Genomic DNA, 140429 nt, shown 5'->3' on the forward strand with positions numbered 1-140429 from the left:
CGGAGTATGATCCAACAGCTATATTCAACATTCTCTCCTTGCGGAGTATGATCCAACAGCTATATTCAACATTCTCTGCTTGCGGAGTATGATCCACCAGCTATATTCAACATTCTCTCCTTGCTGAGTATGATCCAACAGCTATATTCAACATTCACTGCTTGCGGAGTATGATCCAACAGCTATATTCAACATTCTCTCCTTGCGGAGTATGATCCAACAGCTATATTCAACATTCTCTGCTTGCGGAGTATGATCCAACAGCTATATTTCTCTCCAGGCCAATTTTTTCCAGGCCAATTTTTTCCAGGCCAATTTTTTCCAGGCCAATTTTTTCCAGGCCAATTCTCTCCAGCAGGCCCCACTGATGACCAGCTGTATTTTCTTTTCATTTATTTCTTCATTATAAAACTATCATGGGTTTGCTTTCTATCATTAACATCTGTTAGCTACTTCTCCAATTCAATTACCCTATTATATCTTTCCTATGTCTAGTGCAACTCTAAAAAATATTAAAACCATTACATAGGGTGGCAGAATTTTATTTTAGTATTATCTGTTGTGCATTTTCTTTAAGAATGTGCATTATATTTTTCTAAACAATCTTGTAATGAATATGCAAATAAAATATGTCAGAATCAGTAAAAAGTTTTCTCAATGTCAGGGTGACTATCACATTCTGTACCCAGACAGTGTATCACATTCTGTAATTAGTCAGAGCTATCAAATTCTGTACCCAGACAGTGTATCACATTCTGTAATTAGTCAGAGCTATCACATTCTGTTATCAGGCTGATAGACTGACCTTAGATTAATTCTAACTTTCATTGGTTAAGCTCGTCAAAAAAAATTTTCAAATAACTAGTGACCCCATTCCAATGAAAGAAAATTTCAAATAACTAGTGACCCTATTCCAATGAATGTCACATCCCTGCAGTGGACAGGCTGATAGTTAGAACCCTGGAGAAAACATCACCTTGCAATGGTCAGTATTTGATGACAACTCTAGACTACATTCTGATTGCAATAGTCAGGCTAGTCTACAACAAGGGTTAAGAAAATTTAAAATGCTGCATATTTCAACACAACAGATAATATTAAAAAATAACTTTTCTAGTCATGATTTTATTCATGCTTTAACTCCCAGTTAAAGTAGCTTCTAACAAAATCTACCCTTCAATGATTCCCTTCCATCTTTGGATAAATATTCGCAACAACTGTAAGGGAGCACACAAGTGCCATAACTCCTTTGATGGAATCTCAGTCCAATTTTCTTTATTTTTCTAGGATGCTCCACTTCTTTTTTTTTTGGTACTATTTTGTTTGATTCTAACTTGAAATTTTGAAAAAATCTTGCTTAGTTGATTCTTGTTTTTTGAACAGCTCCTTTATATGAAATTCTAAAAATCTTGCTATCTTTATTCATGTTATGTTTTTTCAACTGCTCCTTTATTTGAAATTCTAAAAAATCTTGCTTGGTTGATTCTTGCTTTTCAACTGCTCTTTTATTTGAAATTATAAAAAATCTTGCTATCTTGATTCTTGTTTTTCAACTGCTCCTTTATTTGAAATTCTAAAAAATCTTGCTTGGTTGATACTTGCTTTTCAACTGCTCCTTTATTTGAAATTTTAAAAATCTTGCTATCTTGATTCTTGTTTTTCAACTGCTCCTTTATTTGAAATTATAAAAAATCTTGCTATCTTGATTCTTGCTTTTCAACTGCTCCTTTATTTGAAATTCTAAAAAATCTTGCTATCTTGATTCTTGCTTTTCAACTCCTCCTTTATTTGAAATTCTAAAAAATCTTGCTATCTTGATTCTTGTTTTTCAACTGCTCCTTTATTTGCCATGTTATTTTGCACATCTAAGAATGCAATCAATTTATATTCCAGTCATCAAACACTGAATTTCTTTTTCTTGTTGACAACTATCCTACATAAAATTGTCTGCCATAATTCTGTTAATATTTAAAATCTTTTATATCTTTTGGTAGCAAAATGTATATTATTACACTTTCTTGAAATTTTTCCTTGTATAAAATATTTTTTTCTTAAGTTCCTGTACACTCTTAAGCTGGTGGCCTCTTAGAGTTCAAATTTCTGTTCCTTTTGTTCAAAACTTTGAATTGTCTTTAGGATCATATTTAGCTCTCATTAAAAGGCTTCTAGTTCAAAACTTTGTATTATCTTCATTATATTGTTTAGCTCTCATTAAAAGGCTTCTAAAAACTTTGTATTGTCTTTAGGACTTTATTTTACTTTTTTTAAAAGGGTTATAAGATTTAAAATATCAAATAATTATTTCCTGGTCTTAAAAGCATCACCATTTTATTGGTAAATTACTAAGTTTCCATTTTGGGATTCTTTTCATTTAGTGTAGTTAGTCCCTAAGCCCTTTAGTTATGCCCCCTTGGTGTTGTTGGAGCTTCAGGTTTTTTACTTTTTTTTTGGTTAAGCTTAAAAACTTCTGAATTTTGTTGGGTTTAAAGTTTTTAAAGTTTACTTTGTTTGTGGTGGATTGGTGGTGACTTGCTTAACATTAGCACATTTAAAGGGAAGCTAAGGTCTTTGGTGTGTCTAAATTCATTGGGAATTTAGTAGTCTGTTTTGGGTAGTCTTTTGCTGCTTTGTACATTACATTCTCTCCATGACAGATTAAACTTGTTTTTGTGTGGTTTTTTAATGCAGTGCATTTATCTGTGGTTGAAAGTGAATCACTGAATCAGTGGTAGAGACCTCTGTCCACTATTTGAGTGGAGGTGTTGAGTGTTTATGAAATGGAGCACTGAGATGCAAATACCTTCATCAAATAAGTTATAAGTCTCTGCAACTGATTCAGTTCTGCCCTCAACTATAGATACTTGTGTTGCTTGCAAGGATCTCACAAGGACAGTTACTGAAGTTGTAGAGCATGCGATGGGCAAAATAGTATGAGAAAACACATTTAATTAACTCTTAATTACCAATTTGGTTGATGCATAAGAAAAATATTTTCTAAATTTCCTTATGTCAGTTAAAAGAAATGTTAAGTAGGACCTCCCCCCATGTAAAAATATATTCTGATCAGTCATTGCTTAGAAATTTCAGAAAATTTGATTTGCAATTTAGATAAGGGTTTTAAAAAATGAAAAGCAAACACTAAAAATTTTCATGTTGAAAAATGATTTATGTTGATAGGTTTAAATTTAATTTAATTTTATAGTATTGGGATATGCTTCTATATTTTACTTATTTGAAAAAAGTTTTTTTGAAAATTAATAGTAGGCCTACACACTGTTGACATGTACATTACATTACTAACATCCAGCTTCATTTGAAGCTTCTGCTTCCAAGTGTATGGGTAGCTCCATGCCTCTTCTGTTTCCATAAAAAACTGGTTGCAGGGTCAACTGAGCTCATTTTCAGGAGGGCTGTTCATTTTGCTGTTTTTTTTTTGTTGTTTTTGTTTGTTGATCTTATTTATTTTTTCTATTATTTTTTGTATTTTTTTTTCTTTTTTAAAAACTTTCCACAATTTTTTTTTAATATTCACATTTTTTTATGTTTTATTTTTTTAATTATTTTATAAATTAAAAGGTTACATATTTTTTTCAGTAGTTTTTTTTTTTACTTTACTTTTCCAATTATTTTTTTAGGTCAGTTTTTTATTTGAAAATTGTATACTTAATTTTTAAATTATTTAAACGTTCTTTTTTAAATATTTTATTGTGATGTCCCTTGTGTTCTGTCCCTTGTGTGTGCTGTGCCTTGTGTGTGCTGTGCCTTGTGTGTGCTGTGCCTTGTGTGTGCTGTGCCTTGTGTGTGCTGTGCCTTGTGTGTGCTGTGCCTTGTGTGTGCTGTGCCTTGTGTGTGCTGTCCCTTGTGTGTGCTGTCCCTTGTGTGTGCTGTGCCTTGTGTGTGCTGTGCCTTGTGTGTGCTGTGCCTTGTGCTGTGTCTTGTGCTGTGCCTTGTGTGTGCTGTGCCTTGTGCTGTGCCTTGTGCTGTGTCTTGTGCTGTGTCTTGTGCTGTGCCTTGTGCTGTGCCTTGTGTGTGCTGTCCCTTGTGTGTGCTGTGCCTTGTGTGTGCTGTGCCTTGTGTGTGCTGTGCCTTGTGTGTGCTGTGCCTTGTGTGCTGTGTCTTGTGCTGTGTCTTGTGCTGTGTCTTGTGCTGTGTCTTGTGCTGTGCCTTGTGCTGTGCCTTGTGCTGTGCCTTGTGCTGTGCCTTGTGCTGTGCCTTGTGCTGTGCCTTGTGCTGTGCCTTGTGCTGTGCCTTGTGCTGTGCCTTGTGCTGTGCCTTGTGCTGTGCCTTGTGCCTTGTTCCTTGTGCTGTGCCTTGTGCCTTGTTCCTTGTGTGTGCTGTGCCTTGTGCCTTGTTCCTTGTGTGTGCTGTGCCTTGTGATGTGCCTTGTGGCTTTTGCCCTGTGGCTTGTGCCGCACTCTGTGGCTTGTGCCGCACTCTGTGGCTTGCATGTGCTGACATGTTAAGAAAACCCTTGTACATAAAATCTCTACCTCATTTTACTAACCATGTTGACAAAATTTGATACTATGTCAATCATCATTAATTTCTGATGTTATAAGTCCATGTACATAAATTGAATTTTTTTCAAACTTTGTACTCTATTTTGCCATCTTTTTCATAAAAAACAAAAAACAAAAAAAATTGCAGTTAATTTATTCTTCAAAGTAATCAATTCTTTGATGTGAAAACATCTTTTTTTTTAATAAGTTCACAAGTTCTTGTACAAAATGTTTTTTCAAACTTTGTACTCTATTTTGCAATCTTTTTCATAAAAAAAAACAAAAACAAAAAAAGCAAAAAAAATTGCTGTTAATGTATTCTTTAATAAAGTAATCAATTTTTTAACAAGTAATCAATTCTTTAACAAAGAAATCAATTCTTTGTGATGTTGTAAAAACATCAATTTTTTTCTTCTGGTGACATTTTCTTGTACAAAAAGTTTTTTCAAACTTTGTACTCTATTTTGCTGTTTTTTATTCTCTATTCAGTATACTAAACAAAAAATAAAACAAAAAAATTTGCTATTTTTTTGTTCTTCAATAAAGTAAACAATTCTTAGTGGTGTTGAGAAAACATCATATTTTTCTAAGTTGACTAAACGAAAATTGAATTTTTTTCAAAGTTTATACTACATTTTTCTATTAATTTTTTGTTCTATATTTTATCTATTTTTTATATTCAAAATTTATACTTTTTTTTTAATTTACTCTTTTTATAATTGTTTTATTTTTCTAATAACTAAAAGGTCTACATATTTCTTTTATTTGGTGTTGATTTTTCTTTTTTTTTTTTTTATTATTGATTTATTACTTTTTTCCTTCTATTGTTTTGTTATATACAAATTTTATACTTTCTATTATTTAAATTTAAACTTGTTTTTTTTAAATATAAATTGTAGGCTATTTTTGTCTGTGCTGTGGTTTGTCTGTGCTGTACCTTGTCTTGCCTGTGTGGTACCTTGTCTTGCCTGTGTGGTACCTTGTCTTGCCTGTGTGGTACCTTGTCTTGCCTGTGTGGTACCTTGTCTTGCCTGTGTGGTACCTTGTCTTGCCTGTGTGGTACCTTGTCTTGCCTGTGTGGTACTTTGTGTCTTGCCTGTGTGGTACCTTGTCTTGCCTGTGTGGTACCTTGTCTTGCCTGTGTGGTACCTTGTCTTGCCTGTGTGGTACCTTGTCTTGCCTGTGTGGTACCTTGTCTTGCCTGTGTGGTACCTTGTCTTGCCTGTGTGGTACCTTGTCTTGCCTGTGTGGTACTTTGTGTCTTGCCTGTGTGGTACCTTGTCTTGCCTGTGTGGTACCTTGTCTTGCCTGTGTGGTACTTTGTGTCTTGCCTGTGTGGTACCTTGTCTTGCCTGTGTGGTACCTTGTCTTGCCTGTGTGGTACCTTGTCTTGCCTGTGTGGTACTTTGTGTCTTGCCTGTGCGGTACCTTGTCTTGCCTGTGTGGTACCTTGTCTTGCCTGTGTGGTACTTTGTGTCTTGCCTGTGTGGTACCTTGTCTTGCCTGTGTGGTACCTTGTCTTGCCTGTGTGGTACCTTGTCTTGCCTGTGTGGTACTTTGTGTCTTGCCTGTGTGGTACCTTGTCTTGCCTGTGTGGTACCTTGTCTTGCCTGTGTGGTACTTTGTGTCTTGCCTGTGCGGTACCTTGTGTCTTGCCTGTGTGGTACCTTGTCTTGCCTGTGCGGTACTTTGTGTCTTGCCTGTGTGGTACCTTGTCTTGCCTGTGTGGTACCTTGTCTTGCCTGTGTGGTACCTTGTCTTGCCTGTGTGGTACCTTGTCTTGCCTGTGTGGTACTTTGTGTCTTGCCTGTGTGGTACCTTGTCTTGCCTGTGTGGTACCTTGTCTTGCCTGTGCGGTACTTTGTGTCTTGCCTGTGTGGTACCTTGTCTTGCCTGTGCGGTACCTTGTCTTGCCTGTGTGTGGTACCTTGTCTTACCTGTGTGCTGTACCTTGTGTCTTGCCTGTGTGCTTTACCTTGTGTCTTGCTTGTGTGCTGTACCTTGTGTCTTGCCTGTGTGCTGTACCTTGTGTCTTGCCTGTGTGCGGTACCTTGTCTTGCCTGTGTGCTGTACCTTGTCTTGCCTGTGTGGTACCTTGTCTTGCCTGTGTGCTGTACCTTGTCTTGCCTGTGTGCTGTACCTTGTGTCTTGCCTGTGTGGTACCTTGTCTTGCCTGTGTGCTGTACCTTGTGTCTTGCCTGTGGGCGGTACCTTGTCTTACCTGTGGGCGGTACCTTGTCTTGCCTGTGCGGTACTTTGTGTCTTGCCTGTGTGGTACCTTGATTTGCCTGTGTGGTACCTTGTCTTGCCTGTGCGGTACTTTGTGTCTTACCTGTGCGCTGTACCTTGTCTTACCTGTGCGCTGTACCTTGTGTCTTACCTGTGCGCGGTACCTTGTGTCTTGCCTGTGTGCGGTACCTTGTGTCTTGCCTGTGCGCGGTACCTTGTGTCTTGCCTGTGCGTGTCTGTCTCTCTGTCTGGTAGCTTGTCTGTCTGTCTGGTAGCTTGTCTGTCTGTCTGGTAGCTTGTCTGTCTGTCTGTCTGGTAGCTTGTCTGTCTGTCTGTCTGGTAGCTTGTCTGTCTGTCTGGTAACTTATCTATCATAATTTTACTTATTTTTTTGACAATTCTTGTACAAAAGTTTTGCAACTATTTACAATTTATTTTTCTCTTTCTATATATTTATTAAAAACAGCACTTTATTTTATTCTTGAACATACATTTCTTCTATTTGCCCTCTTGAACTATTCTCTTGTTAAGAAACTCTTGTGCATAGATTCTCTACCAGTTTCCTTATTTGGTGATACTTAACATACTGTGATTTCTCTGACAATGTCTTCATGCTCAGAAGTTCTTGTACAAAAATTTAATTCATATTCAAATTTGTTCTTAGTTTTGTTGTTGCGGTTATTTTTTCATATTAACACTTGTACATACATTGTCTACCATAAATTCCATGTAATACTGACACACTTGCACATACATAGTAGACCATAAATCCTTTGTATGTTGAAACAATGGCTATCGTATATACAATGTCCACCATAAATCCTTTGTTCTACTGACATACTTGGACATACATAATCTACCATACATTCTTAGTATAGTGACACACATGTGTACATATAGTCCACCATACATTCTTAGAATGGTGACACTCACTTCTACATAGTCTACCATACATTTTTAGTATGGTGACACACACTTCTACATACATAGTCTACCATACATTTTTAGTATGGTGACACACTTCTACATACATAGTCTACCATACATTTTTAGTATGGTGACACACTTGTACATACATAATCTACCATACATTTTTAGTATGGTGACACACTTCTACATACATAGTCTACCATACATTTTTAGTATGGTGACACACTTGTACATACATAATCTACCATACATTTTTAGTATGGTGACACACTTCTACATACATAGTCTACCATACATTCTTAGAAAGGTGACACTTGTACATACATAATCTACCATGCATTCTTAGTATGGCGATACACACTTGGACATAACATAATCTAACGGTGACAGGACAAATGATCTCAGGACAATATATCTCAGACAAAATATCTCAGACAAAATATCTCAGGACAAAATATCTCAGGACAAAATATCTCAGGACAAAATATCTCTGACAAAATATCTCTGACAAAATATCTCAGGACAAAATATCTCTGGACAAAATATCTCTGACAAAATATCTCTGACAAAATATCTCTGACAAAATATCTCTGACAAAATATCTCTGACAAAATATCTCTGACAAAATATCTCTGACAAAATATCTCTGACAAAATATCTCTGACAAAATATCTCTGACAAAATATCTCAGACAAAATATCTCAGACAAAATATCTCAGACAAAATATCTCAGACAAAATATCTCAGGCAAAATATCTCAGGCAAAATATCTCAGGCAAAATATCTCAGGCAAAATATCTCAGGCAAAATATCTCAGGCAAAATATCTCAGGCAAAATATCTCAGGCAAAATATCTCAGGCAAAATATCTCAGGCAAAATATCTCAGGCAAAATATCTCAGGCAAAATATCTCAGGCAAAATATCTCAGGCAAAATATCTCAGACAAAATATCTCAGACAAAATATCTCAGACAAAATATCTCAGACAAAATATCTCAGACAAAATATCTCAGACAAAATATCTCAGGCAAAATATCTCAGGCAAAATATCTCAGGCAAAATATCTCAGGCAAAATATCTCAGGCAAAATATCTCAGGCAAAATATCTCAGGCAAAATATCTCAGGCAAAATATCTCAGGCAAAATATCTCAGGCAAAATATCTCAGGCAAAATATCTCAGGCAAAATATCTCAGGCAAAATATCTCAGGCAAAATATCTCAGGCAAAATATCTCAGGCAAAATATCTCAGGCAAAATATCTCAGGCAAAATATCTCAGGCAAAATATCTCAGGCAAAATATCTCAGGCAAAATATCTCAGGCAAAATATCTCAGGCAAAATATCTCAGGCAAAATATCTCAGGCAAAATATCTCAGGCAAAATATCTCAGGCAAAATATCTCAGGCAAAATATCTCAGGCAAAATATCTCAGGCAAAATATCTCAGGCAAAATATCTCAGGCAAAATATCTCAGGCAAAATATCTCAGGCAAAATATCTCAGGCAAAATATCTCAGGCAAAATATCTCAGGCAAAATATCTCAGGCAAAATATCTCAGGCAAAATATCTCAGGCAAAATATCTCAGGCAAAATATCTCAGGCAAAATATCTCAGGCAAAATATCTCAGGCAAAATATCTCAGGCAAAATATCTCAGACAAAATATCTCAGACAAAATATCTCAGACAAAATATCTCAGACAAAATATCTCAGACAAAATATCTCAGACAAAATATCTCAGACAAAATATCTCAGACAAAATATCTCAGACAAAATATCTCAGACAAAATATCTCAGACAAAATATCTCAGACAAAATATCTCAGACAAAATATCTCAGACAAAATATCTCAGACAAAATATCTCAGACAAAATATCTCAGACAAAATATCTCAGACAAAATATCTCAGACAAAATATCTCAGACAAAATATCTCAGACAAAATATCTCAGACAAAATATCTCAGACAAAATATCTCAGACTTCTACATACATTGTCTACCATACATTCTTAGTATGGTGACACACGTATACATACATTGACCCCACATGAGTGTTGGAAATGCTGCAAAAAGAGTTGGGTAATGAGCTGATTCAGTTTAACTGCAACATACACCCTTTAGACCAACTGCGACATGCACATGTTTGACCAACTGTGACATACAAATGTTAGACCAACTGCGACATACACCCGTTAGACCAACTGCGACATACACCCGTTAGACCAACTGCGACATACAAATGTTAGACCAACTGCGACATACAAATGTTAGACCAACTGCGACATACAAACGTTAGACCAACTGCGACATACAAATGTTAGACCAACTGCGACATACAAATGTTAGACCAACTGCGACATACAAATGTTAGACCAACTGCGACATACAAATGTTAGACCAACTGCGACATACAAATGTTAGACCAACTGGGACATACAAATGTTAGACCAACTGGGACATACAAATGTTAGACCAACTCCAACATACACCCGTTAAACCAACTCCAACATACACCCGTTAAACCAACTCCAACATACACCCGTTAAACCAACTCCAACATACACCCGTTAAACCAACTCCAACATACACCCGTTAAACCAACTCCAACATACACCCGTTAAACCAACTCCAACATACACCCGTTAAACCAACTACAACATACACCCGTTAAACCAATTACAACATACACCTGTTAGACAGTGGGATCAAAAGCCAGGGAGTGTTTTGCCAGCTTAGACAGAAAGATCAAGTTAACATCAGCTTCAGGGACAATCGGCACAGCTGCAGAGCGTGTAATGTTTCAATGCTCATGTATGTTCATTTTATTAAACACTTATTTTTAATTATCCTGTAATTATTTTGTTTTAATAGATTTTCTCTTACTTTGTTCTCTAGCATTAATTGCTATTAAGATTAAATACCATTTTCTCTTATTTATTTATGTAGAGCTAACATGGGAAAACTGCAGCCTTCAAGATAGATCTGCTGGAACCTTGGGCTATAATGTTGGGGACAAACTACATGTGATGCTCTCCTTGACTGGCTGCATCATCCAGCATAAAAAAACTGCTATTGGATTTTGTCACTAGGTGATTATAAGATGTAGATTTCTTTACATGTATTATTTAATATCTGTTGTAAACTTTTTTTAAACCTATGGGAACAATATATGCAAAGACTTAAGGAAAGATCTTAACATCCATCAAGTTCTATTAGAACTGCCAGCACTTGGACTTATCAAAGATCTGTTGACTGGGCCATGGGTGTGGCTCATTTACAAGATTGCAGTGAAATCAAATCTTAATATTGTAAGGGTTAACTTTATTTATATACTTATTAATTTTATATATTATATATGTATATATATTTGAGACAGAGAGATACAGACACACATAAACACACATTCAGATGTGCTTTTTTTTGTAAATAAAAAATTTTCTTTTCTATATTTTAATAGGCACCTTTGTTCTGGAAGATTAAGATTAACAGACAAAAGAAAAATCCTTGAAACATTATTTGCGGACTGATGTATTTAATCGGCATCTGGAGGTTGACAAAGCCCTTATTGTTCTACATAGGCTGTCCTAGTACTCCAGATAGACAGATAGACAGATATCTGGAGATCTGTCTCGCCCCAGTAATGACATGTTGGCTGCCACCAGCTCCGCACCACCCAACAATATCTTTTCAGAAAGGTGTCCTGGCATGACAGACTTCCTTATTCGGCGTACCCTGAATGTGTCAGTTGGTTTTCTGGATTCAAAATTAAAAGCAGTCACAAACCACACTATGGACTGGCTGGACAAAAAAAAACCACCAAACAGCAGGTGAATCTGGTGACCTTCGCAATGCAGAGGATTGCCCTAAGCCTGCAATCTGTTACAGCATGAAATAAACATAGACATTCTATCTTGAATGAAGCAGTTGCAGAAGTTAGAAGCTACGTAGCCCAGAGACAAGTCCATATATAATGTGTTGTCTGGATCGAATGTCTCAGTAAACCATTCCCTATTTCGTAGTGTTAATAGAAAGCAGAAACCATTTTTGTAAAGAATTTTGGGTGGTGAAGACCTGCTTGGTGTCCAGCTGACTCAAAAGTTGGAGCTAGATGATCAGAAAGTGCATCGCTATTATGTGAGGATTATTTGCTTATCTGCTGAGTCACTAATAGCAGACTGGATTATTGGGGATCTATGATATACATCTTAATCTGCTATTAATCCTTTACCAGCAGATGTATTAACAATTTGAGACCAAAAAAAAGTTTTGTTTCTTTTATTTTTAATTAATTTTATTCCTTTATTTTTGTTTATATGTAATCATTGCAATAAATGTCGATGTGTCGATTTTTTTTATATATATAATTTCTATTTTTTCAAAAATGTACTAATTTTTGTTTTTTTTTAAATTATTTTGCTTGATGGTGTAGTTGAGATTTTATCCAAACTTTTTGTTTGGTTTTATGTTTAGCCAGTGTATGCAGTGTTTTAACATTGCTCCTACCTTAATGGAAAGTTTTGTTTTTGGATTTCTGCTTAAAGTTCTCTGATGGGAATGACAGTGCTAAGTTAGATAAGTACTATTTTAGTTGGTCAGTTAAAAATCTTAATTTATTTTTATAGAGCACAATAAAAATTATATTAGCCATTACATTTTCACAACAAAGAAAGCTAATTGAGTAGGTTAAAGAATAAATATAGGATTGTATTATCTCTGCTTTTATTTTACATATGGTATTCGAGTTTGATACACAATATAGTGAAACATAATCTAATCAATTTTTTTTTTCTAGTAGATTTTTGTATCTTTCCTTGCCTAGACTTTCATTCAACCTCATTTTTCAATTTGCATTTACAATTACTTGATAATATATTTACATAATACACTATGTTGTACTCACGTCTTTAACACATCATTACCTTTTGTATATATTTTTCATTGATGCTTAGTATTAAAATGTGTATAATTGCATTAATAAAAAAAACTGTATGGTAAACATTAGTTCATTGTTTTTTTTTCAAGTTTAAATTTAAGTAGGCGATTGTATAATAACCTATATAGGTGGGTCTGTCAGAGTATCAACACTCATTGAATGTTAGCAGTCAGTAGAGTATAGATATATAAATCAGATGCAAAAGTACATATTAAATATTTTGGATGAATAATCCTAGTGTCAGACAATGGTTGCATTCATTAGTATATCAAGCTTAAAAGAATTTTTATCAGTTACTGTAATGTCTTACAGCCAGTTTAATAATCAATAAACAGCAGCTGAACGCCTTTGTTAAAGAGGTCCTATATTTAATACAATTTCACTATTTCAGACAGTGGTGTGAACAATATTCAAATCCTTATATTAGGCTGTATACACATAACTAAAAATGAAACTTTAATTGGAATTTTTTAATAAGTCGCATAAAAGGGGAAAAAATAAATTATATAGAAATTATATACTTTAAACTGCTTCTGACCTAACTTCCCCCCCCCCTCCCCTCCACAATTTTTAAGAACTGTTTTTTTTTTAACACTAGAACTTTTTTTGATTCGGTCAAAGGGAAACAACCAAGTTTATATTTTATATCATTTGATCCCAGCCTGGTTAATTCCTTTTAGTAGTCAAAATTTATTTTGGGTATTACTATTGGGGTGATATTTGAATTTGTGTGTGGCAGAAAACTTCCAAGGAGTATTCTCAACAAGTTTCAGAAGTTTCTTGACCATCTTATCAATGGTGTTAAAGGTATTGAACCACATAATTTTGGTTATTATTGATACGGAACATAATCTAACTTTATAATAATTTATATTTATCTTCACACCAAGGGTCATAATTCTGGGGTGAATGGTAGCACTAAGCAGAACGTAAACATCAGGTGTTTTAATGATTAAATAGAATATAAAGTTACGTAACCAGGTTATAACAAAAGAAAATGTTATGTAACGGCTTGGCTGGTCTTGGATTTGTGAGTGGTGTTTCTAATACAAATTTAGTCCGTCATCTCTTCTCATTTCAATGGTTTGACCTGTCAACTACCAACTGTAAAGGTTACAAAAGATAAAGACAAGATGAGCAGTTTTTCCACACAAAGTCATCTACCATTGCATCTAGGCATTCTAGTAACACATCACATAGCCTTGTACCACATATACAGCCAACATACCAATATGTTGAGTGAATTACCACATATCATCCAAACATGTCTTGTGAATTACCAGCAGGTAACCAACATGTATTGTGGATTACATAACAAAAAATTAGAGATTTATGTTGGCCAATCACCTTAGTGATTACAATTCCTTATTCCAGCCAAAGCATCACCATAGAGTTCAGTATTTGGTTCTAACTTCCCCAACTGTTTGTTCCGACTTAGAGGACATTTTTTATATCAATTATTAAATCTAATATGGGAATTAACTTTAAACACCAAAAAAGGAATTATTTTTTTTTATTGTAAAAAATAAAACTCTTTATTATTAGTATTATAAAACATTGAAAAAAGTAATGAACAAAGATAATTTTCTATTGTTTTTTTTTTCACAGATTTTTTTCTAGCATCGCATCTTTCTTTCAATGTGGGTTTTTTTTATAGCTTGTTTTTGCTGTTTTAGTATGACCTTGTCACTGTATGTGGTTATCTCCTGATTAGAGCCTTTTTCGAGACACAGAAAGGTCAAAGCTTTTGTCTCAGTACCCCTGGACCAATTAAGGCCTAAAGATTCATGTTGGTCATCAGGTGACCACCAGGGGTTAGTATTTAAAGCTGCTTTAGTGACCTGTCGTTTCAGAAACATACTAGTTCAAACACTGTCATATCCTGAGACTTGGCACAAGTGACTGATAAGTTCTGGCTTCTCTCTTGTGTTGTAGCCTCGCTGTGACATATGACATTGAGTTGTCAGCAGAATTAATAGTGTCAAACCTTGTATGTTTGACATATGACATTGAGTTGTCAGCAGCATTAATGGTGTCAAACCTTGTATGTTTGACATATGACATTGAGTTGTCAGCAGAATTAATAGTGTCAAACCTTGTATGTTTGACATATGACATTGAGTTGTCAGCAGCATTAATAGTGTCAAACATTGTATGTTTGACATATGACATTGAGTTGTCAGCAGAATTAATAGTGTCAAACCTTGTATGTTTGACATATGACATGGAGTTGTCAGCAGCATTAATAGTGTCAAACCTTGTATGTTTGACATATGACATTGAGTTGTCAGCAGAATTAATAGTGTCAAACCTTGAATGTTTGACATATGACATTGAGTTGTCAGCAGAATTAATAGTGTCAAACCTTGTATGTTTGACATATGAATTGAGTTTCAGCAGAATCAATAGTGTCAAACATAGTATGTTATCTCCAGACCCTGTCACATGAGCTGAAACTCCACTCCCTTCTAAAAAAAACATCTTTAGTTGGTTTATGCTGTAGTTCAGGGGTCTCCAAACTTTTCAGTCCGAGGGCCGCATTAAATATCAAATTTCAGTTCGGGGGCCAGTTTCTTCCAGGCGTCTTTGATTTTTCTGGGCAAAGTTCCTCAGCTATCACCAACAAACGTTTTTTTCCGTGGACAAAAATATCTCCGCTGGCCAGATAAGAGGACATCGCAGGCCGCATCCGGCCCACGGGCCGTAGTTTGGAGACCCCTGCTGTAGTTGGATCCCATCTCATCAAAACTGTAATCATACCTTGCCCTAGGAGGTGTCCAATCTTATGGCAACTTGCAGGTAATCTATTAGCTTTATTTCATCTTTTTCCTCAGAATCTGTTGGTCTGTTGAATAAAAAATTATAAAGTTTGTTCTTTTTAATTGTATTTTATGAAAAATTATGCTATGCCAAAAGTGTAACAGAATTAATTCAATATAGGCCCTTATATTAATAAAATTACATATTAAGCTAGGCTAGGTGGATATATTTAATTATTTTTAGATTTAGCTAGAACAATGCCTAAAAAAAGAAACTTCTGTATTTTTTAATCAATCAAACTCAAGACACTGAATTAAATAAATTTTGGACAAAGAGCATGAAAATCACATTCGTAATGAATAAAAATAGACAAAGGTAAAAGCCAGTAAAAGGGAAAATCCCCAAAATTCAATACTGACCAAGAACAATTTAATACAAAATTACTTTTAGAATATTCTGAAATCTAGATTTAGGATGAAGTTAAACCCCAAGGCAATGATGGAGCAGTCTCCCCAGACCCCCAGTAGTGATCTATTATTAGTTAAGAACTTAAGAGACTTTGTCACTTTCAGTCTTAAGACGAGTTTAAGAGTAAGCCTAGAGTCTACAGTAGAGTCTACACTACAGTCACACTAACTACAGTGAACCAGTCAGTAGAAAAACAGATCAAGATCAGGGGGTTGGCGTGGTCGAGTCGATAAAGCTCAAGGTTGCTAAACCGTAAAGTCTCGTTAGCTGAGGACAGCCACTCTTCTAGGAGAGACAACTCCAAAATCAAACAACTGCTACCTTGTAGTTTGTTCTTGGTTGGACAAAGGCTATGGAAGCAAATCCAAAAAGAAAAGCAGGCTGAAATCGGAGTCGATGGCCTTAAAGGCGCTTAACCAGTTGACACTTATCCTTAATTGTTTTGGAGTGGGTTCCCTTCCAACACTAAAATTAAGAATGAAGAAGAAGAAGATCAAGATCTACAATTAATACTAGATCTAGATCTAGAATTCTAGATCTACTAGATTTTACTAGATTAAAATCTAGCTAGATTAGATCCAATATCAAGTCACACTCTGTGACTCTAGTCACGTCTAATAACTAAGACTCTAAGACTCTAGTCTAAGACGAGACCGAAGACCAGATCTGAAATCTAGATCAGGCCGAATCAGGCTACTAGTTTGGCTAAGTTAGGTATAGATCTAGATCTATTTACTAGGCCTATTGAAAGTCTACATTAAATTCCGTTCAAATACTTCAACAGTTTTTCTTTTTTTTTTCTTTTAGAAGAATCTGATGGGGAACTAAATCTACCATCTGTGATATTAAACTGTCTACATCGCTCGGTTTTTCTGGTTGACGCCATGTTGTTGTTATTGTTGCTGTTAGTAATTTAGTAATTTAAAAACATAAACCGCAAGGGGCGGCTACTCCTTTTAACAGTAAAATTCACTGTTTGTGAATTAACTCAGCAAAAAGTAACATTTCCCATCCCCCATCATGTAAAACTAAAAAGCCAGGTCTTGTGTGTGTGATTTTTTTTGTTTTTGGTGTAGCCCAGACTAGACAATACGTTTCTCAGCATATACACTGGCGTCATTTGGTCGTCTGTCGCTCGGTGCGGTAACTCGGTGCTCCCCCTAAGCCCTAAACACCTTCTCTCGTGGATGGTGTGGTACATTCTGGGTTGATGATTTGTTTAGTGATTTGCTTTCCAAATTCTGTCAGTCTATACATAGATCTATGTATGTAAGTGCGTGTGTGGGTATATATGTATAAATATTCTCAATTCCTAGTTTTTATTACTTTTGTAGTGTTGCCTCCCTTGGCTTTGTTTACATTCGCAAATAGAAAGTAGCTAGGGGGTCATCCATAAATGACGTCACACTCGTAGGGGGGAGGGGGGGTCCGTAATTTTGTGACGATGTGTGATGAGGGGGAGGGGGGGGGTCAGATGTTGGGACATCACATTTTTGCATTATAAAAAAGCAATGTTAGAAAACGAATTTTAGACGTTATTTCGCGTTTTAGATAACTGTTTTAATAAATTGTAATAGTTTAGACAAGATTTTGGAAAAATATCGATGTTTTAAAAAAATTCAACTGCAATTTTGAGGGGGGTTGTAGGTTGAGGTGTGACGTCATTTTAGGGGGGGGGGTCTGGCTTTTTGTGACGACGTGTGACGGAGGGGAGGGGGGAGGTAAAAATCGTCAAAAAAGCGTGACGTCATTTATGGATGACCCCTTGCTTTGCTGTTAAATATTCGTTAAACTTATTATAAACTGTAATAAGCTACGAAAGATGACCTTTTAATTAGTCTATCTGTACCCCAAATATCATTATGGGATATGACTACTATATACTTATATAGACCACTTAAGACCACCCCCGCCCTTATATTATGGAATGCTTCAATCTTCGTTATTTTAAATATTTTGAGGAAACATGACAAAACAAGCTAAGATCATTCATCCAAATAGAGTTAAGCTGCACAGTTGTTTCTTATGTACTTGCATCATGTGGATTGTATTTCTAAAAAGTTAACAATAATTGTTTTAGTTCTAGCCCTCTCAGCTTTTTTGTACTTGTTTTTTTTTTTTCGTGTATGGAATAACTGATAAAATAATGTAAACTATTCACAAAAGCACGCTCAAATTTATTTTTATCTGGTAAAGAACTGAAAACCGTCATTGCTAGTCACAATATTTCTAGCGTATTTACAAGATCTTCATCGGTTAGTTGCTCATCTACAAGACTGAAGTAGTGTAAATTTGTAGCACATTTGTAGCACATTTGTAGCTCTGAATTTAAACATGTCACAAAATACTGACCAATGCACCTATAATTCTAGATATTGTTTTATGTTGTTATCATGAGTCGACCGAGAAGCAGGCTTATAGTATTAGTTAGAGCTATTTAAAATAAATTTACAAAAACAAGACGAACTTTGTAATTTTAAAAGTTCATTTTTGACCATGATGTAAACATAAAAACTATATACAAAACAATGCTTATCCCGCTTTATTAACAACCGACTATAGATAAACATCGTTTGTATTTAATGTGAACACTGTAAAGCTTTTACCGAGGGGGGGGTGACACCAAATGCAAAAATGTACAGAGAAAAAAAAGGGGGTGTGACACCATGAGGTGCCGCACCGGGTGACACCCAACTACGCGACCCCACTGTTTCTGACCACTATAACCTAGCATTATCCAAAAAACTCACCACTCCGCCTATTGACAAATCCTACAAATTTTCTCCATATCTACGTAATACTACATCCCACCCTTTTAGGCACTTAATATAACATCCAAAACCCCTATCAAGTTATATGATCGTGCACCCACCATATGTTCTCGTCGTATAACCCTACATACCCTACTACTATCTATTCAAATAATTCTACAGCCCCTATAAGGTCACATAATTTTCACTCCCCACCCCGATCTTGTCACATAGTCTTACACCCCCCCCCCCCATCTATCTTGACACATAATCTTACACCCTTCAATCTTGCCACATAATCTTACACCCCCACCCTTATCTTGTTACATAATCCTACACCCCCCCCCCCCAATCTCGCCACATAATCTTACACCCCACCCCAATCTTGCCACATAATCTTACACCCCCAATCTTGCCACATAATCTTACACCCCCAATCTTGCCACATAATCTTACACCCCCAATCTTGCCACATAATCTTACACCCCAATCTTGCCACATAATCTTACACCCCCAATCTTGCCTCATAATCTTACACCCCCAATCTTGCCACATAATCTTACACCCCCAATCTTGCCACATAATCTTACACCCCCACCCCTATCTTGCCATATAATCTTACACGCCCAATCTTGCCATATAATCTTACACCGCCAATCTTGCCACATAATCTTACAACCCCAATCTTGCCACATAATCTTACACCCCTACCCCTATCTTCATATAATCCTACCCTTGTCCCCCATTAGCATAATCCTATACCCAGCACCAGACTAGTGAGATTCTATCTATTGACGACACCTAACATTGACACTACGTCTACCCCACAGAGAGCTAGTGTCTCCCTTTGAACCGCACACCTCCTATAAAAAGATATTTCAATCAACCTTCTGCCGGCAAGAATTCCGGGAACACTTCATGTGTTTAGAGCATAAGTTTGTGACATGTAAAAAACGTTCTTTTCTTATTGGAAATTTAAGATCTTTCAAATTTTTGATCAACATGTGTTTCGTTAAATTATTTGATAACCGGAGACAGTTTTTGTTTTGCATATATTGTTTATACGTTTATATTTTAAGTTTATTCTATTACATTTGACCTAATTGGTTAAGCTTTGTGTGTTGTTAGACTCGTATCAAAATACTAATACAGTTGCGTGGTAGGCGTGTACGTTTTAAGCTCGGCTATTGGTCATTCTAAGTTCAGAACCTAATGTAAACTGACCACAAGTGACCAATACAAAATGTGGAGTTGACGGCGTGTGTTTACCTACACGCTTTCACATAGCAACAATAGAAGCCGATCCTCCCCCGCCCCCGATACGATTTAAATGAACCACGTTTTTATCGCGTGCTGTGATAAGCTAGGCCCGGTCGATACAGTTTACTTGGAATAAATTGCGAAAAGTTGTCGATACGTTTGTTCCCTCGGTAAACATTTTGATTAGCTCCCCTGTAATGCTCTTTAGTATGAATACAGGGGAGGTCACTGTAACACTTTCTAGGCTCAGACTTGAAACCCTTTGATTTCATGTTTATGTCTACGTTAGCATTTGAGAAACGGACTCGACATTTCAGATATAATAAAGAATTTAACTTAGGTTCCCTAACTCTGTATGAAATGTAGTATTAATTAAGCATATTTTACTAGTGAACATTAAAGTAAAACAGTGATGTTTATCGAACTAAAATATGTGTATAACATATTGTATCAAGATTGTGTAGATACATAATTGCACTATATGCACTTAAATAAATTCCTGTGTGATGTAAGCGGGGGAGGGGGAGGGCCGAATTGAGTTGACATGTAAGCGGGGAGGGTGAGGGTCGGATTGACATGCAGGCGGGTAGGGGGAGGGCCGGATAAAAAAAATTCCTGAGACTGTTTTTATTGTCCCTTGACCAAAAAAATTGAGGAATAACTAAGATTTGAAATGTGGAATATTTAAGTATTGATGTTTAGATAATAATAGCGTACTTCTGTTTGAGTGTATAGTTTGCTAGACGTTTAACAATAAGTTTTATAAACTTTGATGGTGTGTTCATTAATTCATCGACACGGAGCTCCATGCTCTTTGAATTGTTTTAGGTGCCTAGAGTTAACCTATCCGAGTTAACATACACAGTTAACTTGTCCTAGTTAACATACTCAGTTAACCTGCCCTAGTTTAACACACTCAGTTAACCTGCCCTAGTTAACACACTCAGTTAACCTGTCCTAGTTAACATACTCAGTTAACCTGCCCTAGTTAACACACTCAGTTAACCTGCTCTAGTTAACATACACAGTTAACCTGCCCTAGTTAACATACCCAGTTAACCTGCCCTAGTTAACATACACAGTTAACCTTACCTAGTTAACATTTACAGTAAACCTGCCCTTGTTAACATACTCAGTTACCCTGACCTAGTTCACTCACAGCTAACCTGTCCTAGTTAACATACTCAGTTAACCTGCCCTTGTTAACATACACAGTTAACCTGCCCTTGTTAACATACACAGTTAACCTGCCCTTGTTAACATACACAGTTAACCTGCCCTTGTTAACATACACAGTTAACCTGCCCTAGTTAACACACTCAGTTAACCTACCCTAGTTTAACACACTCAGTTAACCTGCCCTAGTTTAACACACTCAGTTAACCTACCCTAGTTTAACACACTCAGTTAACCTGCCCTAGTTTAACACACTCGGTTAACCTACCCTAGTTTAACACACTCAGTTAACCTGCCCTAGTTAACATACTCAGTTAACCTGCCCTAGTTAACACACTCAGTTAACCTGCCCTAGTTAATATACTCACCTAACTTGCCCTAGTTTAACACACCCGAACAGTAACTTTGAGACCTGTAGGTACGACAGTACTAGGCCCAGTTTACACTAAAGATATGCCCCGTCACTTTCATATCCCCGACACCTTATGTTAAACTAGCAATTAATTTCTCGTCAGTGTCTGTTTTATGTTAATGTTTGTGTCAGATCAAATGTGTACTAGGCAACCATCAAGGCGAGACATATCTTCAGGTCGGTGGTGTTAAGATTAGTGCCAATGTTAAGCAAGAAGTTAGATGAAAATCCTGTTGCTATGTGTAAACAAATTATGTGTTGTCTGTTTCCGTTGCTAAATTTAGCCACACGAGTAAGATATAAATAGAATGTGAAAGTTTATACATTATAAAAAAAGACTGTTTGAAATGAAATAAATTCTATTTTCAGCTGTTGTTTATATTTTCTGAGACTATGAAAGCACAACGGTGAAAGAGCAGTCACGAGTGCTAACAGATCAGTTATAAAAAGGATTGTCTAACTATCAACAACATTCGTAATAACTGGAATAGACTACTGAAAATTAAATTACATTTAGACAAGAGAAAAATCACAGCACTGAAGGAAGAGACCACAGGAAGAAACCACCAAAAATAATAATAAAATACCACAATAAGAAACCACCAAAAGAAAACCAGAGTGGAAAGAAGTGTGAGAAACAATGAAAGGGAAGTCGAAAGTCGACTCAATTATTATATCACCGGACGCAACTGTAAGTATAATTCTATTTCAATATGTCTCTAATTTTTAAAAAAACCATTAAAAATATTCGCTAATTATTAATCTAACTGCAGCCTTTGTATGGCTGTAAAATAAATTGTACGAGACTCATCCAAACAAATTCTAAAGCACATCAGTTTATAAAAGAACAATGAATTTATTCTTCCGTAAACAATCGATGTTATATCTGTAATTAAAACGAGAAAATTATTTAAAGTAAGAAAGAGCATAGCTTTGTTAACCAAGTATCACACGATTTACTTTGTTAAAATAAATCTCTGACGTATACACGGGGCAAGAGAAACGTGACGTTTGGCCTAAACAACGTGGTGTAATCAACGTGACGTAAACTACGTGACGTGACAATCGGTGAGAATGTGCAAACACTGTACCCGAATATTTTTTGCTCCAGTCGTCACAAAAAGCCAGACCCCCCCCCCCTCTAAAATGACGTCACACCTCAACCTACAACCCCCCCCCCTCAAAATTGCAGTTGAATTTTTTTTAAACATCGATATTTTTCTAAAATCTTGTCTAAACTATTACAATTTATTAAAACAGTTATCTAAAACGCGAAATAACGTCTAAAATTCGTTTTCTAACATTGTTTTTATATAATGCAAAAGTGTGAAGTCGTAATTACGGACCCCCCCCCCCTCCCCCCTACGAGTGTGACGTCATTTATGGATTACCCCTTATTGGAATAATCCTACGAGTTTAAGGTTATGTTTTCCCTGCCCCTCAACTATGTACGAATCCGATATTTCAAGAATAATGGAATCTTTTTAATGGGGATGTTTGAGTGTTAGTAGTAAACTTAATTCAAATGTGACTTGTTTATCCCAGCGCTAACCCTAACCCAAAATGTAAACATAACCCTAACATAACCCTAAACCTGAGATAACTATACTACTAACAACCTAACACACCTATTTTTAGAAGATTCCATTGCCGGACAGTGGTAGGAAGTGTTCTAAAATTAAATAAGTAGAAGAACCATTAAAAATAAGAGGGGTGTCAGTAATGCCCAAACCATTATAATGAAAAGGGATGACAGGTCTAAAATATGGCCGTATTAGAAACACAACTCACAAAGTAAGCTGTTACGTAACTGGTTTGACTGTCATGACCCAATTACGTAACTTGTGGTCATATTACGTCATTCAAATCCCCAACACATTACTGTATTAGAAACACAACTCACAAACACATCACAGACTAAGCTGTTACGTAACACTTTCACCAGTCATAACCCGATTACGTAACTAGCGCTCATATGACATTATTCAAACTCCCCAAAATATGCCTGTAATGGAAATACAACTCACAAACTCATCACATCCTAAGCTGTTACGTAACACTTTCCCCTATCATAGCCTAGTTACGTAACTTGCGATCACATGACATCATTCAAACTCCAGCAGTTTACGCCCCCCCCCCCCTAATGCCACCGATTATACCACAATCACCCACCTTGTTATGTGGTGATGGCGACTCAGCAGTGTGTCCAAGATCTGGGTCGGAGGTCAAATCAGTCCGGTGACCTCACATGGTCAAAGGTCAGGGTGATCCAGGCTTAGGGATAGGGTGAAGTTTTTGTGACGTCATCTGAAGGTCAAGGTTCACTGATACAATCTAGAAATGTGCTTTGAGTGAAATAGGTTTTATGATGTCGTGGTACTGGGCTGTATGTGGTGTGGTACAGGGCTGTATGTGGTACAGGGCTGTATGTGATGTGGTACAGGGCTGTATGTGATGTGGTACAGGGCTGTATGTGATGTGGTACAGGGCTGTATGTGGTGTTGTACAGGGCTGTATGTGATGTGGTACAGGGCTACATGTGGTGTGGTACAGGGCTACATGTGATGTGGTAAAAATCTTACATGTACTGTACTTGGGCAGTCTATGATCTATTGCAGTGTGATAAAGTACTTTGAAGCATTCAATTTTGTCACAGCATAACTCCGTCATATTATAACTCTCTCATGCTGTAATATTATCTGTATATTATCTAATTGTAAATATTTACACTGGTTTCATATGGCTGTTGATGTATTCAACGATTCAAAATTCAATACAAACAAACGGAAGACAACATAACGGGAGAAACCATGTTGTTAAAAAAGGGGTGAACAGGACTAAACACTGCAACGAAAAGGGTGGATAGGACTTTGGTGTAGATTTCGGACAAACACAACTCACTGTCCAACCAAAACTGACCAGTGACGTCACCCAAACACTGAGTACCGTAGTGATGGTATCGACATAGTTCACCTTAGAATCTTATGACATCAGATAACATCAGATGACGATACCTGTCGCTAATTGTTAAAGTTCACCCCAGTTTTATCTACATTAATTGTAGGTAAAACTGTGGCGTGTCTAGGGTTATGGGCGGAGAAGATAGGGACTAGGGCAGGGGTCTCCAAACTTTTCAGTCCGAGGGCCGCAGTAACTATCAAATTTCAGTTCGGGGGCCAGTTTCTTCAAGGCATGTCTTTGATTTTTCTGGGCAAAGTCCCTCAGCTATCACCAACAAACGATTTTTCCTTTGACAAAAAGATCTCCGCGGGCCGGATGAGAGGACTTCGCGGGCCGCATCCGGCCCGCGGGCCGTAGTTTGGAGACCCCTGGACTAGGGCATAGTGAGGCCGTGTTGTGAAATGTGGGTTATTGTCATCTTAAGGTCTTTTTGTGACATGTGGTTATGGGATTAAGGTCATCTTTAGAACATGTTGCGGTTGTGGGTTAAGGTCATCTTTATGTAATGTTGTGATTATTGGGGCAGGGGTCTCCAAACTTTTCAGTTTGAGGGCCGCATTAACTATCAAAATTCAGTTCGGGGGCCAGTTTCTTCCAGGCATGTCTTTGATTTTTCTGGACAAAGTTCCTCAGCCATCACCAACAAACGTTTTTTCCGTGGACAAAAAGATCTCTGCGGGTCGGATGAGAGGACCTCGCGGGCCGCATTCGGCCCGCAGACCGTAGTTTGGAGACCCCTGCTCTAAGGTAATACACGATTTCTAGCCCGTCAAACTCTAAGCACTTTATCTTTAAATGAATAGAAAATAAGTCATATTTTAAAAATATTTCAAATATCTGTGCACATATTTAGTATTAAAATGACACGTAGATTTCAAAAATGTTAACGGTTTTCCGATATCTTAAATAGTTTTGAGATACAACATGGGACATATATGGCCCTATGGCCCTCAAGGGAAAGTTATCGAAAATAGGTTGTGTTATGTGCTATATCAAAATGTTTATTACAAAGGTGTTCAAACGTGTGTTTGTTGCTTTGGCAGGGGCGTAGCGAGGGGTGGGGGGGTCGGGGGTGACACCAACGCAAAAAATAGCAAAATATATAGAGAAAAACTTGAGGAGGGGGTGTAAATCGAAAGTTTGAGGGGGGGGGGGGGTGCAAATCGAAAACTTGAGGGGGGGTGGTGGTGCAAATCGAAAGTTTGAAGGGGGGGTGCAAATCGAAAATTTGAAAGTTTGTCCCCGGGAATGGGTTGCAACGCCTCTGGTGGGGGGGGGGGTGACACCATTAAGTGCCGCACCAGGTGACACCCGACCTCGCTACGCCACTGTGCTCTGGTACATTGGAAACTAAAAATATCAGTAATGAGAACACATGTATGTCTTTTATGAGTGTATAGTCATCTATGAATGAAGCTTTTTGAAGCAGTTACGTGATGTTATATAATATACGCGAACATGGCAGACATCACACATATTTTCAGTTATGTTCTCAATCTTTTCCCTTGCCCATTGTGCATAACTCCTGCGTTTGTCTTCATTTGATTCATCGACTTGTGTTCAGGTTGTGAGGTTGAAGTGAACTTCTTGCCTCTACAACCAGATCTTGAAGTGAGATTTAATTCATGTAATCCCTACATGGGAGCCCTCGCTATCATTTGCATATATTCAAGCTTGGTTTGGCATTGTAGCCAGGCTTGAATTCTTGTTAAATGTGCGTATAAATGGCTTTTTTTTTTTACTTAAAATCTATATTTTGGCATCACATTATCAACATATGAAAGATGGAGATCAGGTTTCGTGAACTAGTAGTCTTCAAATTTAGAAGTACATGGTATCCCATCACAAGTTTCATTCTAAAAAATCTACAGATGTCTTGCGAATGAGTTTGAAAATCAATCCCTTACTGTTTACTATTATCAATAATCAGAGCTACCAAACACTCAAAAATAACATTGGTATCTTAATTACAATCAACATCTATTGTAAATCTCCCATAACCATAGCCAATAACTTGTATTTGAAAGTGTTTCCAGAAGCTTCTAGTTGAAAACAATGTCTTGCTCCAGTCTCCTTTTTCAAATCTCAAGAGGACGTTTTTGTTCGTTGGGCAAATGATGTTCTATTGATGATAATGTAAAGTTTCAGCTTTGGGTCTAGGACATTACCCCTCTGTTTGTTATTTTTGTGTGTGTCAACTTTAACATACGCACCGAGCACTGGAACAGTTAAATTAACCATTAATGTTGTCGAGTTACTTCCCATTATAACAAATCAATGTTTTCAAGGGATGCAACCTATAAAATTAAATAATGGTTAAATATTGATGCTTAGTGAAACAATTGAATTATAAATGTGTATGCTATGATTTTATTTTATAAAATATAATAACTTTTATTGAGAATTGGAATTGACTTTATGTCTGTTAAAAAGGGTCATTTATTTTTTACCATTTTGCTCTTAATTTTACACATTAGCTATAATAAATGCGCAATTTATAGAACTTTGATAATTCAGAATTATAACCGTTGGAAGAATAGATTGTTATTCAATTAGTTTTAAAATTATTTTTTTTAAATTTAATTATAAACTATCACAGCTTTGGATCTTCCATTTGTAGACGTTGTATTAATTGCGACTTATCTGTGAAAAAATTCAGCTATTCGTCAATGTGTTTACAAACTATTCTTCCGCCTTATCAAATAAAAATACTTTAAGATATAAATTACATTATGTACGTAACTGATATTAATTAGACAAAAATATGAATAAATATATGTTAATTATTCGTTAGTTGTGAATAAGATGTCGTTTCAACATATGTTATTGTTGTTCTATAGTTCTATGTTTGTCAACGCGCAACTTTCCCTAACTTAACCGGTACTCATAAGAGTTGTGTGGACTCAAGTACAATCTACGGACTTAAACCCCGATTCGAACTTGAGACATTTAGGTTAAAAGACTAGACTTTACATGGAAAAAAAATGTTTAGATTCCAACAATGTTTTAATTTTGAGCTTAGCTCTTGGTTACTAGATCAAGCCATAATATATGTATGGTATACATTATATGTGAAGTTGGACATATGCATTTCAGTGGGAGCCCCAAAAATGTCTTGCATAATTAGAGATTAAATATACATCTAGTCATTTCAATTTGAATTACTTTTAACTTAAAGCAATATATGTTGATAAATCAGGTTTGGACTCGACTGGTACATACAGAGTGAATAAACACAATTACACTCGGTTAAGGTAATCTTTAGATCATGTTACGTCATGCGGTTATAGGTTAAGGTCATCTTTATGCAATGTTGTGGTTGTGGGTTAAGGTCATATTTAGGTAATATTGTGAAATGTGGTTGTGGGTCAAGGTCATATTTAGGTAATATTGTGAAATGTGGTTGTGGGTCAAGGTCATATTTAGGTAATATTGTGAAATGTGGTTGTGGGTCAAGGTCATATTTAGGTAATATTGTGAAATGTGGTTGTGGGTCAAGGTCATGTTTAGGTAATATTGTGAAATGTGGTTGTGGGTCAAGGTCATCTTTAGCTCATGGTGACATTTGATTGTGGGTTTAAGTCATCTGTAGATCATATTGTAACATTTGGTATTGGCTAAGGTCATGTTTAGATCAGATATTTCTAGATCTAGGCATAATATTCGCCCTGTTTGGTGTGGTTAGTTTAATCTTCTTTACATGGTGTATTTTATTTTAAAGAGACAGTGCCCTTATAAAATTTGAGTTGAAACGACGATGTAGCCAGCTAGCCTACAATATGGACAGCCAGCCTACATTGTAGACATGTAGCCAAACGCCTACAGTATAGATGTGGATTATCAGAATGCTAAAGCTTGCATAATCAAACAATACACCTATGGTCAGAAGACTCCATTGTCCTACTCCGGTTGTTGTGGTAGGAAGTGTTGTAAAAAGAAATGAGTAGCACCATTCAAAGTGAGAGGGGTGGAAGTACAGGTCAAACCATTGTCATAAAAAGGGATGACAGGAGTAAAATATGGCTGTAATGGAAACACAACTCACTAATTCACAAAAAACCAAGGTGTTGCGTAACATTTACAACTGTCATAACCTCGTTACGTAACTAGCGATCATATTATATCATTCGAATCCCCAATGTTAAGTCATGCTAAGTTCTACCGTTCAGCCCAGATTAACCTTAGCTAGGTATGTGATGATGACAACTCAGTGCCGTGTCCGATATTAGGGTTGGAAATCAAATGACTTAGGTGACATGCCAAGGTCAAATGTCAGGTTGACCCTAAAGTCCAAGCACGGGGACATGTTGATGTCTGCGGATAAGGTTAACTGAATGTCATCTGAACGTCACTTTAAACACTGAGTACCAATGGTAGTGACATGTTGTTGATGGCTACGGTCATCTTTAGGTCATGTTGTTGTAGGCTAGAAATGCGCCCTTGGTGTGGCTATTTTTACCGCGGTCTTCTTTACTTGGCCAATTTAAAAAAAAAACAGTACATACATGGCGCGACATCCTTATAAAATTGTATTAGCAACAACGAAATAGCCTACCATTGTACATTGCGGACAGTTAGCCAAAAGCCTGCAAGAAGGATGTGGATTAACTGACCTAGCATAATCGAGTGCTTAAGTCTGCCTGATCAGTTTGCCTGATTCTTGTACCAGCAGTTAAAGATCATAACCACTCTGCTTAAGGCAGTAATTTACTTTACAGTTTCAGATCATTAATTCGCGAACAAGACTTACATTATTTAATCAAATAAAGGCACCGTTCGATCTTAGGCAAGTCAAGAGCCAACTGTCATTAATTACCTCGCTAAATAATGCCAACATTTAACAGGTCATAAACGCGAATATTGTCAATCTCAGCAAAACCTCGCGATCGTTTTGGCATCAAATAGAGGAATCCCTGTTGCACACGGCGTGTTTCCATACGACGCGGTCAAGAGATTTGCTGTACTAAATCAAAGAGATTTGCTGTACTAAATCACGCGCGTTTGAAGTATTGATCAGACAGGTCACATGACATCAACACTGCTCACGGATGATAACAACAAAAAATTCTTCCCCTATCCAGCCGTCGTGTTACTTCTATTGTGTACAATCCAGTTTCAGATGTTTAAAGTTTTTAATTCACTCCGTAATAAACACAGACAGCGGGGATTTAATGCCCTCGATAAACATAGAGAAGAAAGACGAAAACAACCGACTCAACAAAGATCTGTATCGATTTCCTCTCGTTTGAATTGTGTTGGTGAGCTGGCTGATAACAGAACTCGCGATGGTTACTTGGTAACCTGCACCCGTGCCAGATATTCAGAAAACAGGTTTCCTGTCCTGTTTGGTTACTTTTCTGGGTGGCGGTAACCTTCAAAGTTCAACGGAAGACGGTACCATTTTTGTGTGGACCGTATGCGTGCACTTCAACTTGTGAAGATAGCATACTTGCATGTTGACGTTGTGAAGATAACATGTCATGCAAGCCAACTTTGTAAAGACAGTATACGACTTGTACTCAGGCAAATTCAAACAGGCTCAGGTAAATATTTTAGTGTGTTCATCTCTTCTTTGTTGGTAAACTATATCTGGTGGTCAACGAAATGTGATGGTCAACTACATCTACTCTCTGTTGGTCAACTTAATCTGTTGGTCAACGAAAAGTGATGGTCAACTACAAGTCCTCTCTGCTGGTCATATTATTCTGGCCCTATTCCTCCCACCTCACCCCCTCCAAACAATGCTGACATAGGCTCATAAACAACAATAGTTAAAGTTATATGTCTGCACAACACCAGAGTTCTCGTCTCAGGTTTCATATGTTAACTAATACCCCTAATCGAATAGCGAGTGACTTTTAAATCTTATATATAGAGAGTGACTTTTAAATCTTATATATAGAGAGTGACTTTTAAATTTTAAATAAAGAGAGTGACTTTAAAATCGTAAGTAATGTGAGTGGCTTTTAAATCTTAAATAATGAGAGTGACTTTTCAATCTCAATTGACGAGACAGCAGCTAGAGAATATGTCAACTAATAAAATAGCCGTAATGTAGACGGGGAACGGTGAAGTTCGGTGTTAAGGGGCCTGTTTCATTTCCTAGACACTGACTGATTTGATGCATGTGTGGGGTGGGGTAGGAACGGGGCACGTGAAGGAAGGTGAGCGGGGCGGGGGTGGGGGTGTCACAGTTTCTAGACACTAGGACTGACTTGATTCCAAGGGCATATTGCCGTCTGTGTTACGACGCTTATAAATAATTCCATATTCCAGTTCTGTTCCGCATGAGCGGAATCGAGAGCCTCAAATTGATACGATCGATCACTTTCACTTTTTTTGTTCCTTTCCCCGAAGAATCGAATTCTCAAATCAATATGCTAAACCCTCTTTTATGGTGATTGCTTACAGCGTCAATTGCAAAATCGCCATATCTTAAGTGTGTTTAGAATATGTTTCAGGTACCGTGTAAGGGGGTCAATGTTTATGTGACTTGGGAATTTTTTTTCCTGTTGCTTTATATATTTTCTTTTGATGTATGTATTTTATAACCATCTAAACCCCTTCCCTTCTTTTCTAGCTCTGGATGTTATGTTTAAAGAAATTGTTTTATGGTATTCTTATTTTATTGTTTGTATAGTTAAGTATTCAGTAGCCAGTGTATGCCCGTGTCTGAATTCCGTGAAATCCTTTCGAACCTTGAGCGTGTTCATTGTCAACCAACTGTCGTTAGAGATCCTTATCATCAGTGTTTCTTCCAGACTTATTTCTCCGGGGGGGGGGGGGGGCGGACACTGTTAAAATGTTAAAAGTATATATTTTCTATATAAATTCCATTACGTTGGGGGGGGCAGTAGACTTTCTTTGGGGGTGGGGGGGGGGGGGGGGGCTCTGCCCCCTCGAAGAAACTCTGCTTATCATCGGGTGTAAGTGCAGAGCAGAGATGGCAAAGTTTCTTATGTGATAAAGAATTAAGGGGAGGGGGGCTAGAAATGTGACACAGCATACATTGTCTTTATCTTAATAATAAAGTAGAAAAGAAAAAAAGTTCGCTTTACGTATTCTTAAAGTTTTTCATGAGGCTGGAACATTTTGGGGTCATTTAAATTGGGGAATGGGTTTGTGTTTTTGTGACGATTGGAGTTGGGAGTAAAAGCAGATCAAATCAAATGACATCTTTATGGAAGGCTTTCCCCCCCCCCCCCCCCCCCCCCACCTCCACCCCTTTCAGACTTCGAGTAGAGGTCATGGTACGACCAGGAACAGAACTCACGACATTCTTACGACCCCGCTCGCTGCCGTATATCAATACAAAGGTACATGGTTTCAGACTCTATGACAGTTTAGTTGCCACTTGATGTCAGTGTTTTATTGATAGATGACCTGACAAATAGCTGAAACCTGAGTCATACACCGCAAATGCCCTGATCTGTGAGGTTTATAACTGTGTGTCCTGGATCTGCAACATGTTCAAGAAGTATGTCGTAAATCAAAACGAGGCTATTACAACGGAAGTAGCAAGAAGAAGTAGGGCATAATGAAGATATTTCCGTTCGGGATTCTTTTACGTGTTTGCAGTTGAGAACTATGCTGTGCTGTTATCTGTAATTTACTGTTACATCGTTAACAAGATTCTTCGGCTTATTTTCATGTTTTAATAGTGGCTACAGTCTTCTTATCTAAGACTGTTCCCACTCTGTTTTTAAAGAACTTTTGGTGACCCAGGGGAAGTTGGTGAGGGATAATTAGGATAGTTAAACTATTCAGCGCACCTAGCGGCGGACTTCCAATTCTACCACACGATCTGCTAACAGACACTAATCGACCCACACCCTCCCCAACCCTTCCCACACTCTCCCCACACCGTCACACACACACTCCCCAAACACTCCCCACACCCTTCCTACACCCTCCTACATCCTCCTACACCCTTCCCACACCTTCTCCACGCCCTCACACACACTCCCCAAACCCTCCCAAACCCTTCCCACAACCTCCCCAACCCCTCCCACACCCTCTCCATACCTTCCCTACACCCACTCCCTCCCCAACCCTTCCAACACCCTCCCCAACCCTTCATACACCCTTTCCACACCCTCCCCACACTCTCCACACATTCCCACACTCTTCCCACACCCTCCCCAACCCTTCCCACACCCTCCCCAACCCTTCCCACACTCTCCCCACACCCTCCCCAACCCTTTCCACATCCTCCCCAACCCTTCCCACACTCTCCCCACACCCTCCCCAACCCTTCCCACACTCTCCCCACACCCTCCCCAACCCTTTCCACATCCTCCCCAACCCTTCCCACATCCTCCCCAACCCTTCCCACACCATACCCACACCCTCCCCACACCATTCCCATATCTATCATCCCTTCCCATACCCTCCCTACCCCACTGCTCTATAGCTCCTGTACTTTGAATGATTTTATTTTTGTAAGTCAGGGGAATGTGTTTATACTGAATCTCTGACCAACAAGGAAGTTGTTTTTTAAATACCACAACACAACCCTCAACCTGTCTTGATTGTTATGACAAGCTTGCTTACCCAAATTCTACTGATAAGACTCTAAATGACCCTAAACACTAGAAATAAAAAATTTCGTCTTTTTCTGGTAACTAGACTAGCCTACTAGCAAGAAATAAAACGGAAGTGACGTATCACATGCGTGAGTACTACACTGACAGCGACAGTAGGGAAATTGTGACGGATGGTGTGACGATCATCAGCGTGACGTGATGTGCGTCATGAGTGGATTAACGCTAACTCTATTAAACCGTTAAGCTGTTAAACAGAAACCGATATGCCACTTCTCTCCTAAAGAGCTCAAACTCCCTGACCCGTCTTAATGGATGTGATCACGAACTTGGTTGTTTTATTATACAAGTCCCAACACTTTGCAACTAATTCTTAAAACTACGAGGAATGTATTTTTTTACTTAGTTTTGAGAACATTATCTAGAATTTTTTATCTGGTCTAAAGACTCAAGAGTGATTTATGTTTTTCAATGTTGGGATGAATTTCAAAACGCGTGAAAGTGTACTGGAGAAATGATCCCCCCCCCCCCTCTTCCACCCGCCACCCCCTTCTAATGCATGTCACCATTACCTGCGTGACGTAGGTGCTCAAACGCCGGAAATGGACGTGCCCGGGCATTGAATGCCATCCGTCTTCCGGTAAAAAAAAAAGCTTTTGTTTCATTTGGCGTGAATTACCTGTCCATGGAACTGTCCCATAGTCTCATCAGGCCTGTCCATCATTTCAGCTCAGTTATCTGAACAGTGAAATTCCATGAAAGCCTATATTTAAATTACATACACACTGAAGTTAACATATAATCCTATACTTAAAATACCTGCAGGAATTTGAAAGGAATGTAAAGTTAAGCAACGAATTATCTCCCATTTGAAAATCCAAATAACAAAATTTTATTCAAGGTAACTAACTTTCACAAGAATAGCCAAATTAACCTACTGTAACTAATACATGTTTAACAAACACAATAAAACGATGTAAATTTCATTAAGTAATAAATATAATAAATTTTTAGTATTAGCTAGGTAACCTTGTGAAAACAATACATTTTACCTTTTAAATACTTAACTGTAGTTTTTGTTTGAAAATCCGAAAACGGTAGCTTTATTATAACATACTTCTATTTAATTTTGATGACATGTATTAAAATATATACCGTGTTTACATCATTTAATCAAAATTTTGGATCCCTGAATAAAGGGACGTTTTTCTAAAATTAAACACGGGTAACTGCTTTAGACATTGCTAGAATTATTGATAAAAAAAAATCATATATATAATTTGAATATACAAAGTTTACGGTTAGTTGTAAATTCCATCCTATTTAATATTAAATACTAATACTTTAAGAGTTTTAATATAGATTCATAAAAAACAAGATTTTTCAACTATCTATCTTTCTTTGTAGTGTGTTCCGTACTGATAGAAATCATCTAACTTACAATAAACTCGAATACTCGATATACTTTACTACATTTCTCTATTATCAATCAAATTCCATTAGACCTTCAACTATAAAACAGCCGAATAAAAATTATGACACTTTAACACTTCGATATTTTATACTTACGAAACCATATCAGTAACAGACTTCCGCTGTTACTCCCAAATCTAAACGATTCATCAAAACTTACTAAACAAGTACAGTACTTTGAACACCCCGTCATTGCAAAACTCTATACACCAGAAGAGATTTCTAATCAAAGTCAGAGAAAACGAGACTTACAAGTCCTATTCAAATTAGATAACCGTTTGAAATATTCGAAATTTAAATTACGAACTTATTTAATCGTTCTCTACATCAATTATGTGACACCAAATTAAAAAGGCAAAGTGACTGGTAAAAAGTACACAGACCTTTCCAAATTAGGGAGGTGGGGTTGCATTTTCACCATCGCAAATAAATATAGGCCTATATAAACCTAATTTTGGGGTGGGGGTGCAAAATTGATAGTTCGTCCTGGGCGCCGAAATAGATCGCTGCTCCTTTATAAAAGTTATTAATTATTAGGTACTTTTTGAAAATAGCGATTTAACATTTTGCGCCCCCCCCCCCCTAGGGATGGCACCCTAGGCGACCGCCTAGTTCGCCTTATAGGTAGCACCGGCCCTGATTACCTGTAACCTTTAAGTTATTGTAAACAAGAATTATCTGTACAGGAGAATTACCTGTACATAATAAATTACGATATACTTAAAGTACTTGTAAATTGTAATTGCCTGTACACTTAAATGCTTATACTCAGTAATTACAAAAGAATCACCTGTATAGAACATATACCTGCTTACATATCCATATTGCACGTCTAGGGAGGGGCAGAAGGGAGCTCATGTAGGGAACCGTGTGTGTATGTTTTTGCTGCACTCAATCACATTGCAATCAGGAAGACAATATTTATACAGGATTCTCGCTTATAACCGTAAAGTGTATCGAAGTTGTTGTTTTTTTTTCTACATTTAGTTTTTGTCATTCCTTAGATAAGACAATGTGCGTCGGGCTGGTGTATACTAAGGTGTCACTTCTCAGTTAACGGATATACATATATATATATATATATATATATATATATATATATATATATATATATATATATATATATATATATATATATATATATATATATATATATATATAATATAACTTACAAAAAAATGTATGGAATTTGGTGTCACCCTCATCCCCAATAGTGTCACCCTTTGCCTGAGTATGTACACAACCTGAGCACGCTTAAAAATAACTGGGATAAGCAGACCTTTTTCATTAAAATTAGTTATTTTTTTATTGGTTTGTTGTCACCCCCCTGGGATGGTCCGCACCCCCGCTCCGCCTTGTGACGCCACTGTTTGTATTTAGTGTAGACAAAGCCCTTTACGTCCACGAGATCTGACTCTTTCTACATAGGAAAAAAACCTTGACCTTATTTACTGTAAGTATGCTAACTGTTAAACCACCCACACTCCAAACACTGGTTTTATTTTAACGGTTCAGCATGTACGCTACTGTATTCAACCACATCCCATCCCCCCCCCCCCAACTATGACCTCACTATTTTCTCACATTCGCTGACACTCGATCATGCACGTGCTTAATCCTCGCGTGAGTACCTCCTCACCATGCGACACCTTGACACCTCCTCACCATGCGACACCTTGACACCTCCTCACCATGCAACACCTTGACACCTCCTCACCACGTGTCCATGCGACACCTTGACACCTTGACACCTTGACACCTCCTCACCATGCGACACCTTGACACCTCCTCACCACGTGTCCATGCGACACCTTGACACCTTGACACCTTGACACCTCCTCACCATGCGACACCCTGACACCTCCTCACCCCGTGTCCATGCGACACCTTGACACCTCCTCACCATGCGACACCTTGACACCTTCTCACCCCGTGTCCATGCGACACTTTGACACCTCCTCACCACGTGCCCATGTGACACCTTGACACCCTGACACCTCCTCACCCCGTGTCCATGCGACACCTTGACACCTCCTCACCCCGTGTCCATGCGACACCCTGACACCTCCTCACCCCGTGTCCATGCGACACCTTGACACCTCCTCACCCCGTGTCCATGCGACACCCTGACACCTCCTCACCCCATGTCCATGCGACACCTTGACACCTCCTCACCCCATGTCCATGCGACACCTTGACACCTCCTCACCACGTGTCCATGCGACACCTTGACACCTCCTCACCCCGTGTCCATGCGACACCCTGACACCTCCTCACCATGCGAAACCCTGACACCTCCTCACCCCGTGTCCATGCGACACCTTGACACCTCCTCACCCCGTGTCCATGCGACACCCTGACACCTCCTCACCCCGTGTCCATGCGACACCTTGACACCTCCTCACCCCGTGTCCATGCGACACCCTGACACCTCCTCACCCCATGTCCATGCGACACCTTGACACCTCCTCACCCCGTGTCCATGCGACACCTTGACACCTCCTCACCCCGTGTCCATGCGACACCCTGACACCTCCTCACCCCGTGTCCATGCGACACCTTGACACCTCCTCACCCCGTGTCCATGCGACACCCTGACACCTCCTCACCCCATGTCCATGCGACACCTTGACACCTCCTCACCCCGTGTCCATGCGACACCTTGACACCTCCTCACCCCGTGTCCATGCGACACCCTGACACCTCCTCACCATGCGACACCTTGACACCTCCTCACCATGCGACACCTTGACACCTCCTCACCGCGTGTCCATGCGACACCTTGACACCTCCTCACCACGTGTCCATGCGACACCTTGACACCTTGACACCTTGACACCTCCTCACCATGCGACACCTTGACACCTCCTCACCACGTGTCCATGCGACACCTTGACACCTTGACACCTTGACACCTTGACACCTCCTCACCATGCGACACCCTGACACCTCCTCACCCCGTGTCCATGCGACACCTTGACACCTTGACACCTTGACACCTCCTCACCACGTGTCCATGCGACACCTTGACACCTCCTCACCATGCGACACTTTGACACCTCCTCACCACGTGTCCATGTGACACCTTGACACCCTGACACCTCCTCACCCCGTGTCCATGCGACACCTTGACACCTTGACACCTCCTCACCATGCGACACCTTGACACCTCCTCACCATGCGACACCTTGACACCTCCTCACCATGCGACACCTTGACACCTCCTCACCCCGTGTCCATGCGACACCTTGACACCTCCTCACCCCGTGTCCATGCGACACCTTGACACCTTGACACCTCCTCACCACGTGTCTATGCGACACCTTGACACCTTGACACCTCCTCACCACGTGTCTATGCGACACCTTGACACCTTGACACCTCCTCACCATGCGACACCTTGACACCTTGACACCTCCTCACCATGCGACACCCTGACACCTCCTCACCACGAGTCCATGCGACACCTTGACACCTCCTCACCACGTGTCCATGTGACACCTTGACACCTCCTCACCATGCGACACCTTGACACCTCCTCACCACGAGTCCATGCGACACCTTGACACCTCCTCACCACGTGTCCATGCGACACCTTGACACCCTGACACCTCCTCACCGCGTGTCCATGCAACACCTTGACACCTCCTCACCCCGTGTCCATGCAACACCTTGACACCTCCTCACCCCATGTCCATGCAACACCTTGACACCTCCTCACCCCGTGTCCATGCGACACCCTGACACCTCCTCACCCCGTGCCCATGCAACACCTTGACACCTCCTCACCATGCGACACCTTGACACCCTGACACCTCCTCACCGCGTGTCCATGCAACACCTTGACACCTCCTCACCATGCGACACCTTGACACCTCCTCACCATGCGACACCTTGACACCTCCTCACCACGTGTCCATGCGACACCCTGACACCTCCTCACCATGCGACACCTTGACACCTCCTCACCATGCGACACCTTGACACCTCCTCACCACGTGTCCATGCGACACCCTGACACCTCCTCACCATGCGACACCTTGACACCTCCTCACCACGTGTCCATGCGACACCTTGACACCTTGACACCTCCTCACCATGCGACACCTTGACACCTCCTCACCACGTGTCCATGCGACACCTTGACACCTCCTCACCCCATGTCCATGCGACACCTTGACACCTCCTCACCACGTGTCCATGCGACACCTTGACACCTCCTCACCACGTGTCCATGCGACACCCTGCCCAGTGCCAGAGATCCCCTGACGTGAGAGTGCCTGACCATCTGTCAAGAACCAGCAACTTTAATGAAAATATTACCTCTGGACGCTAGCGAATCGCTCATCTAATTAGTTCTTGTTCTGTTCGTTCCGCTTGAGTAAACAAAAAGATTTTAGTGGCCCTAATGGAAAACATTAATTATCTCGGTCTCCGCTAATTAATGTATAATAACAAGGTTTTTATAACAATATCTTACATTCCAATTTATACCTGCATGCCTACCTGCGTGTGTGTGTGCGTGTGTTTGTGTGTGTGTGTGTCCATGCGTGTGTGTGTGTGTGTGTGTTTTGAATATCTTAGACCTAATGTATACCACGAATCTTCACTTTATTGCACGTTGAACGATCTAAAACCACTCGTATGACCCAATACTGTTTATACAATTAATTTTTCCCTAAGCACCTAGTCTCGCCTGTTTGTTAATATTCAAACTGCCATTGAAATATGACACCTGTCAATCGAAATCTGCTTGGAAATAAAACAGTATACAGTTTAAAAAAAATACTACCCCCCTCCCTATTCAACTACTTTTCTATTCCAAGTTTGCTGTACACTACCCCTATAATATCACACAGCGGATCCGCATTTATCTATGAGATATTTGGATTTTAAGTGCACTTAAATTTTATCAACTTCCTACAGGAATAAATCTTCTCGAGTCGGTGTGGTAAACTTTGACCTCAAGACAATCAGTACTGCTTTCGGCGCTATCCTGATATTAACAAATGATAAACAATAACAGCCTATCAGTGGCTTTGCTTGAGGCATTTGAAGAGTCAGAAGGTGTATACAGGACATCCGCTTTCGGTTTAGACTATGAAGGGGATTTTTGTTTGTGATTGAATGTGGTCGGTGTTTGTTGATATCAAAAGGTTTTTGTAATGGATCATTCACTTCGATGTTCTTATATCTACAAGCCACAAAAATAAGCACGAATCTATCAAACACCAACCTACACACATACAAACTCCAACCAACCTACCCACACACAAACACCAATCAACCTACCCACACACAAAAACCAACCAACCTACCCACACACAAACACCAACCTGCCCACACACATACACCAACCTACCCACACACATACACCAACCTACCCACACACAAACACCAACCTACCCACACACAAACACCAACCTGCCCACACACATACACCAACCTACCCACACACAAACACCAACCTACCCACACACATACACCAACCTACCCACACACAAACACCAACCTACCCACACACATACACCAACCTACCCACACACAAACACCAACCTACCCACACACATACACCAACCTACCCACACACATACACCAACCTACCCACACACAAACACCAACCTACCCACACACAAACACCAACCTGCCCACACACATACACCAACCTACCCACACACAAACACCAACCTACCCACACACATACACCAACCTACCCACACACAAACACCAACCTACCCACACACATACACCAACCTACCCACACACATACACCAACCTACCTACCCACACACAAACACCAACCTGCCCACACACATACACCAACCTACCCACACACAAACACCAACCTACCCACACACATACACCAACCTACCCACACACAAAAACCAACCTACCCACACACATACACCAACCTACCCACACACAAACACCAACCTACCCACACACATACACCAACCTACCCACACACAAAAACCAACCAACCTACCCACACACAAACACCAACCTGCCCACACACATACACCAACCTACCTACCCACACACAAACACCAACCTACCCACACACAAACACCAACCTGCCCACACACAAACACCAACCTGCCCACACACATACACCAACCTACCCACACACATACACCAACCTACCCACACACATACACCAACCTACCCACACACATACACCAGCCTACCCACACACATACACCAACCTACCCACACACATAAACCAACCTACCCACACACATACACCAACCTACCCACACACATAAACCAACCTACCCACACACATAAACCAACCTACCCACACACATAAACCAACCTACCCACACACATACACCAACCTACCCACACACATAAACCAACCTACCCACACACATAAACCAACCTACCCACACACATACACCAACCTACCCACACACATAAACCAACCTACCCACACATACATGATGTAAGCGTTGATGTCGTCGCGTCTCAAGATAACATATCATCACACATACACCAACCAACCTACCCAAACACCAACCTGCCCACACACATACACCAACCTACCCACACACATACACCAACCTACACAAGCATCAACCAACCTACACACACAAACATCAACCAACTACCCACATAAACATCAACCAACCTACCTACACACAAACACCAACCTACACCTACTAACACCAACCTCCCCCCCCCCCCACTCGATCCCCTTATGCTAATCAGACATTACCGCACTTAGCAACTACCTCCCGGGCACGATAGCCCCCCCCCCCCCACCCCAACCATTCCCCGCACCATCCACACAACGCCCCCCCCCCCTCTCAAATGGGTTTGCATAAACCAAGTTCCAGAGATCTGACTCTGAAGGTCAAGGTCGGTATCGCTGACCTGCCGTGAACTCGAATATCGATTGATTTATTGACACGCTTGGCGCGTTTTTGTACTCGTTGCAAGCGTCACCTTACCGTCTGCTAAGTGCAGGTTTCTTTTTTCAAGAGGGATCTCGTGTAGCGATACCTACTATCGAGACGATACCTAGCTCTAGCGACGATACCTAGCTCTGGCGACGATACCTAGCTCTCGAGACGATACCTAGCTCTGTAACTGATATATCGCTTTGTTGTTGATATTAAGCTCTGCTGGAAATTATTCTCTTTAGGTTCGATACTGACAATTACGGTCGAAACTTGTTATAACATCGTTAGCTCTGGTGACGATACTTAAAACTGTACGCGATACTAAATATTGCTGGCGATTCTTTGTTCGTACTGACGTTTGTATCAAAGACTGTGTATAACGTTGGGATCTTGCGCATGTTTTTGGGGATCTTGCTCATGTTTTGGGACCTTGCACATTTTTTGGGATCTTGCACGTGTTTTTAGGATCTTGCTCATGTTTTGGGATCTTGCACATGTTTTTGGGATCTTGCTCATGTTTGGGATCTTGCATATGTTTTGGGATCTTGCAAATGTTTTGGGATCTTACTCATGTTTGGGATCTTGCCCATGTTTGGGATCTTGCTCATGTTTGGGATCTTGCATATGTTTTGGGATCTTGCAAATGTTTTGGGATCTTACTCATGTTTGGGATCTTGCCCATGATTTGGGATCTTGCCCATGTTTGGGGATCTTGCATATGATTTGGGATCTTGCCCATGTTTGGGGATCTTGCATATGATTTGGGATCTTGCACATGTTTTGGGATCTTGCACATGTTTTGGAATCTTGCATATGTTTTGAATGATACTAGATAACACATTAACTGAACGTTCAACTTCCGGTCTTTGGTTTCGCTATCTAACGGAAGTAGCAACAGATAAAGTTAAGTCCTACTTGATGGTCTTATTAAAATATCATCTACAGATAAGCAGAGAGGTGTCAGATATGTCAGATATTTGATGGGTTTCATTTGGGCCCCGGCAGATACTGGGTGGTAACTTGATGAGTCACTGATAAACTCAAATTCTACGTGCTTGAAACAAGCTTTTTTTTACCACCGGAATAAGTTTTTAACATCATTCATAAATGTTAGAATTTCAGACGAAAGGACTGGATTTACAGTGACAGGACAGTGATAACTTCAAATGACAGCACAGAGAAGACAGCACTAACTTAACATGACAGCACAGAGAAGACATTAACAGATGCATACTGAGAAGACAACACAGTGTGATATTGACACTTGAACAAAATTTAAAACAATTCTGAACTCCACCCCTACCCTCTGCGACACCACGCCAGATGAATAGAGCCGATTCAGTTTGTGTTTTATTTAGAAATCTGGCTCAACTAGGTCAAGTTTCGACGGGGGAAAAACTAGGTCACTAAGACCTCCTTGGATTCATTGACCTAGAATTTGCTTGAACTATTTAAATTTTCAAGATGTAACTTTAAATATTTCAATCTCGCCATCACGCGAACGTAAAAGTGCTCATTGTATTCTTAAGTCCTCTTTCTTTTTTAGGAAGCTGCCACATTACAAATTAAATTGTATTTTAATTTAAAGGGATGTATCAACTATATTGCACGTTTATTAATTATAACACACAAAATAAACGCGTGTAGATTCAGTTAAACTTTTTAAAGTGCCCAATCATGTAGGCTTAAACGTGTTCAATCATTTAAACGTTTTCAATCCTTTAAATTTGGCCAATCATGTAATGTTTCCCAATCGTGTAATATTTCCCAATCATGTAAACTTGTTCAGATTTAAACGTGCCCAATCATGTAAACTTGTTCAGATTTAAACGTGTCCAATCATGTAAACTTGTTCAATCATTTAAACGTGCCCAATCAATTGAACGTGCCGAATCATTTTAACGTGTCCTGTAATTTAAACTTGCCAATCTAATCAACATTAATTACCCGCTGGGTGGCTTGTGAAACCACTCAACCGTTACCACCACATGCAAATACAACAGGTTTTTCTTTTAATTATACAATCCATGTTGTAGAGTACTCAGATGTTTGCACCCTAAGTTAAGGTTTGGGTTAACTTGAAGGCTGCAGTCAGGGTTGCGGCTTATTTTACAGTTAGACTCAGTAGATCAGGATTTACGCTTCAATGACTGTGAGTTTAGAGAGGCGGGGGGGGGGTATATCTGACAATGACGTGCGAGCTTATAAGGTGGTGTTTCGTGATTTACGAACTTGCTTCTGAAGCAAATAACAAATCTGCCCCCAAGTGTTTCATCCATCGCTCTACAACTAAACTAGACTAAGAAACTAACCTGTCTAATTGCTGACGTCACTATGCTACTTACACTATTCTCCTTTATATCGGACTAGCCGTCCGGGCCAGGCCCTGCTCTGGCTTCTGTGAAAAACCTTTCTGTTAAAGACCATCACCTGTGTGTTTAGTAATCATCATAAACCCGGCATTGCCCACCCAAACCATAACCAACCAAAACCAAAACAACAAAACGCAAACATAACGCTAACACAATTACAAATACAAACGAAAACAAAAACCTAACAACAAACACAACCACAACCACAAACACCAATACAAACACAAAGAAAAAACAAACAAAAAAGCAAACGAAAACAAAAACCTAACAACAAACCCAACCACAAACACCAATACCAACAAAAAAAAAACAACGAAAAAGCAAACGAAAAGAAACCAAATCCAAACGCAAAACCAACCAAAAACACAAATACAAACCCAAACAAAAAAACAAACAAAAACGAAAAAAGAAAGAACAAAAACGAACCAAATCAAAACGCAACCACTAACGCAAACCCACCTATTTACAAAGAAAACACTAACGCGAACATAAACGCCCCGGGCGGAATCACCTGTTTTAGCTTAATGAACGACTATAGTACCCCAACTTATTCACAGTCTTTTGCACTCACTTAAACGAACGCGCCTGTTTCAATTTAATGAACAATTTTAATGCTCCAAGCTTATCCGTAAAATACCTACAACATTTGCACTTGAGCAATCCCCGCTAATTATGTAATTATTTTTTTTTTCCCAACACCAAAACAAAGTAATAAAAAGTAAATTATTTTCCACTAATGCAATGGTTTTATAAAGGGAAGTAATTGTGTTTTCCTAATTTATCAAAGGGAAGTAAGTGCTATAGGACTAAATAAAGACATAATTAGAATTTTTGTAAAAGATGATATTTTTTTAAAACTTGTGTTAAATGAACATGCCGACAATTATTACTATAATTTGAAAAATGAAAATTATTTCCCAACACTTTCAATAGTAATTTTTTAACTCATAAATTTAGACAAATGCGCACGATAATTGTCTAACACTTAAATCCATCCAAGACCAACGACAAACGTATGCGTTACATACAGAACTGAGCTTTATATATTAGATACAGTATCTTATTATTATTATTAATATTTTTTCGTCACCGAATCCAAAACGTTCTTACAGTATCTATTTGAGTCACATGTGGTCTGTAATCCCTTGAAGTAATCCTAGCTTAAAATAATAACGTCATTACCCCACCATTTAATCTCTTACCAATCATATCACTATTTATATATATATATATTTGTACTCTACGAGCTAACATTTGTACAATAGAATAGGCTGTGTAACAAAACAATACGTTTGCTAAGTATTAATTACAACACAGACACCTTGTGTGACGTTATTCTTTAATCAAATCTTCCCCCCCCCCCCCTTGGTTTAAATAACCCATGACGTCACATTGCCTTTGATTCTACCGTTTAGATCCCGTTGACTTCTTATCGAGTCAGCGATTGGAAATCGATACCGTTCGTCATCGATTAAGATACTTTAAATATGGCGTTATTCATTAAAAATGAAGTTGTTGTGTGGCCGTTGTTTGAGAAACCTGGCGCTTGTCGTGACTTTGCGGGGGGTGTTGGAGATGACGGGGCTAAAAGTGGGGCGCCGCAGGGGGGGTGTTGGGGATGACGGGGCTAAAAGTGGGGAGCCGCACGCTACAGCACGGCTTGACACATGTTTTTAAACTGTTTGGTTTCTGCTTTTTAGTGGCTTGTTTTCTACGTTTTGTTATTGTTTTTTAGAACGTTTTTGCTGTTGAATTGTTTTTACTATTTTAAGTTGTTTTTTTTTAACATTGTTTATATAAATTATTTTGTTTTTTATTATTGCTCTGTAATTTTTATGTATTTGATTTGTTTCTCACAAAAAATTTAGTTATGAATTAATTTCTACATTTGTTTTTTACTATCCGTTTTATTTTAATTATTTAAAAGGCTACATTTTCGTCATTGATTTGTTTGTTACATTTTTTGTTATAGATGTATTACTTTTAGGGCGCTAGATTGTAAAAAAAAATAATCGTCACACATTCGTTAGTATGTCGTCAACATTAGTTGTCATACAGTTTATACAGAAAAAAAAAAATAATGTAACCGACCCCAGTGAACAGAGTTTCTTCCAGGCATCTCTTCGGGGGGTCGAAGCCCCCCCCCCCCCCGAAAAAATTTTACCGCCCCCCCCCCCCCCCGAACGAAATGAATTTATATAATTTATATAGAAAATATATACTTTTAACAGTGTCCCCCCCCCCAAGAAAGTCTACCGCCCCCCCCCCGAAAATTTCAAGTGCCCCCCCCCCCCCCCCCGGAGAAAAAAGGTCTGGAAGAAACACTGCCAGTGAATATGTCAATGCTGATATGTAGATGTCATGTTTTAATCCCATTTTTAATCCCTACCTTCCTGCGTTGTCACCAAACACCAGACATCTTCACGCCACGGTAAAATTACGTCATAAATTTCACCTCACCCCTAACTCCCACCCCCAAATAATAATTATAATGCTAATGGCATTGATTTTATTTTTACCTTTTTTTCTCCTTTAAAAGACTAGATAAATGTTTCGACACAGTTTCCTACCCCCCCCCCCCCCCGCCCTATTCAGACACTACACACACACCATACCCTCATCCAGTTTTGTTACAAAAGTCCGAACCCTTCCACCCTCATCACTCCTCAAGAGTGTGACGTCATTTACGGACAAATCCCTAAACTTATAAACATTTCTTGTGTAACCGTTTAATGTCAATAATTAAAGGTAAAGAAAAATAAACGGCTTAATACGTCGCAGCCAGTAATTAGCATTTTGAGGAACGGAGCCAAATTAAATTAATTATCAACTGGAATAATTATGGGTGGAGCCGCAGTGACGCACATTTCATTTAAATTGGATCTTGCCTTCAAAACAACATTACATTGAAGAATCAAGTCGGTGACAGATCTAGAGGGGAAGGGGGGGTCGTTCTGAATACGAATAAGGTTGCCGGATGGCATTTAGAAAAAGTCTCTAATTAAACAGCCACTACAGAAATTTTTCTGGAGTCAACGGAGCGTTTCAAAATTTATTTTTTTAAATAATTTTTTACCACAAATATTTCACGCGGTTGCTACTGAAAAATCCATTGTTTATATTGACACAATCAAAATTTACTTTTGACAGAGCCTAAATTTACCTTATAAAAAAAAAAAAAAAGTTTCCCTTTCAAACCTGACGGTCTATGGGGCAAATGAAGTAGAGTTCACTTGTTTCTGTGACCTCGGCATATGAAGAGATAGTGTGGTCAGCACTATGCCCAGCCGCCTTTACTTTCCCTAACGTGAGTTAGGTACCCATCAGAGTTGGGTGGACTCAGGGACGGTCTACTGACTTGAACCCGGATTCGAACTCGAAACTTACGGGTTAGCAGTCCAGCTCAAATTTACCTTATACAGAGCCATAATTTATCTTCGAAACATATACTTAATCTTTAACCAGAGGCGTAGCGACCCTTCCCGGCGCCCGGGGCAAAATGTTTCGATTTGCACCCCCCCCCCTCAAGATTTTGATTTGCACCCCCCCTCAAACATTCGATTTGCACCCCCCCCTTGAGATTTCCATTTGCACCCCCCCCCCTCAAACTTTCGATTTGCACCCCCCTCAACCTTTCAATTTATTTTTCCAACCCATTTTGGCTTCCCCTAAGGTCGGCGCCCGGGGACATATGTCCCCCCCCCTCGCTACGCTACTGTCTTTAACACAAACCATAATCTATATCAAGCTACGCTGGCGACTATAAGCTAGATCTAGGTTAATGACTTATGCGTCACCAAATTAACCTGTAATGTAACCACAATCTCCACAAGACAAAAGACCTCTGTCACGCTTTGGTTACAATGTCACATTATTTGGTTACAATGTCGCATTCTTTGAATCTGAGATTTCATTTCTGAAGTTTATTTTGGAACACGGGATAATTACAGCATTGCTTAAACCCCTCTCTTCATTGTGTAAAGATCTGTAACAATCTTTTGTATCATTCAAACTTTAAAGCAGTGGGTTCAAGAAACAAAGACGTATTTATCAAATGCATGACTTGTTGACGTATGCTTGATTTGTGACTTGTTGACTTATGCTTGACTTGTAAAGTTGCGACTTATTGATTTATTGTGAATTTGTTAAACAAAGATTTGTAAAAAGATAAAAACCCAAGACAGTGTTGTTTCCCTTGAAATAACATAGTGACTTCTAGATACTACACGTCGTAACGTCTATACACTAACGTCGTGACGTCCCTACACTGACGTCGTAATTTTCATTCATTTACGTCGTAGTATCGTCCCTACACTAACGTCGTGACGTCCCTACATTAACGTCGTAACGTCCCTACATTAACGTCGTAACGTCCCTACACTGACGTCGTAACGTCCCTACACTGACGTCGTAATTTTCATTCATTTACGTCGTAGTATCGTCCCTACACTAACGTCGGAACAACCTTAAACTAACGTCGTCACTTCCCTAGATTAAAGTTATAACGTCCGTTCATTAACTACCTAACGTCCCTAAACCAACGTCGTCGCGACGTGCCTAAACTGACGCAGTAACGTCCCTACACTAACGTCGTCGTGACGTCCCTACACTGAAATTGTAACGTCCCTACACTAAAGTAACCGTGACGTCCCTAAACTGACGCAGTAACGTTCCTACACTAACGTCGTAATTTCCCTAAGGACGACGAAACAGGCGACACACTACACACTACACACTACACACTACACACTACACACTACACACTACACACTACACACTACACACTACACACTACACACTACACACTACACACTACACACTACACACTACACACTACACACTACACACTACACACTACACACTACACACTACACACTACACACTACACACTACACACTACACACTACACACTACACACTACACACTACACACTACACACTACACACTACACACTACACACTACACACTACACACCACACACCACACACCATACACCACACACAACACACTACACACTACACTAGCACAGCAAGTTAACGAGAATGTGTCACAGAGTTGACCCAATCGCAGTTGCTAAGCGACGATCACGCCAAAAAGGTTCCTGTTGCTGAAAATATGAGCCGCGAATCTAATTAATTGCCGTCTAAATCATAAAAACATTCATATCTTAATGAACCGCTTATCTAATTTAATTCATTCAAATTCTTTATAGAATATTATCTTGACAGACACATACCTTTTCTAAGAAATCAACAAGTACATTTGTTACGTTGTGTTCGTTTAGCTGCATGATTTGCTTAGAATTAGCATTTATACTAAATATTAATTTCACAGATACCTTATGAAGATCTAGCTGTTGGGGAGGGGGGGGGTGTTTTGTTGTTGTTTCTTTTTTTTTGCGTAACTCTTCAAAACATAAATAAGTCTTTCCTATCGCTAGCACTCTCAGCTATTTCGATGGGTTTTTTCTCGACTCAGTGTATGTCTCAAACATATTTTAACTAGCCTTTGGTACCCGTTACACGTGAATTATATTTTTTTAACATTAAGTGGCATCTCTCTATTACAAAACTTGATAGCTTTTAACTTGGGTTGACTGCTGTAGGCTATGTTTTGCCCCCCCCCCCCCACCTTGACCACCCACCAACGCCATCCTACCACTCTACCACCCGCAAGTTGACAAGTTGAGCCGCTTTGCACCTAAAACACTTCGGGAAAAAAACTTATTAAGCGCATCAAATCAACAGAAAAGGCGCAATAAAAAGCAACAAAAACACCCCAAAGTACTAAAAACTAAACACCATAATTCACCAAAAATACAAAAACACGCCAAAACGCCTAAAACACCCAACAGCCAAACACACACAAAAAACACACCAAAACCAAATGAAAACAAACCAAAAACGCAACAAAATCAAATGAAAACAAGCCAAAAACGCACCAAAACCAAATGAAAACAAACCAAAAACGCACCAAAACCAAATGAAACCAAAAACGCACCAAAACCAAATGAAAACAAACCAAAAACGCACCAAAACCAAATGAAACCAAAAACGCACCAAAACCAAATGAAAACAAACCAAAAACGCACCAATAGGCGCATCCTTGAAAGCCGACACGCTTGATTGCCTCCACTCACTCACCGTCTCACGACTCCGACACCACCACCCCCACACACACACACACACTCCACTCACACACATTCATTAACCATGATCCATCATCTAGAATATTCAACTGTTTGTTCAACCAAGCGCGAACAGAGAAACGGGTTCAGTTCTAGACTTGGCCACCATCAGCTGTGAGCCGAGGTTGGAACCACCAGCTATAAAACCAGAACTGGGATCTTCTACTGATCTCTTTTGTAAAGCAGTTCTATGAAAACAATGGTCAACCCTCAAAATTGAATTTCCTCAATACAATTATTAACATTTTAACAAAAGCCAATTGTGTTATAACATGCTATGACTGGAAAAAAAATTAAGTGGGACGAACCCCCCCCCCTCCTTTCGCCCTTCCCCTCCACTCCCCACCACCCCCCCCCCCCCCCCACACACACAAAGTTCTATTTATTTTTATAGAAAAACAAACGCCACCCTCAAAGCCTATCTGCGCCCTAATAAAAATGTAATAAATCCCGTGGTGTTAATGAACTAGTTTTAATTAGGTCATCCTGGTTAGGCATTGATTTTTAATCTACTTGGACGTGTGAAGTAAATGTGGGGCGGGGCGGGAGTGTGGACGGGGTGGGGGAGACGACCTGTCAGATACTTACAGCTGGGTAATCGATATTTCTTGATGGGTATACCTTGGCGCCAATCAAGCGGATCTTGAATCGATACTCAGCTCTGACTGCCCAGGTACAAGTGGGGAGGGGGCGTGAAGTGGGGGGGGGGGGGTCTAGCAGTGGCTTAGTTTTAGGCCAGGGCACAAGTGCCTGGCACAAGTGCCCGCGCAGTACGGCTAGAGAGGTGGCGCTGAGCACGTGATCAAAGTCTACGAGTCAGGGAATAAACGCTGTCTTTGTTTTTGATTGGATGAAAAAAAAACTGCTCGGCGTTTAGTGGGTTAAATAGACGAGGGGTTTAAACTGGAGTGAGCATTGCTGAATTGGAGTGTCGGTAAACGGAGTGTCGCTAAACTAGTGGAGTGTCGTCTGTGTATATATGTGGATACGAAAATTGTGTATACATTAAAGTGGGATTTTAATACACCTGTTCTGTAAATGTTTTGACAGGTGAGTCGTTGTTTAATTGTGTTTAATTATTAACATATTTGAATACATTATGTATCAAACAATACAATAATAGTGTGTAAAAAAAAATGTGTGTGTTACTATGAATAGATTTTTTAAAGGGTTTTATAATACGTGTTCTATTTAATTCAGACTTTGATATTTAATAGTTGGTAATAGCGCACCGTATGAGCGTAATTTCGCGTTTGAGATCGAAGAAGCGCTAATGATGTGTGAGTAGAAGTGCGTCTATGTACGTTGGTGATGGCTACACTGTTATGAAATGTTTTGTTAATAATTGAATGTGTCGTGTGTTTTTTTTTTACACTATATATTTAGGCTTAGGTCATTCTCACCAACGAGTAACTTTAATGAAAGAGTTTAGGTTAGAGATAAGGTCAAACGTTTAGGCTAATAATAAGATAAATGTTACTCGGTAGTTATCGAGTTGTAGTGAAGTTAGTTTTTGCCTTGTATCGCTGCACTGGCGAGTTGTGAAGATATGGCTCATATTGTGTAACATATAAACATGACATTTTCACTCACCCTCATATCCGATATAACGTTATATGACATTCTATACACCAGTTTTTCCAATTGTATATAACTTATAGCAACCACTCCACCCCTTAGAATTGGAATTATATAACACATTTTTTTAATTATGACAAAAATTATTTTGAGAAAAAAAAAACTTCGATTTGTAAGACTAGACAGTTATACCAAATGATTCATCCAACAATACTAAATGGCAAATATTTATCAGAATTGTCAACAGACAATATCAACAATACCAGCCTACCTCACATAACGCGAAATAAGGAAACCATAAACCACATGCTATTCTATACGTGTCATATCATAAGAATACACTGATAGTGCTCTCAATCATTTGCACACAATCACTGATGGTGCTCTCAATCATTTGCACAAAATCACTGATAGTGCTCTCAATCATTCGCATACAATCACTTATAGTGCTCTCAACCGTGCACACAATCACTGATAGTGCTCTCAATCATTCGCATACAATCACTGATAGTGCTCTCAATCATTTGTGTTAATCTCCTGACTTAATCCCTGTGTGTTAACCCCTGACTTAATTCCTGTGTGTTAATCACTGAATTATTCCCTGTGTGTTAACCCCTGACTTAATTCCTGTGTGTTAATCACTGAATTATTCCCTGTGTGTTAATCCCCTGACTTAATCTCTGTGAGTAGTCTCCTGACTTAATCCCTGTGTGTTAATCTCCTGACTTAATCCCTGTGTGTTAATCTCCTGACTTAATCCCTGTGTGTTAATCTCCTGACTTAATCCCTGTATGTTAATCTCCTGACTTAATCCCTGTGTGTTAATCCCCTGACTTAATCCCTGTGTGTTAATCCCCTGACTTAATCCGTGTGTTAATCCCCTGACTTAATCCGTGTGTTAATCCCCTGACTTAATCCGTGTGTTAATCCCCTGACTTAATCCGTGTGTTAATCCCCTGACTTAATCCGTGTGTTAATCTCCTGACTTAATCCGTGTGTTAATCCCCTGACTTAATCCGTGTGTTAATCTCCTGACTTAATCCCTGTGTGTTAATCTCCTGACTTAATCCCGGTATGTTAATCTCCTGACTTGTTATTTCTGCTCATCAGGACCATGGCGCCACTGGAGGCAGCTCATCTCACATCCACTCTCTCCAGGTCCAGTCAGTGGAAGATGAATCCACCAACTCCACCAGCGACACACCAGCGGTCAGCACAGTAGCCTCGCCCACTAAGGTCGCCCCCGAGCAAGGGATTAAACCAAGCAGCGCCCCCGAGCAAGGGATTAAACCAAGCAGCGCCCCCGAGCAAGGGATTAAACCAAGCAGCGCCCCCCAGCGAGGGATTAAAGCTAACAGCAGCGCCGGCGACCTGCTAGCAGCGTCAAGCCAAGCCAACAGGGACAGGATCTGTAGCACATTTATCACACAAACACACAGCGGGAGCACCAGCAGTCTTAACAGAGTCGGTGCGTCGAGAACGTTATCTGCGTCGTCTGGCTCCGCCATGGACGATAACTCTTCCAAAAATGACTCGTCATCGGAGGTTTGTACAAAAAAAAAATTATATGCTCTTTTTTTTATTATTTCATTATTTTATGACAACAACTATCGCGATTAGTTATTTAAATAAAAGAGATGTTTTGGAATAATAATGATTCATTTTTACAAAAAAAATTCTAGTGCCAGAAATTTTATTTACCTAAATGTAAATTAAGCTGATTTTCTTACATATAAACAGAGTTTTAAAAAAGCATTTTATTTTCTTAAAAAAATGATCATGAAGTTTTTCAAATTTTAAAAATAATTGCGAAGAATAAAAGATACTCGTTATCAAACTGCATTGAACGATAAACAGAAAGAGAAAATCAAATCACAGTTGATGTCAAAATTTAAAAAAAACATCCCGTCTGTCCAAATCAAATTTGTTATGTATCATCGAGTCAAAATACCCTTTATTGTGTTATATATTGTATGCACTAACCTTAACTAATGGACCAATTTTTTTTATATTTTCCCCAGGTGAGTAAACCCAGATTTATGACTTTCCTGAAGAGAAAGATCCAGTCCAGGCGTGGCAAGAAAGAGACCACGGTCAAGGAGATCTCCATCACGCCAGAGCGCGATGGCCAGTGGGCGGTCAAAAACGTCACGCCCCCGGGCAGCGGCAGTAACTCTCGCGCCGGCAGCGGTAACGCGAGCTTCAACGGCGCCAGGGAGAGCCCCAACCTGGTTGTCGTTCATGATATGGATAATGAGTACAACCCCGAGTACAGATAGTGTGGTCAAAGTGCTGTAACTCCATTAGAATGATGAGAATACAGTATGGTCAAAGGTCCGTAACTCCATCAGACAGACATGCAAAGTTCGGTAACTCCATTAGTAAGAAGTGAATACAGTGTGGTCAAAGTTCGGTAACTCCATTAGTAAGAAGTGAATACAGTGTGGTCAAAGTTCGGTAACTCCATTAGTAAGAAGTGAATACAGTGTGGTCAAAGTTCGGTAACTCCATTAGAAAGACATGATTATAGATTATAGACAGTGTGGTCAAAGTTCAGTAACTCTATTAGACAGACATTATTATAGAATATAGACAGTGTAGACAAAGTTCGGTAACTCCACCAGACAGACATGATTACAATACTTATGTTAGTGAGTTACAATACTAATGTTAGTGCTAGGCTTGCTGGCTCTAACTTCGCCATCTTCAATAAGTCACCTTAACCCATGTTCGATAACTCCACATTGTATGAACAACAGGGTCAATTGTTCAGTAGTGCCTTCACGCAGTGAAAAGAGCTTTAGTTATTTATACAGCATTGTTGAGCTGTTCTCTGAAGCTATTCACGGACCTTTGGCTTTCATTTGATCAAAGAGAAACCTCCAGCTAAAGAATGACCCGCCTACGTGTGTAAATTATTCATTGAAAAGGCCCCTAACAAGGGCGAACGATGGCAAATCAAATACTGGCAGTCAGCTACAAAAAAAATAAAATATAGTAGACTGCTGTTTACTACTTGCTATGTATATGTCAAGGCCAGTTGAAGTATGCCAGTGTGTGAAGGCCAGTTAAATTTTGAGCTTGCCAGTTTGTAAAATAAATATAATTGTATTAATTAACATTGCAGCATTACAAAATATTTCTTCAATATTTAATTTAACTTTAATATTTGGGCCTATAAGTTATTTTTAAATGTAGTAATAGTTATGTTCCAGAAGTATGTAATTTCAAATGAGTAGCCTTCTAAATATGAAGTAATACATAAACACATATTTTCATCAAGATTTTACTTGCAGTATGTAACTTGCAATCATAAATATATCCCATAGACAGACAAAATAGAAGTAAAATAAAATTTGAAGACATGTACTATATTGTAACTATATCCATCTTGTTTTTAACTTCTTTGGGGATTCAAAGGAAATATTTATTTGTTTGCATATCTGGTCAGTTGTTAATGTTTTTAACTCACATACAATAAAAGAAATTGGTGATTCTTTTAAAATCATTACATAACATATTAAAACAAAGCATAAGTATGTCCTGCCATAAATTATGTTGTACAAAGTATTTGAATTGTCTGTTAACTCTTTTGTTTTATTGGAATTTGGATTCCAGAATTCACATTCCACTGTAATCTACATCTGCTGTCAATTGCATGGAGCCTCATGATCTTTATTTTTTTTCATTTTATATGTTAATATTTAATTTGCCCAAAAATTATCATGAGGCTTTCAGCATAATCTTTTGAAAGTGTAAAAAGAACAATTACTCATCATAGCAAAGCTATTTATAAGGTTATCAACGGCCAACCCTATACCCCTCCCAAGCTATTTTTTTTTATTCATACCGAACTTGTCTGTTTCACCATATTAGCACTGTAGTGATATGAACTTAATGGCATCCCACAACAGAATATCAGCTCAGCTAAGTAAAACCTTAACCCTAGCAAGTGTAGAGCCATGGAAAAACAATAATAATTGAAATAATCATAATAATATCAAAGTCTATCCTCCCACCCTCCCTACATTTTATTTTAATAAGAATTACAAATTATATGCAACTTAACATTCCTTGAATTTACTGTTTTAAAACATTTCACCTACTGTTTTAGATGGTGGTAAGCAGAACCAACAGGTAAACCAAAATTTACTGTTTTCAGTGTTTCACCTGCGCAGTTGTCTACCTTTTAGCTCTTTATAGACAACTTCCGTACTTATCAAATCCGTCCACTGTATAGGAGAGTTTTCAAGAGTTTTTAAGAGATCTTTGTACAGCTGTTCAACAAATTTAACATTAGAATAAGAACAATTTTTTTTCCAAAGTAATGATTATATTTAGATCCTGTAAATAAATAAAAGTTTTTTTATGAAGCAACACTAATAGAATGCAATGCATATTTTAAATACACGCATTTTACTGTTTGCATTATTTTGTGTTAGTGAGAGAGTAACTTATGGGCATGGTGAAGAAGAAAGAAATGTTGCGATCTGAGATTATGTTTAGCATGCAAAGAAAATGTTTTATCTGCATTCTAAAAGAAATGTACATAACATGTTAGCAATAAATGTTTGAAAGATTTGTGTATACTTTTTAATGCTGTACTTTGTAAATAAAGTTTAATCTTCTTATATCACTATTGGGGACATCCATGAATGATGTCATTTGATGGGGGGAAGGGGGTATTCAGATGTTTATGACAATGTGCTATGGTGAAAGGTGGGCTCAAATGTGTCATAACATAAATTTTGGAGTTCATAAAGGTAAAAATGGTTTTGAAGTATTGATTTGTATTGAGTTTTGATTCATATAGAATGGGGAGTTGAAATTTGTGATGTCATTTTAAAGGAGGAGGCTGTACTATGTTTTTAAGGATTGGGTAAAAGTCTATATGGCATTGATGGATAACCCCATAGACAAAAATAGTTCATGAACTGGGCCAGTACAAAGCTGTATCAAATTCTGAACTACCTTTACTTTAGTGAGTGTAATGTAGTATTTCTAGACTTTTAAAAAAATATTGTCAAAATGAAAAACAGCACTTAGTATTTATTGATCCTTATCTAAAGGAGCACTTTTTAATTTATTTTAAATTATTCTCAAATGGAATATGAAATTAAAATCCACAAGTGAGTTTAACATCTACTCTAGTTGTAAGTAGATTCGTGATGATCACACATTCCCTTTAGTTGCTGAAATGAAAGGGCAGTTTTTTCATCTGCCCTGCAAAGAATCAAACCTGAGAGGGTACCTTACATTACTATTAACTCATAGATTTGAAGATGTATTACATTATTTAATACATGTAGACAAGGCAATGAACACAAATTTTGTGGACAGATTTTATTTTAGATTCCTGGTAGTTGAAACAGGTGAGTAAAGCAGTATCTGTAACACTTAAAGAGATTTTGTGTTGAGATGCAAAGATGCTGTCAGATGTCCTGTGTTATACAGTTGTTTCACAAACAATATAATGTAAATAGCTGTAGATTTTATTTTCTGCTGGTAGTTTCATATTGTCTCGTTTCATATTGTCACATCATCTACCTTTCATATTGTCACTTAAACCATGTTTTGAATGGAATAACTTCAATCTTTAAATGGTTCTCAGTGGTGTTCGTAATTTTCTAGTTATGTTGCTAGTAATATTTTTGGTTATGTGTATATTTGTTTTGTTGAGATATACTACGTCCACAAATGTTATTTTCCCAACCTTTTTTTTTATCTACTGTTGTCTGTCATAGTACTAGCAGTTTAAAGATTTGTTAACTAATTGCTAATCTGGTGTAAATTATGGTCATTTTAAAATTTTGTATTTTAAAACTGTATCAGCATTTGAATGAACTGGTGCTACAAATGAAATGTGTGACATGGCAGTACAATGATTGTGTGACATGACAGTACAATGATTGTGTGAGTGACATGACAGTACAGTGATTGTGTAATATGACAGTACAATGATTGTGTGAAATGACAGTACAGTGATTGTGTGAGTAACATGACAGTACAGTGATTGTGTGACATGACAGTAGTGATTGTGTGATATGACAGTACAATGATTGTGTGACATGACTGTAAAGTGATTGTGTGACATGACAGTGATTGTGTGAGTGACATAACAGTACAGTGATTGTGTGACTTGACAGCACAGTGATTGTGTGATGACAGTACAGTGATTGTGTGATCAAAGTACAGCAATTGTGACATAACTGTACAGTGATTGTGTGAGTGACATGACAGTACAGTGATTGTGTGAGTGACATGACAGTACCGTGATTGTGTGATGACAGTACCGTGATTGTGTGATGACAGTACCATGATTGTGTGATGACAGTACAGTGATTGTGTGACATAACAGTACAGTGATTGTGTGATGACAGTACAGCAATTGTGACATAACAGTACAGTGATTGTGTGATGACAGTACAGTGATTGTGTGATGACAGTACAGTGATTGTGTGATGACAGTACCGTGATTGTGTGATGACAGTACCATGATTGTGTGATGACAGTACAGTGATTGTGTGACATAACAGTACAGTGATTGTGTGATGACAGTACAGCAATTGTGACATAACAGTACAGCGATTGTGTGATGACAGTACCGTGATTGTGTGATGACAGTACCGTGATTGTGTGATGACAGTACAGTGATTGTGTGATGACAGTACAGTGATTGTGTGACATAACAGTACAGTGATTGTGTGATGACAGTACCGTGATTGTGTGATGACAGTACAGTGATTGTGTGACATAACAGTACAGTGATTGTGTGACATGACAGTACAGTGATTGTCTGAGTGACAGTACAGTGATTGTGTGACATCATACGACAATTTCATCCCCTTTACTAGGTAACTGCTGAGCTCTTTTTAAAGATTTCAATAAAACTGTCAAGAAGCTGGTGTTGGTTATCTTTTTTACATTGTACAAATGATGTGTGCAGGAATAAATGATAAGAAATTAAAGGTGTGGTGATAAAGATCTTAGATAAAATAATCAGGTATTCTATCATCATCTTCTATTTGTATTTTTTGTGCCCAAGACACATGGAGTAGATAGTTCATGTTTAAAGACCTCAGCATACAGGGGATAGTATGGTCAGCAGCTGGGTGGACTTAGGAGCAGTTGTAAGCTCTACCAATTAACCACGCCATACTTAAGCAATAGTGACTATTTTATATTTGGATTGCGCTAGCATTGTGAGGTATTTGCTAACTGCATCAGTTTTTTTCAATATATTTTTACAAAGAAGAATGTAATAAAAAGTATAACAATGACAAAAAATTAAAAATTTATATTTAGCAGCTTTATTGAGCTTTATATTAGACTGATTGATTCATTGACTGGGTTCAAGTTCACTTAGTGAACAACTATTCCAGCACTGTTCAGCATCAGTTCAACCCAACTGCGCTCCTGTGCGTAAATCCTCAAGTACAGCAACATTGATCAGCTTGTATCCCTCTCTCCCGGTGGATCCAAGCTGACGTTGTTCAAAGAGCTAATCAATTTCTCAAATGTCTTTGAGTTGTCGCTGTCGTCACCAGCGCCTGACATGACACTCTCCTCTGCTGATGTGTCCTCGGGTGGAGTTTTCATGAATTTACCCTGGACAAAGATCCTAGGGACATTGAGGCCCTCTTTTTTGTTGACAGTTGACCTCTGTATGTAAACACTCGTCACTGTTTTTAGACCTGCAATTTCCATAATTGAGTTGAGCTTTTCTGAAACAAAAATGCACAATTTATTATCGACTAGTTTACTGGTTGCAAGTTGATGCCATCTAGTCCTACACACCAAAATGATGCAATATTTTTTAAGGGTTTCATAATGTAATACCAATCAAGTATTTTTTACAAGCTAATATTTAGATTGTAACGTCTATTTGTTTGTTTGTGGGTTTGTGGCAAATCTTGTAACTCAATTTTGCCCCACTTCTAATGCAGCAATTTTGATCAAACTTTCCAGATAGGTTCCACATTGATGATAATTCAAGTCTATCTATTTTTTTATTTTATTAGATCTTTAATTAGTCATTAAAAATGCATAAAGACTAGGGGAGATAAAATTAAATCACTTAATAGATTACTATATTCAATAACAGGAGGAGAGATAACTAGAGCGGTTGATCTAGGGAAGGCTATTAGGGGCAGATAATAGACTTTTTAAAGGCTTTGAACTAACTGCAGGTAGTACGATTAAGAGCTATCCTTTGCTATATCAGCTTGCTGTTGTCTGTTTTTTTGTGGTCAAGGATGGCTGCATTCACAGGGCAGATTACAGTCTTTCAGATATTGCAAGCTACTGATGGTGTCTTAAAGCAAATAGTTTTAGTCATGTCGAGTTCATAAATTAGGAATTACTAAAAAGTGGAAAATAAAACAAATATAAAAAACCTTCACAGCAACAAGCTTCTTTTAAATGCACAGAAAATAAGAAAATAAAACTAATTTTCTTTATTAAAAGCTTGGATTGCTGATGAGATCTTTTACATATTTTAGCGATAAAACTTGTTATTAAAGAAAGTAAATTAATTGTATTTTCTTATTTTCAGTGCATTTAAAAGCGTGCTCTTTAAAACAAATGTAAGCGCCATCAGTGTTTCTTTCAGACTTTTCTCCATGGAGAGAAAGGGGTGGGGCAGTAGCAATGGTGCCCCCCAAAGAGATGCCTGAAATTAACAATGGGTGCTATAGTGCTCATAGGCGAGCCCACAGCATTGCTGGTTATACAGAGTTGCAGTTTGATAGTTGAACTAATGTAGTACCCCTCCAAAGTTTAATTTTTTTTTTTTTTTTTTTGCAAAAACCTTTCCAGGAATGTTCTCAACAGCTTCCCAGTTTCAAATTACAACTTGACAAAAAATGTACCTAACGAAAAGTAGTAGGCTCTTGTGCCGTCCTGTCTAACATAGAAACACTCCCCCAGCTTGTGGCCCTTGGAGAAGCGCAGCATGGCGTGGTCATACAGCCCGTAGTCTCTGACTAACAACAGACCACCTGGTTTCAGAGTCTAATGGAACACACACAAAAGTATTTTAATAAACATAAACTCTATAGCCCAGAGTCTCTGACTAACAACAGACCACCTGGTTTCAGAGTCTAATGGAACACACACAAAAGTATTTTAATAAACATAAACTCTATAGCCCAGAGTCTCTGACTAACAACAGACCACCTGGTTTCAGAGTCTAATGGAACACACACAAAAGTATTTTAATAAACATAAACTCTATAGCCCAGAGTCTCTGACTAGCAACAGACCACCTGGTTTCAGAGTCTAATGGAACACACACAAAAGTATTTTAATAAACATAAACTCTATAGCCCAGAGTCTCTGACTAACAACAGACCACCTGGTTTCAGAGTCTAATGGAACACACACAAAAGTATTTTAATAAACATAAACTCTATAGCCCAGAGTCTCTGACTAACAACAGACCACCTGGTTTCAGAGTCTAATGGAACACACACAAAAGTATTTTAATAAACATAAACTCTATAGCCCAGAGTCTCTGACTAACAACAGACCACCTGGTTTCAGAGTCTAATGGAACATACACAAAAGTATTTTAATAAACATAAACTCTATAGCCCAGAGTCTCTGACTAACAACAGACCACCTGGTTTCAGAGTCTAATGGAACACACACAAAAGTATTTTAATAAACATAAACTCTATAGCCCAGAGTCTCTGACTAACAACAGACCACCTGGTTTCAGAGTCTAATGGAACACACACAAAAGTATTTTAATAAACATACATTCTATAGCCCAGAGTCTCTGACTAACAACAGACCACCTGGTTTCAGAGTCTAATGGAACACACACAAAAGTATTTTAATAAACATAAACTCTATAGCCCAGAGTCTCTGACTAGCAACAGACCACCTGGTTTCAGAGTCTAATGGAACACACACAAAAGTATTTTAATAAACATAAACTCTATAGCCCAGAGTCTCTGACTAACAACAGACCACCTGGTTTCAGAGTCTAATGGAACACACACAAAAGTATTTTAATAAACATAAACTCTATAGCCCAGAGTCTCTGACTAACAACAGACCACCTGGTTTCAGAGTCTAATGGAACACACACAAAAGTATTTTAATAAACATAAACTCTATAGCCCAGAGTCTCTGACTAACAACAGACCACCTGGTTTCAGAGTCTAATGGAACATACACAAAAGTATTTTAATAAACATAAACTCTATAGCCCAGAGTCTCTGACTAACAACAGACCACCTGGTTTCAGAGTCTAATGGAACACACACAAAAGTATTTTAATAAACATAAACTCTATAGCCCAGAGTCTCTGACTAACAACAGACCACCTGGTTTCAGAGTCTAATGGAACACACACAAAAGTATTTTAATAAACATACATTCTATAGCCCAGAGTCTCTGACTAACAACAGACCACCTGGTTTCAGAGTCTAATGGAACACACACAAAAGTATTTTAATAAACATAAACTCTATAGCCCAGAGTCTCTGACTAGCAACAGACCACCTGGTTTCAGAGTCTAATGGAACACACACAAAAGTAGTTTAATAAACATAAACTCTATAGCCCATAGTTTCTGACTAACAACAGACCACCTGGTTTCAGAGTCTAATGGAACACACACAAAAGTATTTTAATAAACATAAACTCTATAGCCCAGAGTCTCTGACTAACAACAGACCACCTGGTTTCAGAGTCTAATGGAACATACACAAAAGTAGTTTAATAAACATAAACTCTATAGCCCAGAGTCTCTGACTAGCAACAGACCACCTGGTTTCAGAGTCTAATGGAACACACACAAAAGTATTTTAATAAACATAAACTCTATAGAAAAAAAAATTAAAATATTTTTTCATGCGTTGGATATTAAACATTAAGGTTAATACAGTGATGTGAAAACAAAACAAACTTTTTCAAATCTAAAGTACAGTGCTACTCATTAACGAAAATCTTTAATTTCATAGTCAATTGAACAAAGGATACGTTATAGATAATAAAAGAGAAATAATTTATATAAATTTGTAAAAAAATACAATTTAAGAGAAATTTTGAATTAATTATCAATTATCAATGTACCAAAACATTGCTTTACTACTAGAAAATAAATTAAAAAGACAAATTTAAATAAGATTTTGTACCAATCTCCTATCCGGATATAATTGAAAGGTTAGAATGAAGTAAAATCTCAAAATTGAACCCCTCATTTAATTTTGGAGGATCACATATATTGCTAAACTACTTTATTCTTTTATTCTAATCCATCAATATTTTTCATAAAAACTAAAAGTAAGTAATTATCAAGATAGTAAACCTTTAAAAAGGAATGAGCAAGCAAAGTAAGTTGCACTAACATAAAATATTAACAATACAATAAGTTTAAAAACAAGAACTATACATTGATTGTCATAGTATTTTATTGTTACAATTAACTAGCAAATTAAGATTAAACAGAAAACAAGCACATCTTTAATGGAACATGTCATTAGAAGCTTATATTTAGTTAGCAGTGTCTGTTGTTTTCTTAGTTTGTGGGATGTGGCAAATCTTATAACATGATTTTGTTAATTTTGACCTACTTCTAATGCAAAAATTTCATTTCAGATACATTTGTCTCCAGTGATAATGCAAGAATATCTGTTTTTAATCTAGACATTAGGTTAGTCATTAAAATTTGATTTAAAAAAAATATAAATTGAATTATGAAAAGGGGAGATAACAAGATTAAATGTATTCAGTGCATTTAAAAGCTTATTATGAAAAATGTTTATAAATTTGTTTTATTTTTAACATAACACTATAACATTAGGTTATTGTTACCTTGGCTACATTATGTACAGCTTCCACCATCTTCTCTGGATGTATGGCAGATAAAACAAAAATTAATGTGGCTATGTGCACAGAACTTTCAGGGACTGACTTTGTTATATCATCTTTAGTGATATCACATTGAAAAGCAGTGCACCCGCAAATGTCATAAGCAGGATGAGACTGGAAAATAAGAAAGTTATTTTTAAACATTCTAATTAAGGTGTGTGCTTAAATATATATATATATATATATATATATATATATATATATATATATATATATATATATATATATATATATATATATATATATATATATATATATACTAGCTTATACCCATGTTTCGCTACGGTGTGGATATGGATATTATCAATCAATATTTTAGACATGTGACCTTGTTTTCTAGAACTGGTTTATTTAACTATAAGAAAACGACAAAATATTTATCATATCTTAGGTTTTGGGGTGCCAAGTTTGTTCGCACTAGCAACCAGAACCCCCCAGTGGTGTGTGAAAACTTTGAGTGTATGTTTGCTCTGCAACAGTGAGGTAGAACAATCCCTTTTAAACAAATGTAGCAATAGTGCTCTTAGATGAGACCAAGACATTCTGCAACACATGAAGGCCAGGGGGCCAGACGCCACCCCTAGTGCGGTTAGAATATTGATTGAAGAAGCAGCCAAACCTCCAATGCAGGATGCCTAAAAAGTAGAACCCCATGTGCTACGATAGCCTATTAGAGAGGCATATGACTTTTAAGGTTGTGTGACATATTAGCAAACAACCCCTTTAAAAAAACTTGTAGAAAAAATTTGATAGCCTTCAAAAAATACTTTGAATATAAAAGAATTTACCTTTACAAATTCAACTGCTCTTGGGGAAAAGTCACATGCATAAAAGTAGAGATGCTTGTCTTCTTCTAGTAATGGAAACATAAAGTTGCCTACACCACATCCAACCTCAAACAATACCTTTGTCTCATGTTGGTTCTGTGCATAAAAACAATTCGACTTATCATTTAAATCAAAATTGAAAAACTAAATCCAAGACTAAATGTAATAAATATTACATGTAGATTCTAGATCTGCATAACATACACACATGGACAGTGGCTCAGCCAGGATCGTCTCAAGGGGGGGGGGGTTCCAATTTTTACCCGGGGACAAACTTTCGATTTGCACCCCCCCCCCCACCCTCTCAAACTTTCGAATTGCACCCCCTCCCCTCAAACTTTTGATTTGCACCCCCCTCCCCCCTCTCAAACTTTCTATTTCCACCCCCCCTCAAACTTTCAATTTGCACCCCCCTCATACTTTTTATTTATATACCGAGGGGTCTATGGGGGGGATGGGGGGGGTTATGACCCCCCCCCCCCCCACCCCCCCCCCCGCCTATGCCACTGCACATGGACATTATTATTAAAAATTCAATGGTCTGTTTAAGTACTTTTTAATGGAAACTAAAACTGATAAATCCTAATTAAATTTACATGATTTGGAAGATCTTCAAATTCTCTTTTTGTCCAATGTCGGTCTTTAAAGAATTTTGTAGTATTCCTCTTATAAAATAAATCCCAATTTTTCTGGGCCTCTGCTTCAAGCTTTTGCTGTTTAAATTCTGACAGGCAAATTTGGTCAACTGAAAGTTTGTTTAACTCTTCTTCTGAAAGTCTTCTAGGCACAGGGCATGAAACTTGGATTTCTGTATTTGTACATTTCAGTCTTGTTTCTGAATTTTTCATTCTGATTTTGAAAGTATTTTATAGACCTATTAAAATTATTAAAATAAAATTGATTAGGTCCTAGAATCTAGATCTAGTAGTTAGTAGTAGGCCTAGGCCTACTAATTAATTACTTAATTAGGCCTATTTATTAATTAATACATTTTTGAGGGTGTGATATAAAATATAATAATAATATAATATTTAATAATAGGCCTATAGTAATTACTAATAGTAGGCCTATTGTGGTGATAGGCCTAGTCCTAATAATAAGAAATTTAGTATTTATTTAGTAATTTAGTAATTTATCCCTGGTAATTTATTTAGTAATCTAGATCTCAGATCTAGATCTAGAATCGAATAGACTGAGGCTACAATTAACTTTTATTTAAATTTTAATTTAGAAAGATAAAGACCGAGATCTAATCTAGATAAGATTCTAGATCTATATTTTTAAGAATTATTTTGGTAAGTTTCGTAACTTAGCTTTACAATAAAAAATTTTGGACCGTTTTTTAGAAAGCCTTCGGGCCAAAACAACGTCAATTTTCTATTCGGATCAAAATAGTTAATATTTTGAAATTAAGGCCGTTTTACAACACATCGGACATTCATTTAACCTTTACAGGTTAAAAACTGGTTAATTAATTGCAATCCAATCTAGATTTCTAATAGTTAGACTCTAGTTCTCATAACTATTTTTGTGTTGCATGTGATTGTGGAACGGTTACGTTTTGAGTCATTCATACAGAAACAGATGGTATTTGTAACAACCAAAACATTAGGCTACCGAGAAATAAAACAAAGTTTGACACTTAAATTAAATGTATTCAATCCTTAGCCGTCTGTATTATTTGTATTTACTTTTAGCCCACAATTTTTAGTTCCATTGACCATTAAAGTCTAAAGATCCTTACTAGTAAGTTAGGCTTAAATAATAGGCCTAAAAAATATGAAATAAAGGACACTTCCACTTAATTAAAGTAAAAGTTGACTTAATAATATTATAATAATAAGGCATAATCATATCATAAGGTAGATCTAGCTGTAGCTAGAATTGTGTAGACTTCTAGATTTATTTTTATTTAGGCTTAATCTTTATTAAGTTAAAAAGTATAGTATAAGTTAAGGGCCAGTTAAGGCAGTTAGGGAAGGCTAAGACTGTCTTACTCTTATTAAGTCTTAGTTAAGACATTAAACTAAAAAAGGTAAAAGCGGGGTAAAACCGCTGAGTAGATCTAGAATCTAGTAGTAGATCTATCTAGTCAGTAGTAACTTATTAAAAGTAGGCCTGACTTTTATTATATGAACACCTCAGTAACTCTCACTTTGGAATAGTAATTGCAGTAATTTGGATGTTTTGTAGCCTACAGGCCTACAGACAGAAACATAAAATTGGCTGTAAATAATTAAATTTAAATAGGGCCTATGTCCATTCATATTTCTGATTATTTCATATGACCATTCTTCATGTCAAATTTTGATTCATTGAATTACCCATAGAAGGATATGAGCAATTGAAAGCGACCCGAAATGTAGATGGACATTTTTATGTCACCAGGACGAGCTAAGCCTCATCCAGATGTAGCGTCTTTTTAAAGATAATCTCCCCTATTCTTTTCTTTTCATTGCTATAAAGTACACATACAAAATGTTAATAATACAAGATTATTTATTTAAATTGAGCTAAAAACCAAAAAACATTACCCCTAATTTATTAAGCCTCTGTATTAATATTATTTGTTCTTTTAATAATCAGTTTATCATTAGACCTTATAATTATCAGTTTCAGCTAATAACCATACAGAATCATTTAGAAGAGATAAAATGTTTGTAGCAGCTGATTACATTTCTAATTATTCATATTTGCTAATTATTATATCTAAAATTAAAAAATTTTAAAACTCTACGCAGCTATGAATCCAAATTTTTTGCTACCATCGGGTTTTATGGCTTCATTTAGACACCAACGGCCTCATATAATGCAACCCCCGCCTTTTGGGGTCATCCAGCAACTCTATCTCCAAAATCTCACCAAGCATAATGCAAGATCTCCATTCCCTCGCAATGCTCCCATGCTCAATGCCAGAGCTCCCATGCCACGCACTCCTGTAGGAGGTCCAGATAGATTTTCTGGGCACAAGTAAGTTAGTGTTGATCAACTTTTGGCTTAGCAGTTTCATTAGCTGATTTGAATTTTATTTATCAGCCAGATAGTAATAATTGCTTTAAATTGACAATTTATAAGTGTTTACTCTACAATTATTTGAATTTTTGAATTCATTTTTAAAGCTGTAATAACTTTCTCTAGACGGAAAAATGACAGCGAAACAGAGTCAGTGCCACCTGACAAAAAAAAGGTGCGAACAGAAGCTCCACCATCTGAAGGGAATTTTCTAGTTCCTGTTAATAAAGGCACAGAGCAGGTTTGTTCAGTAGATCTGTCTTCTGTTGTTTGTTTTTTCATTAAATTGAGCATTAAGTTTCCTCTTTTGTTACCCTATTTTACTTATTTTACCATAGTTTTTTTTTTCAATTTCTCTCACTCATTCAACTTGCTTTTAACGCTTTGAGCCCGCCAGGCCGGTAAACCGGCTTCAAAATTAGGCATATGTGTCCGAAAAGCCGGTTTTTATGAGCCCGATGATCTAGCTCATATTCCTAGCGGCTGGTATACCGTCTAATTAAATATAATTAGCGGAAGACTGACTTAAACTGCGCATATGTCTTTTGAGTGCGGGATTAAGATTTTAAAAATTGATTTTTAGGAAAAGTGAAAGTGTTTACATTTCGTAGCAATGCCGCCGAAACGAAAAGCTGAGTCACAGCCGTCGACTTCATCGTATAAAGTTGGTGCAAAACATGAAGCAAAAGACTGAAATATCAACAAAAGAAGTAGAATGACTGCATCTCAGGCAATACAACTAATTGATTCTGATGAAGAAGATAATATTCCTAGTCTATATTGTGATGATAGTGACGTTGAATTTGAGACTGAACACAGTGACATTGAAATTGACAGTGATAATGAAACTGTTCAAGTACGTTCTGATGCACGTGGTGTCAAGAACAAAGACTTGCCGAAACGAAAAAAAATGTTTACTGGTGCAAAACATGCGAATTTTTTCTTTGCTTCGGGTCTGGCAGTGATAACTGTTTTGAAAGTTATCACACAAAAGTGGACCTTTGGCGTTGAACTAGTATGGCCAGGTATCAATAATAACAAAACAATTACTAAATGTAAATTGGTTTCTTCTATTTTCTATCAAAGCAATAATGATGTGTTAATTTTATATACATTGTTCTGTTCAAACATTGTAAAAAAATTAAGAATTTCAGAATCTTGCTGCATTGTTGTTTGATCCTGAGTCTGGATACCAAATTTGGCTTGATTATCTCAAACGGTTCAAAAGTTATAGGCAAAGTTAGAAGCAGATAAGTGAAAATCGATTTGAGCATGGAAACTCAGTAAAAAGGAGAAATTAGGTCAGGAAATGGGAGAAATTAGGTCAGGGAGGCCAGGGCTCAAAGGGTTAACTTACATTTCAATAAAATCGTTAAATATTCTGCAAAATATTTGGTATTGGTGGTTTAAAATACATTTGCTATCAAGTATAACATAAATTATAGACAGAAAAAATCTGGTTGGATAAATCTATCTAAACATTATTCAACATTGGAAACTCAGTGTATTGTCACATGTAAAACAACTGGCTTACTGCTTAACAGTAACAATATACTATACATTAACACCCTCAAGGTTGTTCTAACTGCTTTATAACACACAGACATTTTGACACACTGACTAATTTTCTCTTATCACAGGATATTTGCACTACTAAAATATTTGTTATCTTTCAGATCACAGTTTCAATATGGGATTATTTTCTGTCAGCCCACATGAATGATGAGGATTTTGAAAAGAAACTGCATTTGCGGAAGTGTCTTTACTCTATAGTTAATGCAGCATTCCCAAGTATGTATTTTTATCATTTTGTTATCCTGTTTTAATTTAGCTTCCCTGTTTATTAAGTTTATAACTGAAGTGATGTCTCTTACTTAATTGTTTTATTTTTTTAGATTGCCGACTATTTATTGTGGGATCTAGTATGACTGGTTTTGCCACCAAAACAAGTGATGTTGATTTATGTTTAATGATCACTGACAGAGAGGTATATTTTTTTTTTATATTTATTGCTTTATTTTGAATGTGTTAAATTGTTTGAAAATTTTCCATTTGCACTCAAACTTCAGACTGCCTGAATTAATTAAAAATTATTTTTTTAAAATTTCACGATAAAAGTTTGCTCTATTTTTTAATTACATTTATTAATTGGGTGGTTTTTTCCATTTTTTTTAAGGTGGATCAAAAAAGGGACGCTGTCCTCATATTAACAGCAGTTGAAAGAGCTTTACGACAATGTTGTAAGATAGTTATGCAAACCATATTTTATAATAATATGTAAAACTAGTAAAAGCATAAAACTTTTGGGGGAGATAGTATAATAATCAGTTTAATGTCTTTTTCAGCATTCATGAGGTCGCCCTTGGTGATAAAGGCAAAGGTGCCAATTCTTAAATTTTTGGACAATGTTTCGTAAGTTTTTATGGAATATTTGGTTATTACTTTCAACATGTTCAAAACATGAGTAGCTGCCTTTATCAAAATAGATTATTTTATTTTAATGAATGAATTTTATTAGAAACTGTTTACAGTCTAACTGAAGCTTCCTTTGGTTTCCTCTTCAGAAAAGTTGAGTGTGATCTGAACATAAACAATATAGTTGGAGTTAGAAATACTCATCTGTTACGTGCATATGCTTACAGTATGTATATCTAATAGTAACAATACCTTTTCCTACTTTGCAATCCACCTGTTTTTCTTACCTCAGCACTTGAGCATGTAAGTGTGGTCAGCACTACGTCCAGCTGCCTTTCCCTAAAGTCAGGTACCCAACAGAGCTGAGTGGACTCAAGGCAATCCTACTTATTTGAGCTCGAAATCTGAACTTGAGACTTTTGGGTTAGCTGTCATGTGGTCTACTATCAGACCATACCGTTCCATAATATACAATATCATCACCTATGTTCCCTCTAAGCTGCGCGGTTGCACGGCAGCGCAGTAGTTTTTAACTGCCGCGCTGTCATTTTGTAAAATACTTGTATCCTTATATAAGACTTTTAGAACACCGCACACACAAATTATACGTTGCATACGATATTTTTTCCCTTAGAGGGAACATTGATCATCACTAATAAAATATGGAATAGCTTTATATCATTGTTAATTCACCATTTCTATTTCCTTGTTCACGTAATGTGCTATGATTTTTACACACTATCTCCAATTTGTTTCAGTGGACTGGAGGGTCAGGCCACTGATGCTGTTTATTAAAAAGTGGGCCAGGTTTCATGATATCAATGATGCTAGCAAAAAAACAGTCTCCAGTTATTCTTTAACTCTGATGTTGATTCACTACTTGCAGGGTAATTTGTTTTTTAGGTTGTTGTTGGAATGTTTTTTGACTCATTATTTGTATTATGACTATTTTCTTGGGTATATTGATGGACATTCATCTTGTTTAATAACCGGGTTCAGTGAATTTTGATAAAGATTTCCTTTAAAATGGCTCGCAGATACTTTAGAAGAATATGAACACCATTTTGTATGGTGTGGCTGTTTAACTTGACTTGTAAGCATGTGGTTAGATCATCTATTGGTGTAGCTAGTCAGGTCTGAACTGGTTAGTAATATGTGCTGAAAGGTATATTAGGCTGAAAGTTGAGACTTAGTTTTATTCTTTTAGTATACGTCATTTTGTAATTTAGGTTTAGTTTAGTATTTACCATTTGTAAGTACAAAGAGTATTAGACTTGCAGCAGATATGTATTAGGTACATTTTATGATTATCTAGAAATGGTGTTGGGTGGCAGAGGGAAGCTATTTTAATTATAGATCCAACTAACATTTATTTAGGTTAATTTTTTTGTTATTGTAATATATACATTTAGAAACAGTCACCATTTCAAATGGTCTTGTAAATACAATGTGATTTTTTTCTTTAAAATGAGAAGCATTTAATTTAGATTTAACTTATGATCCAATACTACTGTAAAGCCATACTAGCATAATGAAAGGAAATTATAATAATATTAGCAGATTGTAGAAAGTATGATTGAATTGTTTAAAAGCTCAAGCTATTACATATTGATGGCAACAAACATGAATCTATAACATGGTTTAAGAATCAATTATTTGACTTTCTTTTAGCTGGGATCAGCCCACCTGTCCTCCCATGTCTACAGAAACTAAAACCCGTGAGTATTTTATTTGTACTTGGAAAACTTTAGTGACAATCTGTAGTCACAGTTACATGAGCTTAAGTTAAATTTGTAAAAAGGTGAATTCAAACAAAACTGCATAATTAAAATGTTCAATAATAGTTTAAAACAGTCATATTATGTATTAATTTTTATTTTAAAGACATGATGTTGTGGTTTGTTTTAGCTTATGGGGCATATTTTAAAATCATTGTAATAAGGTGAATAACTTGTAAACCTCATCATTTATAGTTTTTTCAACTGTTTTTTATTTACTTCAGTCATTAATTAATCACATAATACACACACTGACGATTTTTCATAATTAAAAATTGTGTGTAATTGAAGTAGAAGCAGTTTTTTAAAACAAAATACAGCATTCACAGACTGATAAAGTAGTACCTTATTTACTCCCCTATTCAAATATGTACTTGGCAAATGATTATTTTTTTTTTTCTTGTTTGTGTACTATTTTCAGAACCTCTTCAATACTCAAACAGATGTGAGAAGGTTGTCATTGAAGTTTGATGAGGTGACAGCAAGTTTCACCACAAAAAACACAGCCACTTTAGGAGAACTTTTCTTGGGATTCTTAAATTATTATGGAAATATTTTCAAGTAAGTAACAACTGCAAGGTATACAGACTGGGAAGTATTAAATCTATAAGATTGTGATCTGTATAAAATAGAATATTATAAATTGATTGTATTTTAATACTAATTAATACAGTAGATGATACAATCTTCGTGATTTACTCTACTTTAAGTTATTGTAAAAGTTTGATGATTCCATATCCTTGAAATATAGATATTTTAAATAGGCCTAAGTTTATTTTTTTGTAATTCAAGATCTGTTGTAACTAATCTGGTTCATAAATTTTAATGTAATCGTGACCTATATGTTAACTTTGTCGTAGTAAGAACAATTGGTTTTTTCTTAACCCTTTGACTATACAAGTTCATCAACCCCCAAATACACCCAATATCAGCCACTTTAGGAACCTCTGGTTTAAAGGAAGATTTCTTAGTTGACATTTTCATGACTTAGTTTAACTGTTGAATTTTCATTCAGGTATGACAATGTCATCAGCGTCAGAACAGGTGGAATTATAAATAGCTGTGACCTAGGCTCAAACTCAGTGCAGTGGAAATACTTAAGAATAGAAGGTATACCATGTCTTGTGAATAATTAAATCAAGGTTGTACATGCCCTAGGTTTAGAAATTAACAAACTAGTTGTGATAATTATTTTGGAACAGAAAGAATAATAGGGGAGGTAAAGAAGAGTCAGCCTGTTTCTGAGGAATCTGCATTTGTAAATATATGGGGTCAGTTCTGAGCTACCTTTACTTTAACTAACTTGACCAATCAGAGATTTTGAATATTTTTAATTCTGATACCAAATAAATAATATTAAAAGCATCAGTTTCTTTCAACTGGAAAATATTAAAATATAAAACCTCTTCACTCGGCATTGTTTAGTTGACTAATTAAAATAAATGTTATTTTATTGTTTAGTTGACTAATTAAAATGAATGTTATTTTATTGTTTAGTTGACTAATTAAAATGAATGTTATTTTATTTTTTGTGCAGAGCCATTTGACCGCAGCAATACAGCACGGTCTGTGTTTGACGGGTATGTCTTCACCAGAATACTGCGTGTCTTCACACAGAGCTTCTCTGTCCTTGAGAGAACCAGAGATGTTGGTCAGCTGTTTGTCAGGCCTTTCTGAGATCTTCAAAATCATTTCTGTTCACCCATTCTCCACTGTTATGTTTTTTTTTTAAATTCCCATCAGGGACATTGCGTTACCTTCATCCATAATTCTATCTATTTAAAATGACTGCGTGAGTTGAGAGCGGGATTGTAGCATTTAAACATTATGCAGCTGATTGTTACAAAGAATGTAAATTGATTGAACCTTGTAAATATATTGAACAAGTGTACATTCTGTGAATATCCTAATTTGTTTTTTGTTTCTAAGATGTACCCCAATCGTCTGAGAAAAACATTGTTTTTACTCTTTAGGGCAGCTCAATATCTTCATTTTAAAAAGTTTTAAAATTTGATCAATTCTTTAGAAACACAAGTTAAAAAATTGATCAAATCTTTAAACTTTTGTTTCTAAAAAATTGATCAAATCTCTAAAGTTTTAGAAATTGTCTGTGATCATTAGCAGCTTAAAGCAAAGGAAATCAATTTCATTCATATTATCAGTTTTGTTTTTAATTTAAGAACACATTTACTACACTGTTTTAGAGCGTTTTACAATGACTGTTTATACATCACTAATAACTTGTGTCTGTTGATGACAAGAGAAGCAAAACCGTTATTTGACGAGCTGGTTGAAGAATAGCTACGGACAGTTATCTCAGCTACGACTGCACTCCCTAACATCTAGATGTAATAATGGACAAGTTCAAACATTTTGTTTAAAGACCGACAGTAATACATGTTGTGTACCATTTGCACATGTAAACTGATGACAAGACCAAATATATTTTCTCAACCTCCTCTTATTGTTTCTATTTTTTTTTTGGTTTGATCTAATTGAATATGTATGGTTGAGTTTCACCTGTTATGTTAGTGGGTTTCACCTGTTAGTTTGGGGGTTTCAACTGGATGCTTGTGGGTTTTATGTGGATGTCAGCCACCTTTGATATGTAAGTATGAAGAAATGTTATTGATACCTTCTCTTCAAAGCATGGCATACAGAGGTATCCATCATACAGTAGATGAAGCAGGAATGTCTTCAGATTTTATTCACTGTACATATAAAAATCAAGATATGGCACCCCTTGAATAATATTATAATACAAGCCGACCCGCGGCGTATCATACGCCGCTATTTAGTTTTTTTTATTTTCTACTTTTCAGTAATTCATAATTTGTGAATTCGACAGTACCAATGCTGCCACTGAAAATATTTGCTTTAAAGCACACTCAGTAGGTCGTTAAGGACGATACTACCCCCACCCCCCCCCCCCCCCCAGACAGGCAGCTAAAGTTGTACAAATGTTTTCTTAAGATTTCCCACCACTAGGATTCTAAGGTGGATATTTGGGAAGTAATACATAATTATAATTTTAACTGTGAAAACTTTCAATTGTCGTAACATTGCATGGACAGCCTGAACCTATGAATTTTTAAATGTTTGGACTGTCAAAATGATTTAACACATCACAAAGCATATTTCAAAACTCACAACACTTTACTTTTGGATGTATGGATGGTCAAAACATTGGTAAATATTGGCCTTGAAACTTTGTTTAGACCATCAAAAAATATCCAAAGTTAATACACTGACATAAAACGTAACATTTGGACTGTCACTTATGTTGCACCATATGTGATAATGTTGCACCATATATCTGACAAAATTGCACCATAGATATAAGTAGGTAGTCCAAACTGAAATTAACTATTGATTGCAGACTTCTGGAGTGAGTATGTCATGAAAGAACTTTTAATTGTAAGGTCTATGCCACAAATTTTATAAAAATATCTCAATAAATAAAAAAGTTATGCGATTTTTAAAAAAGCAAAATTTGGTAAAAAACTGATTTTCAAAAAGTGCCATTTTTGAGAACCCATATTTTTTAAACTAAATAACATAGAAGTGTAGAAATTGGTAAAGTTGCTGCAAAGTTTGTAATATATATGCCCAATTTTTTTCAGTCATCTAAAATGAGTCTTTCTAAGGTAAAAAAATAATTGAAAATGACAAAAATGCGTTTTGGTCACTTTTATTTTCATTAAAAAAAAAAAAATTCAATTTTTTTTTTTTTGCTTTGGAATAACTCTAAAACTATTGTGTTGGTAACATCAACGTGGAAAAATGTGTTAATTATTTTCAAAAATCACATGAGTTAAAATATTATTTTAAAAAATACCACAGTTATCTAGTGCAGGAGAAACAGAATCAAAATTTAGTAGAGTAAATGTAATGTAATGTAGTTTAATAAAGACGTGATGCCTACAAGTGATGCAGCAGTTGATGCCACATGCTTTGGTTTCTTTTCAAACCTATACGGTTGATAACTGCTTTGGGGGAACAGTTTTTAAAACTACAACTCCACATCTTTGTACGTCTTGTTTCCCTCAACCTTGATCTTGTGGAGCATCAAGAGTAAGTAATATGTTTTGGGAATTGTAGGGGGGAGTGGGGTCTTGGCCTTCTTCCCTTCCCTTGTAAGGAAAGTTCTGGATAGGCCACTGTAAACGTCTCCAGCTATGGAATAAACAATTGATTTAGTGATTAATAAAATAGAATTAAATTTACTACCAGCCTATTGTGTAGGCCTACTATTTGTCCTATGACTATAACTGGAAACATATGAAAAAGCCTGAAAACACCTTTTTGTTAAAAGTAATTTATACTTTATATATATTTTTAAGAGTAATTCTACTGAATGAAATTTGAAATATTCGTTGCTTGTGCCACACTGGTTGAGATATCCAATAATGAAGATGCCATACTGTGGTTCTCAACATCCTATAGGACAACTTAACTGTCCTTCATTGTTACTATTATATGCATATAAAATAAATAAATAATGAGAAATACTACTAGTACTACTTACACTTACAACTAATATAACATTTAAAACTAAGTCACAACATGTAGAATCTTAATAAATTGCACCACCATCTAAAAATTGATCTGGTACATTTTATTACGGAGACTGGCGCAGACCATTTCACATTATTTAGCAGGGGAATCAGAATCAGAGCACACAACAGAAAATAAAAAAAAATAATCACATTAGTCCTTAAAATTTAGTGTCTTTTGTTTTAAATAAATCGATAAAAATGTATAGTTATTATAATTATACTTTTCTTTTGTGTTTCATTAATATTTTATAAATATTTAACCTTCGTTCCCTGTAAATAATTGAGTTCGTCCACATAGTAACCAGGATAGTCTGGTGGCCATTTTGAATTTGTCGATTCATAATTTTGACGTGATAGTCCAGATAAACTGTAGTAATACGACCCTATCATTGATCCCAGTCAATAGATTTTAAAGAATTAGTAAACACTAGCATCTAATAGTTAAGTGCATCCATATTTTAAGTCCCTAGAATGTCCTGAATTAAATAGCTTCACGTCTAAACACACCCTGTGTACAAGCGTAGTTCACACGCTAAAACCGTGGACTTGAAGCGTTCAAATTTACATTAACCCTTTGAGCCCTGGCTTCCCTGACCTAATTTCTCCCATTTCCTGAGCTCCCAGGCCCAAACCGATTTTCCCTTATCTGCTTCTAACTTTGCCTATAACTTTTGAACCGTTTGAGATAATCAAGCCAAATTTGGTATCCAGACTCAGGATCAAACAACAATGCAGTATGATTCTGAAATTCTTTATTTTCTTTACAATGTTTGAACAGAACAATGTATATAAAACGAACACATAATTATTGTTTTGATAGAACATAGAAGAAACCAATTTACATTTAGTAATTGTTTTGTTATTATTGATACCTGGCCATACTAGTTCATCGCCAGAAGTCCACTTTTGTATGATAACTTTCAAAACAGTTATAACTGCCGGACCCGATGCAAAGAAAAAATTCGCATGTTTTGCACCAGTAAACATTTTTTTTTCGTTTCGGCAAGTCTTTGTCCTTGACACCACGTGCATCAGAACGTACTTGAACAGTTTCATTGTCACTGTCAATTTCAATGTCACTGTGTTCAGTCTCAAATTCAACGTCACTATCATCACAATATAGACCAGGAATATTATCTTCTTCATCAGAATCAATAATTAGTTGTATTGCCTGAGATGCAGTCATTCTACTTCTTTTGTTGATAATTCGGTCTTTTGCTTCATCTTTTGCACCAACTTTATGTGATGAAGTCGACGACTGTGGCTCAGCTTTTCGTTTCGACGGCATTGCTACGAAATGTAAACACTTTCACTTTCACTTTGCCTAAAAAAATTTTAAAATCATAATCCCGCACTCAAAAGACATATGCGCAGTTTTAGTCAGTCTTCCGCTAATTATATTTAATTAGACGGTATACCAGCCGATAGGAATATGACGCTAGATCATCGGGCCGGAAAACCGGCTTTTCGGACATATATGCCTAATGTTGAAGCCGGTTTATCGGCCTGGCGGGCTCAAAGGGTTAATAACGTGTACTAATTAAACCAAACTGACATTCAAACTTAAAATTCATTTATTAAAATGGAAATGAAACTTTAAAAATGATACTTACAACTTGTTTGAAGGCTCTAGCAAGGGTAAAATCCGTTTAGCATCATCGGTCGTCAACCTTTAAAACCGTTCGGCGAGCAACTTACTCGGGGCTGAAAGTCGACTCGAGGGTTATATGTTTATTGGGGGTACGGCTTCGCGACCGTAAATCAGAAATACTTGAATTTACAACACAAAGTAGTTATAAAACTGAACTTTACATCGGTGTAAAAATTGAAACAGAATTAGTTTGTTTCCGTGTATATATCGTCATTTAAAGTTTAAAATCTGTATTTTTTAAATGAAATAAACAAGTTATTTTTTCAATTTATAACCAAACGATAGCCTAGAATTCGATCTTTAAAATGACATTAAGATTATGCTTCTACGATGCTTCGTCGCGAAGCCGCGACCAAATAAAACAGTGTGGGGTCGATCGGTACACGCAAAACGGTGAAATTTGTTGACGTAACTGATACTTTTCAAACAAATATAAAACACATTCAGACATGTGTTATAGATATAAAAATACCAGATTACGACAGATAAAGACTTAAACTTTATTGACATATAATTTTTATTCTTATAGGACAACTAGAAGTAGTGAAATTTTTTTTTTGAAAACCGCAAAAAATGACCCTAAAACGCACTTTTTCGCCAGTTTGGACTACCTAATATAAGAAAACTATATATGTTTAATGTGTAAATCATGACTGTTAGCAATCTGCAGTCTTTTTGGCGACATTGTTGACATTTTGTTTAGCAAGTTGAATAGGGATGTAATGGGGCCTGACAATTGGGAGATCCTGTCCAAATGTTTTGGATAATTCAAGAGTGAAGTCATAAAGGAGGAGTGAGACAGATATCCCCTGTATGGGTGACAGACACTTTTGCAGAGAATCTTTCTATAAAGTAGTGCATTATCTTTGTTATGGTGGAATCTTGTGTGCTTGTCATGCAGTGTCTCTTTCAGGCATATGGAGTGGTAGGGCTTGGCATTACCACAGCTCCTTACCCCCTCCTGGACAAAATTCTTATGTCTCCTCCCCTCCCCTTTTGGAAGAGTGCTATTGTATATGACTTTTTGCTCGATGCTACACATATCTACTTAATTAAGCTAAACAAATTAAGATACTGTTTAGTTTACTATGTCCAAGAGAACTTATCTCAATAGAAAGTGTGTTGGGAGGGGGGGGGGGGGTTGAGAGTTGATAAAATCATTCAGAGGTTTGATGTGACAGAAATAAGCTGAGATCACTTGCTGCAGTGAACAATTACTGTTAATTTTTTATTGTAATGTAAAATGTCGCAAATAAATGTTTTCATTTTAGGGGTGTCATTGGGTTTTTGTGATTTTTAGGTGATAGTTCTAAAAAAGATTTTCAAAAAGAACTGAGATACATGAGCTACTTTGATGTGCTAGTAAAGAGTAACTGATGTGTCAGCATTATAAGGTAACAAACAGACAGCATTTTATAATTAATAAAAGAAAAACTCAAATATAGAAACAATTTTGAATCATTTTTATAAGTAGCCTAATTAATGATGTACAAAATCAAACAACAAAACGAAACCTGGAAAAAAAGAAAAAGAAAATTGTTATAAAATCAAAACTTGTACACAAAGTAAACCTAGAAAAAAAATGTATCAAGTTTTATAAGTAATTTCATTTTAATAAAGTAAAAATCGTAAATAACAAGCAAACAAACCTTGAAAAGCAAAAATAGAAAACTAAAATCTAAAAAATACATTTTGCGTGAATATATTTTTGTTATGCAGTTTTCAAATATAGAAAACAGAGCAAAAAAATAAACTAAAAAAATAATTCATCAATCACAGTAGTAGTGCAATAATTACAAGTAATAACTGAAAATGTATCTAATAACTAAATACATTTTAACTATAACTAAAAAACTATCTTAAATTAATTTCATATATTGAATTATATTTTCCCAAGCTTTGTTTTTCACTTTTACATACTTTTAAAATAATTTTAAAAAGTTTAAAATATTTACAGTTTATATTTGAAAAACTAAGCAAAATAAAAATTATTTTTTAGGTTTTAGTTTGAAAACATCTAATAGAGAAAAAATATTATATTGAAAAATAGTATAATATTTATAAGTTATAATTAAAAACTAAGGTTTTTAACTAAAGCATGAGTGATCTCCCCTGAACTTTATTGTATACTGTTTTTTTTAAATATTAGAGATTCATATAGAAAAAAGTTTGTGTAAGCCTATTTTGGTGACCAGAAAACTGCACAACGGAAAACTACATAAAAGTTCTCAAATCAAGCATGTCTCGACATAAACAAAGAATGACCACAGGTACATTACAGCATAATAAAACACTTTTCGACTATATATAACAAAATTAAAGTGTACTAGTATAATTAATATTAATTAATTTGTGCATTTTTCTGTTTACTCATAGAGCTGTCCAGAAGAAGTCATCTCTTTTCAATATCAGAAAAAGGTTAAGATGCTATTCTCTTGATTCTCTCAAATTACTTCATGTTGTTTTTAAATTTATCACCAAACTCAAAACCATAAAAAGAAATAATGGTCGAGAATGTATGTCCAAGTGTGTGTCACCATACAAAAAAAATTGTGGTAGACAATAAATGTACATGATTAAGAAATTACGGTTGGCAATGTAAGTACAAGTATGTGTCACCATAAAAAAAAAAAAAATTACGTACAGATGTCTGTCAACATGATAAAGACATTATGGTAGACAATGTATGCATAAGTGAGTCAAAACACATAGAAATGATGGAAGACAATAAATGTAGATGTGTGTCACAATGAATGTACATGCGTGTCACCATATAAATAAATCACAGTAGGAAATGTATGTACAAGTGGGTGTCATCATTAAAGGAGATTCTGGCAGACAATAAATGTTCACATGTGTCCCCATACAAAGAAATTATGGTAGACAATGCACGTTCAAATGTGTATCATCATGACAAAAACAATATGGTTGAATATGAATGGACAAAAGTGTAACATACAATGTATGTACCCATGTCCATAGGACAAAATTATGGTAGACAATGTTTGTGCAAGTATGTCAACATACAAAGACATTATGGTAGACCAGAGTTTCTTCCAGGTATCTCTTTGGGGGGGACAAAGCCCCCCCCCCCCCCCCCCCCAGAAAAATTCTACCCCCCCCCCCCCCCCCGAAAGGAATGAAATTTATATAATTTATACAGAAAATATATACTTTTAACAGTGTCTGCCCCCCCTCCCAAAGAAAGTCTCCACCCCCCCCCCCCCGAAAAATGTCAAGTGCCCCCCCCCCCCCCCAGAGAAAAAAGTCTGGAAGAAACACTGTGGTAGACAATGTATGTACAAGTGTGTCCCTATACAAAGAAATGATACAAAATATATATGTACAAATGTGTGTCAATATGACACACAAATTATATTATATATGTACAAATGTATCACCATAAAAAGAAATAATGGAAGACAATAAATGTACAGATGTGTGTCACAATGTATGTACAATTTGCCACTATAAATAGAAATAATGGTCAACAGTGTATGTACATGTGTCAACATGATTAAGTAATTATGGTTAGGGGTCATCCATAAATGACGTCACGCTTTTTTTGACGATTTTTACCTCCCACTCCCCTCCATCACACATTGTCACAAAAAGCCAGACCCTCCCCCCCCCCCCCCAAATGACATCACACCTCAGCCTACAACCCCCTCAAAATTGCAGTTTAAAACATCGATATTTTTCCAAAATCTTGTCTGATCTTTGTGAAATGAAAATAGAATATTTTAATCAATTCCTATTACAATTTATTAAACCAGCTTTCTAAAATGAAAAATGTCTAAAATTAGTTTTCTAGCTTTGCTTTTTTATAATGCAAAAATGTGATGTTGCACCATCTGAACCTCCTCCTCATCACACACTGTCACAAAATTATGGACCCCCCCCCTCCCCCCTACGAGTGTGACGTAATTTATGGACAACCCCTTAGCAATGTATGTACAAGTGTGTCACCATAAAAAATAATGGTAGACAATGTATGTATAAGTGTGTGACAATACAAAGAAATTATGATAAACAATGTATGTACATCTGTGTGTCAACATATAAAAAAATTATGGTAGACAATGCATGTACGAGTGCTAACACCATACAAAGAAATTATGGTAGGCAATAAATGTACCTGTGAGTGTCACATTGTCTACCATAATTTATTTGTACAGTATGTACAAATGTGTTTCAACACATCTAAAACATTAAGGTAAAATATGAATGTTTAATCATACAAATACACTTTGGTAGACAATGTATGTACAAGTGTGTCACCATACAGAGAAATAATGGCAAACAACTTATTAACAGATGTGTCAACATGATTAATTATCGTAGACTGAATGTACATGAACTTGTCAATTTGACATACATATATAAGAGTTTGTGTCACCATACAAAGAATGTGGTAAACAATGTACACAATGATGTTTGTCGACATGACTATTAAAATGAGGTAGAGAATTTATGTAGAAGAGTTTTCTCAACATGACAAAGCAAAGAATTGTTATCTTTAACATAATAAACTAAAATTGAGCAAACAGAGAAGAAATGTAGGTTAAGAATAAAATTAACTGCAATTATTTTTTTAATATTAAAAAAAGGAAAGAGAATATAGAACTTGGCAAAATAGAGTACAAATTTTGAAATTAAAAAAATTATTTTTTTACAAGAACTTAACATGAGAAAAATAAATGATGCTTTCTTAACATCACAAAGAGTTGTTTACTTTGTTAAAGAATACAATTAACAGCAATTTTTTTGTTTGTTTTTTTTATATATAGAAAAAAATGAATAGAGAAAGAACTTGGCAAAATTGAGTACAAAGTTTGAAAAAACTTTTTGTACAAGAACTTTTAAAATTAGAAAAACATGATGTTTTCTCAACATCACAAAGAATTGTTTACTTTGTTGAAGAATACAATTAACAGCAATTTTTTTTGTATGGTAAAAAATGAATAGAGAATAAAGAACTTTACTATAAAGAAATAGCGTACACATTTTGAAAAACAAATCAATTTATGTACATCGACTTGTCAACATCAGAAAGAAATGATGGTTGACATCGTATCAGATTTCATTAACATGACTAGTAAAATGAGGTAGAGAATTTATTTACAAGAGTTTTCTCAACATGACAGCACACATTAGCCACAGTGCACTGTGCAAGCTATGGCGCACAGCACATGCACAAGCCATAGCACATGCACAAGCCACAACAGCACATGCATAAGACAAAAGGCACACGCACAAGGCACAAGCCACAGCACACGCACAAGGCACAAGCCACGGCACATGCACAAGGCACAAGGCACAGCCCACACAAGGCACAAGGCACAGCATACACAAGCCACAGCACACACAAGACACAGCACAATTAAAAGAATGTTTAAAAAAGAATGTTTAAATAATTTTAAAATAAGGTATAAAATTTGCAAATTAAAAAAAAAATGACCAAAAAAAATTAGAAAAAATAAGGTCAAAAAAAAACTAAGGAAAAAATATGTAACCCTTTAAGTTATAAAATAGTTATTAAAAAAATATTTAAAAAATGATACAATAATTTATTAAATTATTAATTAATTATTAAATACATAAAATTTGAATATTAAAAAAACAAGATCTGGAAAAAGATTTTTAAAAGAAAGAAATCAATTTAAAAAATAAATAATCATTAACAAAAAAACAGCACAATGAACAGCCCTCTTGAAAACGAGTTCAGTTGACCACAGCACAGACAAGACACACCACAGACAAGACACAGCACAGACAAGACACAGCACATACAAGACACACCACAGACAAGACACACCACAGACAAGACACAGCACAGACAAGACACAACACAGCACAGACAAGACACAACACAGCACAGACAAGACACAACACAGCACAGACAAGACACAGCACAGACAAGACACAGCACAGACAAGACACAGCACAGACAAGACACAGCACAGACAAGACACAGCACAGACAAGACACAGCACAGACAAGACACAGCACAGACAAGACACAGCACAGACAAGACACAGCACAGACAAGACACAGCACAGACAAGACACAGCACAGACAAGACACAGCACAGACAAGACACAGCACAGACAAGACACAGCACAGACAAGACACAACACAGACAAGACACAACACAGCACAGACAAGACACAACACAGACAAGACACAACACAGACAAGACACAGCACAACACAGACAAGACACAGCACAGACAAGACACAGCACAGACAAGATACAGCACAGACAAGACACAGCACAGACAAGACACAGCACAGACAAGACACAGCACAAGAAAGAATTTGGCAAAATGGAGTACAAACTTTGAACAGCATTAGAAACAAATGATGTTTTCTCAACTTCACTAAGAATTGTTTACTTTGTTGAAGAATAAAATAATAGCATTTTTTTTTAGGTATACTGAATAGAGAATAAAAGAACTTGGCAAAATAGAGTACAAAGTTTGAAAAAAACATTTTGTACAAGAATTTGTCAACATGAGAAAAAAATTGATGTTTTCACAACATCACAATGAATTAATTTCTTTGTTAAATAAATTATTACTTTATTAAAGAATACATTAACAGCAATTTTTTTTTGTTTCTTTGTTTTGTTCTTTTGTTGTTTTTTTATGAAAAAGATCTCAGAATACAAAGTTTGAAAAAAGATTTTGTACAAGAACTTAACAAAAAAAATGATGTTTTCTCAATATGACATTGAATTGTGAAAAAACTTTTTGTACAAGAACTTGTGAAATTAGAAAAAAATTATGTTTTCACAACATCACAAAGAATTGATTACTTTGAAGAATAAATTAACTGCAATTTTTCATGAAAAAGAAAATGGATAGAGAATAATAAACTTGGCAAAATAGAGTACAAAGTTTGAAAACGATTCAATTTATGTACATGGACTTGTAACATCAGAAATTAATGATGGTTGAAATAGTATCAAATTTTGTCAACATGGTTAGTAAAATGAGGTAGAGATTTTATGTACAAGGGTTTTCTTAACATGTCAGCACATGCAAGCCACAGAGTGTGGCACAAGGCGCAGTGCACAGCATATTCCAGACACAGTTCATGCCACAGCATGCCACAAGGTTCAGCACATCATAAGGCACAGTACATCAAAAGGCACAGTACATCACAAGGCACAGCACATCACAAGGCACAGCACATCACAAGGCACAGCCCATCACAAGGCACAGCACATCACAAGGCACAGCACATCACAAGGCACAGCACATCACAAGGCACAGCACATCACAAGGCACAGTACATCAAAAGGCACAGCACATCACAAGGCACAGCACATCACAAGGCACAGCACATCACAAGGCACAGCACATCACAAGGCACAGCACATCACAAGGCACAGCACAGCACAAGGGTCAGCACATCACAAGGCACAGCACAGCACATGGCACAGCACACGGCACAGCACAGGGCACAGTACAAGGCACAGCACAGTACAAGGCACAGCACATCACAAGGGTCAGCACATCACAAGGTACAGCACAAGGTACAGCACAAGGCACAGCACAAGGCACAGCACAAGGCACAGCACAAGGCACAGCACACACTAGGCACAGCACAAGGCACAGCACACACAAGGCACAGCACAAGGCACAACACACACTAGGCACAGCACAAGGCACAACACACACAAGGCACAGCACACACAAGGCACAACACACCTTTTAAGTTATAAAATAGTTATTTAAAAAAAAAAGTTTAAATAATTTAGAATCATAGTAAAATAAAATATATAAAATTTGAATATTAAAAAAAAAGATGGAAAGTTTTTAAAAAAGAAAAAAATAAACACTAAAAATAATAGAATAAACATGATAATTAACACAAAAAAAACAAAAACAAAAAACAGCACAATGAACAGCCCTCTTGAAAATTAGTTCAGTTGACCCTGCAACCAGTTTTTTATGGAAACAGAAGAGGCATGAAGCTGCCCATACACTTGGAGGCAGAAGTTCAAATGGAGCTGGATGTTAGTAATGTAATGTACATGTCAACAGTGTGTAGGCCTACTATTAATTTTCAAAAAACTTTTTTTCAAATAAGTAACATTTTGAAGCATATCCCAATACTATAAAATTAAATTTTATTTAAACCTATCAAAATAAATCATTTTTCCACATGAAAATTTCTACTGTTTACTTTTCATTTTTTAAAACACTTATCTAAAATGCAAATCAAAATTTCTGAGATTTCTAAGCTTTAGACTCCTAATGACTTTGATCAGAATATATTTTTACATGGGGGGAGGTCCTACTTAACATTTCTTTTAACTGACATTAGGAAATTTAGAAAATATTTTTCTTATGCATCAACCAAATTGGTAATTAAGAGTTAATGAAATGTGTTTTCTCATACTATTTAGCCCACCGCATGCTCCACAACTTCAGTAACTGTCCCTGTGTGATCCTTGCAAGCAACACAAGGATCTATAGTTGAGGGCAGAACTGAATCAGTTGCAGAGAATTCTAACTTATATGATGAAGGTGTTTGCATCTCAGTGCCCCATTTCATAAACACTCAACACCTCCACTCAAATAGTGGACAGAGGTCTCTACCACTGATTCAGTGATTCTTTTTCAACCTCAGATAAATGTACTGCATTCAAAAACCAGACACAAACAAGTTAATCTGTCATGGAGAGACTACTAAGTTTCCAATTAATTAAGACACACCAAAGACATTAACTACCCTCCAAATGTTAGAAGAGAGTGTGAAACAAATCACCAAGCAAACACAAAGTAAACTTCAAACCCAACAAAAAAAGTCAAAAACTTTTAAAGGAAGCTCCAACAACACCAAGGGGAAACTACGGGGCTTAAGTTATGGAAATTACTTAAATAAATATATTTCATTCATTATTGACTGACATTAAGTACATTGGTATTCCTAGAACTATATTGATCTTAAAGTTTTATAACAATTGAAGTTAGTATCTAAACGATATTAGCACTTCACTATGTGCTTAACAGCCAGGACAGTACTGGTTATTCCACCAGGCCACCAACTTAAGGGTATAGTAATTAGTATACAGGAACTTAAAAAATCTTGTACAAGGAAAAATTTCAAGAAATTGTACAAAAACATACATTTTGCTACAAAAATGATAATGATATTAAAGATTAACAGATATATGGCAGACAATTTTATGTAGGATAGTTGTCAACAAGAAAAAGAAATCCAGTGTTTGATTACTGAAATACGAATGCATTCTTAGATGTGCAAAATAACATGGCAAATAAAGGAGCAGTTGAAAAACAAGAATCAACATAGCAAGATTTTAAAAATTTCAAATAAAGGAGCAGTTGTAAAACAAGAATCAGCTAAGCAAGATTTAAAAAAAATTTCAAGTTAGAATTAGTACCAAAAATAAGAAGTGGAGAATCATAGAAGAATAAAGAAAATTGGACTGAGATTCCATCAAATGAGTTATGGCACTTGTGTGCTCCCTTACAGTTGTTGCGAATGTTTATCCAAAGATGGAAGGGAATCATTGAAGGGTAGATTTTGTTAGAAGCTACTTTAACTGGGAGTTAAAGCATGAATAAAATAATGGCTAGAAAAGTTATTTTTAATATTATCTGTTATGTTGAAATATGCAGCATTTTAAATTTTCTTAACCCTTGTTGTAGACTAGCCTGACTATTGCAATCAGAATGTAGTCTAGAGTTATCAAATACTGACCATTGCAAGGTGATGTTTTCTCCAGGGTTCCAATGAAAAGCTTAACCAATGAAAGTATTATTAATCTAAGGTCAATCTATCAGCCTGATAACAGAATGTGATAGCTCTGACTATTTAATTGCAGAATGTAATACACTGTCTGGGTACAGAATGTGATAGTCACCCTGACATCGAGAAAACTTTTTACTGATTCTGACATATTTATTTGCATATTCTTTACATGATTGTTAAGAAAAATATAATGCACATTCTTAAAGAAAATGCACAACAGATAATACTAAAATAAAATTCTGCCACCCTAAGTAATGGTTTTAGTATTTTTTTAGTGCTGCACTAGACAAAGGAAAGACAATTGGGTAAGTTATTTTGCAAGATGAAAATGCTCTTTGCAATCCAAGTGTTTAAAAAAGTGTTGGACAAAATGGTTTCACATTACAGAGGTTGCTGTAGGATAAAAGGTAGTGAATAATTGAATTGGAGAAGTAGCAAGCAGATGTAAATGCTAGAAAGCAAATCCATGATAGTTTTGTAATAAAGAAATAAATGAAAAGAAAATACAGCTCATAAAGTTTGGTCATAAGTGGGGCCTGCTGGAGAGAATTGGCCAGGAGAGAAATATAGCTGTTGGATCATACTCCACAAAGAGAGAGTGTTGAATATAGCTGTTGGATCATACTCAGCAAGGAGAGAATGTTGAATATAGCTGTTGGATCATACTCAGCAAGGAGAGAATGTTGAATATAGCTGTTGGATCATACTCTGCAAGGAGAGAATGTTGAATATAGCTTTTGGATCATACTCCGCAAGGAGAGAATGTTGAATATAGCTGTTGGATCATACTCCACAAGGAGAGAATGTTGAATATAGCTGTTGGATCATACTCCACAAGGAGAGAATGTTGAATATAGATGTTGGATCATACTCCGCAAGGAGAGAATGTTGAATATAGATGTTGGATCATACTCTGCAAGCAGAGAATTGACCAGGACAGAAAAGTGGCTGGTGGATTATATTCCACAAGATGGAAATGTTTATTACAGCTGGTGGATTATACTAAAAGAATTTTCATTAAAGGTGGTGGATCATACTCTACCATGGTTAAGAAAGAGAAACTGACAAAACTTGACAATAGCATATCAACCATTAAACCTTCACCCTACCATGATTAGAAGATCAAGAGAAACTAATTTAAATCTATAATTAAACTTGCATTCTCACATGAAAGACACAACTTTGCCTATAATCTTTAAAAAGTTAATGCAAGTTGGCCACCTTGCATAAACATTTTAAGAAAAAATGACAAATTGTAGCCTCACACGCTTAGCAATTTTAAAAACTGACAGGTAAGGGGAAACAATCCAGATTACATTTTGCTGGAACAATTATCAATACTTGTTCTATTTTTAGAAAAAATACAATACTACAGGTTTGGGAACTGCTGATACAATGACAAAGATTAGATTGTAAATGCAATACTACAGGTTTGAGAACTGCTGATACAATGACAAAAATTACATTGTGAACACAATGCTACAGGTTTGAGAACTGTAAAAGATTCACACAACTATGTATTTTTATACATACTATATAGATCTATTATTTCAATTTTTTTAAAAATCTGAGCTTAAGAAATATTGTCATAAAACTGGTGCATGATTAGGCCCTACAACAATATACATACTTTATAGATCTATTATTTCAATAATTTAAAAAACCTGAGCTTAAGAAAAAATTGTCATAAAACAGGTACATGATTAGGCCCTACAATAAATCAAATTTGTGAACATAAATATCTATCAGGGGCAATTCGCTCATTGAAAGCAGTTTGGTGATTGGTTGACAGGGGCAATTTGCCAATTAGCTCATTGAAAGCAGTTTGGTGATTGGTTGAACTGACACTCAGCATACAAAAAGAAAGGCTGAATATTTCCCCCATTTAAAGGTGTGCTGGAGCTATTTAAACTAAAGCTTATAAAAGTATAAATTGACTAGGACTGAAGTCATTGTCAACTAAACTAAAAGCCGTGTTGGAATCGTGTACTTTGTCATAGATTATATCGCATTAACATGCGTGTAAATTAATCTATCATAGCTCAGAGCTGTAAAAGCTAACTATTTTTAAATGAGTAGGCCCACACACTATAAGACACATTACATTACCTTACATTCAGCCCATTGGTACCTCCACATCCAAGCAATATGGATCCACCTCCATATCCTCTTCATGTCTGGGGTTCCAGATATCTCCATAAAAAACTGGTTGTGGGTAAAGGCTTGGGGTGTATGTGATGTGTACTTGGTAGTTTATGAAGCATTTGATATATGTGTCTATGTGGATCATTTTCACGAGGGCCTTCAACATTAAGACAAAGAAGCAACAATAACAACCAATACCAACAAGAACTTCAAAAAGAAACCACAGTACAAACATGCAAAAAGAAACAACTGAAAACATGATGAGAATCACGTCACCCAACAAACACGGGCAAGCACAAACACGGGCAAGCACAAACACGGGCAAGCACAAACACGGGCAAGCACAAACACGGGCAAGCACAAACACGGGCAAGCACAAACACGGGCAAGCACAAACACGGGCAAGCACAAACACGGGCAAGCACAAACACGGGCAAGCACAGCACAAACACGGGCAAGCACAGCACAAACACGGGTGTGCACAAACACAATCAGGCGAGTACACAAACACAGGCAAAAAAACGGCAAAAACAAAAACAGGCAAAAACGAAAAACGGGTAAAAAACGAAAAACTGGCAAAAACGAAAAACGGGCTAAAACAAAAAAGCACAAAAAAAACACGGGCAAAATACAAAAACGGGCAAAAACGAAAACGGCCGAAAACAAAAACTTGCAAAACAAAAAAGGTAAATGTGGGATAAGCAAAACTGGCTGGTATGCTAAAATTAGCAGGAATTAGAACATATTTGATCCTTTCCCTACGATCTACACTGTATTTAAAGCTTACTGAAAAATGAGATGGAAAAAGAAATTAATTGAAAAAGACTTCAAAGATCAGAACTATGAAAGATAAACTAAAGCAACACGCTAGCCAAAACACATGCACCCAGGAAAAATGGTGAAGACGGAATGAACGATAAATCTGGTTGCAGATATTAAGATGTTGATGTTTACCACTTGCTGAATAGTTTTCAGTGATATTTTCATTCGACAGAACACCTAGGCGTACACATGTCAATGTGTGATGTGTTGTTGATAACAAACTCAGTTCAACAAATGTTATTGTCCATCCCAACTACCCCGTACACACACACACAACTTATTTTTTCAGGTATAAAGTCCGCACTAAACATTTTATCCCCACCCCCACCTTTCAACTCATCTGGACAGGATTTTTTTTTTCGCGTCTCAGCTGTTGGCCTCTACTATTATTAATGTAGGTTATGTTTATTTGTTTCGGAAATATCTTTTTAAATGTTAGTTATGTAAGCCCTAATATAAAAATCGGTTCCCAGAAAGAAGCGCAACGGAAAAAAGCGCAACGGAAAAAAGCGCAAAATAAATTATCGCCTGTATCGTGGTTAGGGGAATGCACATGGTAGTGGTACGCTTTAAATGGTAGTAGATCACGTGATCAAACACGACACTCTTACAGCAGCCCTAACAGTCATGTATAAATGTGTCATCTAGTCGATATAGGTATTTGTGCTAAATTTCTCTTTTGCACATTTTTCGTTGTTTTTTCTGGTTGCGCATTTTTCTGTTTGCGCTTTTTTCCGTTTGCGCTTTTTTCTGTGTGCGCTTTTTTCTGTTTGCGCTTTTTTCCGTTTGCGCTTTTTTCTGTTTGCGCTTTTTTCTGTGTGCGCTTTTTTCCGTTTGCGCTTTTTTTCCGTTTGCGCTTTTTTCTGTGTGCGCTTTTTTCTGTTTGCGCTTTTTTCCGTTTGCGCTTTTTTCCGTTTGCGCTTTTTTCTGTTTGCGCTTTTTTCCGTTTGCGCTTTTTTCTGTGTGCGCTTTTTTCTCTTTGCGCTTTTTTCCGTGTGCGCTTTTTTCTCTTTGCGCTTTTTTCCGTGTGCGCTTATTTCTTTTGCGCTTTTTGTTTTGCGCTTTTTTCCGTTGCGCTTTTTTCCGTTGCGGTTCTTTCCGGCCACCATAAAAATCATGCCCTACCACTACCCGCGTTGGGATTTTTCCACTTCTCTTAAAAGACTATTTAATTCATTAATCATTTAATTAAGTGAAATTATTATTTTTCTGGATATATTTTGCTTATTTTTGCCTTGGTGTCACCCCCCTAAATGGTGTCACCTGGTGCGGTCCTCACCCCCCCCCCCCCCCCCGCTACGCCACTGATTGTAAATACTCATTTGTAATTAAATACTCTAAGATTTTTATTTTTAGTGTATTTACTTTGTGCATTATCATTTATTGGTCTGCTACATTAAATTTTCAACACCGTGCAACTTTGTTTGATTCCCCATATTTTTACAAGCTTTTATTTAACTCACTTCCTCTGTCGACAGTCTGTCGTCAGTCTGTCTAGACGGAAACGCAGGAGTGAAAATTCGGACAGTTCTACTTGACCGATACGATTCACAGTAGGCACGTGGGTCAAGACATGAAGACAATGCAATCTGAAACTAAATTTGACTTAATTGGATGCCTAATTAATTTTTTATTAATTAATTAAAATTTGGACCGAATCAATAGGCATGTCTATGCCGACCGCACCACACGCGTCATCACGTTCCATAGCTGCGCCATCAAGTTCAGTAGGCGCGCCATCACGTTCAATAGGCGCAATGGTTTTTAGTCATGTAACTCTATTGTGAATAAAACATGTAAAGTACTGAAAAAAATTCATAAAAAACGTTTTAATAACAAGCTTTTATGTACTTATGCACTAAAAAGTAGAAAATAAATTATACACTACTATTTAAATTACTATAAAGAAAAGCGTGGGTCTCTTCTCAAATATTAGTAAAGGTATCCAATAGGTAGTAAAGTACTAAAGTGACCCACGCTTTTCTTTATAGTAATTTAAATAGTAGTGTATAATTTATTTTCTACTTTTTAGTGCATAAGTACATAAAAGCTTGTTATTAAAACGTTTTTTATGAATTTTTTTATTTATTTTTTTATTTTTTTCTGTTTGGTTTGTGGGCTAAATATCCGCTTTTGCATTATTCAAATGTAGAATATGATTAATGCGAAAACAATTCTATTTTAAAACAAGGTCATGTGGTATAAACAAAATGGAGATCATCTACTAACCTTTGTTTCATAACTACAGTTACGACAGAGTGTAAAAAATTAACCTAATAATTTAATACAGGTCTAGAATCTATTCATTATTACAGCCTAGTGACACAAGAAATTCATTTAGAATGAATCGATCATGTGTATTACTTAGTAAAACTAAAGGACTTTACAATAAAAGTGCCAAACCTATCAACGCAATACTAGAAAAAAATAAAGGCCAAAATCGGCAAAATGCAGTGGGCTGTTCCTACACCAACTTAGCATCTGCAGCAGAAAGAAACTCACTAATGCAACAGATTCATCATTGTCAAACTAAAAGAAAACATAAAGATCTTGAACTTGTTATTAGTTCATATGCATTTCGCCTATGTGTTCGAAATCATCATTCATGTTCCAAAGAACATAGAAACTGTTGGAACTGTGGGCGGGATACCAGCCCAGAGACTGAATTATTTTTCTGTGATTGTGGCATGGTGCAGAAACCAGCTAATGATCTTACATATTTTGACTTGATGCAACTTCCAGCAGGATTTGATATAGACCTCAAACTACTCTCAGAAGTATACAAAGAAACTCAGAAAAAACTCCATCCAGACAAATTTTCAAACAAGTCTGAGGTTGGCAAGAACATTTTTTTTTTATTATTAAGCCTAAAAAAAATTTAAATGTAACTTTACAAGTTAGATATACTATTACTAGCAAATGAGAGAATGTCTTAATGTTAAAATGTTTTTAAAATTTGCAGTGAAAAAGCTTTTTGTGCAAGTTTTTTTTTTTTTTTTGAAGTGGCATTAGGACCCGGGTCCCTATAGCGATGGCTGCTATTCGGACCCTGCATAAGTTTGTTAAACTAACACTTTTTTTCTTTTTCACCTAACCCCCGCTCCCCCATATACCACGCCCACAACCCCACCCCTATACAGTGTCCAAGCGTCCTTTGTCATGCGCCTTTTCTTTTGGATATCGTGCCATTTAGACAAGATGTGTTTTAACTGTCTAGCTAAGTCCAAAATTGTGTTACTGTTTGTCTAATCTGTAACCGCACTGTTGTGTGCTACGAAGACCTTGGGTCAAAACTTCCACATTATTTGAAACTGTCTTTAACTTGAGAGGTAACTAACACTATCTTCTGTTTTATTACTAATTTAAATGGTTAGGAGCCTGACAGTGGTGAGGTGAGGGATATGCTACATCAACTTTGCTCCAGGTGGAGCTTTTGTAACTCACAACATCTTTCCATGCTTTTCTGTCCTTTGATATTTTTCCATTTCTTACCAACTCTTTCCAAGAATTTTTTAACTTTTCGTTTGGTAATACTTTTTGCTGGTTTCATCAATGAATGGCTTTTCCATCTTCACCTATCTGTATAACATCTTGCTGCACCAGGACTTGTCCTTTCCGGTAAAGCTGTGTTAGGTACTTTTTCAAGCCACTTTAAATTAAATATTTCCTGTAAACAGCTATTTATAAAAGATTTTAGTTTGTTCCACACCCCTTTTGTTGTCAACCAGTTTTCCGCACCATACAAAAAAAGTTATAACTACCAGGTCAAATAAGTCTACTTAGTAGGTCTATTTTATTATAATTTCCTTCATTTTATGCATTCACTTTATATATTTTTAGGAAGAATGCAAATTTGCAGTGGAGCAGTCATCTCTCCTAAACAAGGCTTACAACACTTTGCAAAAGCCACTTTCTAGGGCACTTTATTTACTTGAGCTGAAGGGACTAACCATTGAAGAAGACTTAAATTTTGATGATCCTGAATTTCTGATGGAGATTTTAAGTATAAATGAACAGATAAGCAGTGCTGAATGTTCGGAAGATCTGAATAAATTGGAGGCTGGTACTAATAAAACCATTGATGAGATATCTAAAAAACTGTCACAACTGTTTAAAGCAAATAATTATGAAGGTGCAAAATTTGCCACTATTCGTTTAAGGTACTACACAACGATCCAGGAGAGAATTGCTGAGCTTAAAAGAAGTAAATTAGGCTAATTATTTGGATTTTTCCTTCACAGTCATATCCTCAGAAAATGTGTTTCAAATAATAATTTGCTTCAACTCATAATGTTCATCCTTCGATAGTGATATTTAACAGCCATTTTTAGATATCCTTTTGTTCTTTCTTCTAGTTCTATTCTCCTCATTTTCATATTTTTTTGTGTCCAGTAAATAGGCATCAGTTGGACAAAATTAAACATTTTAAAAAGTAAGCTTATTTCAGGGTTGCCCATAAATGAAGTTTCACTTATTATATGTGTTGGTTGGAAAGGGGAGGGGTGTTTAAAGAAATTTTTAAACTAAATTTTTATTGTTATTTTTAAAATATATAAATACTTTTGTACATTATACACTGATCCATGCTGCTAATATTGATATGCTCATATTTAGGTATTATTTGCAAAGACAGGGGGTGGGGGGTTGACAGTTACCATAATGTTAAGAATAAAAATCAGCAAAAATAATTGACATCATTTATGTACAACCCTGACAATCATACAACAAATTTCATAGTAGTTACTTTCACTTACAGAATAAAGTGATAATTACTACGTATAGATTAGTACACAGCATCTGATACTTGATAAGTTGTTTCTTGGTAATAAATCCCTGCTTTTGATTTCCACTTAAGTGTGTTGACAGTCTGGAATAAAATCCTTAGTTGTTCTTTCATTCACTTAAACCAAAGCTACTGGTAATGAAAATATTCAATTCTTCTGCTCTTATGTTTTTTGGTCAATCATTTGTCAATAAAATTATTTCATTCTTTAAAAAGATAATCCAATTTTACTGTTTTTACAATGTCATTAAAAGTAGTAATTAAACATGGCGTGTTAAGGTATTTTTTTAAAGAATGTAATTATTCTAGTCTGCATTTGTTTAAATAAATACCATGCATCAATAAGCAGTTGTGTGATTTTTACTCCAAGTTTAATTAAATGCATTACCTGTGTGATGTAAAAAGCTTGCAATTGATTGTTTACATTGATTTTTTAACAATACATACTAAATCACTTGTGCAGATCAAAGATATATTTATTTATCTAACAGTCATAACCATTTTATGTAATGGAGTTAATAAACTTTTTATTTGTAGTTTTTTTTTTTACTGAATTTTGTTTTTTAAACCCTTGATGTATTTGAAAGTAAAATACAGGAGTACCGACTTCTGTGGTATGCTACTATGAGGGATGTGAGTGGGGGAAAAAATAACATACTGAAAAAGGTGTTTTTTTTGTCAGACGTACAGTTCTTTTTTTAGGTGGAGCTGGGACTATGATAGTATTTGATAAGGAACTGGCCTTTTTAATACAGTGCATTGGAAGTGCTGTGAATGATCTTGAAATAGTGTATTTTTAAATCCTGGTGTGGCTATTAAAATAAATATGGTTATAGAAATGTGACAGATTTTTTACGGACTTTACTTAAGATGGAGTGTATTGTTTTTTATTTTGGGTAACTAAACACAACTTTTGAAAAAAAACAATTTGGTTGATTACATTTTTAAAACAAAAAATGTAAAAACAAATGGCTGATCTAGGTCATGAGGATTTTAAAAAAATCTATTTAAAAATTATACCTGCAAAGTTTTGAGCACAAATTACAATGAGCTTTTTACGAAGTGGTTTCGAAAGATCAATCACAGAGTTCCTGCACAGCCAACTTGTCTTATAAAACTTATAAAGCCTCATGAAAATAAATAGTAATGTAGCCTTAAACTCAAAAAATTATTTTCAAGTTCTCTGGATTTGCAACTTTTAAAAATATTCTAAAAATATTAAATGAGACTAGAATGTGTCATTTGTAGTCATTGTTGGTTAAATCAGTCCGTGAGAGGAAATTTTGATGCTGACCAGCGATTCAATATAGCCTAGCAATCTTCTAATGCATCTCTTATCAAACATGTTTTATTGTTTGTTATAGTCACCTGAGATGAAAAGAAGCTTTTAGAAAAGTATATTAAAACTAAAGTAAGAGACAAAACAAAACAAAGGTTGGCATTACATACAATTTTAATAATCAGACATTCAATTATTTCAACAGTCAAAAAATACATGTCAGAAAAAATATACCATGCATCACCATAAATATGAAATAATGTTTTCAAATGCATACATCTTTTTTTCTTAACAAATATATTGAGAACCAGTTAAAGAACACATGAAACAGGAGAAATAGTTCTAAGAAAATCGGCTCCGATAAGAATATTTTTTTTTTATAACACAAGATGTTAATTGCTCCATCAAGTATACAGATGGGGCAACAATGCAGATTTCAATTGCCAGTTATTTTCTCCAAATGCTGTTCAACATTGATTTAGCTTATGAGTAATGGAGTAGTGATGAATTGTGTCTGTGTGTATATATACATATATATAATGTTATATATATATGTATATACATATATTTATATACAAAATGATAATAGTTTCACTGGCATATACAGATTTATAATTTTTCTCCTTGGATGTAATAAAACAGTAATAAAGGTCTCACCACAGAAATGGAGGCCAATATTTCCCTGACAAACAAAAAAAAAACTTTAGATAAGAAAAATTCCTCAAGTCTGATATTTGCTTCATAGGATCTTACAAAACCTAAAAATATGTTTAAATAAATGAAATCCCTCTTACATTTACTGATTTTGTCTTTCATAGTACACATGACATGGTGATAAATACAACCCATTTCACGAACAGGATAATTTAGCTTCAATAAATGCTAAAATAAAAGACATTGTTCTTGCAATAGATTTTCTGCAAATTACTTTAAGAATTTAAATAATTTAAGCATTAACAAATTATTAAATTCTAAGCAGTATCTTGTAACCTTATTGTTTAAAAAGAAGTCAACTGATTATCACTTTAATTTTTTATTTTTTTTTTGCTGCCTTTAAACACAAGTTTTCTAATAAGATCCTGTTTCACCTGTGCTTCTTTTAAACAAGATACAAAAAGAAGAGAAAGATCAAGGACCGAAATTTGTGATAAACATTCAACTTCTTCTTAAAAAATACTTCTACTTGTATATGAAATCTGAATGAGTAGCAATCCCAGAAATTTGTCAGGGATCATTTTAAAATAAATGATATGTAAATAAGTGTACTGAAAGTCGTGTAAATAATTTATACAAATAAAAATTATTCTACTTGCAGTAAATCATAATTCAAACAACAATAGCTCTTTTATTAAAAAAAATTATTGTACTTCAGTACAGCAATATTGCTCTAGTTAGGGGTTTTCTTTGTTTTTGGTCATCAACATATTTGAAATCTTCCTATTCTGGACATAACTAAATGTAAATATGTAATAAAATTTAAGGTGAACATGCTGCCATTGTAGTTTTATTATTTCCAAACACAAGTATTTATTTTCTTTATTTGTACAAAGTGTGAGCAAATCAATAGTGAGTTTATAATAGTGAAAAATCAAGGCTTTGTTATTATAATAGGATGATATCAAACGTAGGTTATCAGTCATTTGTATCTGTATGTTTGTTTAGACCTGCATGCTTTGTAGACATAAATATGTGGTCTTGGACAAATAAAGCTCTCGTGAGACAAACAGCTGGCAGCAAACACATCTTTCTCTTGCCCAAATAAATATTGAATAAAAAAACAAGGTCTTGCACCAGAGACCACTTTTCTGTACGACTGAGTCTATTATTTATGCACTTAAAAAGAAATATTTTGCTCAGTAGAAACAATAAATATTAAGAGTATGTAATTTACATGATTAAAAAACCATTGATCTGTACAATAATTTAAAGAGAAGAATCTATGTATACAATGAATGCTACATAATGATTGTAGAATTTTTTTCCTCACAGAGAAAGCATTTTTAAACACACGACAACAGTAAAATTGCTTTTACAATAAATAAAAATCATACATATCAGTTTATCATGGGAAAACTCTTATATGAAATGTGTTTTTGCAACAGGCACAAAATGATAGTAATGCATTTAAAGTTATTAGAGAGCAAGCACTAAAGCATGTAGAAACAGGGTAGTCTCTTTCAGAATAGACATCCAGCTAAATCTTTAAAGGCATAAATAAAACCTTTGTGCTAATTTTTGAATTGCCATCAACATATTTAGTTTGAAAAATAATTCTTTACTTTGATGATGACCATATTATGTACACTTGTGTTATTTAAGCTTTACAACTATTGTATAGAAATTTGTTTAATAAAAATTTACTTTAACAAATCAGAAATAAGTGTAATATGTGTCATTAGTATCTGTTATAATGAAAAATTAACTGGCAACTTACATCATTTTAACTGGTAAATAAAGTAAACAGTATAGCTTTCTGCTTTGAACATTATCTGTATTCATTACTACATTATTTCGTACTATAGTATGGCGATGTGTGCTGCAACTTACTGGACCACACATTCAGATAATTCAACATAGTTGAGACAGATTAATCATGTTTGCTTTAGTATTTTGAAGCCTAAAGAATAAGAGTTTGAAGGACAAGTGATAAAATTATTGTTAACTTAGCATTAAATATTAACCAAAGCAATTTTCATTTTGCTTGGCCAAATTTATGTTAGTAACAATGATGAATACATATATTCAACCTGTCCCAAAAATATGCATGTGAAAATACATAAAATTAAAACATACAAGAATTTCAGTCAATTAACCCGCTTTGTCGTCATTAACACAATAATCATTTACAAAAGGCTCTTACCACAAACATTCTTCATGATTTTATAAAATGATGTGACTTCTTCTTTAGCATAACTGACAAGTGATTTATAAAATATACATGTGAACATATTTTAACAAGTAAATTCCTTTACAAGAAAAACAATAAAACCTTTGATTTGGATAGTGGTAGCGAAGGTGAAATGTTTACATGAGCATCTTAATATGAAAAAAACTGTCAGGGGAATCATGGAGCTGTACCCATATAACATGAGAAATAAATAGCTTTTGTGTCTACACATAACTAGTAAGGTTAGCAGTAATGAGCTTCAATGTTTTCTAGTAACTTCCATTATTAAAAAAAAGTTTTTTAAAGTGGTTTAAATTTAAATACAGAATTTTTGTTTAATAAGTGATAATTCTTCAGTTTTATACCTAAAATACCATTATTTTTTCATATGCTTTTCATTTTAACACACCACTTAAAAAATAAAAAATAATTCTTGACTTCTATTAAATCAATTGTAAATGTATATTTTGATAAGTATATTTTCAATTAGTGGATAAAATTATTTATTATTTAGACAATAATCTATAGCTATACGAGTAGACTTTTTTCACTGAGAGGTAATGTAAAAATGGATATAATATCAATAAGATCAGTAGAGCAAGAGGAATCCAATGAGAATGTCAGTGTGCTCACACCCTACTGTGTTGTGAAAAAAGGCATTGATGATTATAAAAATACATTTTTACACTACAAATTTACAACATAAAACTTAGGAAAGTTAACATTTTCATTTTGTTACAATAACATTTTTGCAATCATTCAGTCCCTTAGCAATCAAGCATTCATACGGCAGATATACTCAATCAGTTAATCACATAGGTGCTCTTCCCCCATCAGCCCTCCCCATGTGTTATTCCCCAATATGCTACCTCCCCTTCCCCAAACTATGCAAACATCCCGAATGACCAGCTAGCATGGTGCTGTCCGATGTCTTATTGCAGGCAAAGATATGTGTCCATTTGTTAATCCATTTATGAGTGAATGGCTTCCAGAACTTTTTGTGCTTTCCTTGCTACCATCACTAGAACTACTAGCTATTGCATTGGGAGGTGGGGAGTATGTTTCAGGCAAAGTCAGACTTGTTTCTTCCATTCTACTAAGTCCTTCTTCAATATGAACGAGGTCCAAGTTGGCTGGGAGTGCTGCAGGTTGGTCATTAGAGTTTGGCTGATTGTTTCTAGTACTATGGTTATTGTTGTCCATTGAATTATATGGAGGAGCCCGATGGTGTCCAACTATTGGAGGTTGGATCAAGTACGGTAGCCTTAAAGTGGGCCTTGATATTGTTGATGCAGGTGATTGTCTCGCAGAGAACAAAGGTTGAGGTGTTGCCCATGATGGGCTGTTTGAGCTATCACACTGTAATCCTGAATTTAAAGGGTCAGCGTTAGTTAAAGAATTATGGTGTGAATCAGTAACACTGTGTGTAGGGAGTGTTGGTGGTTGGTAAGGTAAATACTCTGATGAAGCAGAACTTGTCAATGGTAAAGAGCTGAGTCGTGGTGATACAGGATGTAAAGATTTATCCTTGGTGATCAACGGCTGAAGCTCCATTAAACCTGGGTTGTGCATGTTGTCACTTCCCACTTGGTGTGACAGCAGGGGCTGCCGACATTTCACAGGTGGTATAAAGTTATCAGCCATGAAAGGCTGTCTGGAGTCATCTATATCTTCCATTCCCTGTGGGAAATAGTTAATCCTCCCTGATTCTTCATCATCAAAATCCTCATCCATATAACCAGGTGAGTCTATATCATCATCATACTGAGAAACTGAGGCCGTGCTTGGGTGTGGTGAGCAACTGTTCATATTTCTTGTTGCACTACCCAAGCGAGGTGCTGCAGCCCCTTCACATGTCAGACTATTAATACTGCTGGAATCATTACTATCTTCATCTGGCTGGGAGAATATACCTGTTTCTGCCACTGCCGCATTATCTTTGGAATAGTAGGACACTTTCTCAAAGCTGGGTTTTAAATAAGGAAATAGATATTTAATTATTTCCTTGAATGTTGGTCTCTGCTTTGGTGTCTTTCTCCAGCAAAGCTGCATAAGTTTAGCCCTGAAGATGAATGAATACACCTTTAAGTTCTTTAGCACAAAATGACAAAAAAATGAAATTGACAAAATGTATTAATGTGGATACAGTTTTAGCAAGCATATTTCAGTATTTAGAGAAAAAAAAAACAGGTAAGAGGAAAAAAAATATAACTAAATAGACTTAGAAAATATCCTGAAGCTGTTTCAGGACAAAATTATTTTCACAAATTTGCTAAAATTTGCAACTAATTTTTTTGGTACCCTAGAGCGATAAAACTCATATTTTTCACTGGATAATACCATTTAATTAAACCTGGACATTCTTTAAAAATCCCCTCCAAAATAATATTAATTTCAAGTAATGATTTATTCACGGGTGAAAGAAAATGTAAGTAATTTTAGAAGAAGAACAATTTGTTGAGAAACAAAATTTATCAATTTTTCTACAAAAAACATGGATCAGATGAGTATTAGTAAAGAAAAAATTTTGGTACATTATTTTATGCATTATAGCCAAAACTGCAGTGTTTAAAAAAAGCTGCGACCAACACAAAGTAAAAAACAAAACCTTACATTGTTTCAGGACATCCATTTGGCATATCCATTGTGTTATATTCAGAAATATATTTCACCACTTCCTCATTTGACAGACCTTGATATGGCTGAGCTGCCAGTGTAACCATTTCCCATATAACTACTCCATAAGACCTTCACAGAAATAAAAATTACGCTTTTAAATTTCAGTTAACAGAACAAAATAATACAAATTCAAAACAAAAAATATTATACCAACCAGACATCAGACTTGATATCAAAGATTCCATCCTTAAGAGACTCAGGCGCCATCCACCTAACTGGTAACATTCCTTTTCCCCCTTTTCTATAATAATCTGTCTCATATATGTCCCGAGTCATTCCAAAATCTGAAAAAAATTAGTTAAGATATACATATTGAAAAATATATATCATTTCATTTATACAGTTACATATGTATATAACACCAACCTCCAATTTTAACAGTCTTGTCTTCTGCTACCATACAGTTACGAGCAGCAAGATCTCTGTGAACAAATTTGTTATCTGCAAGATAAGCCATTCCGTCAGCTATTTCTCCTGCCATTTGCAAGATTTCTCCCAAATTTGGAGGAATTACATCTGCATTATCCTATAACAAAAATATAGTAATATGTGTTATCACATATGAGAGGGAAACTTTCAAAAGTACAAGTGTGCACATTTAAGTGTGAAATAAAATAATGTCTAAATTACCTCATCTGGCCTGTGTTTCCTGAGGAAATTTTTTAAATCCCCTAGAGCCATCAACTCCATAATTACAAGTGCTGGCTGACCAGTGGAAACAACTCCTAAGAGTTTCACAACATGGTGGCAATCAAATGCTCTGAAAACAATTGTTTAATCATTATAAAACAAACAAAAAACATATTAATACATACAAATATATATAAAGACAGATATATAAATATTAAAACAGAATAAAATTGAAATCTCAAGTATTTTCCTATATAAGTTGAGGGTATTTTTGTAGTTTTGTGACAGTAGGGTTTGTGAAGTATGAACTAGTGCTTCCCAGCAAATCCTATTGGTGTATGAAGAAATAAACACTAGCTTACTTCATTATAGTTGCTTCTTTCAAAAATTCTCTTTTATCATTGAAACTGGCCCGATCATTGACAGTCTGGATAAAACAACATTATTTTATTAAATACTTGAAGTCATATGCCTTATGGTTTGAGAAATTGCACCAAGTTAGGTTCATTTTACAAGCACATCAATGCAAGTTTAGCTTAATAATTTTGAAAAAATTACTTTTACCTTTACAGCAACTCGGACCTCCTCTTCTGGGCAATCTTTTTTTATTCCGGTGGCAACCCCTTCATAAACCATACCAAAAGAGCCTTGTCCAAGTTCCTTAATTAGCTTGATTTTATCTCTCTCAACTTCCCAGTCATCCTCAATGTACACTAATAAAATATTTTTTAACATATTTTTAAACGTCAAAATATAAATATTAGTACTTCAGGGATGTGACCATTCCTTCCTAAAACCAAATTAGAAAATTTATTGGACAAGACTGAAATTGTTTTATGCAGCCCTTGGGTAATGTTTTGTCCCTTGGGTCCAGAGCTGTGTAGAGAGAGGGGTTTGCTAACAGAACATAGTGATCCTCTACAGCACCCAGGGCAAACTATCAATTTTATGCCCCCTCCCCCATTTATATATAACTAATAACTATTCACTTTGGCGAAAAAGTGGCCTCTCCCCATATGGAAAGGTTGGGGACACCTTTTACCAATTCGAGATTTAATAGAAATCTGCAGAAATTATTATTAAAGCGGAAAATGAACTAAAAATACAGGTATTTAATGATACCTTAATAGCTTAACATACAAAATTGACGGCACCCAGTCTCTGGAGATATGGGACGTTTTCTGAATGGAATGGCAACATTTAAAAACAATTTTCCGGATATTTGTTTTTGTGGTGAAAATATATAGCTGAAAAATATATATTTTAATTGAAAATTTGAATTCTGAAAAATTTGGAAATATGCTGAAATTTGGAAAAGTCACATCCCTGGTATTTGAAATCGTATTTGAAAAAATTACAGTGCTTACTTTGTTCAGAGGGCATGTAGTTAGCATTTGGTGATATAACTGTCATCTCAGATTTACTGACCCTGCACAAATTTGTTTATAAAACATTAAAGCAAAAATTCATATAAACATGAAAAATATTAATAAAGGAATACTTTCACAATAAATCCCCCCTTGGCACAAGTCTATGTTTTTTTAAATGTTACAAGTATTTTTTAGATGGGAAAATCTGAACAAAAAAAAAAGGTTCACAAGCAGAAATGTCTCACATAAAATGATAATTAATTAAAATTAAATTTTACCTTCGTTTGTAAAGAATCCAGGCAATAGCCACAACAACTATAATGACAAGGAATAACACCAAAGATACTACTACTTGAGGCCAGATTCCTAATGGCTGATCTTCTGCTGAAAAGCAAAACAAAATATTGCATGGAATGATTAATATTTAAATGTTGGTAGTTTTAAGTAAAGATCTACAAGGGTTTTGCATTGTACACTTACCTGAACTAGGCACTAGGAAAAACTTGTCTTTCGTAAAGGTGTTATTTCCTGCCAGTGAAACTGCATTTATTCGGAAGGTCCAGTTTCCAGCATCTAATCCAGTTAATTTGTAGCCTTTATATATCTTATATTCCGTTATTGTGATACACATTTGTAGAGGTACAAGCTGTTAATAAATGTTTATTTATTTTAGAGTGTTTTTTTATGGAGATGTATAATTTACAACAGTAACTTAGTAAGCTGTTTTTATGGAAATGTATAATTGACGACAGTAATTTAGTTTAATATACACTAAATAGAAACAGACACATCTGAATGCCAAATAAACTGAAAGAGTCAGTACTCACATTTTCCTGATTGGCCTTTTTATAGTAAATGTGGTACTTAATAATGACACCATTGGGTCGAGGTGGTGGGTCCCATTGAATTAATACATCTTTGCTTGAATTAGTCGCTACGACCACTTTTATTGTTGACTCATCTATCTGATCTTCAGTCCCTGGAGGCAAAGAAATTTTAAAAGAATTAACAGTTTATTTGCATCAAATGATAGCATTTTTTATAATAATTGTTTTTAATAATAATAATAAAATGCAACTCACAATTAGCTGTTGTTCTTTTAAGTGTAATGGCCTTATCACTGCAAAGCATCACATTGGGTTGTGAGCTTTTTTGGCAAGCTTGTACCTAGATTAGATAAATTGAAATTAGATGAATACTTAGTAAACACTCTTCCTCAACACTGCATCTTAGAGCAAAACCATAATGCAAATTTCTAAGACAAACTGCACAGTAATTTTAATTAATAGTGTTTGTATTACAGCTAATCCATAACATCCTTTCAGACATACTGATTACACAATGTTGTTTTTAACACAAATTGATCTTAAAATAAACTACTACGTCAATCTCATCTTCATCAAATATTACAAAATACCAATGAAAAATTATCTGTAAGAGATCTAATGTTTCCAAAATAAACATTTATACAAACCTCAACTGTATATTCTCTAAAATGTTCCAAATTAACCAAATCAATTTCTAAACCATTATGCACTTCTACTTCTTGCATATTTTCAGTCAAGTTGCTATCATTATAGTCATTGAAAACTGTTTCATTTTTTATTGTTATTGTTTCATTTTCAGATCTGGCAAGTGGAAGTTCAGAGGTTAAGTCAGGAGATGTGTTCTTGGCATTCAAATCCATGGTAGAATAAGCTTCCAATGAAATTTGGTCAAGCTCAATATGAAGGTCACTAGACAGGCTGTTGAAACTGTTACTGAGGAAAAAGAAAAAACTTTATAGTTTCTAGATTTAACATTTGATTCAAATGGCATGATCAGGTTGAGTTGGAGGTGTTAATGGAAATGTCTCTACGTATCTTTGCTAATGCTAACTTGTACATAATACTGTAGGGCAATTATTGCCAAGCAGGATGTAAAAGATAAATTAAAAATATTTGGTTTCATGCCACATCAGATACTTTACAAATGAAAATTTTGTGAATCAATTAGATTGGGTAAAATTATAAGATGTTTAACTTAGACAAAATTGTTTTATAAATTGTTACTTGAATCAACTATGATGGGCACATAACAATTGTTAGTGGAGTAAAGGTGATTGATTATTGTACAGGTTATTTCTGTGTGCATTTCATACACTCTAATCACCAAAAACCCTTGCTGTTTCAAAAAAAGAGTTAAAAATAAATTTTGTTCTCCAGCTTGCAATTTTGTCGTTGTTATTTTGGTTAAATTATTGCTACGGCTTTTCTTTTTATCTCCCCTGTAATAGTGAGATGTAATATTGTGGTGTAGATAAAACCTTTTGATACTGACCTTTTACAATAAATGTGTGTATGTAAATAATTCTCAAAGTATATCTCTATCTCCCGTTTTCTTGTTTCAGATTCAATCTGGTCTTTTGATTTTGGACAGGCACAACATTCTGATGAATAATTAATGCTTTTCTCCACTTTTTTATATTCCAAATTTTCAGGAGTGTTTGTGACAACAATGGCTGTAAAATAAAAATAAAAACAGTGATAAATTCCAGAGACTCAAATAAAAATCAACATTTAAACAATGTTGATTTTTTTTTTTAATTAATCATCATTGACCCTATAATAAGGCCACATTTATTTTCCAGACCAAAGTACAAAATAGTAAAATAGCAATGAAATATTTTGGTCTACACAGAAGAAACATCCTCAGGACATTTAATTTTCTAGCCTAATAAAACAACAGTAGGCATTACAGTATTATAAGAATTTACAATGCTTTACACTTTCAAATTTTAAATAGTTAGCAGAAAATTTAACTTACGGTATTCACAATAATCTCTTATTTCATATGGTTGCGGATCCAGTGGCTGCTTGCTATAGAACACTTTATAGAAGGTTACATTTCCATTAGGTGTGAGGGGTGGTTTCCATGTTACATGTAGCTCATGGGGATCATTTGATGTCACCACCAACTCTCTTGGCACAGAGGGATCTATTGACAATTAAAACATCTTTAAATATTAGGAATATTCAAGTTAGATGGTTCTAAGGGATAGTAGATTTTTAATTATAAATAACAGAGTAAAATAACTTTGAAATCTTACAAGCTCTAAATATACAAATTTAAAAATAAATCAACTTACAATATGGCAAAGTTGAAAAAATGAGAACATTGCTCATTGAAGTTCGTGCAGCACTGGCAAGGGTATATGACTGTACATAAACAGCATAGGTTGTGAATGGCTTCAACAAACGAATGAAAGCCAATTGTATAGTATCAGGACCCTCACTGGGCAAGACTTCTCTAGTTAACCATCTGGTAAAAACAGTTTAAAATTTATGAAATATGATATTTTTTAATGTAAAAATATTAATTGTTATTAAGCTTGCCTATCCAATTTTTTTAGCTATAAAAAAAAAGAGAAATACAAGGAAACTCATAACAATGATGTGTGACCTTGCAATCATGTGTGACTTTGTTTTCAGGCTATACTTTTCACTAATCTGTGTTGTTATAACAGACCAAGAGCTTTCATTGATCACCCTATAAAAAGGTGAGGTGCAACACTTTTCATCAACCACCAAGCTGTCAGGCATTGTGGGGAGCTCATGTGAGAAACTGGTAAAGACATCTCCTGTTTTGCTTTACTCATCACATGTAGTAGCCCACTGTATCCTGAATATAGGCGGCATTGCTCATGGGGGAGCCTGAGTCTCATGGCTGACATGACTGTTAATTTGGTACCCCTGACCATCTGTGCTGGAGTCCTGACTCAGGTAGCCACAGGGTTAACTCTGGCGTAACTAACCCCACAATAGCACTTGGGGAGTGTTGTTATGCTCAAAAGAACAATGGGAAACAACAAGTATTTACATGTAAAATCTCCATCCACTTTTTTTGTATTAAACAATATTGGTATAAAGAATTTTAATCAAAAATAAAGTTAACCTTAAGCATGGTTTGTAAATGACAATATACTAAAATGTGGAAGAGATCTGGCTTTAATTACAATGAGTGACGTGAATGATGAGTAGTTTCTTATATTTTGTATCTTTAAAAAAAATGTACTTTAAAAAAGGTGAATTAAAATAGGTTTAAGTTTAATCACAAAATTTGAGAAATTTCAAATTTATTTTTCATTGGCAAATCTGTTAGTATTATAGACAATTTGTATTGGGCACTCTTACTAACATTAAATTTTATAACACATTTAAAATTTATCCAGCTTGCTACATTCATGGTCAGCAGATTACTCAATGACACAAAAATGTATGATTTTAAAATATTTGAAAACTAAGGTTCATTTATAAGCAGAAAATCTTTTATAATTTGAGTAGACAGAAAATATTTTCAAAATAATTTTATGCTGACAGCTTTTCAGTGCCTGTGTTTAATAAGTAATACTTCAATAAAATTTTATGTTATAACACTTATTTCAGCAAAAGTTTACTTACACATCATCTGAACAAGCATCACGACCTTGATGAATATTGATGGTGTCTTCCAACTCTTCCGGGGTGCTAGTATTTTGATGGAATTAAGTTAGAAAATCAACAATAAATAACAACAAAAACACAGATTAATGTTAAACAACAGACTCAAATTTAAACGGTACAGAAAAATATAATTGTAATTTATTAAATTGATTTTTTTAAACAAACGTATACTTATGATAGTAAATGATTATTTAAACAAGTAAAACTTTAGCTTACACTTCTTTAAAGCTGACTATGTAGGTAAGCAATTGTCTTGTATCCCCAGTATCTTTTAACCATTGCAGAACTACACTGTTGTGTTGTATATTAGCTGTGGTTACGTTGAAGATATGTTCCACACCTGTTAATAAAAATGTATACCAAAATAATATAGATGCCCCATACATTCATAAACCATACATACTTAAATTTTTGCCAGAGGACTCAAGAAATTAATGATACATTAAAAAGAATGATTCCCTAAATATAATAAAACTAAAATAACCTTAGACTGTAATCTATTTTTAACTTCAAATATGTCAAAAATGTCTTTTGCTTAGGAACAAAAATATAGTCAGTTAGATCATACAACAACAAAAATTAAACTTAACATTAAAAATCTTAAAATCTTACTTTGATAAAATGCAATGACTAATGAAAGAAAACTATACTACAACTCACAAGGTCGAGCATCGCCATTGTTAGAGCTAACATCTTTTTCAGTAAAATTTAGGCCTAAGAATCCCACAAATTCCATTATCTCTTTAGGACACAGCTTTCTATTATTCTGGAAATATGTGAGTGGGCAGCCGGTACAATTAGCTTTTAATCGCATTTTCTTTGCTTGTTCCTCAGGAAACAATTCTTGCAGGTTGTAGTTATCTTGTACAAGCAAAACTCTGTATGAAGAATGTATTAAAAAGGCTACAAATAGAGCAAGGATTCATTACATTAACCAAAATTAAATGAATGTAATAAACTTAATTACATATTAAAGGTTGTCAGAACTGGAACAAAAGCTATTTATCAATACAGATTTTAATGAATAAAAGGAAACAGGTTTACAATCAAATATTTTTTAAAAAAGTTATCTTTACGTTTTTGATATCCAGCTATCACTGCCAATAACTTCCAAATTTTTAAAGAAGTACAAAGATGTGAGAGCATATGATCGTTTTATAATAAGGTTCTGTGTGATCTCTCTAATGGAACCCAAATTCTTCTCCAATTCTTTGGCTATTTGATCTGATTGAGAAAAAATGTAATGGAACAATATTAAGATAACAGTTTATAAAGAATGTATGTTTTAACAGTGGGGTTGGGGAATATCTGAGTCACAATGCATTTTTCAAAACCAAGGGATTCTGGAGCAAAGTGCTCTTTAAAAAAATGGTATCTTCATGATAAAAAACAATGTATTTTAAAAACTTTCTTCTTACTGCTGTTCATTATTTGTATAGACAGAGTTCCAATAATCTTGCTGCAACCATGTAGCATTTGAGCATCTTGAATACTGCTGATATCTTTACCAAGACACTCTAAATAGAAGGAATAGTGAAAAGAATTTAAATCATGAGATTTAAATGTACATATAAGTAAGCCTGAATATAAAACAATTAAACCTGTGCTGTGTTGTATTATACAATGATGTTTTTAAAAACAATAATTACAAAGTTGTCTAAGATCTTATTAGCTGTAGAATTTAAATCAATTTTATATCATAATGATTACATTCTAAATACAGTGGGGTTGTTTTGTTATGTTTTTTTTTTACAAACTACACTTCTACTTAATCTCTATATTTTTTTCAGTAATTCTACGTAACTTTTAAAAACTTAGCCTTCTTTATTTTAACAAAATAATGTTGAAATAGAGGAATTCCACATTGGAAAAAGTTTTGTTAACCAGCTTATCCCATTTTGAGCCAAGTTCACAACTGATGATTCACTGATAAATTATTTCTTACAAATACAATGGATCTTAGATTAAAAGTTAGCATATTGCACTAATAAATGAAAATCCATATTCACCTTTTGGGCAGGGACCATCACATTTAACACAGAATCGAGAACTTGAATTTTTATCGGCTGTATATTTATCAGGACATTCAATCACACATAAGTTGGATTTTCCATTTTCTCCAACTAGTAATCTTGGTTTTGCTCCGATTTTCAACTCTAAGCATTCTTTATCAGTGAGACATCTCCTATGATAAAACTGAAAATTAAAAGAAAACAAGCATTAAATATAACAGTATAACTTCAAAACATGTTTTGCTAACATTTTACTAAAATTGCAAAGTTTTCACTAAACAAGATGGATAAGCATTTTATAATGTAGTTTATGTTTGAATTTGCATATACATTAAAATGATAAAATGAGCATTATTTTGTCATTAAAAAAAATATTACCAAATAGGTATTAGGAGGACAAGTGGGCTGACATTTGCCTTGATAAATGACATCTCTGCAGCTATAACAATCTTCAACATTTGGACCAGTGCATCCGCCAAGACAGTACTCATGACAACATGTACCGTCATCCATACATGTTTGGTTACCTTTGCAATGACAACCTGTGGATTTTTTAAATACATTTCAATTAAGTAATTTGATTAATATAGCTAATGCCAATAGTTGTTTTTTTTTAAATTATGTCAGTACATGAGGCATAAATGATATTAAATGATAATGGTGACACTATATTATAAATTCATGGCTAGTTGAAAGGAAAGCCAATTTTATTTAAGAAAATTATGTGATTTTTAAAAGACATTTCAAACAAATTATACAGTTTTTAAATAAAAATGAACCACAATTTCTTTTTTTTTAAAATCCCACCACACTTATCTTAACCCTTATCCCAGCACTAGCAAGCACAAACACACGTTTCCCTTTACAACTTTATCCTAAATAGCCTGATACAAAACTATATTTTGGGTATCTCATCATACATGATACAGACCTGCTCATCACCCATTGAAGCAACCATTATCTCTCTTATTGGTCAAGTCAAAAAAAAAACGTGTTCAGTTAAGAATGTATACTTTGATTTGATCTAACAAATATCAATCCAGCTGCTCATAATCATAAATAACCTAATGCGATTTTGGCAGATTTTTCTCCCAGGCTACAAATATACGGGTCACCCGACTAAAGTAAAACAAGAAGACAACCGCCTTAAAAAAAAGATCGGTATTTTTTTTTTCTCAAACACTTTACGGTAGTTCAAGTTTGTTTTTACATACGTTTAAAAACCATACTATCTAGGCCCTAATAAATTGTGAAGTCAAATCATTTTGGGCTTGCATCGTTCTTTAGTGTCAAAACTAAAGACGATCTCTCGAATGACGGGAGACCTAGTAATTGCGTAAACGTCCTAGCGCTGTGTAGAGTGTAGACCCCTGCAATACTGCTCGCGTGGAGCAAAATGGTGTAAACCCAAAGAAGAGTCATCGTGTTCGTAGGAAAGAAAGGACATCGTGGAAAAATTCTATTTCTAAAATTAAGTTCATGACTTTTTTTAAAAAACAAGACATTTTAACGTTTCACAAAACAGATAAATTGGCTTTTTATTTTTGACAAAACAGAAAAATTGATCGGCGGAAATTTCCGATTTTTTCGAAAAAAAAGTTGGTCGACGAAAAAAAAAAAGCGGAAATGTTAAATCTTTGAATTTGAACATAAAACTATTGTCAGATTTAGCGTGCTTCTCGTTTATTTTATTTAAATGTGACGAAGCATTTTAAAATGGTAAGGGAAAACGTGGTAGAAAGAGACAAAGAAAACACGACAGCATACAATGTTTACCTTAGCATAAAATGTCGCTGTTCGGCCTATAAATGGGATGTAATGAATTTTGTATTTAAAGTCACTCAACAAATATGCGCGATTCGTTATCTGCTAACTGTCAAGTGTGGCGCAACGGGGCAATGCGACTGTAGCCTACTCGACATGCATACTGTTAACGATCCATTTGAGCACCACCATTTTTAAAGTTACAACGGAGTACAGTTGTTTATTTTAAAACATTTACATAATAGTAACTTTTTTTTATTCACACTCACCCAGGCTAAATATACCATTCTAGACTAAAAACCCTCTATACAGGTTAATAGGTGACGTCATTAATGGCTACTCAATTCGCCGTAACTATTGCTACTGCGTAATTTTCAAACTGCGATCGGCAACGTCCCTTGCTACAGATTGGTATACAATATATCTAGCCTAAGTTAAAAGTCTATATTCCTTGCCTAAAAGTTGAAAGTCCATATACCTAGCCTAAGTTGAAAATCCATATACCTAGCATAAGTAGGGAGTCGATATGCGTAGCCTAAGTTTGAAAGTCTGAGCTCGTTTTTCCCACACAAAAAAAAATAAAATAAATATTAACAGGTGATTAAATGGCATAACTAATGCAGCCCACCACAATATTTGTTCGTACATTTGGACAACTATTGCTATATTTTACGTGTAAAACGTTCGAAAAAACAAATAGATCGATCACGAAGGAAAAAGACTAGTGTAATTTCAGAGAAGCTTGTCGGAACTGGGGAAAACGGTACATTGAAAGTATAAGCAATCATTTTAAAAGGCTTGTAACACGTAAACGTTTTGTTTAAACAGAGTACAATCATTATTTGTAAAAATGGGTTTGCGACTACACTTGTAACTAATGTAACGCTTATGGTTCGTGTAAGTGAATACATTTAATTTGTAGTTAACTTTTGCGTGGACTTCCGCATGTCAACTCAATAACATTACCAAGAACACAAGCAATGACATTCTAACACAAGCACATAGAGAGATTGGGAGAGACAGAAGGTGAAGACTGAGAAAAAGACCGCCGAGAAAATCCTCCACTCTTTTTTTTTCTCGTCGGTACTTGGACATAATTACATTTACAATATCAGTATGGATTCAAATTGTGCCAATTTCATTATTTTCAAAAACAAAAATTAGTTCTGGAAAACAATGTATCGATTTTGTAGAGTGCGTCGGCTTCGTTAAAAAGGGAAATGGCAATTTGACTCGGGTAAAGGCGTCTTTAAAATATCAGTAAACATGACAATGTTATTTACACAACTACAGGTAAGATCATGTTTTTTTGCAGGAGTTTTAAAATATTACAATCATCATGCCTAAATGCATATATACTATTTCAACTTCCTGTTAAATGACTTGTCCCGAAATATCCGGGGTTTGAACGATCTTCAGTTCTATAACTTACGAGCTGACCCGCGACGTAGCATACGCCGTTCGCTATTTAGTTGTTTTAATTCCTATTTTTCAGTAGTTCATAATTTGTAAATTCGACACTACCAATGCTTCGACTGAAAATATTTTGCTTTAAAACACTATCAGTAGCTAGTGTAGGATGATTATCCTCATCCTCACTTTCCACCCCCAACCGTAAAAGCAGCCGTCCGTGACGACAGTTTACAGACGACAATGAAAAGATCAATCAGATCGTGTTACCTCCCCTTAGTTTCAAATCGCTTAAAAACTAAATTATCTGCCCCTAACAGCCGGCACTACGATTGTAGATTGTAAACAGCTCACCAGACTGGTGGGGGTGGTAGCGATATGGTCTGTTGAGATTATGTCGTGGTGGTGTCCCGCATGGTCCGTCCATGAAGAGAATTATATGTATAGATCCTATTGTAATTCGACGTAAAGGACATGAGATTAATCAGTATCTGATGTATTAACTGACAATCAGAAATAACTGCAATCTAGGAACAGTTATTTTGGCTATTACACCTCGCGGTCGTTCCTTTAGTTAAATTTCCCTTAATAATAATAATCGTTGGTTGGTTGGTTGTGTGTGTGTGTGTGGTGATGTTTTTTTTTTAGGGGTGGGGGGACGACATCAAATCTAAACTAATTTCTGGGATAGCTTCAGCTAAATAGTATTATATATTAGTGTTTACGTACTACTTTGCGGTTTGCTTATCACGAACTTGCTGCTTCAAATGTTTTCAAAAATTGTTAAAAATTTGTTTAAATATTTTTTGCAGATTTTAGCGATACATTTTTTTAAGGGAATGGGCTTAATGTTGTTAATGTTAGTATAAGACTGTGTGAAAGGTTTTATAAAGACTTAAAATAATGTTTAATTACTAAATAAGTATAGCGCTTCTACTTTGCCTGGAACACCCGCGATAATGAGGGAATACTGTACTAATTATGTGCGACGCTGGTTTAAGAAATCTGTTTAAATCAATATGGAGAAAATAGGGTGTCTGGGTACGGTTTGACTGACAGACTTAAACTAATCAACTTAGTGAAGTTACGTTTTACGGTTGTTAAACGGTCGATTTGGTAAAGCAGGATTTATGTTTCATGCATGTTTAGAGAAGCGAGTCTAACACGGCGCTGATATTTTACTTAGTGTAGAGAAACTTGAGTTAAACACGGCGCTGATATTTTGGGAAACTCGAGGTAAACACGGCGCTGATATTTTACTTTGTGTAGAGAAACTTGAGTTAAACAAGGCGCTGATATTTTACTTAGTGTAGAGAAACTTGAGTTAAACACGGCGCTGATATTTTACTTTGTGTAGAGAAACTTGAGTTAAACACGACGCTGATATTTTACTTTGTGTAGCGAAAAGAGTTGAACACGGCGCTTGTATTATGTATTGAGGTATTAAAGAGCTAAGATGATGCTCGATAAACTGTAGAAAAACAGAAATCCAGTTCCAATAAACCCGACTTTTTTTCGTGGTCGGGAGACTAATAATGAAAAACAATGTAGGTATCATTCGAGTTAATAAACTGTTAGATCCACTGTATTAGTCGGTACTGCCTGATGTAGATTAAGTTGTTAATTGTTTTCGCGAAAAGCGGAACTGAGTTTATAATGGTTCTTAAAAATGGATACCTACGTGTATACAACACCCGGAAAAAATCATGTATTAAAATATGGAGGCATTGATTTTAACCCCGTGCACATATAACATTACTATATAACTAATTTTTCCTACCGAAAAGATGTCAAAGTAAGACACCAGCTAATTACTACTTGACAACAACAACAAAAAAAGAACGCAGCCGTTTCACGCATATAGCCTACATGGTTTATCCGAAGTTGACCTCATTTCTTTTATATTTTTCTATCTCCGACAATTTTATCTCTCTAGTATCCGAGAAGTAATGTTTGTATTCAGAATTGTCGGCAAGGAATTTGGTTTACGGCCTATTTGGATAGTACAACAGTTATTGGCTATTGGTCGTCATTACGCTTTTATATTACAGCCCATGGTAAATTTAGGTGGTGATGGTGTGGTACGTATGTTAAATCAGGGGTGTAAAGGGCGATTTAACTTAGGTTGTTGGTGCACCAAATAATAAAATTACCCGACGTCACAAATAGTCGAACCCCACCCCTCCCTTGAGTTGTGTCACGCAGTTCCATCCCCCCAATCTTAAAAAAAAAAAACTATTTTAACAAAATATAACTTTCATCTTTTTTTTTATAATTTCGTCTTTAAATTACAAAACATGACTTCATCATAGCGCGTAGCACCTCGTCACAGATGTCTGAACCCTCCAAAACTTCCGTCGACTTAAAGCGCGGTTGTACTATGAAGCCCTCACTAAGCACATAGTGACAAAACATTGCTACAGCTTGGATATGGGATAGCACGATGTTTTAACGCCCGTATCAACACCCTCTCCATCACTCTATCTCATCTCTTTCTTTCTCTCTCTCTCTCTCTCTCTCTCTCTCTGTATATATATATATATATATATATATATATATATATATATATATATATATATATATATATATATATATATATATATATATATATGTGTGTGTGTGTGTGTCTATCCGAAATATGCGAGGTGTAAGAATGACAATTTAATCATTAACAGGTGTGTGGCTGACCAAACGCGCTGAGAGGAAAGATCACCTTTGGCAGGGGTCGAAAAGTCGTCATGGTTGCATTCATCTTTTATATGGGTGTAAAGTCTAACTGACCAGCGGATCTCAGGCTATTGTTGTTGTTTGTTCCGCAGGGCTATTTTGAAAGTTCAAGGTCAACGTCAAGTAGCTCAACTTACTGTTATTACTGGTACTTGCTACCATCGACCCGGAAATCACGACCAGACACGACTTTTTTTTAGCGAAACGGTGAAAATGAAATAACCTTTGTGTACTAGACATTTATGGTGATAGCTATTAGCCTGTGTAAAAGTATATACGGGAACATGAAAAAAAAAAGTGGGTAAGATTTCGTAACGGCAACGCACTCGACATTTTAACAGAAACATTTAATATCAACGTACTAAAATGAGTATTACTGTTAGTAATTATCGCAGTTTGACATACTCCCATTTAAGATGTAAGTGTATATAGTAACCCAGCTATCCCTAACGACCTTGACACTCAAGTGGGATTTCACCGTCGATGAAATTTCGTGTACAATTTCGCGCCAGAATTCCGTCAGTAGCGACATGTAGTTGTGCCGACACAACGACCGTAAGAATAAACATGATTAAACACAAGTGTAATACTAACTACAAGAAAACTGGAATATATTACAGGACACTTGGGAATCTACAAAATAAGGTACATCCTATCGCTTCAACCGTAGTCAAAATGTATGAGTTCGTGCTAAATCTCTTTTATCACGTCATTGATCTGCATGCGGGGCGCAGTGCAAATTGATAGCTCGCATCCTGTTGACAGCATTAGCTTTAAAAGGTTTCAAAGTAAAAACCAAACTGCTGTTTTCCCCTAGTTCATGACTTGGGCCAATATACTAACCTATTTAGTCTAGAACAGATGGAATAAATAAAAAAATTATGCTTTAACCTACAATGTTGATATATGTATCTCCTAACAGGTATGTTTTTTTCTGACAGTACTGCTTTATGGCTCGGAGGATTACACGGTCAATTAACAAAAAATAGATGTCTACGATAAATTCTTAAGATAAGATGGCTAGACAAAATATCCAACTACGATCTGTGGAAAACTAAAACAAAAACTGACATGGATATTAAAGCACACCAAAGGAGATGGATCGGACCAGCCCTAGAAAGAGGTCAACATCGCGAAGCAAGCGTTGGACTCTCCAAAGAAAAGTAGGCGTGCCTAAGCTTTCATGGAGTAGGATGGTGAAAGGGTAGCGAAGCTAGAGCTTACGTGGTAGAAAGTTCGATTGCTAACCCAAAAGAGAAAGTACGGTGTCCGTGAGCCTACCCAGCTCTGATGGATACTTGATAGACGTTAGGAAAAGTAAAGGTGTTTGGGCATAGCGCTGACCACACCATTCCTTTATATGCGGGCCACTGATCAGTTTCTTCCAGGCATCTCTTCGGGGCAGAGAGACCCCCCCCCCCCACTTGAACGAAATGGAATTTATGTAGAAAATATATACTTTTAATAGTGTCCGCCCCCCCCCCCCCCCACCCCCGAGAGAAAGTCTGGAAAAACACTGCCACTGATACAGATGAACTCTACTTCACCTTTAGTTTTTACTTCTTTCTGGATATGATGCATAATACCGTAAAAACTATAATAATGATAGATGATCATAAAAGCTACATGCATTTATGCCAAAATTATGTAAAGAAGGATTACTTATGTAATTCCTTTGAAAGAAGAAATGCTTTGTTTTATATTTAATGGGGGGAGGTAACTCATTATAAAAGAAATCTGCAAGAGTATTTTTTAAATGTTTGAAAGGCACAAAAAAACGTATGTGATTTTATGAATATTTTCTGTGAGCTACTTAGGGAATGTTTATCTAATACAAATAAAAGAAGTTGGTAGACCAGAAGATTTAAACCTTAAGTTTAATTTTCTTCATTATTTGATATGACTAATCAATGCTTTATTATTTCAGAGAGGTTAAATATTTCACTATGTTTTATTCAAGGACTTTCAACATATTAGTCATGTGTCAACTTGCCTATATCAAATTTAGACATTTTAAGAACTTGAAACATTCAGGCAACATGACATTATTAAAAAACTTATGATTACAATATGCCTGCAACAATGCGACTTCTTGTACTTGTATGGAAATAAAAGATGACAATATATGATGCCCATACACTAAAGAAAAGGTATTTTGACTATTGTTGCATTGTGATGATGCTGTGTGGGAAATGGGGGTCATCTTTTTAGTGCTTGGTCGGAGAATAAAAGTACCCTTTTGCAGACATGCCTACTCCTTGATACCAAAAGTAGGAACAGTATTACATAAAAAGAGGAATTTCAAGCAAAAAAAGAAGAAAAAATCTATGTGTATATATATATATATATATATATATATATATATATATATGTATGTGTATATATATATATATATATATATATATATATATATATATATATATATATATATATATATATATATATACATATATGTATATGTATATTTAACTTCAGCTTATATGTTTTAAACTTAATTAAACTTTAATAAAATCATAACTTGGCTGTTACATTTTTGGTATGATTCAACAGTTGTTGCTACAACAATATTAATCTGATTCATTGATTTGCTTTAAAAGTTCATATGTTCATGACTTGCTATGTATTAGCTAGATTCTAGTAGTATGAATAACCAACAACTCCTAATTTGTTTTAACATTTTAAATTCTAGATCTGTGAAGTCAGGGTTGATCATATTTTCCTCCATATTTTAATTACTGTATAATTTGCTATGACAAATCTTCAAAAAAAATGTGAGTTCTTTTTTAAAGAACCTGCAGTCTTAGCAGCTCACATTTTCCATATAATCTACATATAGATCTAAGTAAACATTGAAATAGAAACAAATGCCTAAGGAAAATAATAGCATTTTCCCCAGTCTTTTTTTTTCAATTTTTGAATTTGATTAGCAGAACAAAATTTTTATGAAAGCTGAATGGCAGCATTGTAGGCATGGCTGCTTGGATATGATATATCAAGCTGGGTGGACTCAGAAATGTCCAACTGATCCCAACAGGTTAGCTATCATGTGCATCACCGCTCATTCACACTGTTCCATGATCGGGGGTGGGGTAAACTATCTAAAATTATGTGATATTATTTATAAGTCAAGTTCAAGCTAAAATAAACAAGCTTTTTTCATTAGACAGAATATTTGAATTTACTTACTGATGCCTTTTTGACATGAGTCGTTGGTCCAGCAACGTTTAGCTTCCACGCCATTATATTTTGTACTTTTACAATCTGGTCCACAGTAATTAGGACACTGCATCGGTGGGGCGTTTGCTTTTATATCCAAGATACTGGAGGGATCTGTTATTTTTGACCAATCAACTGTATCTATGTAGCAAAGCTTTCCATTTTTAGAAAGCCTCACGCCACCACGGCTTATAGTACGAAGATTTATCAAGCCTAATTCCACCAAATCAGGCATCTCGTAGGAAATTAGGGCATAATTGTTGAATAATTTATGTCCTTTTATAACAGCCAAATTTGGAAAAAGATGTCGAAGTGTTGTAAGACCATAAGCACGATAAAGCAATAGGTATTCTGTAATTTCTCTTAAAGCAGGAAAGCTAAATCCTTTATAATCATTTGGTGTGGCAACGCCATTGATCAAATTTATGTGCAAATATCCTTCAATTACAGTGCAGTTTTCCAACTTTCTGAAATTCGAAATTGATGTTCGTATGTCTATGCTGCCACAAACTGTAATGAACAAGAAGATTTTTAAAAATTAAATATTGAAATGAAAACAAGATGTAAGAAGAACACTAAAACTGTAACATTGGTGAATATTTGACCTGCATACCAACTAATGCCAATACTAACAATGGTCTTAATCACAGATTTTCTCTCTGCTGGTATTGCTACTATTACAGTGTACGACCAGTAGCCTAAGGGTTAGAATTTAGGATAGTCATCGATAGTAATAGTAACAATAACAGCCTGCTCTGAGATTTTATTTTAATTTTTCAAGTAGTCTCTTGTACCCATAGTATTTATTATTAGGCCAAATATATGGGCGACTGAATGACTGGCCAAAACCTCTAACTACTTAGCCTATTAATAGTATTATTAGCTATTGATAGGTCTATTTAGTGGATTAGCCTAGCCTAAATCCTAATTAATGTAAAATCATTATTACCTCCATCTTTTGGGTTCTCCTGGATAGCTGCTTCATCAATACAAAATTGACCAGTAACACCCCAGTTTTGTGTTAATAACTCCAAATAGAACAAAAAAATCAAAATAATGTGTCTGTTTTTCATATTGATCTCATCTGTGTGATCCTTCAAGAAAAACAGGTAGATTCTAGATCTAGTATCCCTATTGATATCTATGCGTTTCCTCAGGATCTAGAATAGTGACCCACCGTGGCATTTTTATAATGCACGTCAAAACAAACTAACAACATCATAATGTATACATCGCCATCATGTTGAATGAATGGAAATAGAATTCCGAAACAACAGTGAACTGGAGTGGAATGTGAATGCTGTGTTGTTGGAAAACAATGATCATCTCTACTAAACTAAAAGCTCTGTAGAAATCAAACCAGTGTAACAAAGAGTTGTGAATCGTTGTGATTCGATTTTAAATACAAAGAACTAGATCTAGATCTGTATCTGTAAGATTCATCTAAGTTCTTGGCATAAACATCCATATAATAATATGCCCACTATACTGGACAAACATTGTAATTCTCAAATTCACCACACTCAACTGGGTTTTCCTTTGAAATTAAAACGTTGGAATTTATTCTACATTCACTGTTAAACTTCTGATTGATTACGACTTGTCCTCGAAGAAAGAACATATACTCCATTGATATTGAAACAGGGTTGATAAAACTAATGATCTAAATCTACATGGTCACAGTTTAATAAAAATGTGATTGTAAAAACATATCTAAATTTATTTAGAAAAGGAGGTCAAGTCTCCCAATGCAACTAGCAGCAAGTAAACAACCTCTTTTTCTGATTGGTCAACAGGAAAGTGGAGCTAGCAAAAATTATTTGCGAATAAGTTATCAAGGACACAGACACCGAAGGTGTAGTTGAATAGACTACTAGGGCCTACCATGAAAGAAAACACTTTCGAAATCGTTTCTCGAGTCTAAATCTACACGATTGATAGAACTTCTTCATCCATAGATTTTCGATTTATTGCGCGCCTGCCCCGATTGCTTTTATGGCAGAAATATTAACTAGGCCTACAAGACTATGGGGTCTAGCCTACATTGTTCGTGATAGGCCTACGTATTCTGGTCTTGTAGATCGCACATCACATGAGTTTGAGTGCATGAAGGCTATATATATTATGCACTGTCCATAACCTTCACTTACAACACAGTAACTTACAGTAATGTTTTAATAAAAGTTGTGTTTCAATTATTTTTGTTTTATGTAATCGAGCATATCGTTAGTTTTGTGATTGTGTTTTTAGATGATGTCGCAATGTAGACTACATTGTTCATTGATGTTGCACTTTACTACTTTTCCTACTAGATCTAGTCTAGTACTAGACAACACAAAGCTGTAGCATATAGATTAGATGTATAGAGGTCTAGATTGAACTACAGCTAGAGAATAGGTGACGTTCATAAAAGTGTGAACGATTTTTTAAAATTGTTATTATGTTTATTTAAATTCATGGGCCTGTCATTACGATCACTTTGTTCATTGTTAGCTACATATATTATTATTTTAGCTATAGGCCTAGATCTATATTGGGAACAAATCATTAAAAAATACAACTATTTGTTAGCAGCTTTTATCCGATCGCCATGAAACGTTGGGAAGTTGTTGAGGAATAGTCTAGGGAAGGTTTCTGCGAACAAAAACACTTCAAATTCTAAGGGCGGCGACGCCCGGTGAGGGTGCGATTTTTCTCTATATACGGTATATAAAAAATAAAAGTCGAATGCGCTTCGACACCGTTCATCCGAGTGTTATGAAACTTTGGGGAATTGATGAAATTATTTAGGAGAAGAATTCTACGAAACATAAAATTAAAATTTCTTATGGGCGGCGCCCGGGAGGGTGTGATTTTTGTCAATACACGGTTTGACGTTCGGAGTTCCAGAACAGTTGTCTTAGCACGTAGTTTCCATTAAATTGGCGTCCTTCATAGCGGGTAGGGGGTACTACTATATTCAACGGTAAAACTGGAACAGACGCAGCCGCCGGCGACCCAACAGTTGCATGACCCGAAACGTCCCGGGCTCCCCTGGAGGCTATACACTAAAGACACGATGGGCAACAATCAGCGTTGACTATATTGAATCAGGCGTGCCTGCTGGCGCCCCGCGGGGTGCGATCTGACGCATCAATATCGGAACATGGAACGTCCGTACAATATAAATTATAATCCACAAAGCAAAAGAGAAAGACATGGAGACGTGACATTGAAGAAGACACCAAGAAGATGGGATACACCTGGGGATAGTTGGAGAGCCTAGCCCAGAATAGATATGCTCTTGTCTGCAGCGTATGTCCTAGGAGGGACACAATGTGGTAAACTAGCGTTTGTTTTCCTCATCCTTGACCAGTCTCCCAAACAAGCTGTGGACGAAATATACCCGAGCGTTCAACAGTTGGATAACAGTACACATTTCCATCTCTTTTTCGCAGCTCTACAACAATGGTTGTAATCCTTTCTCGCTCTTCCAATCCTTTTCACACAATCTCTTATGATGTGCGTTGTCCTTTAGTTCAACCCAAGATCAGTTTTCAAAAAGCGTCATTCATATTTGTCTTGTTTTGTAATGCTGCGCAACCATTCCTTAACTCACCAACAAGAATCGTTAATTATGTCATCAAATCGCATCAGGTCTCAAAAATTTGCGACACTGACAAGGTTAATTTCCAATGAAATAAATGATGAAAGTGTACATTGGATAAAGATGAAGAACTGGATACAAGGGAAATTCCCATTCCACAGGATATGAAAATCAATGTCCTCCCTGTGTACTGTAATAAACGAAGGAACATTTGAATTCTCCATGAGAGAACGGTGAAGCTTAACGATGTGGAGGAAAAAATCTTGCTAAAATTTGAATATATTTAGCTTATATAAATGATAGTTTTTGTTGTTGTAAATAATTGTCATTCATTAAAAATTCAAATATTATCTCTGTTAATCTTGATATAATTAGTACAATATGAATATAGGCTGTACCGACCAATACAAACGGTGCATTAAGTATAACATGCTGTGCATTAAGTATAACATGCTGCTGATATTATGTTATCATTTCTTGATTCAAGATGTGCATACTTTGTTGTTTTTATGTAACCCTAAACAAATTTACCTTTGTTACTTAAAAAAATTCCCCATCAACTACAAAATTTACACACTATTTTAGACCCACAATTAGCCTACATTTGAATAGGAAGTGTATTATGGGTTTCCATGAATTACGTAACATTTTCACTCCCCCCCCCCCTCGGTCTGTAAATTTTGTAGTTGATGTTACACTCTTCTTCCCCCCCCCCCCCCCCCGGTTGATAGTTTTAAAGTGTGTACAGTTAACAGTAAAGATGTTCATCTATTGTCGATTATTAAAATAGGTGGATTAACTCTAATTAATCAATAATTGAACTGGCAAAAAGCATATTTCTTCTATATATTTTACAACTTTTCGCCAAGGTGTCAACCCTTGCCCCTCAAGTGGTGTCATCCGGTGCGGTCCGCACCCCCGCCCCTGATACACAAAAGCAAATTATCAGAAACATTTATTGTACAAATTGGAATTCGGACATGGGTATTTAGTTGACTGGTTGATTGTATAATGAAACAAGCTAGAGGAAACAAACTGGAATCCAACGGACACAACAGCTCGAAGTCTTGGATTTCGTAGATGTGCGCTTCCTTCTCGCACACAGTCAACAACAAAACAAATGCAGAACAAATTGTACTTGTTGAAGAAGCAGTAATACTGGTTTACTGATAGTGGCACCGCACTTGACGATCAGATTAGAATCGGCTGCGATAAAATTCGTTTTAACATTCAAAGCCGATGTAGAATTCAAATGCATTGTCAAAAAAATTCAATCAGGTTCTATAGCTAAATGTGAAATCTCTTTTACTGTATGGCGCGGAGCCAGTGGCGTAGCGAGGTCGGGTGTCACCCGGTGCGGCACTTAATGGTGTCACCCCCCAGAGGCGTAGCGACCCTTCCTGGGGACAAACATTCAAGTTTTTGATTTGCACCCCCCCTTCAGACTTTCGATTTGCACCCCCCTCAAGTTTTCGATTTGCACCCCCCCCCCCCTCAAACTTTCGATTTGCACCCCCCTCAAGTTTTTCTCTATAAATTTTGCTCTTTTTTGCCTTGGTGTCACCCCCCTAAATGGTGTCCCCGGTGCGGTCCGCACCCCCGCCCCCCCCCCCCCCTCGCTACGCCCCTGCGCGGAGCTATGTAGTAACAGACAGTGAAGAATGAAATAAGAGCAACAAAAAGGTGGGTGATTATAGCACAATATCAGAAAAAAACAGTAAATAACATCACTAAGCAGGTGCATATGTAAAGTTCCACGGGGAAAGATGAAGAGTAGGAGACCAAAAAGTCATTAAAAATCGTTTGAAATAGAGATGGGTGAGGCTGGATAATTATAGTTTGATTTTCAAAACAAACAAAAAAAAAAGTGAATTGACAAAGTGTTGCATACGCATATGCTCCCTGTGAAGCCGAAACGAATAAAAAGAAGAAAATCAAAAGAGTTGAGAGCAGTGGTTCTTAACACACACCGACGCATATGATTCACAATCGGATTTTGTCAATGAGGACGATAAAATTATTAAGAAGGGATTGGTGAATGCGCATATGAAACTGATGAGGTTCGGTACATCCAAAAAGGTTAAGAACAAGTGGCGTAGCGAGGTCGGGTGTCACCCGGAGCGGCACTTAATGTTGTCACCCCTCAGAGGCGTAGCGACCCTTCCCGGCGCCCGGGGACAAACTTTCAATTTTCGATTTGCACCCCCCCCTCAAACTTTCGATTGCACCCCCCCCCCCCCTTCCACCCATGTCGGGATTTGTCAAATTTGCTCTTAGAAGACTTTTTAACACTCGAATTAATCACTTAATTAAGTGGAATTATAATTTTTCTCTATATATTTGGCTATTTTTTGCCTTGGTGTCACCCCCCCCCTAAATGGTGTCACCCGGTGCGGCCCGCACGCCCCGCCACCACCCCCTCGCTACGCTACTGTTAAGAACCACTGTTCATATGTTACAGTTTTAAATTACCAGTCGTAGTATTGTACAATTTATACCTCGTTTAGTAGGTCTAGTGGCTTTAACTATATGAACATTGCAGTATTAAGACTTGTTATAAAACAAGCAATCAAAAATGATCTATTAGGTACAGTATACTAATTTTCTTAGCTCTTAAAATTTGCAATTTTACTAATAGGGGGTCATCCATAAATGACGTCACGCTTTTTTTGGACGATTTTTACCTCCCCCCTCCCCTCCGTCACACATCGTCACAAAAAGCCAGATCACCCCCCCCCCTAAAATGACGTCACGCCTCAGCCTACACCCCCCCCCCCTCAAAATTCAAGTTGAATTTTTCTTAAAATACGATATTTTTCCAAAATATTGATTGAACGCTGTCAACATAGAGTATTTTAATCAATTCCTATTATAATTTATTAAAACAGTTTTCTAAAACACGAAATAACGGCTAAAATTCGTTTTCTAGCATTGCTTTTTTATAATGCAAAAGTGCACGTCACACCATCTGGAACCCCCCCCCCCCCCTCTCATCACACACTGTCACAAAATTTGGACTCCCCCTACGAGTGTGACGTCATTTATGGACGATCACTAGGATAGCGATACAAGAATCAGTGATATTTATTTCTCTTTATAACAGTGGTCCCGGCAAGATGTAGTGCAACCAAGAATGTGATCTCTTACGTTGAAGTTGAGAGAATTCGTAAGTTAAATCAGTAAGTAAATGCTTGTAATTGTAACCGTTATTATTTTTTTTTAGCTTTGGCTGTTTATAATTCAAAACTGCAGCTTAAAATGAGCTAATTTTTTTACCCTTTTTGGTGCCCCCGTAGGGTTATTGCGGGGCGCCCCCCCCCCCAGCCAGTGTTTCTTCCAGATTTTTTCTTCGGGGGGGGGGGGGCGGTAGACTTTTTTCGGGGAGGGGGGCGGATACTGTTAAAAGTATACATTTTCTATAAAAACTACATTTCATTCGGGGGGGGGGGGGCGGTGGCGGTAGACTTTCTTCGGGGGGGGGGGTGCGCTGAGCCCCCCCCCCCCCCCCCGAAGAGATGCCTGGAAGAATCTCTGCAACCCAGCGACGCCTCTGAGTGTTGGCAGGATTTTGTCACGGGTCATATATAGGCCTAGTGGGACGGTGTGGTGAATGCTAGTCGCAAGTTCTTGAGTTCGGATCTCGGTTTAGACCTGTGGCTGTAGGACCGCACTCGAGTCTACCCAGCTCTGATGAGCTGATTTGGGGAAAGTGACGAATTAGTGACGGCTATTAGGGGTCGTCCATAAATGAAGTCACACTCGTAAGGGGGAGGGGGTCCGTAATCTTGTGACGGTGTGTGATGAGGGGGAGGGAGGGAGGGGGGGGTTCAAATGGTGCGACGTCACACTTTTGCATTATAAAAAAGCAACGTTAGAAAACGTATTGTAGTCGTTATTTCGCGTTTTAGAAATCTGTCTTAATAAATTGTAATAGGAATTGATTAAAATACTCTATTTTCAGAGTTCAGACAAGATTTTGGAAAAATATCGATGTCTTTAAAAAAATTCAACTGCAATTTTAAGGGGGGTTGTAGGTTGAGGTGTGACGTCATTTTAGGGGGGGGGGGGGGTCTGGCTTTTTGTGACGATGTGTGACGGAGGAAAGTGAGGGTGAGGATAATATCGTCCTTCAATAGCTACTGATAGTGTTTTAAAGCAAAATATTTTCAGTCACAGCATTGGTAGGGTCGAATTCACAAATTATGAATTACGGAAAAATAGGAAATATATTTTCTTATTTCCAGTTCATTTAAAAGCGTGTTGTTATAAAGGTTTTTAATATTTTGTAATAAGAAAAATTCATATGGAGGACCTGCTAAATTTCAAGATTGTAAAATAGACTAGATCTACAACCTTATTTATTCACCATGTGCTGTCTAAATAATTTTTTATATTTTATGGTAGTAAATCTATAACTATTTTTATAATAATCCTACTAACTTTAAACTGTTGGCATTTTGGTGACATATAGTGCAATGGGAAAATACGCGACTGAAAATGTTCGCAAACAGAAAAATGCGCAAATGAAAACTCATTAGGCCTACACTTCACTAACACAGTTTTATTTGGTTATATTTCATAAAAAAGGGTTTTATTTTAATTAGGGGAAATTTTATTTAGATCTAGTCTAGGTTATTTAATATTTATTGCAAACTTTAAAAAAAATAATTAAATATGAAATACACCAATCTCCAATGCGCACTATTTTGTGATGCGCTTTTCCCGTTGCTAGAATATAGATCTACTAAAAAAAAATGGCTTTGCCTCTTGGATGGAAAAAGGAAGAAGTTGTAAGACAGACTGGTTTGTCTGCTGGAAAAATAGATGTTTATTATTTCACGTAAGCCTTTTGTATTTTAGGTAGAGGGCTAGGTGTATTCTTTAATATATTATATAGCCTACTCTACTATTTAGAAGTGGTGGACAGATCTGTTTACTAAAAATTGCAAAAGTGCAAGATCAACAAGAAAATGCGCTAAAATTTAGTGGTTAAAAAGAAAGTCTAAAAACCTAAAACTAAAATATTAATTTTTTTTTAAAAATTAGTTAAGTAAATTAAGCTTTAAAGTAGTGACTAGAATTTAGACCTAGAAAGTCTAGACTCCATAGGCCTACTCAAAATCTAATAAGTCGATTCAAGTGACTAATAAATTTTTAATTAATTTAATTAGGCCTATTGTTACAACTATTGTATAATAATAGTAAAGTACAATAAATTGAATAATACAATTACAAATGTCTTTAATACAATAGTAATAAATTAATAATAGTTACTTTCTTATGCCCTACTTTTACTACTTAGGCTAATAGTATTTACTTTATTGAATTAATAATACTGATACATTACATTTAATTACATTACATAGGCCTAATGCCTAATACATAATATTAATTTCACAACTATTTGTATATGCTATTCCCAGTCGTAACTGTTTTTCAAATACATTTAATGATTAATGGGGTGTTGGGAAATTGCGAGACGTGAAAAGCAAAATGGCGAGGCGGGAAAATACTAGAAGATAATGCAAGACATACCTGCAGAATCAAGGGTAAATAGCGAGACACCTTTTGCGAAAAAAAGTTTTTTTCATGCTTTTTTCATCTTTATTTATTTAAATTATTTTTTTTTGTTTTAAAATCAACAACCATGTAGCTATACCCTTTAACACGAGTGTTGTAGGTTGTTATTTGTTATCTAGATTTCATTATATATATATAGATACTAAGAAGATAGACCTATATCTAGATCTATCTATTAAAAAATCCTAACAGCGTTGCTGTGCTACTGTCATCGCCCGCTATCGTTAGCAAAAAGAAAATCCCGTCTCTGTAATAGATTGAAATAATTGTGAGGTCAAGGGAACTCACTCTTCTGTATTAGTTATATTTATAATATTGTTATCTTGAGTGATGTCCCTTACATGTTTTTATGTATATAAGTCTCTGGCCACTTCTCTCTCGCTCTCTCTTCGCATGATGGCGTCTGTACATAATAAAGACTGTTATATACAACCACAGGCTTCTGTCGTCAATCCATTATAACTGGCGACGAAGGATAAACATCTACTAGAAAGAGCACCTACTTACGCAAAAAAGAGGTTTGCTAGAGCTTATTAGCTAATTATTTCTAGAATTATGGCGCTGTATGGCCAAATAAATCAATTTGATGCGAATGATGAAATCATTCAAGATTACCTAGAGAGGTTAAGCTTTTACCTAGAAGCTAACGACGTGACGATAGAAGCCAAAAAGAGAGCTGTTTTGTTAACAGTCATAGGGCCTCAACAATTTAGGCTACTAAAAGACTTATGCGCACCAGCTAGTCTAACTACCAAGAGCTTTAACGAGCTGAGCAAATTGCTAACAGACCACCATGCGCCTGTACCATCAAAGTTTCTATGTCGAGCTAGATTTGACAGTAGGACTCGTCAACCAAACGAGTCAATATCAGAATATGTTGCTGCTTTACGTCATTTAAGTAGATTTTGTGAATTCGGAGACACGCTGTCTGACAGACTATGTGAAAAGTTTGTGACAGGTGTAAACAGCCCTGATATTCAAAGAAAGTTGCTGCTCGAGTCAGATCTAAAATTAGAAAAAGCAATACAACTCGCAACTTCAATCCAGCAGTCATCAGATGCGGCGAGATCTTTAGCACCTTCAGAGATCCATGCAGTAAACAGCAGGTTAGTCAATAAAAACCAACCCCAACAGAGCATTCCAACTTATGCTAAACACCCTGCTCGTTCAAATCCTAGATCTAAATCTAGTAATAATTATCAAAAATGTCATCGATGCAAAGGTCCCCATGCATCTCATCGGTGCAAGTTCAAGTCTGCAACTTGTTATAAGTGCAGTGAGCAAGGTCACATTGCTAAGGCCTGCTTTGCAAAGTCTTCGTCTGTTGCTAAATCTAGCCAGTCAAGACAGTACCGCAACCAAAAGCAGCACTATGTTAACTCTCACCAAGACTACCTAACCCAACCAATGAACCACTCTACCTGTGAAAATTCTCAAACTGATTCGCAGCCGGATTTCAGCCTGTTCTCTGTGAAATCAATGAGTCATGCTCCCATCAATGTACAAGTTAATATCAACGGTAAGAGCATCAGCTTCCAACTTGACACTGGAGCATCTCTAACAGTCATAACAAAGAAAGATTTTGACGCTGTCACAGGAGGATCAGTGCCTCTACAGCCGTGTCACAAGTGTCTAACAACATACACTGGTGACAATGTTCCGGTAATAGGAGAGTGTATGGTTCATGTAAGTTATAATGGTCAAAGTGTTAAACTTCCTCTTCTTGTGGTTGAAGGAAATGGACCGCCATTACTAGGTAGGAACTGGTTAAGTGATCTTAAGTTAAATTGGGAGAGTATTTGTTCATTGAAGAATGTAAAAGAATCTAGTCTTACTTCACTAGATAAAGTTATATCTGAAAATAAATGTGTTTTTGGTAATCATGGATTACTAAATGATAGAACAGTGAAGTTAAGCATTAAAGATACAAATCCAAGATACTGCAAAGCTAGAGTTCCACCTTATGCAATGAGGAATAAAATTGAAAATGAGCTAAGTAGATTGGAATCTAATGGCATTATAAAGAAGGTAGACTATTCCGATTGGGCAACACCCATTGTGCCAGTGTTAAAGAAGGATGGTTCTATAAGAATTTGTGGAGATTATAAAACCACACTGAATAAGCAAATAGAGCTAAATAGGTACCCTATTCCTAACATTGAGGAAATTTCTTTGAATTTGGCAGGAGGAGACAAATTCACTGAATTAGACTTTAGTCATGCTTACACTCAACTAGAACTGCATCCAGATTCAAAAGTCTATACGACAATAAACACACATAAAGGACTCTACCAATATGAAAGACTATGTTTTGGCATATCATCTAGCCCTGGAATTTTCCAAGCTGTCATGGACAGTATTTTTAAGGACATTCCAAATGTTTGTGTGTACTTTGACAATGTGTACATAACTGGTAAGAATGACACTGAACATCTTAAAACACTTGATAAAGTATTGAAAATTGTTGGCGAAAAAGGTTTAAAGATAAACAAAGATAAATGTCAATTCATGTTGACAGAAATTAGTTTTCTTGGTTATATATTGAGCAAACAAGGTATCAGACCTCAACCTGAGAAAACAAAAGCCATTAAAGAAGCACCCAAACCTGAAAATACCCAACAACTAAGAGCTTTTTTGGGCTTAATAAATTACTATGCAAAGTTCATAGGAAATCTGTCTGGTAAACTATCACCACTGTACAAGCTGCTACAGAAAAATGCAACTTGGCACTGGGGTAAACAACAAGAAGCTGCTTTTAATACAGCAAAAGAGGCTTTGTCTGCTGACACCTTACTAACTCACTATGACCCAGGGAAAAGACTTATATTAATATGTGATGCTTCACCAGATGGTGTAGGAGCAGTCTTGTCCCACATGGATGAGAAGGGTGACAGACCCATTGCTTTTGCCAGTAGATCTTTGAACCAGGCTGAGAAAAATTATTCTCAGTTAGATAGGGAAGGCTTAGGCATCATTTTTGGTGTTAAGAAATTTCATAAGTTTCTGTTTGGTAGGAAGTTCACCATCATTACAGATCATAAACCATTGCTAGGTTTATTTGGAGAAAACAAAACCCTACCTGAGCATGCCTCACCAAGAATTCAAAGATGGGCTATCACACTAACTGCATACAATTATGAATTGAAATACAAACCTGGATCTGATAATAGTGCAGATAGTCTTAGTAGATTACCTTTAAAAAACCAAAGCCTGAGCTATGTACCAGAAGATGTATTTGTTCTCTTCACTATCATGGATAACTCCAATATAGATGTGAATGATATTAAAAGAGAAACACAAAAAGATGAGTGCTTAATAAAAGTATATGAGCACTGTATGAATGGTTGGCCTGAAGAGTCTGTGAATGATGACTTAAGGCCATATAAAATAAGAAATTAAAACCCTTTGTGAAGATAATATAAAAGATGGAGAAGATGCAGTCCATTATCAGTCAGAGTTGCCTAAACAAAGTATTTGTAACTTAATAAATGATTATGGTGATATGGCAATTTCAAATGTTTTAAAGAAAATACATTAGTAAGAAAGAATGTGATCATCAAACAACTTTGCTAACATCATTAGCACTTACAGAAACTAAAAGGGTAACATCAAAAGAAGAAAAAGATTTTTGCCATTTAATACACCCACTTCAAATACTGGATCACAGTTGCAAAGTGATATGGTCCAGAATATTACTCATAAACAGTATTTTTAGTTACCAGGAAAGCACTATCAGATTACCTGAGGAAATTGATCAATCAAAGAAATCTATGTCAGTCAAGGATCTGAATAACAGCATAATACTTTCAGATGCCAATTCAAAAATAGTTCCATTAAATCATGACAACTCATGCATTGAAAGAGAATTTGGTGTTAATAAGAATGTGTATCTAAGAAATTATGGGAGAAAGGAAAATGGATACCAGGTCAAATTGTTCAATGTACAGGACCTGTGTCTTATAAAGTTAAAAATAACTTGTGCAGATAATAAGTGTGAATCTATCAATCCCACCAAATCTGAACAGTTCACACCAACTCAGTTGTTCCACAACCAAGTTCTGTTGATATGAGTGAACCAAGTTGTCTAGAGTCAGAAAATGTAAATTCTGGAGTTAATGATTTAAATCCTAGACCTCCTGAGATAGAGAATCCAGATGGTCAGAATCTTGAGTCACCAAATCAGAAGCCACTGAGAAGGTCAAGCAGGACAATCAAAGTCCCAAATAAGTTAGACCTATGATTTTAAAGGTCAAAAGGACTTTGACATTATTGTTTTGTATTTTGATTATGTTGTAGCATATTGTGCATTGTTTGTAAGGATGTAATCTACCATAGTGTTCATGTTACAATATAATTGGTGATTTTAGGATACTATCAATTGTCCTATTGAGAGATGTGTTATTGTGTTCTAAGGGTAAAGGGATGTAATAGATTGAAATAATTGTGAGGTCAAGGGAACTCACTCTTCTGTATTAGTTATATTTATAATATTGTTATCTTGAGTGATGTCCCTTACATGTTTTTATGTATATAAGTCTCTGGCCACTTCTCTCTCGCTCTCTCTTCGCATGATGGCGTCTGTACATAATAAAGACTGTTATATACAACCACAGGCTTCTGTCGTCAATCTATTATAGTCTCAGTCTACATTAATTTTAAAAATCTAGGCCGCTCATGTTTATACAAACGTGAGCTGTGTCATTGTGAATTGGTATAATCTTGTCAACAGGAGAGATATTCTGCAACATGTATTCATGGATTGTTGTACTTGCTATAATACAAAATTTCTATGCAACAATACGAAATAGGTTTGCGGCAGCAGCGGATTCGGGCACGGTGATCTTCAAAGATGGTAAATCAGGCGGCCTCGGCGTTCCACACAAAAGAAAGGAGTTGATCTAGCGTCGGCGGTATTTGGGGCGGTTTCGAACAAGGTGATATTCTAAGTCGACACAAAAGATGGGGGGAGTTCACAAATCATCAGTATGTCTAGCGACGGAAAAATTGGAAGTTTTAACAATGTAAACGAAATGTCTTTGAAGTCTGCACCAAATACCACTGTAAATCGGGTGGGGTAAATTTTTCGCAGAAATCTTTGCATTTTAACACCATCTAGCGGAAGTATCAGGTTGTGGTAATATGCAAGACAAAAAGTCACGTGACCGACCGTTTTCGCGCCCTTCTCGCATTTTCCCGCCTCGCCAATTCGCTTTTCGCGTCTCGCAATTTCCGAACACCTCATTAATGTTTAAAATTAAAATGTCTAAAAATTATGAAGCTTTGTATTATGTATGTCACCGAGTGGAACAATGAGGGGATTTTGTGCCTGCTGTTGTAGCTATTCCCAGCGAACTGGGAAATGCCTTGGTTTTACATAATCATGTCTAATGCTACATTTTCTAGACTAGTGGCTAGATTGCACCCACTCTTAATTATAAATCTAGTATAGCGCATCATGGCTAGGCCTAGTCGAGTGGACGAGCAATGAATATTAATTTAATAATTTTCATTAGGCTTATATTTATTCAGATCAATAGGCTTCAGCTTACAATATTATAGATATATTTCTCAAATCCCATTTCTACCTAGCCTCCTAGATCTAGATCTCATAATTAGACTTTTTAAACCTAATTTAAAAAACTATAATATTAGGCTAATAAACATTCATTAATAAGATAGTGGTACCTCAACAAATGAGTCCTTTGACATGAGGTTTTTGAAATACAAGCAGTGAAGTGATCAATTTTTATGGTTTCAGATATGAGCAAATTGGCTCCGCAGGTTTCACTATTTATTTATGGAAAACAAACACAGCACATTACAGCTATTTAAGATATTTGTCTTACTCATTTCTGCATCTTTGAGAAAGGGAGGATGAAACAAGCCTCATTTGCAGGTTTTGTATTAAAAAGCCTGCAGGTGAAAGTGATGATGACCCTGCTTTAATTTAGTCCATGATTATAGTTACACGCAATATCCATAGTGTATGGCACTCTTCAAATTGAACCTAGGCGTCATAGTGCTCATGGTGCAGCCCGGGTTGAACAAGGTCATACAACTGCCAGGGCACTGGATGATGCCCGTTGTTCAATTTAGACATCAATTTTAGTATCTATCGAGATTGGCGATATTAAAATGTATTTAGGTACCAAATTGGTCACGGGGGTTGCCAGGAAGCTCAGGGCACCCAACAGTAGTGGGCATTGGCAGATGAGACTGGTGTAATTTAGTCAATTATTATAGTAGCCCACCAATCCCATAGTGTATGGCACTATTTAAAATGAACATAGGCTCCTAGTGCTCAAGGAAGAGGCTGGAGCACACCGGAGTGATACTTTAATTATCCTTAATATTAGTGAGTTAGAATACGCCTTGATGACCACGTCGTGGGGCCCTTTGGGAGCCAACGGTTACACTACTACAAGAGCGAAAGGTACAGTCCCTGGTCAGTTTAATAATGGCTTGTCGTGTATTACCATGTCCCAGGTTACTCAGGTCATCCAACTGATGAGGTGGTGGCGGACGCACCTGATTCAATTTAGAAGACGATAATAGTAGCCCATCTTATCCATAGCGATCGCACTCTTTAAAACTAACGTAGGCACAATAGTACTTACGGAGGAGCCCAGGGCGCCAAATTGCAACCTGCCATGGCACCAGCGGACCCGCCTGTTAAGATATTATGAACAATTAGTGTAAACTGTCATATCTTTAAAACTGAACGTTAGTGCCATAGTGCTCAAGGGGAAGTCCCGAGCGCCAAATCGCACCCTGTTGTGGCATCAGAGGACGTACCTGATTTGATTCAGTGAACAATTATAGTAAACCACAATATCCATAATGTATTGCACAAACGTATGCATCATAGTCACGGGTGCTAAATCACACCCTGCCAGGATGCCGCCCCTGCAAAATTTAAAAAAAAAACATTTTCTGCACAAACCTCCCCTGGAGTATTCTTATCAACTCCTCAAAGTTTCATGGCAATCAGATGAAAGGTGTGGTAATGCATAAAGGACAAACCCATAAACAAGCCTATCTCTATTATTCTATTAATGGTTAAATGGCCCGTTGAAGGAGAAATTCAATGGGCGCTAGATTGATAGTGTTTTCTTTTTCTCTAAACCAAAACCAAAATCACCACCTCAACTCCAAATTTGACCAGAGATGAAAAAAGTCATCAAATACGGAATTTTATCCAGAATCTGCATTTAGTTACTGCACATTCATACTAAATATAGTCAAAGTCATACTCCTAAACCTTTCACCTAAGCTCAAACTTGACAAAAGTCGCATTTAGAGTTACTTTCATAGAATTCAGAAAATATATTTTTACTAGTGCCCGTCCCCCTCCCCGGAATTTTTAGTCCACCACCCCTGTAGATCATACAGATTAAAGGTAGAAACTACATTTATAATTTAGACTCGTTTCCTACTAAACCTCAATTATACAGACATTGTTTCTTTCAGACTTTTTTCCGGGGTTGGGGGTGGGGCACTTGAAATTTTTGCAGCGGTGAATAAAATTTCCCGGGGCAGGGGGACAGACACTGGTTTAAGTATATATTTTCTATATAAAATCTATTTCGTTGGGGATGGGGGTGTTTTGCCGAAGAGATGCCTGAAAGAAACTCTGCACACAAACCACTTTTAAGACAAAACAAATGAATTAGGCAATAGCTGTAATGTCAGTGTCTTTATTATTGAGTATTGATGATGTCATTATTATTGTGTATTTTTTCAGCATTGGCTTTTTAATTCTATCTTTACTCGGGAATCAATGGCATCATTTTATTGTGTGTACTTTTCCGGGTTTTAAACTGTACATATTTCGTTTCATTTTGAAAATGTTCTATATTTTCCATGTGACGTCATGGTCATGGAAAGTTGCATTTTTCATTTGACTGTGAAAGTTTTTATTTTGCTTGTGTTTTCTCTAGAGCATTCCTGACAGAATGACAGAATAGCAAAACTATTATAATGATACTATAGGGTCAATATTGTACATTTTTTTTATTGATTATAGTGTCAGAATTAGAAAATGATTAGGGATAAAGTCAAGATTCGGGGTTCAGAACTTAAGGTAGAGCCAGGGTAGCTAAACAATATTAACAAAAACATAGTTTCATGGCCAAGTATATATAATAGTTTCATCTTAACATGCTTGCATTTTATAAGTAAAATAAAACATCAATATCTGCTTATTGATATATTTGCTTAAATTTTCAATTTCTAGGCCAGATGGTAAAAAGATTCGCAGTAAACAAGAGTTGGCTAGAATTCTGGGTGAAACATTTGATTTAAGTGCATTTGATTTTTGTACCAGACGTGCTGCCAACAGTGCTAGCAGAAAAAGAAAATGTCAGAAAGAATCTTCTTATGATTTTGCTAGAGGTATGCACTTTTATGTTGTAGTTATAGTAACTTTTCTACTTAAGCAAATCATTTTTTTTTTTGTCTTTTAAGAGAACAAGGAGTTAAGTCTTGAATAGTTTAGCAGTTTTGTCTGAGTGGATCTTGTTATTTGCACGGCAAAATCAAAATTCCTGTTTTTATTTTCTTTAGTCGTTTACAAGACATCTTTAAATTTAAAATGCCAAATGTTTTAATAACTTCAAAAAGCTTGCTCGGGGTCAAGTTAACTTTTGTTTTTCCTTTTACTTTTGGTTATAAATTTACTTCATTAAAAGCTGCTAGTGGTGACTTAATTAAAATACGAATAACATTCTAGGTGTGCACCATGATGCCAATCTTGGACTACCTACAGTTATAACGAACACACCCGAGTGTAAAACTGAAGTTGAACTCAAGAATGGAATTCAGGATCAGTCAGGGCAGGTTAGTTTTTATATCTTGAGGGGAATTATGTTCTTTTTTGTGAAAATCTATCTCCCTCTCTAGATCTATAATGTAGTGTGTCAGTCTTTCCTTCCTTCCTTCTGTCATCGCTATAGATTTTGGAACCATAAAAGTAAACACATCACATGTTGTGCTTTTTACTTGCATCGCAGTGTCTTATTTTATGAAATAGAGTAAGGTTTGTTTATTTAATGACTTAAATTTATTTAATAGTTGCTACAGTTTTTATCCTTTCGTATAACATAAAGAAAATATTAAATACACGCAAATTGATAAAACATTAAACAGATCAATGTCAAATATCATTTTCGTTTTTATTCCCAGAAAAAGTGGATACATTTTAATAATAGTAGGGTCAAATTAATTAATTAATTATACTGTTTTGTAATTTTGCCAAGGGAGGTAATTTAAAAATAAATTCAACTCACACTAATACCAAAATGTGAATGCAAAATCTCCAAGAGGGAATTATTGTTGGAATAATATAATTAGCAAAATGTGAATGCAAATCAAATCTGCAGAGGACATTATTGTAAGAGGACATTATTGTTGGAATATTATAATTAGCATGGATTGATAAAAGGCAATCTTTTATTTATTTTATTCACTAAACCTCCTGTTAACTAACGCGTCATCATGTTCATTAGGTGCGCAATGGTTTTAGTCATGAAACTATTGTAAATTTTTTTAAATTTTAAGTACTGAAAAAAATGCATGAATTGATAAAGTGCAATATAGTAGGTAAAACACGGATATTTTAAATACTGCCTTTTATTTATTTTATACATTGAACGTACTGTTTACTAATTATTAATCTAACTTTCCGTTTGCGGGCAAGCTGGGGGTTTTATAGTCATTGTGTTTGTGTTTTCTTTTGTGGTTGTGTTGTGTTTGTGTTTTCATTTGTGTTGTGTTTAGTTTTGTTCTGTTCCCAAGTTGGTACATTTAAAAAAGAGCACGGGTATGCAGCTAGTATGTCTATATATATATATATAAAGCAATATCTGTTTGTTTGTCTGTCTGTCTTTTATGTTTTACTGCACCTTTCATCACATCGCCATGAAACTTTGGGAAGTAGTTTAGAATACTCCTGGGGAGGGGTTTCTGTGGGGGGAAAACATTTCAACAGGAGGGCGCAATTTTGTTTTTTCTATATATACGGTATATAAAAATAAAAGTCGATTGCTGTTTCACACCGTTCATCCGATCGCAATCAAACTTTGGGGAGTTAATAAGAAAACTTCAGGGAAGGGTTCTGCATAAATTTTTAAAAATTTCACTATGGTGGCGTCCCAGGACGGTGCGATTTTTATATATATACGGTATATAAAAAAAAATTGTGTGCGATTCAACACCGTTCATCCGTGTGCCATAAAACTTTGGAGAGTTGATGAGAATACTCCCAAGAAGGTTTCTGTTTATAAAATAATTAAAATTTGATATGGGCGGTGCCAGGGAAGGTGCAATTTTTGTCAATACAAGATTTGGCGCTCAGAGTTCCAGAGCGGCTATGTTAGCACTTGGCATCAGTTAATCCCTGCGAGCACTATGGGCTTACGTTGGTTTAAAAAAAAAGGCCATACACTAAAGACACGATGGGTAACAATATTCTTTGACTGTATCAAACCAGGCGTGTCCCCCAGCGCCCCTGCAGGGTTCGATTTGGCGCCCTGGACTTTCCAGTGAGCACGATGGCGCCAACATTCGTTCTAAAGAGTGCGGTAAACAATGGATAAGATGGGGCGTTACAGTCGCTCACTAAATTGAATCAGTGTGCCGGTGCCCTGGTAGGATGTGATTCGGCTGCGAACAAATTGAGGGCCCTATAATTAATTTTTTTTTATTAAACATATTATTATTAACCGGGTTGTTTCCTTTTGTCCATAAAAAATCCAAACAATTCCAAAGCCTACAGTTCTCAATATAATGAATATTACGCTAAAAATTTAGTTTCGTAGGGCAAATCAAATCTAAAAATAAAAGTCACACTTCTAAAAATAACTTTGTAACGCAAGGAAATTCTTCTTTACAGTTTTGTCACTTTGCAAATGATGCAAATAGCATGTATTTTTAGACAACCCAATCAGAAATTGAGATCGAGCATCTAATAATACACCATTAGTAACACTAAGAAATCGCATCAGTCAAACTGAAGTTGATAACACGTCAAATAATTTTTTTTCTACGTGCCAAAGACGCAATCTGCATAATTGTTTCAGGATGCTATTTGGCACTCTGGGTTATCCTGTGAGCTCTGTGGCACCTATGTTAGTTTTAAGGAGTCTCTGCGGTAGTGTAATCGGGGACTCCTTTCATCCGATCACCATGAAACTTTGGGGAGTTGATGAAAATATTTCAGGGGATGTTTTTGCTGGGGAAAAAAAATTTGATTTCACAGGGGAAGAGCCCTGGCAGGGGGTCTATGTTCATTGTAAACAGTGCAATAGACTATGGATAGGATGGGGTATTATAGTCGTTTACTAAATTGAATCAGGAAGGAGCGTGGCCCCCAGCAAGGTGCAATTTTGCGCCCTGGACTTTCCAGTGAGTGCTATGGTGTATACGTTCACTTTAAAGAGTGTGATAGGCTGTGGATATTATGTGTTACTATTGTTCACTAGATTGAATCAGGCGTGTCTTCTGGTGCGATTTGGCTCTTAGGGCTATCTTGTGAGCGAAAATGGCGCCCACATTTGTTGTAAAGAGCACCCTACAATATTGACACAGTGGCACACGACATTCAATGATTTAACTGAGCTAGAGGGTGTATTCTGCGCCCAAACAGCAATGTAACTGTGGGCGCCCCTCTATGTCCCTAACACTTGGGCTGTCCCCGAAGTGTGTTCTACC

General features: G+C 36.1%; 9 protein-coding genes across 20 annotated transcripts in view; 6 read left to right on the top strand and 3 right to left on the bottom strand.

The window, feature by feature from the left end:
- Positions 1–3702: 3702 nt before the first annotated feature.
- LOC131936808 (filaggrin-2-like) lies at positions 3703–7341 on the bottom strand. The gene is made up of 3 exons (XM_059293886.1): positions 7316–7341; positions 5437–6743; positions 3703–4451 (listed from the first exon to the last, which is right to left on the bottom strand). The coding sequence occupies exons 1-3, from the start codon at positions 7339–7341 to the stop codon at positions 3703–3705; spliced, it is 2082 nt and encodes a 693-aa protein (XP_059149869.1).
- A 12085-nt stretch (positions 7342–19426) lies between these two features.
- LOC131936795 (uncharacterized) lies at positions 19427–54001 on the top strand. 2 transcript variants are annotated; one of them, XM_059293873.1, is made up of 4 exons: positions 19427–19515; positions 21787–22108; positions 52547–52981; positions 53458–54001. In XM_059293873.1, the coding sequence occupies exons 2-4, from the start codon at positions 22058–22060 to the stop codon at positions 53713–53715; spliced, it is 744 nt and encodes a 247-aa protein (XP_059149856.1). In that variant the 5' UTR covers positions 19427–19515; positions 21787–22057; the 3' UTR covers positions 53716–54001. The 2 variants fall into 2 exon arrangements, with proteins under 2 accessions (XP_059149856.1, XP_059149855.1); XM_059293872.1 differs by lacking the exons at positions 19427–19515; positions 21787–22108 and adding an exon at positions 29843–29921.
- A 4739-nt stretch (positions 54002–58740) lies between these two features.
- LOC131936786 (tRNA N(3)-methylcytidine methyltransferase METTL6-like) lies at positions 58741–65728 on the bottom strand. 9 transcript variants are annotated; one of them, XM_059293857.1, is made up of 6 exons: positions 65705–65728; positions 64743–65020; positions 64108–64242; positions 63263–63433; positions 60307–60448; positions 58741–59160 (listed from the first exon to the last, which is right to left on the bottom strand). In XM_059293857.1, exons 2-6 carry the CDS (start codon positions 64992–64994, stop codon positions 58886–58888), a joined length of 975 nt encoding a protein of 324 aa, XP_059149840.1. In that variant the 5' UTR covers positions 64995–65020; positions 65705–65728; the 3' UTR covers positions 58741–58885. The 9 variants fall into 9 exon arrangements, with proteins under 9 accessions (XP_059149840.1, XP_059149843.1, XP_059149839.1 ...); XM_059293860.1 differs by lacking the exon at positions 65705–65728 and adding an exon at positions 65670–65694 and having other exon boundaries at positions 64743–64995; XM_059293856.1 differs by lacking the exon at positions 65705–65728 and adding an exon at positions 65670–65694.
- LOC131936785 (poly(A) RNA polymerase GLD2) lies at positions 65483–73810 on the top strand. Its single transcript, XM_059293850.1, has 13 exons — positions 65483–65601; positions 66888–67116; positions 67285–67399; positions 68835–68949; positions 69054–69145; positions 69335–69398; positions 69504–69570; positions 69723–69799; positions 70332–70460; positions 71245–71291; positions 71773–71912; positions 72367–72461; positions 72889–73810. Exons 2-13 carry the CDS (start codon positions 66890–66892, stop codon positions 73026–73028), a joined length of 1308 nt encoding a protein of 435 aa, XP_059149833.1. The 5' UTR covers positions 65483–65601; positions 66888–66889; the 3' UTR covers positions 73029–73810.
- An 8929-nt stretch (positions 73811–82739) lies between these two features.
- On the top strand, positions 82740–83907 carry LOC131936809 (transcription initiation factor TFIID subunit 1-like). Its single transcript, XM_059293887.1, has 2 exons — positions 82740–82901; positions 83290–83907. Exons 1-2 carry the CDS (start codon positions 82740–82742, stop codon positions 83905–83907), a joined length of 780 nt encoding a protein of 259 aa, XP_059149870.1.
- Positions 83908–84593: 686 nt separating this feature from the next.
- On the top strand, positions 84594–85223 carry LOC131936810 (histidine-rich glycoprotein-like). Its single transcript, XM_059293888.1, has one exon. It carries the CDS (start codon positions 84594–84596, stop codon positions 85221–85223), a length of 630 nt encoding a protein of 209 aa, XP_059149871.1.
- A 7309-nt stretch (positions 85224–92532) lies between these two features.
- Positions 92533–95641, top strand: LOC131936815 (iron-sulfur cluster co-chaperone protein HscB-like). The gene is made up of 2 exons (XM_059293893.1): positions 92533–93150; positions 94157–95641. The coding sequence occupies exons 1-2, from the start codon at positions 92659–92661 to the stop codon at positions 94532–94534; spliced, it is 870 nt and encodes a 289-aa protein (XP_059149876.1). The 5' UTR covers positions 92533–92658; the 3' UTR covers positions 94535–95641.
- A 3071-nt stretch (positions 95642–98712) lies between these two features.
- Positions 98713–121321, bottom strand: LOC131936782 (putative molluscan insulin-related peptide(s) receptor). Of its 3 annotated transcripts, none has more exons than XM_059293847.1 (25): positions 120504–121321; positions 119525–120064; positions 110816–110979; positions 110435–110621; positions 109844–109942; positions 109502–109649; positions 109086–109303; positions 108642–108765; positions 108384–108449; positions 107072–107244; positions 106750–106920; positions 106264–106444; positions 105419–105698; positions 105027–105111; positions 104772–104923; positions 104425–104590; positions 104223–104328; positions 103942–104003; positions 103139–103287; positions 102937–103001; positions 102575–102704; positions 102311–102470; positions 102099–102228; positions 101879–102013; positions 98713–101327 (listed from the first exon to the last, which is right to left on the bottom strand). In XM_059293847.1, exons 1-25 carry the CDS (start codon positions 120625–120627, stop codon positions 100175–100177), a joined length of 4968 nt encoding a protein of 1655 aa, XP_059149830.1. In that variant the 5' UTR covers positions 120628–121321; the 3' UTR covers positions 98713–100174. The 3 variants fall into 3 exon arrangements, with proteins under 3 accessions (XP_059149830.1, XP_059149829.1, XP_059149828.1); XM_059293846.1 differs by having other exon boundaries at positions 104223–104325; positions 105419–105704; XM_059293845.1 differs by having other exon boundaries at positions 105419–105704.
- Positions 121322–127879: 6558 nt separating this feature from the next.
- The window catches only part of LOC131936794 (uncharacterized), a 16072-nt gene continuing 3522 nt past the window's right edge, over positions 127880–140429 (top strand). The window contains exons 1-3 of the mRNA XM_059293871.1: positions 127880–127980; positions 136957–137114; positions 137452–137558. Coding sequence (XP_059149854.1) covers positions 127895–127980; positions 136957–137114; positions 137452–137558 — 351 coding nt within the window. The 5' untranslated portion in view covers positions 127880–127894. The remainder of the gene's footprint in view (positions 127981–136956; positions 137115–137451; positions 137559–140429) is intronic.

This window comes from Physella acuta, unplaced genomic scaffold, assembly GCF_028476545.2.
Source record: "Physella acuta isolate Inbredline_101_S28 unplaced genomic scaffold, ASM2847654v3 ptg000187l, whole genome shotgun sequence".
Lineage (NCBI taxonomy): Eukaryota > Metazoa > Mollusca > Gastropoda > Physidae > Physella > Physella acuta.

What these genes read in the sequence shown, in the direction of transcription:
- LOC131936808 (XM_059293886.1), bottom strand. Translation starts at nt 7,341, where the DNA reads ATGAAGACATTGTCAGAGAAATCACA. An exon ending in ACATTGTCAGAGAAATCACA is followed by an intron (nt 6,744 to 7,315) that starts GTATGTTAAGTA and finishes AGTACCGCACAG; the next exon opens with GCAAGACAAGGTACCGCCCA. An exon ending in TACCACACAGGCAAGACAAG is followed by an intron (nt 4,452 to 5,436) that starts GTACAGCACAGA and finishes TTAACATGTCAG; the next exon opens with CACATGCAAGCCACAGAGTG.
- LOC131936795 (XM_059293872.1), top strand. Translation starts at nt 29,859, where the DNA reads ATGCAAGCCAACTTTGTAAAGACAGTATACGACTTGTACTCAGGCAAA. An exon ending in GCAAATTCAAACAGGCTCAG is followed by an intron (nt 29,922 to 52,546) that starts GTAAATATTTTA and finishes TCTGCTCATCAG; the next exon opens with GACCATGGCGCCACTGGAGG. An exon ending in AAAATGACTCGTCATCGGAG is followed by an intron (nt 52,982 to 53,457) that starts GTTTGTACAAAA and finishes TATTTTCCCCAG; the next exon opens with GTGAGTAAACCCAGATTTAT.
- LOC131936786 (XM_059293857.1), bottom strand. Translation starts at nt 64,994, where the DNA reads ATGAAAAATTCAGAAACAAGACTGAAATGTACAAATACAGAAATCCAA. An exon ending in GAGCAGTTGAATTTGTAAAG is followed by an intron (nt 63,434 to 64,107) that starts GTAAATTCTTTT and finishes CTTATTTTCCAG; the next exon opens with TCTCATCCTGCTTATGACAT. An exon ending in CTGTACATAATGTAGCCAAG is followed by an intron (nt 60,449 to 63,262) that starts GTAACAATAACC and finishes GTGTTCCATTAG; the next exon opens with ACTCTGAAACCAGGTGGTCT.
- LOC131936785 (XM_059293850.1), top strand. Translation starts at nt 66,890, where the DNA reads ATGAATCCAAATTTTTTGCTACCATCGGGTTTTATGGCTTCATTTAGA. An exon ending in GTTACGTGCATATGCTTACA is followed by an intron (nt 69,800 to 70,331) that starts GTATGTATATCT and finishes AATTTGTTTCAG; the next exon opens with TGGACTGGAGGGTCAGGCCA. An exon ending in GTCTACAGAAACTAAAACCC is followed by an intron (nt 71,292 to 71,772) that starts GTGAGTATTTTA and finishes TACTATTTTCAG; the next exon opens with AACCTCTTCAATACTCAAAC.
- LOC131936809 (XM_059293887.1), top strand. Translation starts at nt 82,740, where the DNA reads ATGGCGCACAGCACATGCACAAGCCATAGCACATGCACAAGCCACAAC. An exon ending in CAGCCCACACAAGGCACAAG is followed by an intron (nt 82,902 to 83,289) that starts GCACAGCATACA and finishes AAACGAGTTCAG; the next exon opens with TTGACCACAGCACAGACAAG.
- LOC131936810 (XM_059293888.1), top strand. Translation starts at nt 84,594, where the DNA reads ATGTCAGCACATGCAAGCCACAGAGTGTGGCACAAGGCGCAGTGCACA.
- LOC131936815 (XM_059293893.1), top strand. Translation starts at nt 92,659, where the DNA reads ATGAATCGATCATGTGTATTACTTAGTAAAACTAAAGGACTTTACAAT. An exon ending in AATTTTCAAACAAGTCTGAG is followed by an intron (nt 93,151 to 94,156) that starts GTTGGCAAGAAC and finishes ATATATTTTTAG; the next exon opens with GAAGAATGCAAATTTGCAGT.
- LOC131936782 (XM_059293845.1), bottom strand. Translation starts at nt 120,627, where the DNA reads ATGAAAAACAGACACATTATTTTGATTTTTTTGTTCTATTTGGAGTTA. An exon ending in AAAGAAGCAACTATAATGAA is followed by an intron (nt 102,705 to 102,936) that starts GTAAGCTAGTGT and finishes AATTGTTTTCAG; the next exon opens with AGCATTTGATTGCCACCATG. An exon ending in CAAGACTGTTAAAATTGGAG is followed by an intron (nt 102,229 to 102,310) that starts GTTGGTGTTATA and finishes AATTTTTTTCAG; the next exon opens with ATTTTGGAATGACTCGGGAC.